General features: G+C 35.0%; 1 protein-coding gene across 9 annotated transcripts; it reads left to right on the top strand.

Moving 5' to 3' along the window:
* The first annotated feature begins 37,300 nt into the window (after nt 1–37,300).
* Nucleotides 37,301–104,255, top strand: IRAG1 (inositol 1,4,5-triphosphate receptor associated 1). Of its 9 annotated transcripts, none has more exons than XM_082761489.1 (24): nt 37,301–37,643; nt 63,112–63,203; nt 63,600–63,663; nt 67,029–67,081; nt 67,871–67,992; nt 73,771–73,871; nt 76,310–76,380; nt 77,264–77,437; nt 78,433–78,507; nt 78,884–78,933; nt 79,353–79,394; nt 81,208–81,792; nt 83,939–84,017; nt 86,132–86,252; nt 87,970–88,000; nt 89,250–89,390; nt 92,471–92,602; nt 93,354–93,495; nt 94,195–94,244; nt 96,019–96,126; nt 96,598–96,665; nt 98,416–98,535; nt 99,459–99,590; nt 100,650–104,255. In XM_082761489.1, exons 5-24 carry the CDS (start codon nt 67,924–67,926, stop codon nt 100,888–100,890), a joined length of 2,532 nt encoding a protein of 843 aa, XP_082617615.1. In that variant the 5' UTR covers nt 37,301–37,643; nt 63,112–63,203; nt 63,600–63,663; nt 67,029–67,081; nt 67,871–67,923; the 3' UTR covers nt 100,891–104,255. The 9 variants fall into 9 exon arrangements, with proteins under 9 accessions (XP_082617615.1, XP_082617616.1, XP_082617614.1 ...); XM_082761490.1 differs by having other exon boundaries at nt 78,430–78,507; nt 100,653–104,255; XM_082761488.1 differs by having other exon boundaries at nt 67,856–67,992; nt 78,430–78,507.
* Nucleotides 104,256–105,123: the final 868 nt, after the last annotated feature.

Below are 105,123 nucleotides of genomic sequence, written 5' to 3'. Positions count from 1 at the left end.
CCTGGTCCAGTAAAGTGTAACCACTGTGTCTCCTTGAGCTCCATATATATCATAAATACCTTTTGTAGAGAAATTTCAGCATGTGACAAGAAAGTGGAGTGACACCAAAATTAATAGAAAAAAATAAAGTGTGTGCTTAAAAAATGGTGGTTTTCATTAAAAAGATGCCAAAAACATTATACAGAGCAAGGTGATGATAGAGACATTAAGCCTTCTTTCTGATTTATAAGCCATTTTTTTCGCAAAAACTGTTACTTAGATCCGATAATGAATGTTGAAGCAATTTGGACTGAAAAAAGACTCAGACAGTATGTGCCCAGGGTGTTTTTTCATCAGTTTCCATGGTTTCCATAGTTTTCCTCATAGAAAAAAAGCAAGCTAGCTTACATGAAAGATTTTATAGAATAATGCCTTAAGAATGTTAAACCAAAGTTAGAAGAAAAAGATTATTCTTGCTTTTTGAGCATAAACCTGACAAAGACATTTTGTTTAAAACTTTATTACTGCTACAGTGTATATATAGCAAACTCTACTGACTTTCTCCTCTTTGCACTTGAAAGCAGGCACGCATTCTTTCCAGATACACAGAAAGAAATAAATCACTACCAGATATGTAGAACCTATCTAACGTATAAAAGATTGTATGAGCTGAAAGAGCATAACGTGTTCGTGTTTTTTTTCCACACTAAGTTCTTAAAAACATTTCAAGAAAAGTGACTATTTCTCTTGCTGTCCTGTGTTTTTATTTTATTAAAACCAATTATGAAAATTTAAATTAATGCTTTTAAACTTGGATTGTTATATCAAAAGTATTGATATAAATAATAAATCTATAGCAAATTGAAGTTGTACTTGTGATGTGTTATAACAATATAGACAGCGGAAAAGATATAAAAAAATCACTACCACATGTAATTTTAAACCTTTTTCAGGAATGTAAAATGAGCTTAACTAAGCTACTTTAACAACGGAATAAAAAGGCCTTCACCTACCTGATTATTAATCTTTAGAAACTGATTGCTATTTGTATTTGAGGTGCATGCACTTCAGCTTTCATTTAGAATAGGTGAGTGGTCAGGGCATGGTAGCTCTAACAGTACAATTTGTTTACTTTGTTAGATAAAACCTCCCACCCCCCTTCTATTTATTTATTTATTTATTTATTGCATTCTGGGGGAAAGGAGTAAAAATGGGAATGGTTTTAGAAATCTGCAGAGTATAAGTAGTATGAATTGCTGTCCCAATAGTCATTTGCAACCTTTCCATTCAGAGCTATAGAAAACAGAACTGATACTACACTGCATTTTGTAAAATTCAGGGAGCAGTGACGGCCAATTGCTCCCTCAAGGAGAGGAGCCAAAAACTGAGCATGACAAGGGCCAGCAGGGCCAAGGCTTTGGTAACTGATACCCACCCCAGTGTTCCTGAGCATAGCAGACATGAGATAAGTCTATAATGATGGGGCACATCTGAGGTCAACGTGGTCACCCATCAGTGAGGCAGAATCACATACAGCAACAGCAAACGAGATCTAAATACTCTGTTAGTTACTACGTAGATTCTTCTTGAAAAGGTAAACCCTCACCTGATGCTTTTATACAAAGGTCTAGATCAGTAATAGCTATAGCTAGGCAAATGAATAGCCATGACTGACCTACAAAGCAGTTCAGTCAGTTCAGAAAAAACTTCTGCCATATCACTCAAGTGAAAGTGTAGGTCCTGGGCTGAGTTTAAACAGGGCCCCTGGGGCCTGTAGGCGGGGGTATGGCAGGATGTACCAGCTAAGGCCAGTCAGGGTCATTAGAGCTTATTAATGCACTTTTGGGCCTTCTGGTGGGTCTGTCCGTCTGTCTGTGTCTATGTGTTGAAGAAAAGGTAAGTGGGTTTAGTAAAATTCTGTTTTTGTTCTTGATTATTTGATTTCTCTCTCTCTTTTTTTTTTTTTATATATATATATAGAAAATATTAATAACTGCGTTGATAAGCATTTCAGGTTTTTCTTTTTACGTAGTTTGATAAAATGTTAGCTGTGTTCTAGAAGTGACTGAATTAACTGTAATCCTAAACTTCCCTGTAGTGAGGAGTTAAAAGTTCTGTCATAGTAGTAGGAAAAGTATTTCTACAGTAACTAGAGCAAGCTGTGTTCAATGTACTTTGAACAATATTATAGGTATTGTTTTGTGACTAGTCTTCTTACCTTTTAACAAAATGTTAAGAAGTGTGGATGTTAGGCAGTGTAGAGCTGTAAGAACAGATGGAGTTTATTTATATTTGTGTATATTTATATTAACATTTTATTTAAGGTGTGATGTTTTTACAACCTTTGACAAGTCTTGCATGTTTCTCAACATTTGTTTTCTCATATGCTGTAAGAAGTAATAACATTTTTTTTTTTCTCAGATTTTTCTGCATAATTTCTTTTTTAGGTATTTAATAGAATTAGATCCAATTAAGTTAGTTATTCACTAGAGTGAAAAGAAGTAGCTTGTGCATAAAAGTCTTAAGGTGTGTCTGTGATAACTTGAGTTTTGCAAGCAAATTACATATTCAAAGATGAGAAGAGAATGATTTTGTATCTAAGGTATAAAATTCTGCAACACTTACATTTTATGCTGAACTGTACTACTAAATTATTCCTAATCTCTCTTTGTCAATTTTAGGTTTGCTAGGCTTTAGTAGCTGTCTTGTTTCCGTTAACAGCACATTTTTTTGAATTCCCAGTACCAGAAATATTAACAGCAGAGTAAATAACTTGTTTTAGCTTCCATCATCAGTCTCTAGCATGAAAACTTCTGTCTTCTGAAGACCTGAAAAGGAGGAATAGCTTCACAAAAACACGTTCAGCAGCAGACATGTTCTAAATATTCTAGTGTATCCTGTAAGGCTTAAAAGCTACTTCCTCACAGACTCTTAACCAGCATTAGTGTACTGAGTAGTATAGAGTTTTAGAGATTCCTTTATCTGCTTTATTATGAAAGCACATCTCTGAGTTGTTTACCTGAAGGTTGGCTGTATTTTGCTTGAGTTGCGTGAATTGTGATGCGTTTGTATTTGGGAATATTGTGGAACTGATGCTACAGCTGTATTTCTATCCACTAGCATTCTTCCTGTGGGGTTTAGGGAAGAATTTCTGTTTATTTTTCAATGGAACTTGTTCTGATCCTAGTTTGCTTCCATAGGGTGATTCTTAGCAACAAGTGCTTCTGTGAAGTAGTCCTTTAAAATTTTTATTGCAGTTAACAGTCTTTGCGCTGATAACTTATGTACTGATAGATTTATTGTATTCCATCCCTATTGCATTTAGATGTCGTTTAGCAAGTTTAAAAGTGTTTTTGTTTTGTTTTGAGAAAAGTACAGTCCTGGTTTTGCTTTGCTTCACAGAATTATTCTTAAAAGCTCTTCTTAAAAGCTGTAGAGAGGCAGCTGTAGGTTGCAGGAGGTAACGTTTTATGGGAAACAAATGATGCCATAAAAATTAGCAGTAAAAATATAATTCTATGAAGTTATTTTTCATCATTAAAATACCCTGTGTTGCTAAATACAATACTGTTCATGAAATGTTTTGTGAGTGCGGTATCATTACTGCCACCTTCAGGCAATAAAAAGAATGATTCATTTTCAGTCACTTCTGTCCATAGAGGGAGTTGTGCTTATACTGTACAGTGAAGTTTGGTATTTTTCCAAATCGTTGTCTTGCATTTTTATTTTGGCCTTCTTTTCTTCCCATTTATTCTTATTGTAGTATGTTGAAAATAAGCATATTTATTTTGGAAAGCTGTTATTGATAAACGTCTAATTGTTAAATGATAAATTGAAATTGAATGCTAAACATCTCCTATACAAAGACGTATCTAGCAAAGAGATCTTTTCCCCTTTGGTGAAGACTTGTTTTCAGGAGTTATGCAGCAGCATTACAGATTTAAAATGTATGTCAACAATTAGGAGGGCATGTGTGGGTTATTCTAAAGACTAGAGCTGTCAGGTGAAAATGCAGAGCTGAAATTTCAACTATTCCTTTAGTATAGGTTATTTGCTAGAAAGGATTATTGTCTTTTAAGATCTTTATCAGATTTATACCTAGAGATATATTTTTTTCCCCTAACTTACATACTTATGATGAACTCCAGGAGTTTTGGCATTGTGTATATAATATTTCTTTTATAACACCTCATTTTACAAAAACTTGCACTTGAACAGGATAAAGTTTTTTTTTTTAAAAAAAAAAAAAGGAAAGAAAGAAGTGGAGATAGAGACTTTATACTTGGCCAAAGCTTTCTTCTGGGAGAATTCCTGAGGTTTGATGTAATGTTCTTTCAAATGAAGTTGCTAAACACATAGATCAAACTTACCGAACATCTTAACAGAGCAATTAGTAGCGAACCCAGCATGAGGCATTGACATCCAGCATCTTCATCATCTTTTACTGTTTTAAAATACTTTTTTTTTTTTTTAAAAAAAAAAAAAAAAAAAAAAAAGAATGCTTTTTGAAGGGCTGGGGGCAGCTCATGGGGAGAGTGGAATTTCCATATCAATTCTAGTGGGATAATTTTTAAGCTTTTTTTTCCCACAAGCCAACCTCTCCTTATATGAGGGAATGCTATTTTTGTACTGGAAGTCAAAGGTAAAGCAAGACTACAGAATAGATACAGAAAGCCATGTATTCTGCTCCTATCATTGTACTTGAAAAATGCTGTAGTAGCAGTGGTGGTACTGCATCTCATTTAAAATATTTTTCCTTGCTTTTTGTCACTATTAAAGCAGTTCTTTTCTTTCTGAAATCTGTGTATGCTCTCTAAAAACCATTTTGTTAACAGAGAGTTTAAGGAAGGGAAAATGCATTATACAAGCAAGTACTTGAGTATAGAAGTCAGTTCCAAAAATAACAATGAACACTTGTGCTGAAATTCTCAGGAAGGATGAAGCCTGAGAATCAGCTTGAAGATGAAGAAAGCTTTTGGGAATATGTCAACAAACCTTACTGCTTCCTGTGGGTGGCTGGTTGTTTTTAATGTACTTTTCATTAACTTGTTTTATAATATAAACTACATACTGACTTCTATACATAGAAATTAAATACGAAAAGTAATTTATTTTCTTGTTTCTAACATCCATAGTCTCTTCTCTGGTTATTTACTTTTCTGGTTATTTACTTTTCTTCTGTGTCCCTTCTCTGTCTTCTACAGAACCACAGTAATTCTTGATTTACCTATTTTTTTTTAAGTGCTTAGTGGCAATCTTAAAACAGTGGGCTGACTTTTTTTTATGTAGACCTCTATCCTGCTAAATGAAATCAGAAAATCCGTTTAGTTTTCTGTGACTACCAATACCCCCAATCTAGTTTAAAAAAATAAAATTTAGAACTTGTTTTGTGTGCTGCAAGAAACTTTCAGAAAACCTGTTTCTAATGAGCTTGAAAACATCAAGAGTAAAATGCCAAGTCTTCATGAGGAATGTCACAATCTGTGACAGATGTCATTGTCTGTCACAAATGTTGCAGAAACTCAGTATTATTTATCTTTTATATAATTTCCTTAGAAGAAAAATAAAAATGACTGTGACCATTGTCAGTCTGTGCTATATTTCATAGGTGTTGATTTAAGGCACTACAAGGAGTGACAAGATTTTACTGTTTCCAAAACATTTTGAGTTTCTGCCTGTATAATGTTCTGAACATCTAAATTTTTTAGATATAAATAGGAGTCCCAAGCTTGGAAGTCTTGGTCCTTTATTGTTTTTTTTTGTTTTTTTGTTTGTTTTTTTGAAGTATATGTACATGCACAGAAATATTATCCTTCCGTTCCTAATGCACGCATCTTCTATTTAATATGTAGCATTTTATAATATAGCATATAATATATATTTAAAATATTGAACTGTGAGCAACCTAGCACTTCAGTCTATACAAATTCATAAACTTATATTCATGCATTTTCCTCTAACATAAATACTGTTAGAAGACATAGCTGTAAGTTGAACAGTAATTACTCCTAATCACAGCATTAGTTGTCCAAATTTTGGGACTTTATTGAAGTTTACTTTGTTCTCAGTGTACTTTCATAATTATACCCACATGGCACACATATGAATCTCTAATATTTCATTAACATCTTTCATGCTTTTTAAATACAAGTCAGTAATTCTTGCTGGGTACAACAACTTTATGCTGTAGGCAAAACAAACAAACAAACAAAAAAAACCTTTTTACAGGCAAAAGATAACAGGATTAATCTTTTTCTACTCGAAGGTAGAAACTATTATTCTGCTGTAACTAATTACTAACTGTGAAGCTCAGAAAAATTTTCTGTATTTTAATTTATCTCAAGATGCAAAAAAGACTTAAATCTTTAATGCCAATTACTATGCTAACCTAACATTCATCTTTATATTAATAATTAAAAAATTGTTATCCTCTAATTATGAAAAGGTATAAATCAGGCTACTTTAAAGCTCTGTTGTAACAGTGCAATGTGTGGCTAGCTATCAATTTACTTATGAAATGTCTGTTCTGTGTTTCTGTCTTGTGCTTCATGTGTTTATTTCCACATTTTTCTTGGAAGGCTTGGGACATTTTGTTCGGTTATTTGAGAAGTAATGTGGATGGATGCCACACTTGTAGAAGACTGTTTTCATACCTCATATCAACATGTAATTCAAGTTTACAATTAACTTGATGCATGCAAGTGGAGCCATATGTTTTTAACTTAACTAGGCATGTACTTAACTAGTTTCTTACATTAAGGCCTCAGATCAGAAGAGAACCAGTGACAGTTACCAGCCGGAAGCAAATCCTATTTTGAAATGCAATATATTTCAGTGCATTGCTCTGAGGGTACTTTCTTGCTCAAATTCTGAAGGTGTACAGTAAGTGGGTAATGGTGTGTAAGCAGCAATTATTGTCTCTGTAAAAAGTAATTTAATTGAACAAGTACTTGTGAACTGTAACTTTCCAGAAGTAGGTCAGAGCATCTAGAAAAGAAAAATAATATACTGATGTATGTTATTTCAGGTGTTCCTTTCCTCCTTTTCAATGTACCTTTTTAGGTAGCCATTTTCTGATGCATCAGGCTAGTTATACAGCGAGATACTGGACTTAATATTCTCAGCCTGAGTTAATGGAGTCTAGGCTATAGTTCACAGGAGTAACAAGCTAGAAGGCTAGAAATACTGTATTACAACGTGCCTGGAAACTGTTGGTTTTGCATGTTAATAGAACAGTAGGTATCATTCTCCAGGTAAGACTGACTAGTGTGGGGAGTCAAACTGGCCTCTCTGAGAAAGCTGGCTGTGGCTGTCTGCCTAGAGCTCAGATCTGATTTCACTTGCCAAAGAGCAGTAATAGTACTGTCACTTAGTCCTTTGCTGCTGAAGCTGCTGTCCATGATGCAGCGTATTTATAAATATAACTGTTTCCATCTGCAAGCTCAGCCTGGAGTGTAATGTTAAGTTGTGTTCTTTCCAGCTTGCACATCATTGCCACTAATAAAGCTGCTGGTGGAACTTAATCAAGAATTCTGTTGATTCAGGAGCCAGTAAAGAAATTCACAGAACTATGTTGCTTCTGCAAGGGTGAGTAAAAGTTTGTTTATATCAGTCAAGTGAGTATGCACATATACAGATCAGATTATTTAAAGGGAGGAAGGCTCTGCTTTCACAAGTTACTCCTCCTAATTATTATCTCATTGGAACATTATTTTGCAATTTGAAAGATTGCATGGTAACTCGTAACATGCTGAAAATGCACATTTCATAAGGTAAATGCTTTTAACCACTTGAATATTGTTCAGGCGTAAATCCTTCATGTTAACTGAATGTGACACTACTCAACAAGATACGTGAATGATGGAGGTGAAATTGGCATATACAGCACATGTGACAGCTGTGTGAATGAAGTCTGAAAAAACAGGTGTGTATGCCTCCAAGATTCTCACTTTTTTAGTCTTTTATATTTGTGATATAGAAAGAACCCCGTTTTTATCAATGGGAAGGGTTGTTGTTTACTAATTTTTTAAAAAATATATATGCTATTTAGCTGTGACGTGTTGCATGGAGGCTGTACACAAAAAATATTCTGATACTCATCTGGATTAAACTGTACTGATAGTAAATGTTCTCCTCTCATAATCACCAGTTTCGTTGTTGAACTTTTGCTGCTGAAACTTTTCAGAAAATTTAGCCTGAATTTCACTTCCTGGCATTTAATGCTGTTATGTCCTGTTCAACAGTACATAGGAAAGATGTTTTTACCTTTCTGTAAAGTAATGTGTATAAATTGTGTCTCAGGCACGTAGGTGGAGTCTATTTGGCTGTTAGTAAACAGTTGTGGTTTCACAAAAGGCTTTGTGAAACACCGTCACAAGAGATGTGAAAAACTTGAAAACTCTGAATTCACCTACAAGTAGATGTCTCCTCTGTAGATATTTCTCCTAATAGATCTTAACCCTAAGTTAAAAATACCTGTGTTACTTTTCCTCAGAAAAGGTCAATCAATTTTGTAATAAGATTTGTAATAAGCTGTTCTTACTCATTAACTAGGGAACACAATTAGATCAGTAGGATCTGTTAATGACCATTGAAACAGTATAGGAATAAAAAACAAACAAACAAAAACTCAAGCACAAATTTAGCAATGGTATGTCTAAAATAGAACGCTTCTGCAGAGGTCTTTAAAGATTAGACACTAATGTAAGCACTGGAGAAAAGAATCAATTTGCCTAGAAACTTAAGTAGACCAAAAATTTTAAAACGTAAACTTTGATTTCCTTCTGTAAAACTTTATATCAAATGAAGGAATTCAATTCTCATACAGCTAAGAAACTTTAGTAGCCATAAAGTAGATAAGTGTTCAGAGAAGTTGTCCTTTTTTTTTTTCCCAAATATGTCTTACCTTTTTTAAAAAAAAAAAAAAAAGTGTTTTTGGTTTTGCCTTCCTAAGTAGAACCTGCCAAGAGTTAGTGACAATTGCACAATAATAGTTTATTTATTGAAGACTGTAGGTTCACCAAGTTCTTCTCCCTTTCACTTGTACCATTCTGTATCTGTAAAACTATAGCTCATGCAGCTGGAAGTGAATGGCTACCAATTCTTCTGATCACTCCGATCTTCTATGTATGGGAGATTTCTCCATGATATCCTCTTTTAATCTTCTTCTCCAAGTGACCCATGCGGACTATTGTTAGATCTTTTTATATGCTCTGGATAGGGTTGTTTCAGAGCATTGACGAATGCTGTAAAGCATCCTAAACTGTTATGACGTGGAGGAGAGCAGACCTACTTTGTCCTTAAATATAAATACTTCTTCCAAACCTGCCTCGTAAAGGTATTGATCCCTTTTGTCCATTACTGTAAACACAGAGATTCAGCCTACTATACTTCGAATGTTAAAGAAAAAGAGCATTTTTCAATTAAATTTCCTTCCTTCCTGTGCAGGAAAAGTATTAATGCACACAATATAGCCTCACAATTTTTGCGTTTAGATAATCAAGCAGTGTGAATATCGACAGAGGGCAGTATTGAGGTATAAATAGAAGTGCTTTAGATATATATTTAAAAAAAGAGTATTGTCTTTGTTATTCCAGTTCTCCTTCATAGAATCACAGAATCTCTTACAATGAGAGGTATCTCTGAAGGTCATCTGTTTGATCCTTATCTCAGGAAGCCAAATTCGAAGTTAGACATAATTGATTGCATCTATGGTGATTTCTCTACATTGTTAGTTATTCTATAACAGCCTGCAGTCAGGTTAGTTTTCCCTCAGAACTACTATTACATCCAGGTGTGAGGCTGCATGCAAAACATGACCAGTGCTGGTGTAGTTATTTTTTCTGAATATAAAATGAAAAAAAAACCTTAGCCATTTTTGCTTACAAGGCCAGAAAATAGTTAGCTGAACTTCTATGTCCTTGTCAACTTTGTTAATAAAACTGTTTTGTAACTGTAGAAAATTTAGAGTTAGGATTGTCTATGTTAAGGCAGTTGTCCTGTCTGTGACTTTCCAGCTCTAGCAGAAGCCTTTAATAAATTGACCATACTGCAAATATTGTTTGCAGTATCCTTGAGAGGTGTGTTGCTTAATAACAAAAGATCTCCTATTCCTCTAATTTACATGGGGCTTACTAAAGTATCAAGTTATCTACTGTGCTAAAGTTAATTTTGGTGTTGGAAGTAGTTATTGTGAGGGTATGACAGGCTCAGCTTTAATTAAGCAATGCTGTTTGCAGTGTTTGCAGCCTTCTGTGTGTTTCAGAAGAGTAAAATTTAGATTACTTTATAAATAAAGAATGAAACGAAGTGTTTTTATACAGGTACTGAATGACTGCTGGTCTGTAATTGTGTTTTCAATTTATATGGAATCAAAGTTTCAAAACTAACTCTAATAACCTTAGTTCATACTAGGAAGTCATTTATATTGCAGTTAAGAGGCATATAAAGACATTTTGTAGGATTAAGAAACTTACCAATATGCCATCACACTTAGTTTTGTTACTTAATGCTGAATTTCATCTAGCTGTTTCGAATTTTCATTGTAAATTTGGTAAATTAGCATAGCCAAACATTATTTACAGGGTGTTGAGAAATAAACATGTGGTTCATGTTAGTCATAAATGCAACTTGCATGATGGAACTTCTGGAAAAACAGCTATTCTCTACGCCATTAACATAAGCAATGGGGTTCAGTTAAATCAGCAGTTTAGATTCCTGGCAACTATCCAAACAAATTAGTTGAAACTAGCTCAGACAAATGCGTCACATGAGCCACAAGCATTTTGAGTGTTGCTGTGTATGTATCCTTCAAGAGAAAATAGCAGTTGATGTGGAATTGAACAAAATCTAGGAAGTGCTGCAGGGGCCTTAAGTGAATACAGACAAGGCCAGCATTGCTCTGTTATCAGTACCCAGCAGAGCTTGGGTATGGTATGTCTTTGATTGTGATCAGAACTCTGGCTGGGATTATACGATTGTTTAGAAGCTATGCTGCTTCCAGGCCTGCGCAGCTTGGGTGGGCCCACTTCGTGTATCAGCACTGTTTCCATGAGCCTCTGGTTCCTGGAGCAGCATGAGACTGCTCTTTGTGCTACTGTTAGAATTATCCAATTAGTGTAAAAGTTGGAGATGGATCCAAAGAAGTAGTCAATATATCTGTCATGGACAAGGAGTGTTTTCCTTTGGTGCATGGGAAAGTTTGTCATGTAATAATTATGTGAAGTGAGAAAATGTACTCAAGCTAGTACATAATATAAAATTTAAAAAGTTTATAAAATTTAGAAATATCCTTGATTTAAAATATTTTAAGTCTTAGTTTTTCTCATCTTCAGATATATTTTTTTTTCCTGATTTCAATAATCAAAGTTTTATCTTAAAAGTACAGATGAGAAATACTAGCTGTAGAATACAAGTAGCCTTAAACATCTGTGAAGGTAGAATGACAGTTGAGTGTGGTTGGAAGATGATGACCTGGAGGCAAGAAATAACATGTATGGGTTTTTAAATGTTGTATGGTATAGGAGACTTGGAGCCATGCAAGGTATAGAGAAGGAAAAATCAGCTTGGGAAAGCTGTTAATGATGAAAGCTGGCTATTCTGTGTCCCAACTGTGAGTGTGTAATACCTGGGCCTCCGGCAATGCAAAATTCACAACTTGACAGTTTCAGCAATGTTGATGTGGGAAAGGCCCCTACAGTACACTTCTCTCTCCTGCAGTAAGTATAGCTCAAAAGGGAGATTAGGGGCAATGACGAAGAATTGACCAAATCCTAACAATGTGAATGGCCTTTAAATTCATACTCTGAAGTCCCAAGGTATGGCAGTGAACACCCCAGTAAGCAACAGCACATTCATTACTCCTGATGACAGTCCTTCTTGCAGTGAGTGTTGTTGGTAGAAAGGAATGCAAGGTCATTCATTGTATCACCCAGTAACAGGAAGGAGCTGAGATACATGAAATTATGTGGGAAAGCAGGCAAACTACACTTGTTACACTGCAAAAGGAGCATACCTCTAATGCTTTTAGAGTGGGTGTTTAAATCTACAAGGAAAACAAGTAATGATTTTAGCTATGACCTGAGATCAAAGTTATTTCTAATCAACTAGACTGAAGCATGTAACACTGTAGATCCTCTATATAACATCCTGTGTTTTGGGGTTCCCCCTCCTTAGCTCTAGTTTGTTGCTTTCAAATGGCTGCCAAGCAATTTTGTACTGGCATATAAAAATTTTGTCTTGTGCACTTTTTTTTTTTTTTTTTTTTTGGAAAAAATGTCTGGCTTTACATGACAAGCTTTACTTCAGTCTTCATAGTAAATTATTGTGGCTACTTTGTGATCTTTTCTGTTATCTTAATATTATAAAGCTTTATTGTGACTCTTTTGGTGTATTTATGTTCTGTGATGACCGATTGGACTCTTTTCAGTTTATATTATGTTACTGTTCTGATGGGATGAGTGAACAGAAAAGGGTATTGGTTTATTTCTAGCTTTCCTCCTTTGGACTGTGGCTTGTGACACTTTTCTATGAAATTACTCATATGTTGCCTTAGCAGTTTTTAAAGAAGAGTTAAGCTCTTCATTATACAGAGGAGGTTGACATCCAAGGTGCTGCTTTTGTTTTGACAACTTGACTTTTGTTCCAAAAAAAATGATTTAAAATAATCAGTGGGATTTACCAACAAGGATGTTCAAATATTTTTTTTTACTGTGGGATACAGTAGAATGGATTTCAAATCTTTCCTTTCCCCAAATTTATTTTAAAAGGATATGGGGGGGGTTCTTACAAGCATTTGTATAGGCACTTGTAAACATACGTTTCTTGGATTCCTGGAATTGGAAGCAACTGTGTATGTTATGTCTTCTTAAATCTCTGTAGTTAATTATCTAAAACTTTATAAAAGCAAACAGATCAGATCAGTATATCTCAAAATAAAGGTTTTATTTAGGTACTCTGCTGCAGGTCTTTCTGGGGATAAAATTGGGAGGAATTTTCCATTTACTTTGGAAAGACTTTCACTGCTGGTAATGGTGGATTATCTATGGGGGTTTTTTAGCTTGTGGAATGTAGACCATATAAAGGAATAAGGCAAGCCTTCTGCCTTTCTTTCATTCTCTTAGGCATTTGTCAATCTAATTATAATCTCATGTAACTTTTTCTAAAATACTTGAACAGCTATGGTTTCCGGAAGTGAGGTATGTCTGTTTGGTTCCGCAAAGTGCCAGCCTTAATGGGATTCTGAGGCTTTAAGGCTTTTAAACTCAACTAAATTCTAAACCAGTAACTATACTCACAGATATATCATAGAATATCTTCCTTTGCTTTTATGGACTAATGATAGCCAAATCACTTCAGATGTTTTTTCCGACATTTTCTCAAGTCTGTTTGGAGACTGAGAACACCAATTCAAGGATACTGTAATGCTTGTGCTTGTGTCTTGACTTGGCAGTTCAAAACCATAAACATTGAACAGCCAATGCTAACCCTGTTTACTTGTGAAGAAGATAGGACAGTGCACAACTGATGTGGGAATACACAAGCCTGCTAACTTAGTATGTATATGCTGCTAACACAGTGCTTTCTGTACCATTGGTGTTGTGCGTAATACCAGTACAACTCAAGCAATATGTGTGATGGGAAGGATCACTATTTTGGAGGCACCATTAGGAATACAAGGTGTTTTGTGGTCCGAGAGAGAAAATGGCTTACACAGAGTTAAATGCAATGTATCGTAGGGCTACTTATTGCGGATCTGAAGACCTAAGTACGTACATGTACTAAACTGTGTGCTGCATGAGCAGCATCCATGATGTCTAAGCTATGACTGCAAAAATAGTAAGGTTTTTATTAGTGTATTAACAAACCTTTGTAAACTTAGTAGAGTTGTTCCATACAATGTTTATATGCACGGCTACAAACATATGAGCAGTGTACTTGTTTGAAAAGTACAAGCCTCCTACTGAGCAAATGAAAGGTACATGGAAATGGATGAAATCCTATGCCGAATGTTTAAACATTACACCTTCTTGTTATACTTAGTAAATTCTGAGTAGTTTATTAAACCTGTTTGCTAAAAGCAAAACTTCTTTCATGAAGGTGGCTTAAGTCAGTACTTAAAGGGTGGGAAGTAACTGGCAGCTGCTTCTATGGGTGGGAAGCTGGAGCCAGTAACATTGAATATACAAAGTAGTGGCATTTGTATTGTTTGTCTCTACTGTGTTTATGTCCTCCAGCTCTGAGGAATGAGACAGACTGTGGTTTAAGAACTAGTGCTTTGCTTTCCGGATGCAGAAGGGAGCAGTGAAGCAGTAGCACATAATTGCTTTTCTGAGGATGGATGGGAGGGTCGGTCTGGTTTCTTGTGGGAAGGCAGAAGAAATCCTGTATCATATGAGTGCTGGGATGAGTCTCCTGGTGGGCATGTGTAGGGGTTTCGTGGAGGCATGGTATTCCTGAATTTGTTCTTGTTTTGGGAGACTCGTTCTCTTTGGTGTTATTATTCTATGGTGGTCAAATGTGTTTGGGAAGCTGAGGGCCTAAAGTCAAGATTTTTGGGTCTAGAAATTTAGGTCTGGCCTAAGGTGGAATCTTCCACACCCACTTTGTTTTAAAGGGTTCACATGGAGGAAGTAACAAGAAAATAGTTGAATATAAATGTTATGTATGTCTTTGTGCTGGATTATACCTTGCCTCACATTACATCTTAAAAATCATCGTAAGTATTGGGGGGGAATAGGACTGTGGGTTGTGGGGTTTTTGTTCTCCTGCAATGAACCTTAGGAACTTAATTTCAGTTCAGGTATGAAGCACTTGTGGAAGGTTGGGTGGAATGGCATAGCCTCAGCATGTTCTGATTGTGCCATTCATATTCATAAGAATGTTAAGTGCTATTGAGGAAATGGCTGCTAATGCATGTGCTGCCTTGTATTTGACAAAATACCATGGGACTTGCCTGCTGACATCTGTGTCCATATTTTTTTATTTGCCTAAAGTTTCTGGGTAATGATCTAGGAAAAAGTACACATAAGAGGGATATTGTATGGCCAGTAAATTTTAAGGACTGAGTATTGTGAACACTTTATTATTTGGTGAAAATTAAGTGAAAATTTATATCTCCTCCTTTGGGGTGTGTGTGCAATTTTATTTGGCTATGGAAGTAGATTGCTTCCCCACTTTTATTTTTACATGTTAGCTTATCTGTCTCTGAGTTATATAGTTAAGCAGGTATGAAGTGCTCAGTACAAGCACAGAATTTTGTTAAACTTTAGACTGGCCAGATATTTTCTTCATAGTAAAACCCCATCTTTGTTTGCCAAGCGTAATAATAACCTGTATTTAGGAAGGGAAACTTGCATTTGGCTTTGAAGGGTATCACTATCTGTTCATCAATCAGCTCTTTTTAAAATTTTTCTCCTTATGTCATCCTGAATATAAAGAAGGAGCTGGTATGTTGAATAGATTTACTCTAGAGCTGTTAGCCTTCAGAGAATTATTAGCAATTGCAGATCTCAGAGTGCTCGAAGAGTAGAATAGTGGAGTGGTTATGGATTCAGCTCTGGTGGAGAGGCTTCTATTGCTCTAGAATGATCAATTGGTGGTCGCTGGAGGCTGCACAGGACACTGAAGGCAACTCTGGGGATCTGTGAATACCAGTTGAAATGTAAAGCATCATCTTTAGGACTTCTGCCTCCTTGTTCCTATCATAACTTACCTCTGAAGGAACTGTGACAAGTCACTGCTGCCTCATGAAATGTCTATAGAAACGTGTGGAGCTTTTTTTCTTTCTTGTCTTTCTCATCTGTGTATATCCTTTGTATGTTCCTCATTTTGTCATTTTCAGTCATAAGCATGGAAGTCTCCAGTTCTGAAAGTGAGAGCTGATCTTTTGAATTTCTACATGCCTGTGAAGAAAGTGAAAATATTAATATTTTCTAAAAAGACAAATATTGAGAACTAGATTGTTCTCACTTCTGTATGTTGTGTAGGAAATTGAGTAATAACAGAAGCAGATAGAAGTTCAAAATACCAGCATGGCTACTGAAGTTGGCTATATTCTCTGCAGGGAAAAAGTCTGGAATTTTCATTGGGGGATCATAATTGGCAGACAATGATGTTAATGAGACTGAACACTCAGATACCTTGCAGTATAGAAGTTATGATAGCTGCAGGCAGTGGGTATGGATGAAGAAGAGATGCTCGGATGGGAGGCTATTTATGACAATAGCAATTTGATATACTTAAATGAAATACATAGAAAAGTGAATCATGTAACTACAGTAAAATTATCAAGATTATAGCTGTTCAAGTACCAAATGATACACAGACCATCAGTTTACTCAATTATAATCATCTGTGATTTCTTTATCCGATATGGCTTAGCTGCTGTGATAATCAAATAAGAAGTAAGAATTTACAGAATAGCAATTAAGTTGTAAGTTTAGTCATCTAGCTGTGTTACATTGGTTGGCTTCTTCCTTTTGCTGAGTATTCAGAAGTGGTGTAATTCTTAATGCTTTTAAAATCTCTTTGAGAACATTGCATAAAAATCAAAATCCAAGGTTTTGACTTTTGTTATGACAATTTTTAGATTTTTCATGTGAAATTCAGTGTCTTAGAATTATCACTAAGTTTCAGGCAAGTAAGCATTTGTAAATGGAGCCTGCCATGATGGGATAAAATGAATATATTTTAGTCTCCTAATGTTTAGCTATCTTTCCTGCTGCTACTGCCTTTCTCCTTTTACTCCCCCTTGCGTAGTGTTCCTGTCGTTACCACTTGCCAGGATACTAGTAAACAAGCCATAAAAGCATTTCCTAAGCATGCCGCAATTGGTTTCATTTGGGTTTTGATGTTGAAACTCAGAGAAGAAAAAGAACCACAAGAAGTCAACATTCTTCTAATAGCACAGTGCTCCAGAGCATTAGATGTTTAAGTAATCCTACTGTAGTTAAGTTTCTCTTCGTGAGATGGTTCTTTTCTTGGAAACTTTTTTTGGTTTGTTTTTTTAGCCTGCATGTGAACTACAAAATTTGTAGCACATTCAAGCCTAACTTATTATAAGTGAAAGTAAAAGAGCAGTGTATTTGCGCAGAACCAGAAGAGCAAGGCGGAAATTATAGTTGAATAGGATTTTAGAAATTGGGTACTGTTAGTTTACAGCCAAGATTATTTATTTTTTTTTAAATTTGGATGTTTTTTGTTGTATTGCAGAGTAATATAGTTATGAACAGGAAATATCAAATGATGCATTTTTTTATAGCAATACAGTTTTATAATGTGTAAAACATTATAAATTTAAAACATAAATTATGCAAAAATGGGAGTGATGGCAATGCTAATCACTGTTACAGGCAGTTTATTTATAGCTGTAAAACTACTTTTACACTTGTATTCTAATTGTCTTGTCGTACATATACAAGCAGATATGTCATGTTATGATTTTTCTGCAGGAAGTAAGCTGTTTGATAGATAGTAACCATCTTGAGTATCTAAGAGGGAAAATTTAATCTGCTGTTTAGCTAGTCTTTGAGAGGAGAAAATGAGTCATCATAACTAAGGCAGGGGAAGAAAGGATAAATAAAAGCTGCCTTCAATAGCTAATAATATTACAAAAAGTAACTTGCTGGTCTTATGATCTGGCTGTTCAGAGTAATATTTCTCATAGCAACATTTCTTGGTAAACTCATGGCAATGAGTGTCAAAATATTTAAAGGAATGTCTGCATTCCCTTTTAAATAACAAGTATTTTGTCAGGCCCTGGTTTTTGGTGAACTGTGAGTACAGCTTTGAACAGGACAGGAATTTGGATGTAGCCACTTGAGGCTTTATCCAGCTCCTACTAAAAACAGTGTCAGAATTTGTGCTGATATCACCATGTGCATATGACCTCAGAAGTATGCATTTTCTCACAGTGATAATGCTTGCTTTCCTTTTCCCTGTAAAGATGGAGTAGTTTTACTTCCATGTGAAAAGGTACAGCATGCAATGAATTGTAAGCACTGCTATTTTTGTCTTCAGTTTCAGCTGCAGTAGGCCTATACCTAGTAGACATACCCGTATGTCTCTATATATTCCTGGCATGAATTGGCATCAGTTTCATTCAAATGTAGGATTAGTAAATATGCAAGCACTAGGTAAAATTTTAACTCCCCCCCCCCCCCCATATTTTTTTTATTCCCTTAGTTTTGTAGGCTATGTAAGGCAGTGTTTCATACTGAAAGCTGGTTACTTTCAAAGGGCAGTGTCAGAAACAAAAAATTTTATGAAGACATACTTGCCCTTCTCTGTACTTACTATTTTGGCATATAAGATAATCATAAAGATGCTTTTGATTAAAGACAGTTGTTAGGACAGCTATATATGAGACAAATACTGTTGTCTGAACTTTAAGAGAAATGGCTTTTCATTCTCATCAGTTTTGCTCCTTTTTAAGAAGAAGGGAAAAGCTATGCAGGCTTGTTCTTCACTTACGTTCAGGAGAAAAAATATGTGCATCTATTTAAAATGTTGTTACTTTTTTAAACTTTTTATAATAAGAGCATATTTTAAGTATGGATGAGCTGAGAGAGACTGCAATCCCAGTTCTGAAGAGTGCTGCAAAAATGCATTGGAACTAGTCTTTGCACAAATGGTGCAAGTGCTTCAAGCAGCTTAGCTGTGGCTTCCTGAGGATAGAAAGAATTACTTTTCCACAATATCTGATAAAGGTCAAAGTCCTTTACAAAACAACATGAGGAATGAACAGTTGTTCAACAGGTAGAACGTTAACTAAATGTTTTTTTAAAGATCATTTTAACTACTGCATATGTGAGTTTTGATATTCAAAATTATAGGAACTGATTTTAACATTTTTTATTATTATTTTTTTTAACAAGTATTGTCATGCATTAACTCCCTACTCATTTGTGTCAATGTCTGATACCAAACTTTTGTTTAACAAGCAGCACCTTAGTCTGCAATACAGTTTTAACTGTTGAGCATATTCTGGAAGAAATTGATTGCAATAGACCATTATTTATTGTTGGTCAAAATCTAGCTTACCCTTTCACAGGCTCAACAGGAATGTAACAGAAATACTGCTGTCAGCATTATTACCTAGCACATCCTTAAGACCTCAGCTGTTCATAAATAAACCTTCCACAAGTGGATTACCAGGTAAATTAGATATACTTAGGGCTATAGCTGTAATAAATTCAAATGGTACCTGCAATAGAAGGGGCAGTAGTTGTTTAATTGATCTCATTGAAGTCCTAATAGCTTGAGAAAGAAAACAACTTCATAAATAAATCGAGAAGTGACTAATGTGCTGGGATGTTGTAAAGTATTCATCAAGCTTAAGTAATTTGAAATCTATTTAAAGCCTTTTTTTATATACAACTGTACGAATAAAAGAAAAATTTCTTTCAATAGGAGTACTTTTTCCTGTCTTAGTATAAACACATTGGTGATTCTTAACTATATAATGTAATCACATGCAAAGCCTAAATTAGTGTGAAACCTGCTTTTTTTTTTTTTTTTTTTTTTTTTTTTAAGGTGACAAATGCTATAACAATTTCCCCTTTGAGATGTTTTTTTCAAGCATAAGCATGTAAAATAGTTGTCATACATAATGCATACTACTGATAACAGTTGTATGTCCCCAGAACCTTCAAACAAAAGCCGTGAAAGAATTCAAAGCTTGTAAAATTAGGCCCTCAGTTAGGAAGTGATTTTTGTGTGTGTTTAAAGCCTTGTAAACAGAAGTTAACTAGTACAGTTACAAACTTGTGTTTGTGTGTGTTGTATGGTATATATCGGTGACCTGACTTTAATAAAAAATTACTATTAAAGGATGTTCTTCTGGAGTCATGCTCTCACCTGTTGTCAAACGTACACTTAGTTTTTTTGATTAGTTACTATTATGTCTAGTTAAAAGAAAGCAGTGTTTAATTATTTGTGAGTTTTCAAAATTCTGTCACTGTCTTTTACGGCACTTTCTGGGCCTCTACGCATGCTGCTGCCAATCTTTCCCAGCCCTGTCTGGCCTTGGGAACTTTTCCAAGCAATTGTATCTTAAGGTTTGTAAGAAATAAATGGGATATGTGACTTAATGCTCTTTTTTTTTTTCTTTATTCCAAAACAGAAGCTCCAGTAATCATGTCTTAGTCTTCCAAAATATTTTAGCCTTTTATAAATCTCTCAGCTTTCAGCTGAAGAGGATTTATTCAGCTGATGTTCACAACTTCTAAAAGAAAGTCTTTATTTAGGCATCTTGCACAAGGAATAAATACTTAATAATTGCTTGTATTACTTTTAGATCTTTGTCCTCTGAAACATGAATAAACTTGGAAAGTAAAATCAATAGAATGCAGTAGCACTTAACAGAGAAAAGACTGATAGGTCTCTTATGTTTTTTTGATACGATTTGTTGAGTTGTTGAATAGAACTTTTTATATCAGTTCTTTCAGCTTCACTTAAGTAAAAGACAGTTTGCAATACAAAACTATAGCTGACCAGCTATTTGTTTCACACTGAGAGCATTTTTATTAGCACCTGTATATTTCAGGTGGAATTTTCAAAGCACTTACTGCTATAGTACTGTGCCTACTTTGAAAAAAGACCTCTAGCATCAATTGATGCCAGAATTTCTCATAGTGGTGTTTTTGTTTTTTGTTTTTTTTTTTTTTAGTTAAACATGAGTCATATACTCTTGAGGAGAAAGTTATGCCTTGGAAGAGGACATGTGAAGTATGGTTAATTAGTGCAGTAACATTGTAGCTGGCCCATCCCTTAGGGTATTTTAATGTGGTGCCTATCTGTGGATACATCTTCACTTCACATTATGTATGATGTGACATACAGAATGTAAAGTGAAAGGCCAGGTCAGTGAGTCAGTATTGCGGACTTGATGATCTTTGTATCTGGCTCCTGATCCCTCAGGATACACATATCTATAAAACCATCTGGTATGGTCAGAAAGATTTAAACACTGGATAGGAAGGCTAAGGAGCATGTTGTGGCAAATTAGAACTCAGACTCGGAGCATTTGCCATGTGTTATCTGCTGAAGTAATGAAGCATGTGTTTGCCTGCAGCTAAACCAATTAAAACAAATTTTATACCATGTGAAGTAAAAATGCATTGCTTAAACCTCAGTTAAATATAGCTTATACTTGGTCATTTGTTAAACTGTAATTAGACTAGTATATAATCATTTCCTCTGTCAGCTGTGGCTTTAGGAGTAGCTTCAAATATGAGAAGCGATGAACTGTTTTTACTAAACATATCCCAATATTCTCATAACTTGGAAGATTAAATTTTTGAACCAATTCTGAGACACAGAATTGTCATTCACCTAATATAATTGTTGATTGCTTTCCTTTTTTTGTTGCTTGCTACTTTCAAGTATCTTATTTCGGGTTTAAAATTAGGTTAATTTATCTGTTGCTGCCTTTATAGCCTGAAAAGGGTGTCAGACTTGCTGAGAAATGCAAGTACTACAAGGAGGTAATGAATCAGTGACTTCTCAAAGACAGCTGTACCTTTGATCTGCTTGGTTTTGGCAGTGCTCACTGCTGAACAACACATGGAAACAGGCAAATATGTCAGTTTCAATGGGCATTTAGAAGCAATGGTTGTTGGTAGTTGCGGCTTTGTAGCTCTCACCAAGGTGAGACTTTAGATGAATGTTGCAGCATTAGAAGACTCTTTTATCCCCTGTGAACTAGTGCTAGTAGTTCATGAATGTTTATGTTCCTCCTCCTGAGAACCTGTTTCTTCCCCCTTCCCCTTGAAATAGAAAACATTTGCATCTTGACTTTACTGTTCAGATCAAATTTATTGAAACCACACTCACCTCTGACAACACAGAACTGGCTTTCTCCTTAATCATATGGACGCTACCTGCAATCATTGCATCGCTCTTGTGGTCCTTCCTTTTTATCCATTACTTTTCTTCTGAATTACAATATCATCAATATACTTCTGTATTTTATCATGGGTTTGAGAGAACCTCAATAAAAGTTAGCTTTAAGCAGGTTTAAAATGTGACTTTGGTCAGTGATTTAAACAACTGACAGTTTTCACTGACCTTTTCCTGGTCTTTGAAATGCAGAAGAAAATTGATGTTTCCTAAACTGGGAAAGGAAGTGTATACCCATGTCTTGTTAATAGTTCAACAGTGGGTTAAAAGTTATTTGTCAATCACATTCTTTGTGTATGCTGCAAGGGCTACAGTGTAGATTCAATTAAATGTAGTTACAGAATCACAATACTTTGTGCATAAGCAATGTGGTCTCATCTAATAAACTCATGTTTAATATGAGAAGTTCTATATTAACTGCAGTGTACGCTGTATTATACATATTAATAGTCTCTAAGAAGATATATTGAAGACCCACATTCGCCATTGGACTTCACAAATATGTTGCCACTTTTTAGTTTCATTTGGTTGATCTGTATGTGTTAACTGCAACCCCTTCATTGTCAGACTTGTGCTGTTGATTTTCCATGTTAAGAGCTGCCTGCAGAACAACTGGCAGTAACTTTCAGAACATCAGAGATTTTGTGAAGAAATACAAGCAATGGGATCAAATAAATTATATTGAAAAGAAAAAAGTCTTAAGGTATTCTCAAAGCTAAATGAAAAGTAGCCTTGTAAAAGTGTGATAGGAATCCTTCAACTTTCATCTGTTTTTCTTTGCTGGGCATTGTCTGTTCAGATATCCCCCAGCCATTTCAAGCAGTCTTTGTACTTAGATTGAATGGGAGGAGTATGAGTTATTTGTTCTAAATCTATAGAAAAAGCTGCTCTGCTTAATGATTGCTAATGAAAATCTTTACATCCTTGCCTCCTTCAGAGGCTAGAAGGGCATCTCTCAGCAAAAGCTGCTAGCAACTTATGTTGTTTCTCTTGGCACCCTGTAGTTTGTCCATTTTGGGGACAGGGGATGTTGTGTGTGCATGTATATCTGTTTTCTTTTGCTATGAACTTGAAGACACTACAAGAAGTTTTTGATTTTTTTTTTTTCCCCAATCCTGTATCTCAAGTTTCAGCACAGTGACTATTTTGTAGGAGTTGAGACAGTAGTGATAGAGCATGTAATCAAATGTGAAAAGTACTTTTGCTTTATTGGCAAGGTAAATTTTGAGAAGAAAAATAAAGTAACTGTGTAAGTAATTGTGGATAGACTGTTACAGAGCTGAGTTTTATCTGTGACTATGTAAGAAATATTGCTACTGTTTCTGTATGTGGTTGCAGGGCTTTGTATGTTTTGTACATCATTCAAACTGAACCTTAGTCATCCTTTAGACCTGTTGTGTTAGGCTAATCTCTTAACCAGGCAAAATATAATTAAGGAAATCCATTCTACTTCACATTATGCCCTTTAAACCTATTTTAATGTGATGGTTAAGACAGAAGGTGACCTTGACACATCATCCCTTTTTCAGACTTTTGAAAGAGGGATTAGGAAACTCCCCACCACACACACACCACAGCCCCTCCCAGTTATTCTACCCATGAAGTTCTCCAGGGTATGTGACTTGGTATAAATCAGTGTGGAACTACTAGCTGCCCTACATATTACAAGTAAGAGCAGAATTTTACATTGTTAACCAAAGCTGCCACTTATTAGGAACACAGGCAATTGCAACAGGTCAAATTATAAGGAACAAATGCCAGGTGATATGGTGCAAGGAAATTTAAAGCATTTGTGTAGATTACCACCTCTGTGCCCATTTGAGGGTGCTGTTCCTGTAAGGCTGTAACATGGCATCTATGGTTGAGAATGGAATGTTACAAGTAATGAATTTGAACGTAGATATTTAGATAAAATCCTATAAATAAACTTGTGTATTCTGAAACAAAAATGCAGGATCACTTTTTATTCTGTATGACACTCAGCTTGAGGCCTGTGGCAGAAATTAGGTCTACAGTCATTCGTTTGCATTTTGCTGCTGAGTTGCTTCTAACCTCACTTTTCATTTCAGCAGAAGTCTCCAGATGTCACCATGAAGGCCTTTTCAGTTCCTTAATGTTCACTGAAAGGCCACAAATCCAGAGATCTGTGATGCTGAACTCATATTCCATAGTTTGATTTAGTAGAAGTTTGTCTTCCAAAATGGGATTAAGCTGTACAGTTGCAGTGTTGTGGAAGCCAAGGTTTTGACCAGTGGTATTGGGAATCTAGTAAAATGTTTGAGTGAGTGGACATGTAGGATGTTAGTGCATCAAGTGGTTTATTGGCACAAATAATTTAATCCTTTTAGCCTTTATACATCAAAATACACAGGTTGAAATAATTATTAAGTATTAATATAATCCAGCAAACTGTGCATATGTTTAAAAAGTATGACACACCAAACGGTAACACTCAATTTTTAACTTCATGGAAAGATAGTACTGTGAAAGAGAATTAAATGGACAACTAGAAACAAAATTAAACACCATTATGTCTCAGAGACATAACATCTTAACTGTGTGTAGCAGATTTTTGAACATTGCTTCCCAAATGAGTAAGTCTGGCCTATCAAGTGGGATGATAAAGAGGTGGATGCTAGATCTAGTCATTTTAATTATCTGGATTTGTTCCATTGAAATGTGGTTGCCAGGATATTGTTGCCTGAGTTATATAGAAGACAAATGCAGATGCTATACTCTTGCTGGTACAGAGTATAGAGATGACAACATTTTATTTGAAGTTTTCCTATTTGAGTGTTTTTCATGTGGTTTTGGATCAGAGATATTGTTTAATAGTCATACCTTCTACACACGTAGTGTTGCATTATGTTCGTTAGCATGAAGAGAGAAGTTACTTTGTATGTGAAGAATCCATCTTAAAAATGAGAGAGACCACAGCAAGGTAAGAGATTAAAATTTAAGATGGGTATTTTCCTTCTACGTCTAGTTTTATTCTTGCATAAATCAACATGTTCAGATTATTAATTGAGCATGCTGCTCAACCAAATCTTACGTTTTATAGACTAATACAGGATAACACAAAGGTTAAATGAAAGTAGGATAATTCAGGCTGCTTCATACCACTTATCTTGAAAGAATTTATAAAAGCTGTAGCCCCTGTGCACTTCAGACTAGTCTGTGACATGGATACCAAGGCAGCAAAAATGAGCTAGCTCAAATACTAGCTGAGCAATGGCAGCACAGAGCTTGCTAGGTTATTGCAATGATCAGACTGAATCTCTTTGTTTAAATTGAATTAGCTATACTTGACCTGGGAGGCTTAGAATTGTACAGGCTCAGAAGAGGACTAGTACTCTTTAAGTCAATAACACTGAGTTTGAAGGGGAGGTGGGGGGTGAAGAATAAAGTTACTGCTCCAGAGCAAACATGCAGTTATCCTCTTGTAGATAAGACAGCACATACCTTCAAAAGCCTAATTGATATTAAAAAGGTCTTCAATTATTTTCTTCTTTCCCTTTCTTGACTTTAGTTATATATTTTATTTCAGTGTAGAGTGTGTGAGTTTCTTTAGTTGCCTCTGAATGTTTAGAAAAAGGTAAGTTTGCAACATTTTCCAACCTGAAGACAGCCTTTCTGTCGTTTGGTTTAGGGACTACACATAAGGGTCTGACTTCAGTGATTTTCGGTTTTTCCTCTGCTGGTTAATACTGAAAGTTTTCTAGGTGTTGGATTTTTCTTCAACTGTTAAATCAGAAAGCATGTCATAAACTTGTTTTTTTAAATATTCTGAAAAGTGATGCATCTAGTAACTTTAGGTCCTTTTGTTGGAGTGATGTCTACTTAATATAGTGATGTTGTATTCTCACTCTCCTGTGTATATGCAAACAGCCCTCCTTCCCTACTCCTTGCTTCTGTTCCTTGCAGGAGTTACATTTTTAACACTCAGAAGTATTGTCCTGAAGTTACTGTGACCTGCCTAAGAGATGACATATTATTAGCATGAGGCTTTTCTCATGATCATGTTAAGGCTTAAGAATGCTTTATGCATCCACTTTAAGAGGCTCTCTCACTTCATTTTAAAATAGCTTTTAAAAATAGTTATCTGTTTTACCACATCTTTTGATTTATTTGAACAGTGTTGACAACATAATTGGAATACTTGCTCTTAAGAATATAGAAATCCTGTGGGCTATAGGTTGATCTAGTTATCTAAGGAGAGGGACAGAACAGGAAAGCTCTAAGTAAATTCTTAAAACTGTGTTGTTTTTTTCTTTTTTTCAGGTAGTTTGTCACCCATTATTTAAAAAAAAAAAAAAACAAAAATCTGTGGAGTCATAACACATGCTACCAAAAACGTAAGAGTAAATTAAGGTGTCTGCAAAAGGCAAAGCAATGTTACTCTACTAAAAAAAAGGGACATGAGGTGGCATCAGGTAGTAAGACCTGACATAGAAGACATCTTTCAAAGATTCAAAGACATCTCTATACTTCTGATCTAAGTGTTTAAAGGCAGGCCAATAAAATGGTAAATAACTGTTACTTCTGAGAGTGACTTAATCCTAAGCTTTATTTGAGAAAAAACAGGAACTTTTCAAATAGCACTCCTGTTTTATGAAATTTCCATCTGCAAGCATAGTTTTATTTTATTCATGATGAAACTTATGTCCTTTTCACTCTTTTTTTTTCTGCATGTTTTAGCAAACAATATGTATTCGTATGAGATGCCTTATGAGTTACTGCTTATATGACTTCTAAAACACCATCTACTCTCAAATTGTGCCACAAATGTTGGTTAGAGCGCTGAGCCCCAAGGGCTTTCATGTGGTAAGTTTCCAGTGGTTTTGATATGCAGTATCATGCTTTCCTCCTTTGGCTCTGGTGCTTTTACTTCTCCTGCTGCTTCACAGAGGTAGGAGTCTGATTCCCAACTGTTCTGGAAACATCCTGAATGTTTGGTTTTCTGTCTTGTTTGCCTGTGGGGGCAACTAAGTGTCTAAAAGTTTGCTTACATTAAAATGTACATATGGAGGGAGTACAGTTTAGCGCTTCAAAAAATGATGGAAACAACATAGGAAACAATAGTTGCGAGGGAGTTCTAAAACATGACACTTTATTTAATGGCATGAGAAGTACCCACTACCTCACTTTGTCTTCTCTTGCCTGCCTGAATCAGTTGGGGCATGAAAGATAGCATCATTATTGCTTTCTAAACTGTAACATTCAACCAACTCAGTTCATTTTAACCTTACTAGGTTTTTTGCTGCTTACTTTGCCTCTTTCTTAATGGTGTCTTCCCAGCTAGAAGACTATGCTAGTCTCTTATTTGTTTCAGTGGACTTAGAACATGACTTCTCAAGAGATTGCTTTTCCTTTTTTTTTCTTTTTTTTTTTTTTTTTTTTTCCCCTCTCCCCTTCATTTAAGGAAAGGCAGCTCCTGAATCCCACTCCTAAAATGGATGAAACTGGTAGTTTTTTTCTAACTCTGGCCAGTGTCTTTCACATTAGACTTTTTCCATGAGATGAGTGAAGAAATTTCAGCCTGTTAAATCATTACATATGTTCTGTTGAATTCCACTTAATTTGCACGTGTACACATGGTCTGTGGTAATATAGTAGGAGAGCTTAAGACTTCATAAGCAGTATTTTTTGCATGTCATTAATTGATTATCTTTCTTCCAATTCAACATGCGAATACAATTGGAAGGAGACATCATTATACATGAAAGGAATCTTTATAGATTATTTGTATATGAAATTTGAATCACTAAGGGTATGTGCGTATTGTTTCTACACACGTCTCATTGACCCCTCAGGTGGTTTAGGTAACTTTACCAAGCCACTTGTGTAAACACCTTGTGTTTGTTACCTCTTCTATTTCATGGTGAGCTCTTTTTTTCCCTGGAAGTACTGGCAGGCTTTGTGTTTATAGCTTATATAAAAAAATAAAACAAGTGAGGGAGGGATAGTTCCAGCATATAGTGATAGCATGAATTTTAATTGGGATAGTTTGTTATTATAGTCACTTTACTTGGTTTCAGTGGAATGTCGAATATGAATCTTAGAGGAATTTTCTCCAGAGTGTATGGATAAAAACTTGTTGTCCAGTTACACTTAGTTTCTTGCTTTGTCAGGGGAAAAGGCTGCTGGTTTTATTTATTTATTTATTCTTGATGGTGGTGGCTTTTGGTGCTTTGGTTAGTACTTGTGTTTTAACTGTATATTTCCTTTTTTTATTACAGAGCACAAAAGAATCTTTTTTGTTCTATACTTGTTTGAATTCCAATGAAATTCAAACTAGTAAAATTCTACTGAGGCTTCTACAGAAGTCCAGGGTAGTTTTAGGCTCTATTTATATAGCTCTATTTATATCCATATCTAGCTAATATATCCTTCCTTATCCAAGGAAGAAAATGGAGTTGCATAGAACATTATGCAGAGCTATAGTGTTTTCTGATTTCTAGAGCTGGTCAAAATGCATGACATTTGTACAAGCTCATTTAAGATTTCAGTTGTTTTAAACTCACAATCAGATCATATGAAACTTGACACTTTACATCTTAATATGTGTATAACTGCCTGACATAAAATATTTGAACATAATCTATGCTACAGCTTCTATGCACATCCCTGTGCAATGGACTTAATTGCTGCCAATACATACTGTTTTCTTGCTTGTCTGCTTTTTACTGAAGCTTTTAGGGCTTTATTTCAGTTGAATATAAACTATCAACTATTCGGTCAAGTGTAAAACTAATTTTGAAAAAATAAATCTGAGTTAAAGGATTTTTAGCGATAAAATTGCTGAAGTAGAAATACATACACTTAAAGTACTTTAGAAAAATGTGTTTTCCAGACACAGCATTCCACTTTTCTTCTACAAACAATGCAGAACAGTGATTGCTATGTAAACAAAAATACCAACACCCATTTTGACTTGATCAGACTTTGAGAAGTTGATAAGAAAATACTTGAATATTGGGACTAGTAAACATTCAAGACAATAAAACCTGCAAGGAATTGAGTGAGGCAAAGAAATTTAAATGTAAAAAACATCTACCGTAGAATAAATCTGAAAAATCATTGCGGGTTGTTTTTGCTTCTGTTTTCTAAGGGACCGAAACCACAGAAGAGCAAGGTAAAAATGAAACTAGTTGGCATTAACGCCAAGTGAGCAGGGACATAGAAGCTCACAGAATAAAAGATAAGTTCTCATACCCCTACTTTGCAGTAGAATATGTGAAGCTAGGCCTGATCGCAAGCTTCTTCATCTTTGTTCCATTTTTATCATTGAGGTGGGATAGAAAACAAGTTTTCGTAAGTTGAGGTAGAATTCCCCCAGCATGGGAGAGTGAGTTTTCCTTGAGTGTCTTGATTATTAAATAGGTAGTCAAAATACTACTTGCATTATTGCAAGACTATGTATTTTTGGTCAAAAATAAAACCCTTTAAAGAGAAGGTACAAATGTCAGCAAATAATTTAAAGGGAAGATTTCTCAGCTGCAAAATGTAACTTTTCCTTGGGGAAAGAGAGGAGAGACATATGCCGCAGGGTAGGGGGTAAGTGGTCTTGTACATGGTTTCAGATCACAGCAACATAAGCACCGGGCTAACCCTGTGCTGATCTTTCAGTGGGGCTTTCCCCAGCATCCTTCTGTGAGAAACAAGGGATTTTTTTGTATTCCCTATTTTTATAGGGAAACAAATGGTTACCAGAAAGTGTTAGTCTACCGTGTGTTTTTCCAAAGGGGATTTAAATGCTAGCATGAACAAATAATACTTTGAACCTTTGCACTTCGATACACCTGTTCAGAATGCTTTTGGTTGCTGTTCTCTGAACCAGACTTTGCCTTGAAGAAGCTGGTAGTTCACGGCTATAAAAAGCAGCAGGCCCTATAGTCTAAACAGCAGACAGGCAAAACATGTTGAACATGCTTTTCTTCACCAAAGCCCTGTTCTGTTGGGGAAAAAACTTTTGTGCCTAATAATACCTTTATTATAGTTGTCTTGTTCTTAAAAATAACTTAGTTTTGTCAAAACTGTAACTGCTTGGTTTTCAAAAAGTACTAAGATTTAAAATGAATGGGTTGTTAACTTTCAAGGGACATTTAAAGGAAAAAAATCTGTGGGTTATGTTTACCTTCGTAGTTTAGTGCTATTTCTCCTGTTTGTGTTTTTTTTTTTTTTTTTTTTTTTTATTTTCTCAAAAAGAAATTAGGGTTTACATCTGAGTCCAGTAAACAAAGGGTTTGTGGTCTGAATTTATCCTTTTTCTAATTTGTGGTGTCCTATCTGTCCTCGCCTTCTTTGAAAATATTAAATATCTTTTCCTTTCAGGCTACTACAATTCATTGTTTCAAGTTAATTTTACAGATATTTTAAAATAAGTGCCTTTTGTCTGGGGTATTTTACACTTATATAAAAAGACTTTTTATGCTCAGTTACAGTTTTAAAAACTTAGTCGTCCATATAATTAATACACAAATTGAGGTCTGTAACTGCATAAAGATAAGCTGCATTGCTTGCATATTTTAATGAAGTGAATAAAAAAAATACCAAAACATTGGCATTATGTCTTGGTATTTATTATATTATTATTATGACCTCCCTGAGAAGGAAGGTCAGTTGTGGGTGGAGACTGTTATAAATAAAGCAAATGCTATCTCAAAATATAAAACAATTAAAACTTTTTGGTGCTTAAAATGCAACACTGAAAGTTTCATTGCCTTATTGCAGCATGGCACAATGTAACTGGTTATGCAATTTTAACTAAAAGAATGTCAGTATCTTGTTTTGTGAAAGTTCAGCATGTATTGTAAGATAATGATTTTAAAGTATAGCTTTGGGTATTTGCTTATCAGATTTGTGTTGATTTTCTGCACGCAGAACTGGTGTTAAAGGCTTATGTTACACAGGATTGTCAAAAATGTTTGTATGTTTCAGAAAAATAGAAAATATGGCTAATAACTAAAAAGAAATTGATCTTGCTGGTGTTTCTGAAAAAAAATGTGCATTTCTTTTCACATTCACTTTGAAGAGATGCCTAGGAAGGGAACGTACAGAAAAAGGGGTCATCTGGTTGTCTAATAAGAAACACCAATCAGGAAATTCCTCTTAGACTTGTCTACAGAAAGAAACGTAGAGAGGGATTAGACTTTAGGAGATTGGAGGTGATAAAGTTGTGGTCTAGATCACACGGAGGAAGGAAGAAAAGGGGTGTGGAAAGGAGCAGGCAGACAAAAGAAATTTTAGTCTTGTATTGGTACTACTATTGATCTTTGCAACTAATTGTGAAACAGTGATGTGGGCTGTTTTGGAGGCATGACAGAATGCAAGGTGCTCTAAGGGTGATCTGGCAAAACTTCTCACTGGAAGTGCAACCTTTTGAATGTTGGCAAGGAATGAAGCACCACTCCTATGCTCTACAGCTACTATTGTGCAAAGCTAGGAAGAAGTAAAATAAATTACTCCGTTAATCCCAGCCTTCTCCTTGCTATGCTGTTCTCTGGGAGGCAGGCAGATGTTTAGCTATATACAATGTAAATAAGAGGCCAGTGAACCAGGAATGATTGGCTTTGTTTCAGATGCTTTAGATCTTCTCAAGTGACAGAAAGAATCATAGGATAAAATAATGGCTCTAAAAGAAGCTGTACAGTTCGCTCAGTCAAAAAAGTTTGTGCACAGTTGCTAGTTGCTGAATGAGACAAGTCCCATTGAAGTGAATGGTGTATGTTGATACTAAATCTGCAAATTAAAGTTTTATTCTGAAAAACTTAAATGCTGAATTATTAGCATGTGCTTAGTATAAATCTGTTATTTGAGAGTAAAATAAATGAAAATTGGATAACGCTAAGGGAACAAACAAAAGTCATGGTTGCATCCATAGGTTGAATCCTTTCCCTGTCAGACATCGAGTAACTGCTGTATTTTTTTCCAAAAAATGTTCTATATATATTTTCAGTACATAAAATGTTACCTTTATTTTTGGATACAAGAACCATGCTGACCTAAAAACAGTGTTTTCAGGCAGATCATTTAAACTCAAGTGATCAAAATTTCCTCAAAATTTAAGTAACTCAAACTGCAAAACCAGTCAGTCAATGGAAAGTGACAAACATTACTACTGATGCTTTTTTTATTTTTTATTTTTTTTTGTTCTTACTCTCATGTGTTGAATTGCACTACATTAGATTTCTCTCATAAGGAACAGTACAAAAACATGAAACATCCAGTGAGCCCTGCAACAGCCTGGTAGCATCAGTCCATACAGTCAACAACAACAAAAAAAAAGTGAGTTAACAAGACTTTTCTCCAGAATTCTACTTGTAGAGCTGGAATAAGTTTTCTATCCTTATTTTTCTTTATGGGCCGCTTGAAAATTCTAGAATAAATGATGAACAGTAAAATTCCTCTGTTGGTAACAAATATTAACCAAAATTGGCCTCTGGTAAGAGAAACCCTCCTCTGGCAGGGTTTTAGTTGTTGTTTTGCTTTCTGCTATAGGAATGTACTGTGTTCCTGATAAAAGCTTCCAATATTACTTCCTAATTATGTTTATTTTTTCACTATGTGGTAAATGTACTTTTCAAGTAGTCTTAAATCCTGGAGCCATTAATTGCATTAGTAAACATGCTGGATCTATATGAGTAGGATATATGCTGATATTAAGTTTCACGTGTGATTAAGAATTATTATTTAGGATTAATTTAGCTAAGGAATGTCAGTTCAAAGTCTAAGTATGTCTGTCTTGCATTCTTTTCCTAAGCAAAAGCAAAGTCATGCTTTTCTTTCTATGGATTAAAGGATCTTCTTGCAAAATTTTAATTTCCTTTTACTTGGATTAAAATATGATATGAAGTCCAAACCTCTTCCTGAATTCAGTATTCATACTGTAGTATAACTCTGCTATTTTGGCCTAGATTAGCATCTAGTATTAGTCTCGTTCATGTGTACTTTAGAGGTCAGCAGCATGCTATTGTGTGTACACACATCTGTGTGGAAAGAGAAGCCTGTCTTCCTGTGGAATTTTCTCCCTTCTAATATTTTCCTTCTGCCAAACTTCTTGCAGGCAAGGTAAAGTGAAGCTTAATATTCAGTTTGGAGTGAAGATTAACCTCTTCAGCGTTTCTGTAACAATCTCCAGAAAAGTCATTGTAAAACTTTATCCTGATTTATCTTTATTTCTCCTCTCTTGGACTCCTGCTATTATAGGAACTTCACTTTTACAACTTTTAAAAAGAAGAAAAAATGGGGAAAAATACTTGAATATGGTAAAAATAAATAAATAAATAAATAAATAAATAAATAAATAATATCCAGTGGTTTCTGTAAATACTTTGTGTAACATTTGTCCAGAAAGACTTGGCTAATTAAACTGTTTGACAGTTTGGATTATTTTATTGATTACCTAGCAAGGGGTACTAGTAAACAGATTGACATTTTGTTTCTTGGACTTTGTCTCATGTAGAGATGATTAGCTGACTATTTTGAGACTAAGAAAAAAATGCTAGTTTTATAAATAAAGACTCCTTATGGCTTAATTGGTAGGATTTTTGAAGTGCTTGAGCACTTATTTCTGAGACATCTTTCCACATAACATGGACTAGTTCATAGAACTATCTGTATGACCTCAAAGCAACCTTTATTTACATTGGTGTCAGTATAAATGTTTTCTGTAAAATGACAGGGCTACAGCATGTATCTCCTTACTGTGTTCCTTTTTGTTGTTTTCTTCTGACATCGCATGTTCTTTTAACCCTATATTTCTAATTCATGTGAAGCATTTCTGATATGGAAAATGAGAAGCAAAAAAAAAAAAAGAAGAAGACATCTAGAGAAGTTGCTGCACAAACATTGTTAAAAGGATCATAAAGTTTTGTTATATTTTGCATAAATAATCTAGTATATTTACTCAGTTGACTGACAGTATTGACTAATACAATCCTGGGGATCCAGCATACGTTTTAGTTCAAGTATCCTAGATACCAATTGGGATTTAGTATTCAGAAAGAGTTGAGTTCCAGATGTGGAAAGTTTATTGCTTGTTTTGCCTTGTATATTTTTTTCTAATAGATTTATTTACCAGACCTGGTCAGACCTTACCAGACCTTAACTTCTTCATTTTTATATTTTGTATGGATCAATCTGCCAGATAAGATAGCAACTCAGTGTTAGCTGCATACATATATAATGGATGCCAGCATGTGTGATGATTTCACTTTTCTATGCATTATAGCGGTAGCAGCATATAAGCCAGAAAACCCAGAGAAAACATGAATTTGAAGCAAGATGAATATTTAAATAAACAAACAAAAAAAAAAGTGTGAGAAAAAGGAAGGCACATAAGAAATCTGGGCATAAACTTGAGGCTCAGTTAACTAGTTTTTCCAGTTGAGGAGAAATAACATGATGACAAGAGCTTATGTGATTGGTTCAATAATGAAAACTCAGTGCTTACTGGCATTTGTGACACTGACTTGAAATTGACACAAATGCATTCTATATGTGATAGTCTTAAAAACTGATTTTAAAAAAGTCTGGATTGTTTTTTACAATGAAATATATATTAAAAAAAAAAGTCATAGAACTCTATTTGTAAGTGCAAATATCACTTCTACTGCAAATTTTTAGCTTGTCTGATTAACAATTTTTATATTTTAATCAAAAACCAAACAGTGTACTGCCATATCTTGCCACTTGCATTGTCAGATATAACATGGATCCTTTTTTTTGTCCCATGAAGCTTATGTATGGGCAGAAAAGATAATGAGCAGTATTTTAATATAATCTCTTTTAGAGTCCTGAAGTGTCAGTTCTTCAAGATAGTATGGGAACTTTCATATAGCTATCTTCTAGGCATTTCTCTATACAAATGATAGAGAAGAATTTCCAGTTTTATTCTGAAGCCATCAAAACCTCAAATGAAAACACAAGCTTTGGAGTTAATTTTCATGTCCTGACTGCCTAAATAAATCCAAAACTAAAGAAAAATAGTTTTGCAAGATTACTTATTTGCTGTTGCCCAAACAAAATAGGTTGCACTTAAAAAATGGCTGTGCCCCAGAAAGAAAGATCCCCTCTGAATTATTTCAACATGACTGTGGTGTTCGTGCTTGTGGTCATCTCTTCAAAGGCACAAGTAAAAAGCCTTAAATCTAGGAAGCCCAGCTCATGAACCTTTGTACTGAAGCATACCCCATTGCTTCTTGATGTGGAAATCAAGGAAATGGGAAGTTAACTGGCACGTGTATTCTATTGCCAAGCCTTATTTATTCTCCAGATAGTTACATCGTGAGACTCTCAAGTAGTTCAGAATACTTATAAAAGAAAATTTGATGCTGTTCCTGGGGGATAAGTTACCGTAATAATAGCAACGTAAATATGTGAGTTCTGTGAGAAAGGTACATGTGAAGGAGAAACAGTTTGCCACTATTGTATGTGGCCAGCCATTTATATCAGTGTTTTTACAAGAAGGTGATATTACCAGGTTTTATATAAAAATAATTTAAAAATATATAAAATTATTTGGGATGTATTGTTGTATGTCCTTTATACATCTTTATCTAGTTAAGGTAATAGAGTTTTTCGCTGCTAAGTTTCCCTCATTCAAAAACTTGGATGTTAGCTAGAAAGTTTCACTTTCTTTTGGTCAAAGACCCTTCAGATGTGCTTTGCCCATGGATTTGTTAAACACTTGCAAATTGAGCATGCTGTTAAATACAAGAATATACAAGCTGTTTCAGGAGCATCATTGGAAGCATCATTTTCCTTTTGCCTATCCTTCTGGGGTCCTTCTGTGTCTGAACAGCAGAGGTCATGTTTGTGTGGTGCGGTAGATGGGCCAAACAAAAGAATTGAGACTCATTTGCTCTAAGTTTCTCCCATAACAAGGGCATTAGCTTAAACTTACTTTATAAGCTGCTTACTTAACGATGATTCTAGGAACCTGAAAATATTGACACCTCTGTTTATCAAAAAAAAAAAAAAAAAAACTTGCTTAAATTTGGCCAATGGTGTTATAGGATGCTAGACAAATGAACAAGCAATGTAATCAGTTTCCTTTCCTAGGGGAGAATAGTGTGAATAGGCAGTAAGCAACATGTTCTTGCCCAAGCTGGGTTCAAAGCAATTCTTGCAGTGAAAAGGATGCATGCAGATTAAAGAAGTATGCAACTTCTGTGCACTTGTTGCATGCAACCTAGAAACAGAAAATTAAACTGAAAAATGATGAATGACAGGTGCTAGCAAGAGACTTCTGTAGTTGCAAATGACTAGATGAGAGACGTGTGTTGTTTCAAAGAGTTAGGTAGAAGGCTAACTGTACTGGGCAAGAGAATATTTGGAAACTCAACTTTGTGGTTATTAAAATAGTGATCCAAGAAAATGAGAGATGTGTTAAAATGTCTATTGGTGGGCCAGTAAGTAGTACAAAGGACATCAAAACCTCATTTTTGAAACATGTATGTATTCTCATCTTCATTCAAGTTTAAATGACACTGTTATAAGTTTCTCAGAACTCTTTTCCAGTGTTGATTTTTAGGAACAGAGAACGTCTTAAGTGTAGAATATTAGACCTACCAATGCAAGCTCAATCCTGATATAACACAAATGAGATTCCCAGCCTTTTATTTTCTCCTTAAAGGGACTACAATATACTGCAGTCAGTTCATTTTCACCCCTTTCTTATACAAGTATTCTCATGTTTCCATCCATCATTCTTATATGGAGCATGCTTTAAGTCATATCATAAAATCCTTACTTTATTTTGTCTGATCTGTTTCTGCCTTAATGGTTTTGATAACTTCTTTTTGATAACGGCTAATAACTTACTATCATTTGCTCTAAAGCAGCCTCTCTTTAACTTGCTATCTAGTCACTTCATATGTATTCATGTGCAATTTTTTTTTTTTTTTTTTACATTTCCCACTAACAGCTCTCGTGTCCCTACTTGAGCTGCAGAAGTTCTTTTGGACAGGATTCGGCTTGCTTAGATTTAAGAACTTAAAAACAAATAATTTGGGGGAAAAAAAAAAAGCCCCAGGGCTGCAGTAAGATCTGTGTCAACTTGCATGTCACTTTCCTGTAGGTATGTGAATATACTGTAGTAAACACTTCGTTCCCCTCTTTGTGCCCCATTTGCAGCTAGATTCTCTAGGTTCTCTCATGGGATACAAACAACTTCTGTGAACTTCAGTGGGAATTATTCATTTTCTGTGAGTGGAGAGCAGAGCCCATGACTGGACTGAAGCCAACGTTCTTTAAAAGTTCACATGCCTTGTATTTGCTCTCTAATTTAGACTCTTTCTGACTAGAGAGGGGAAAAAAACTGAAAGATAGTAGTAAGAGTTTCAGGGAAAAAAAATCCCCTCAAAAATCTGAGGATTAAGATACAGTGATGTAAATTGTATTTAATCTGTTCTTCCTACTTGCCCACTTTCTTCAGAAAGGAGTGAGTAGAGCCTTATATGCAGCGAACTTGAAGAATGCTAATGGGATGTCTACATCACATTGTACTTGGAGTACTTATGCCAGAATAGGAAAGCCTTTTATTCTGTAAGTCCCCGAGGCAAGAAAGAGGCTTTCTGAAGAGTTACTTTAAATTTAAACTCTCATTCTAATGTTAGACAGCCTGTTGGATCTCTGAGTTAAAAATTGCTTCAGCTTTACTTACTTGAGCCAGATGTAACATTGACCTTAAATGGTAAAAGCTCCCAAGAGTGAAAGAGAGGCTGGCCTGAGGGGAAAAAGAGGAATAACTGAAGTTTTAGGTAAGTAATCTCTATAACCGAGAATAAGCTCTCTTTCAGCCGTGGAACAGAACAGAATCGTATTTCTTCCTTAAAGGTACAGTACCTTCTTGTTATGATATCAAGTAGTTCGTTTTACCTATCTTCTTCCCCCAACCCCCACCCCAGTCTCCATCCCCATGTCAAATTCTACCCCTTTTTCAAGTTTTAGCTGCTTAAAAAGTGGGTGAGATTAACAAAATGTAGCTCTTCTTACATACTGTTTGGGAATATACAAGAATGAAAAAGAAAAAGCTGTGTTAATTATACCTAGGTTTGATTAATCAAGGTAGGTAGGCAGTAATTCAAGGCAATTTGGTAGACAGATGCTGTTATCTGTATGGGGCTAATCATTGGAGAGTATTAGCTAGCAGGAGTACGTGTTACAGGGAAACAGACACTGAACAGATTTCTTTTTTCTTTAATTGTATGGCTTTTCTTCCCACATGCTTGCTTTTAACAGTGCCGAAGTTGTTCATTTTGATGGATTACCTACTTGTGTCTGGAACCTGTCTTTTAAAAAGACGTTTCCGGAGCCATTCCTTTATACAGTCTATGCTTGGTTTTAATCCTATTAGAGGTAAATTAATACCTTGAAGTTGTCTAATTAGAATGCTGTATGAGGGGAAGAGGGCGGGAGAACAAAAAACAACCTTTTAATATTAAAGTATGCTTGCTTTAATATGAAAAATCATAATGTTTACAATTTCCAGTATTTCAGTCTTCAGCTTTGTCTGTGCTGTTTGGTAGCTATTCTGCAGAGAAGCATTTTGTGTTTTCTCGGCAAATTCAAACTTTTGTTTTTCATCTAATATGTATGTTAGGATGTGGCTTTCTTCAGACAGCAGCATGTAAATAACATGTAAGAATGAGGACGTTACAAGGAAATGCTAGCTGAAATTGAAGACAGGTTTCTGTTACCAACCTATTAGCAACAAATTTTCAGATCACATATAGCACGGTCCCATCTGGTGAAAAATCCTCCGCAATCATCAGAAAATTTTCCTCCTTGTGGAGTGATTAAGCAGTAAAATTAGTTTATGCAATGCAAAGACTGGGATAATTAGGAGTTCTGAGCATAGACAATGTTTTCTGAAAGTACTAACTGCTACTGCGTTTATACTTGATATGGCAAAGGGCTGTGTCTAAGGGAAGTTCACTTAATCCACCTTCAAGAGAATGTGATGAATGCGTCTTGTTTATAATGTTGCAAAGCTCATAATTAGTTTTTCTCTAGACTCTCATTAGTGGTAAACAATGTACTACTTTTGATCTCCTGGCTAATCTTCATGTTTTATATCACAATTATACCCTAAATCAACAATTATACGAAGCCTGGAGCTCTATAATCTAATGACAAATCCCGTAGAAATCTGTTAGGCAATTAGAATTAACAGTGGAAATTAAGAAAGTCTGATATATTAAATGCTGAATACTGGGAGTCCTAAGGTTTTTTTTAATATTCCTGTAGTTTTCAAGCCTACTAATGCCTTTATCCTGACTTGCTGGTCTTGCGTGCATTACTTAACTGGTGATATTTTATACACCTCTTTAACTTGTGTGAGTATACTCAGTTTCGATGGTGTTTAGAAGGCATTTAAGTCTTAATAAATAGTCATTTTCAACTTTGTTGAAAACAAAGTTTTAGTTTTATTCTAGTTGGACTAGAATAACTAATGTATTTAAGTCATCCAAGCATGATCTGTGTATTTCTAAAACATGGTATTTCAGCAACTGTTGTTCTTCTCAGAGTGTGCAATCCTTCTTTGATAATTTAAAATGTATTATGTAGCGCCCATGAGCAAGTCTGTCTTCTGTAGAGATGACATGATGATATGTAATTTGATACGAAAAGTACAGGTTGCTTATTTGTGCATAGTGAAACCTGCATTCACACCAGTGTGCTGCTAAGGGACCTAGGGTTATCAGTGTATTTAATTTAAAGCCATTTGCTTTGCAGCCCTCTGGATTAAGCTGCAAGCTTAAGGCGGTTGTTGACAAAGACTTGCATACTTCCTTGCCTTCTAGTTTTTATATGTTTAAGTTGTTTTTAACGGTGGTATAAACCCTAACTATAGTCCTATAGTATCTAGGACTAAAGTAGGAAAAACAAATTAATCAAAAGGAGGATGGAAGAAGCTGATGGTAAACACGGTTCCAATCTGCTCCATGACAGCTTCTAGTGTTAGTTTGGTGAGAAATCCTTTTTCCAAATGCTGAATAAGGTAGAGTATTGCAGGTGAGATATAAGGAATTGGTACTGAAAAGAGACAGCTGTGAAAGCTTTTCATGTCACGAATCATGCTTGTACGTTCCTTATACATCATGGAGTTCTGTCTCATGTAGTCACTATTCCTACGGAATTGTACAAGTCCAGGCAAAGAAAGCATCAAGTGGCTTGTGAGTGGAAGGGTTAAGAAAATACTTGCCCTTTTTTTTGTGGGCCATTTTAAAAATCTGGGACACGTGGGCAGAGAAAGATCTTTCTCCCAGCCTGATTTTGTCTTCCTGTAAACTAACCAGAAGAAATTGGTTGATGTGTTCTGCTCTTGTACTTCCTTTGAAAAGTGTGTCAAATAGGTGTTTTGGATCTCGCTTGTGCTGTCAGAAAGGAAATGTAAGAGTTGGTGATGGATCTTTATAAGCTTTTACACGAGTGACTCAAGACATGAATTATTGCTTATGGGCATGTATAGTGGTTTGTGAAGGAGAACTAAAACTGTAACTGTTGTGAAATGACTTTAAAATAACAACTGAGTCTCTCCCTGGAAAGTGGAGCCCAAGAATTCTGAAAATAAGGGAAGGATTTTTATATTTAGAGCAAGTGGGCTAGTAGCCTCAGCTTTTGTTGGAGATCTTAGGCTGTAACATCATTTAGGTTTAGTCCTTCTCAGTAGGTGGACGTGACAGGCTTTTTAATTTTTCTTTTTTTTTTTTTATATTGATTTTATGATCTGGAAAATCATTTCAGAAATTCATTTTAAATAGGTAATACCAAATATGATAAGTATGTGAAAGAAATAAAAAACAAAACAAAACAAAATAATAGCTGAAGTCAAGAATGCCTTACTATTTGCTACAACTTTTACAAGCCTTTAAATATTAAAAAAAAAAAAAAAAAAAAAGTCATTAGCTATCACAAGTCAACAGGGACCTGCAATAGTGTATGTATGATCACTTATGGGCTTGGACAAGTAAGGCTTGTAGAAAAAAAAAGTGTTTATTTATATATATAATATATATTCTAACACTTTGTTTGAAGCAGTGAAAATGAAAAAGAAGAGGGAATGGAAACATGCAAACTTGACAGGTAACATATGTCAAGTGCGTATGTAAACATGAAATTTTCTTAGCTACTGTTGAAGCATATTTGGTTGTGTCCTGTCTTTGCACAAATTAATACTTTAGAATCACTGTGTTCTCCCCTGATTTGTATGCAAATATATTTGTCATGATGATCGTCCAGAGCCGCTATATACTGGGGTCTGTGTTAGTTCTTGCAATTTCTGCAGACAGCAAAGCAACTGGAAAGTTAATATAACAAATAGTGGGGGTAAAAGTGAGTTATGAAAGAGTTGCACGGATTCCTGTACCACTTGTAAGGCTCTGCATCCTGGAAATGGATTTATGGTGCAAACTCTGTGGTGGTGGGTCATATGGCAATTGCTTTGGGCTAGGGCCTTCCCTTCAGAGTAAAATTGTTAATGTTTGTTTAATTATGCAAAGTGTTTGATAATGCTGAAGCTGTACATAGGGAATATGGCTCTGAACTTTTGCTTTTAAAATCAGTGAAGGTGTGTGTGTGCACATGTGCACATATAGTAAAATATTAAGTAAGATACGTAGAATAAAAATTCCTGTTAAAACTTCCAAAGTTGTGCTGAACTGTGGCCTAGCTGCTGAACACAAATCAAACAAGAAGTGTAACTGTAAGGCAAAGGACAGCTTGTGGAGAGGAAGGGAAATATTTTAACAATGTATAAAAATACACACATGCTTCCCAATTACAATCACTGAATTTCCTGTATTTTTCTTTCTCCATAGTGAATGAATGTGGCTGACCTCGGGGCTCATGAAAATGGCTCAATATAATTAGTGGCCTAGTTGCAGTGGAGGGTGGAGCTTGTCCCAGGAGGAGGTGCAAAGTCAAGTACAGCATCTCAGACTGGCAAATCTTGTGAGCAAATCTAAATATTGTTAGTGCCCTATGCAAGTATAGTTGTGCCTATCATCTTAACTTCCCCAAGGGTTGTTGCAGTTAAATTTATCATTCCTGTTCTTTGACAGGTATAATTATCAGGATTGCTCTAAAAGCTGTTTTTAGTAAGTACAGTAGTTTGTGGAGCAGACTGTAGAAAAACAAGTAGATATATCTAAATTCCCAAGAATTTTGGTATTTTAAAGCAAACTTAGAAGACTTGAAAACTGCTCTGCTTACTCACTGAATTAATTGAAAAAATATTTGAAGGTCAGAGGAAGAATTTGTGGGATGCATTCTCAAGTCTCAGCATGTAAAACTCAATTTTTTCTACGTGCTGAGCTTCTGGGGTCTGTTAGAAGTCTCTCTTGCATAAAGCACAGTATTAAACTGTCTGTTCCAAAATGCATATATTGTGTCCTAAAGGAATAGACTTACTGGAGTATTAACAATTTTGTACCCTTCTAAGAAGTTTTTCACATTTCCTGTTGATTTTTGTTCTTTGACATTTCCTGTTTAACAGATTTAAAATGTTTTTGTTGGTAAAATGGCAAACATCAACCATCCCACTCTATACAAAGTTGACATATAACCATAACAGAAAGGTGAATAATAACTAAAGATTCTTCGGGATATCTGTACAGTTGCAGCTTGGTATTTCCATGTCTAGGAAGGTGTTTGGAAATTACATTAAATTAATACAAGTGTCCTTTTTCACTAATCACTTGTAAAAATTCTAAAGTGCTGAAGCCCTCTCCCCTCCCCAGCACTATACCAGGGAAAAGTAGGCTTTATTATGGAAATGATGGATAGTACTACTTAAACCACATGGCAGATCAGACTCACTTTTTGTAAATCACTCCTTCTGCGTTTGGAATGTTCAGAGCTTTGCCTGTGTACATGAACTAAAAGTCTGTCTCAATATGTTTTGATCCCTACTCAGAATCTGCTGCCACCTAATATGAAGATTTTTTTTTCCTTCCCTCCCCCATTACTTAGCAGGTAAAGATCAGACTTTATTAAATGTTCTTCCCTTCAGAGTAGCATCTGAGAAGTTTCTTTTTCATCTTTATATATAAAAAAAAAAAAGGCACAAATTGACATAACATTTTCATCTAACCTTGATTTTAGATGATAGTTACAGTGATACACTTTCTCAGGACAAAATCTATTGAACTCACAATGTGCCTTATGCTTATCTCTGATTTAAAGGTTAAAGTAATGCGTGAAGTTAGGTTTTTTCCCCTTTCTTGAAGTGGATACTGTACAATCATCTTGTATACTTATCTTCTGAGCATCTGCTTAGAAAATAAAACAACATGCCACTTTGACATCTAAGAAAGTGCTATAAAAAGTCTGTTGCTATGTTTAAATGCCTACACTCAGTTGCTATAGCAATAAAATTATCAAAAATGTTGTACGAATTGCCACAGTTTATTTCCAACCCTTTCTGGGACAGGGAGATTGTTGGACTGAGAGGATGACAAAGACCCTCATATTAGAGGAGAAAGTTGCCATGTTGTTCCAGGTCCCCTGTGCTGTCATCTATGTGCAAAATGTGGCCTAAGTGTACAAACCCCAGTGTGGCTGTGTCAAAAGGGACAGTTGTACTCGATTCAATTGCCTCTTGATTGCTTGTGTGACAGAGCTCAATATTTTGAGCAATTTCCCATTTCAGTGAAACACAAGTTGCTGAAAATGTTTTTGTCTGAATTCTTCCTGTCCCTTCGTAACGACTGTGAAAATCAGCATACGGTGTGCAGCAGGCAGTATACATTTTGTCTCTGATAGTACAGTTGACAGTCTAAAGTGCCCTTGATCCTGAAGCAGCTATGGGAATCCTGCTCTCTCTCTCTCTCAAAAAAAAAAAAAAAAAAAGCTGATAGAATCTTTATCTCTTTGGGGCTTGATGCCTTGAACATTCACTTGCTTTTTGAAGAAAGCAGGAAACTCAATTTCCTTTATAAAAACAGAAAATTGGTACCTCTAATCTCAGGATGGGATTGTGGGATTGCATTGTTATTTCAGTCATCTACATTTTGTTCTATTCTACTGAGGAAGACTTCAAAAAAACTGGGACAGTGTTTGAAAGCAACACAACTATTCTGTTCTGTTTTTCATTGCTTGAAGAAACTTCAAGGTCCAGTTGAGGTTGACTCAAACTCTGTAATAATGTTTGTGCACTTCAGTTTGAATGTGATGCTGCTAATTCACAACAGTCACGTAACTATTTCAGGTGTTTTCCTTAATGTAAGCTTTGAAGTCCATTTGAGAGGACTCTAATAAATATTTCCACCACTGATACATTTGTGGTATTTCTATGCTTCATTTACACTAATGTAAATTTTACAGTTGACAATATGTGGTTATATGAACAACCTGACTTGAAAGGGAGGGGGCAGGGGGAGCAGAAGAGGAGGAGATGTGTGAAACTGTAGCTTTTAAATTTAATGAACTGTCAAGTACCTGAAATAAGACACTGTCCTGTACCTATAGCATTCTCACCCCAATTGTAATAACATAAATTTATTTTGTATTCCAAAGCTCTTCTGTATAGTCTGTTCTGGATGCTCTATTCCTGAATTTGCATCTGCCATGGAGAAACAAGCATCATGATACCTGCCATTCCCTGGGTCAGCTTTGGTTGGAAAACTGCTCACCAGCTTCAAGTTACTGCAGGAACAGATGGGCTTGAACAGACACCAATCTGGCTACATAAACTTATTTGCAAGAGAAAAAAAAAAAAAAGTAAAAAAACAAAACAAAACAAAACAAACAAACAAACAAAAACCACCTTGTGCCTGTGGGCTAGAGATGAATTTCTTGTTAGGTATCGGCCACTAGCCTTCTTTAATTGTTAGCTATGCATGTATTCTTTCCCAAATCTATTTTTGGCTTTGTTTTCTGTGGAATAAAGATCATGCTGTTTTTCTGGTTGTCAGCCAGCTATCCTTCCCCCTTCCTCCCTGTCCTCCCTCTTTTCCCTCCCACTAGCCTTTGAACTCATCTAATATGTTGAGTTTGGCCAGAGAGGATCTCAAAAGTATTAAGTTCCAATAGATTTAGTGAAAAGATCTGGTGTGGCAAGAGGAGAGACCCAGCTTTGTGCTGCTGAAGGGAAAAAGCTGCACTGTGAGCTGAAATGATCACTGATTCTGTTTGACCAGCTGTTTGCAAACCTGGCATGCGTGAAGCTCAAAACAAGGCACAGCAAGGGTCTTTTGCCCCTTCAGACTGGCAGGAGACTAGGAGACAAGTGGAATTAATTTTGGTGGGTGAGAGAAGATACAGGTTTTGTTATTTTAATGATTTTGTTCTTTGAGTATTTCAGTTCAGCTACTTGAGAAAAAGCTCTTTTCCTATTTTCCTAATGTGGAGAGACATAGGTTACAAGCGATCTGTTTGTGTACTGATATCTGAACTTCAGTTTGGAAGGCTTTCATGAATTTTTGTGAAGCACAGATCATGAAAACTACATGCTGATAACTCTTCTGTGATTTCACACTGAGTTCTAATAGTTGGTGGCAGTCTTTATGTCTATCTTCTTTCCAAAGCAGTGCAGAGCACTGTTAGACTGTGGAGCAGACCCTTATCCTTTTTGCAGATTTTTCCAGCAATGCCGCAGTACCTAAAGGGGAAAGGGCTTAGGTTTCTGTAGTCATTGGGAACAGGCTGTAGACTCTACTTGGTCTGTTCTTCAGTCAGACTCATGGGAATGTTGTTAGTGGACAGGTTCTTCCCATGGCAAATAAATGTCAGTTGCCCAGGAAGAGGCCCCTGTTTTAATCAGTCTTTCCTTATGTAACAGATGTTTTGAACCTCAGCCAGGGACAATAAAGTATTATCCAGAGAGAGCAGCCCTGATCCTCTTTCTGGCTATTTGAAGAGGGCAGCTGATGGTCAAGAATCTGTTCCCTGAAAAATTTCCATGCATCTGAAGTGGTTTTCCACTAATGATGCCCCTAAATGTTCATGCATATTGAAGGTCAGTGCGCAAGCTCCAAGGCTGCAGAGACTCTGAGTTCCATGTCACAGACACTGCTCACTCGCACCTGCTCCCTTAGGTATCTTTTTATGAGCTAACTTCCATTCCTGAACCTCCAGTGATAAATTCCCCCTGAGTTCAGTTCTATGTTTGATGGTTACGGACATAAACATAACTTTTGATTGCTATCCCCTGTCATACCTTTAGCTTTTCCTTTATAATATGCAGCCTCTTTTCCTTTATAGTCTGAGGATTGCTCAGTATGCAAATTTGTTTAATAGGTCAGGTCACATGTACTTCATTCTCTTTGCTTCTGCTTTCATGGGTTCAAAATAACATTGGGAAAGTCTTGGCATCAAACAGATGCTTACAAATTGAAGGGAGATGTTGATCCTGCTCAAAAATAAATAAATAAAATATCACCTCCCCCCCCAGCTTTCTTCATCTCACTTTAGGAATTCCAAGGCCCCTTCTGTTGAAATAAACTCATTTAAAAATGTCAGAACAAGTTCTCATTTGTTCTTAAGTAAACAGATGAGATACTTTCTGTTAGTAATTGATAAGTTATTCCATGTTTTTTTCAAAGAAATTAACCTACGTTAGCATCCTGTTTTCTTCCTTTGCTTTATCTGTTTGGGAGGAGTTATTTGTTTTGCTTAGAAACGAACAAAACCTTTTTGTCTAGATAATGTTAAATTTGTTTCTTTTTCTGCTTAAAACAGGAAGCTCTGGCCTACAGCATTCCAACAGGTACTCTGTTGAATTTTCACTGTCCTTTCTTCATCTGTGCACCTTCTCTAGGGCACTGTGTTGACCATGACAGTTCCTGACCTTGAAATCCACTTATAGGTCATACCTGGCTTTCTGGTTGTATTATTTGTAACTTGAAACATTCTCATTTGGGGTCTCATTCAGTGAGATTGATTGGAGTCTTGTGCATATAAGAGATACGTAGGTCAGCTACTTGTTATTCTGCTAACTTTTAAAAATATTTCACAGCCATTTTGATTGATTAACATGTATGTGCGCATTCACTAGTTTTTTAAAGTGAGTGCTGCTCAATAAATCAATTTAATTAAATTGCTCATCAAAATAAATAGTATACACTAGAAGATATGGAACACTAAGGAAATATCTGTATAACAACAGTTCCTGTGTATAAACACTTTTATTGAGACAGATGGTAGCTTACTGTCTGTGACAATGTGAATACTTTTTAGTCCAGATCAGACACTGAAGTTAATGAACTAGAAAACAAACAAACAGAAAATCATTGTTGAATTGCTTAACTAGCAATCAAAAGCTATGTTTTTGTCTGTAACCACCAAATGTAGGAGCGCTGAACTCAGTGGGAATTCATTGTTGGATGTTCAGGAATGGAAGTTAGCTCATAAAACTCTCTATGGGACTGTACATTCTTGATAACTGAAAAGTATAAGTTTTGGTGAGATTTACTTCAGAAAATCACAAGACCAGAAAGGTTATTAGACAATTAGATAATGTTTTGACTTTAATTGTAGTATACTTTAATGATTAGGACCTATCCTAAAGCTGCATTGCATAATACCAATGTCTAATAATCAGTACAGTTGAACAAGTAAGATATGGCCAATATCACCCAACTGATTTGTAAAGTGATCATTTCTCCTTCACAATGGTAAATCTTAATTCTTCAGCTTTTCCAAATAAGTGTTTATCAATATGGTTATGTTGCTAGTACTTTGCATGTTCTGAGGTTCTTAATTAGGTGGTCTTATAAAATAAAATTAAAAATTAAAAATAAAAAAGGCGTTACCAAAACATTTGCAAGATATAGTGAATGATGTACAGGGACATACACAGTGAAGAATCACATCTCTTGATCAGTTCCAAACTGAACTATTGCATCCCTAGCTGCCTTAAACACACAATTCTAGTATTTTCTATTGCATTTGTGCTATGAAATAATGATTGGTGAAGTTTCTATGTTTCATGCAATTACAAAGATTAAGTAATGTACTACACCAATGTAAAACATGCTCAACATATTTTCAATATGCAGACCTCCTTAAGGAATATTAACCCATCAGAGTAAAGGTTACAGCTGTGTAGCTTCTCAGAAGTCAATTAAATCATTTCTTCATACCTTTGTATAGTAAATCAACTAGAAAACGTGGAACTTACTGATGCCTGAGGAACTTACTGATGCTTGGTTTTGTTTTGGCATAGTTGTAGGAATGCAAGTGAAGGCCAAGCATGAACCTGATGAACGAACGAACTGAAATTGCCATTATTCCACCTTGCTGCAAAAATTAGGGAGACGACATAGTTTTAATATTAAAAGCACTACCACTATGTAAGTGGTTACTCTGTAATTGAACATTCACAGGGTTCTGCAGTACGTTGTTCACTTAGGGTTGTAAATAAAACAAGCCATGTGATTGAAATTTGTTTTTTGCTTCAACTTAGTTCAAAAGCAAGCTTACGTGCATTTAGAATTTAAGTGTTTTTCTTTCATATGAATGATAAAAAATAATTTTAAAAATGTGGTACCATTCACAAAGGTTAGCAAATTGATTTTTATGGGATTTTTTTTTTTTTTTGGGGGGGGGGGTGGAAATGTAGTACTCCTGTTCATTTTTTTTTTTTCTAGATGTTGTTGTTGTTTCTTCCAGAAATCATTTAATCATTTCTTTGAGTTAACTGGCTAAAAAAAAAGAGAAAAAAGAGGAAAAAAGAATAGCTGGCTATGGCTTTGAATGTAAATATTTCCTTTAATAAAACACAGAAATGTCATGTTCAGTTAATAACTTTAACTTTATCCTCTTTGTTCTGGAGAGGAAAAAAAAAAGAAAGAAAAAAAAACTTTTATCTGCAAGAGGGTTAAAAACAGAAAACACTTCGAGGGAACACTTAGAAAATGAATTTGTTGGGTTGCCATTAAGCACCATGGAAATTAAAATAAACATTGCACTGACTAAGAAACATTAACAACAACAACAAAAAGTTTGTATTGAAAAAAATCTTTACATGGTTTAGAAACACATTCAGCGCAATTTGACATCATCTTATTTACACAGATCAAATAGTGTCATTGGTCTTCTTTTAAATTTAGATATATTAAAGATAATTTTTAAGTGTATAAAAGCATTGTATCTTGTTTCTTAAGCTAGTGTTGCAAGCATTGCTTGCTCATAGTTACATATTATAAAGAAGAAATAAAGGAAAGATATGAAAAAAAATAGTGAAGCATGTTGTCCTGAAGCATCTATACAAATGCTAGTGATTCTATTTGTTCAAGCTTTCTCATTTCTTTCAATTTGTGAGGCAAAGCTGTTGGGAAGATGGTTTCCCAATGACTGAAGCCTGGATGACTGGAGATTTGGATAAAAGAGAAGACTGATGAAGGGAATTAAGAAGTTACAAATGCCTTTTTCCTTGAAGTAGCCATTGTAGTGATAGAACGATCAAGTTATGTTTTTTTTCCTAATTTGTAGCAAATGTATGTGGATATTTGTTTAATAAGGTTCTCAATTCCAATAATTTTAACTGGAAGAAAATATAGCCTTCTAAATGCTTGATGCTAACACATTGTGTTTGAATCACAGAGGCTTTGAACTTGAAATACATACATGATAAAGATGATAAACATCTCATAAGAATTGCTTTCCGGGTCAAAGATAAGAACTGAAATTAAGTAGTTTAAATAAGAAGCATGCCTGTAAAAGTGACTATGGAAACAATTGTACAAGGTAGATTGAATTTACATATATTTCCTTTACAAAAAAATCTGTTGCTTGAATTTATTATAAAAAATAAAATGTAATGTACTTAAAAAAAAAATAAAAATATTAATGCAATTACTCTTGACAGCCAGTAAAAGGAAACACAGCAAAATTTTATAATGGAGGCAAATAATTTAAAATTATTTAGTGACATAAGGCCATTTTCTTTCCTTAGTCATTTGTTTGCAGTTTCCATTTTGAGAATATGTGTGCAAAAAAACCCATCAATATCCCTAATCTTAGATCACTTATCTGCATTATGTTAGGATTGCTATAGATTGGTGGAACAGGTTCTCAGTACTGAGAACTTTATAGTTAGTGAGCTATTCAGGTATGATTTAATCTGTGTCTAACATGCCTCAACTGAAGAGGTAGTGAACTAGAAGAGCGTATTCCTGTCCAAATCAATTTGGCATGGCATTCTAAATGATGCTTGTCAATTATTATACTTACTCTCCTCTTCCATGATAAACTTAAAAACTTTTATCATCAGGATTTCAAACTTTTGCTTGGTTACTTTCTCAAAACAAAATTTTACTACTTGGTTTTGTGAGCTGTTTCATATAAAGCTACCATCATGCATTTTGACATGTAGCTTGAGAAAATGCAGGATAATGAAGGCTATACTAGACAACAGAGCTGAAGTTTACAGTAAAAGTCTGGAAAATTATATGAATTTCTAGGAAAACATGGTGTTTCTCTTAAAATTATTAGGCTGAAAAGGAGATGGTATTGCAACTCCTCACTAGTCTAGTATCAAGAGTTGACATTTGTCTTTTCTTTTTTTTTCTTTTTTTTCCCCAAGAATTTCTTATTGGCAAAATTCTGGGTAGCCAAGAAAATCTCTTGCGATGTCAGTGGGTTAGGTTTTTGACTTTCTTTTAGGAATGACAAATAACTTTAAGTCCCTTAATGTACACATTTATGTTGAGAGACAATTCCAAAAGACAGATGCTTGCTGCTCTCTGAGTAGCTGTCATTGGAGTGAAGGTAATCGTCAAGTAGATATTCAGAGACTGTGAATGAAGTGTAGTAGGTATTTATAAAGTAGAAGAGTTCCCTGCCTATTATCATGTTCCTTTGATTGTCTGTACTACCAAGATTTGATGTTAGTGAGCTTTGATTGCTTAGTCTGCCCTGCAGCCTTTACAACAGGAGGCCAAGATATAACCCCTAAGGTGAAGGGCACAATACTTATCTTTGTGTTGCAGCAATCTGGTGCAAAGAAAACTTTGAAGCTTCAAGATAAACAAAACATAAGGGTTGTCTCTTTGGAGCATTTCTGTACTGAGTGGAAGCTTTGATTGTGCGTTTCATTAGTGGAAAAGAAAGTAGAGTGCTTACAGAGTTTTACAGACAAGAATTAAATACAGTTTGGCTTTGATCTTGTGCAAGGATTGTTAGCAGTCTATGTACAGTTAGCATATGCAGTAGAATATAGCAATAGCGCATGAAGAGTTATAATGATATATATTATCTTTCCATTGTTAAAGCAATCACATTGTGTAATTTCTCATGTAAGTCCAGCTTACTAAGTATGCCAGAAAAAGATTACTTAGTGTGAAATAGCTTTTGAAGTTGTGAAATCATGTGACTGATACCATGTAGTCAGCCTAAATATTTTTTGCAAAATTTGAATGCCTCAGGAGGGAATGTCATCCATCATATCTGAGAGCAATTTGGTTTTTTAACATTTCACTGACTACCAAGACCTGACTTTTACTGGCTGAACTAGAAACAAATATTAAATAAAGAGAAGAGCTATTTTCAGCCTGTCTCAAAATGGTTGATTTGTTCCTTTCAGTTTGTACAGATGATTTGATAAAAACAAACTCATGTTTTTTCTGACTCAGCCACATGTGAGGCATTTGGAGCAGAAGTGTAGGCAGTACTGTGCAATATATCTGATAGGTAAGGCAATGACAAAGTTTAAATATATATGTATAAATGGTAGGGTGAGATAATAAGGAAGAAAGAAAACTGCATAATAATCCTCTGTAAGAGTGTGTGTGTGTGTGTGTGTGTGTGTGTGTGTGTGTGTAAAAACCTTTCTACAAGTCTATTTCTTGATCTGCTGGGGAGAGACAGATGGGAAGATGATTTTTACTGGTTCTCACCTATGTTTTCTATTAAATAGTACCACAGTAAAATGGAATTTGTTTTATACAGCTATACAATTGAGAATGTCATCTATCATGTGTATGCATATGCTTATGTATATGTAAGATGGTGTGAAGTTTGAAAAATGCTGGATCTCTCTTTTCTCCTGCAAAGTTCAGTACTACTTGTATGATGATCCTTAATTGTTTTAATAAAACTGAAAATATGTTCCGTGACCTGCCACCCAAATACTCTCTTTAAAACATTTAAAGTTTGTTCATATTGAATAACCTAAAATGTTAAAAAGCAGAGAGATACCAAACATTCTTCTGAGATGTGTATATTTCTTCAAGAAGGCAACCTAGGAATTCAGCTCAATACTATCCTATGGCAACAGTATTTTAGTCCTGGCTGTGGTCTTAGCATGTATGTGCAATGGGAGAATGAAAAACACTTTTTCCATATTTTATTCTCTCTGCTGTAATATCCCTTCCTTCAGCAATGCTAAATACTCACAATGGGTATAAAGATAATTATCCTCTGACTTTCTAAATATCAGTTTATTTCAAAAATGGAACCTGCTTCTACCGTTCTCTGGAACGTACCATTTAGAACTGGATATCAAGGTCACACAAACCATTCACCTAATCCATTGTGGTTGAAAACATCTTTAATACCCATCTACAAGAGTTGGGCCCTCAGCCTCTTTGGGTCCAGAGGCTGTAAACCACTGCTATTACCTCTCCTCTGAATGCACCTAATCCTTTTTTGAACTCACCCACATGCTCTTCTTTTTACAACTTCCTGTGGTAACAAATTCAATTATATAATTACTCACTGTATGAAAGTGCTTCTTTTGTCTTTAAACGACTGCCTGGTATCTGCTTTGGGCACCCTCTTTTTGTACTGTGAGGAATTGTGAGCAAATAATTAATTGGTTATCTTTTAAAAAGTTCATGACTTTTTTTTTTTTAAAATTTCTAACCTGTTTCTACTCAAGAGTATCGCTTTTTCAGGTTTAAGAGCTCAGGACTATTTTTGCATAGAAACCATTTGCAATTTCTGTTGTTCTTTTCGCTATGTACCCTTTGTATTTTTCTTGCATTCTTTTTGAGATGTGACTAGAACTGCTGAAGATTTGGACTTAGTACAATCATATTCCATTTTGTTCTCAATTCTTTCCTACTAATTCTTAATATTTTTGTGTTTTTGGCTGATGCTGAATGCTGTTTTCAGAGAAGTATCCAAAATGACTCAGATTTTTTTCCTGACTGGTAAAATGTAACAATGGGCTCTGATTTAGCTAGGTATATTTTAAGTTTATTTTTTCCATATGTGTTGATTTACAGTTTTTCAGCAGTGTCCATTTTATAATTTTCAGTTACTCGATATCTTATTACTCACCTTGGCTGGCTTTAGACCTGATTATCCCATCTCACCTTTCATCAGCTGTTGTTGTACATACCTTCTTTTCCAGATCCTTCATGATGATGTTGAACACCACAATCCCTACGGGATTGTCCTCTCTGCACCAGAAAGACAGACCTGTAACTCCTACCCCTTAACTTCTTCCTTAATCTGAGAGGTCTTTTTTCTTGTCCTGTGAGTTTTCTTTCCTTCAGATATCTGGTAAAGCGTCTTTTCAAAAACTTCTCTTGGAAAATATGTATGGCCTGTGTTAAAATGCTTGTTGTCTTCTGTAAAGAAATTTAATGAAACAGCAAAGTCCTGTACAGGCCTGTCTATGTCATTCTTATAGCTACATCTATTCAATAATAACACGTGAAGATCATAACTGTCCTACAGAAGAAATTAAAATAAGCAACTAGAACCAAAGTCTTAGATGATAATAAAATTAAAAGCAATCAGTCCTCAACTGAGATATGTTTCATTTTGGCAGAATACTAAAGCACTTCAAGGTCAATCTCAAGGAGGTGTTTGGACAGAATGAGCATCCTTTCTTGTTTATTCTATTTGCTTTCATCTCAGTCTCTTTAAGATTTTTATTTGCCTTCAATACCTCAGGTAGTTAATGTGCAGTGTCTTGTTTCCATCTGTGCTGGAATGCTGTTCGGAGGCATTCTAATACCCTAAAACTTTGTTTAATAACATAACTTCTGAAGCAATGGTATTTCAGCATTTCTTCTGTTTTAAATTTCTTAGCGATATAGTTCTATGGTACTGTTAAACTTCAGTGACTTGCTATATCCTTAAAGCACATTTTCTAAATAGCCATTTTCCCCTGTTCTATATCTTTTGTTTCATAATATATTAGGTGATTGAATCTTTTTGTAACATTCTACAACTGTTTTAAGGTTAAGATATAAAGTAGCCCTCATTCCATTACCTCAGCATAACTTTAAACATTTAGCTTATTTAATAGGAAAAGAGTAAAAAAAATAAAAAAATAAAATGGGAAGACAGTAAATGTTAATGTATACAGACTATAGACTTATGAGTTATCTATAAGCAGGTAAATAATATATTTAGTTTCTTCTGATTTTATATAAAATTATAATTGGACATCTATCACAGTTTCTTAAGACAGTAGTGACAATAGAAATACTAAATTTGAGTATAGCTGATAAAGCACTAAGAGTGACTGGTTCTGTTAAGTTCAGATAAATATCAAGATGTGATTATTGCTTTTCCCCCTTATTGCCACTCTGAGCCTCTACCAGACGTTATCAAACGTCTAACAGCTACAATGAATCAGGAAATGTCATGCAACCCCAGCTTGAGATAAACTGCAGGTTGTGAACTGAGAAGAATGAGAGGCAAATACATACCTTATCTACTTACTCTTACTGTAGAGGTAGTACACTTTGGAGGAGACACAGAGGATGATGACTAGAGTGGAATCTTACATTTCAATGGCAAATCTTGACACAAGATATGTTCTGCTTTCCTTTTCAAGTCTCTTCCATAAGTAACTCTGCTCCCTTTATCCCTTCCTCACTTCCCCCGTTTTTCATTTTAGGTTTTGAGGCCAAAGTTTTATTTATATATATATATATATATATGTTTCATAAAGATATAAGCCCAGAAGTCTGTCACTCTCCCTGTAGAAGTAATTCTCTGTTTTAAGCTCGTCTCTTCACTAGGGGCTTCTTGTGCCCAACACTTTTATATATATATATATATATATAAATTAAAAATTTAAATAATAAAAATTTAATTTAATTTAAATAAAAAATATATTATATATAAATTATTTTTAATAAATAATATTAATAAATAAGTGTGTTTTTTTTTAGATGTTGATGAGATGAGATTACGCATAAAACTGGTACATTATTTTTGGATCTACTCCTGGATGTAATCAGTAAAGGAATGCTGTTGGCTGAATAATATTATCAGGGAAAGATTTTGACAAATTGGAAATAAACATTTTGCTGCATTCAGTTTATGCTGTTTCAGAAGAGCAGAGCTATTGTTTGGCTCAAAGCTTTGCTCTGAACTGTATAATTACCCAAAAAATGTGGCTTTTTGTTACAGTGCATGACAGTCAATCCATGAAAATTCCTTTCTTGTTCTGATAGCTTTGACCTTTTCTAGCTTTCCTAGTTCTGTTTTTTGGAGGATAATCTTTGAAAACTGCAAGAATAAGGTTAGCAAACAATCTGTCTTTACAGCCTTAGAGTTTTGTATTTGGTAGCTTTCTAAGGACAAGAAAAAGTTGTGTCTTTCCTACTAGGCTTTCCAGTATATACAAGCCAATCAAGATTTTTTCCAAATTACCACAAATTACTATGCTCCTGAATATAAAACTTCAGCCAATAACCAAAATGGGCCTCGCTTTCTTCCATGTGAGTACCTGTAAATCCTGCTGAGATGGATTTAAAAGCAGGAGGAATTACGTACTTTGCTTGTTTAAATCTCGTTTTAGGAGCTTAGCTTTGAGGCTGCACATCTGAAAATGCTGATTTCAGCATAGTCCATGTCTGGTGTACTTCTGTGTTTCCTTAAAGTGAGGTAAGCAGCAGTAGATGGTTAAATTCTTAGAGTCCTGCAAGTTAGTATCTTGAGAGAAAAGCAATGTAGGAAGATTAAGTTGCTATTGGAGTGGATAGTCGATAGGAGTCCTCTATTTTTGAGGACACTCGTGAAATAAAGCCTTGTTATCATGGCTTTTTTTGCATTACAGTGTTTTCCTGATCCTGGAATTCTGTAGACAAGGACTTTATATGATCAATATAGGGGAAAGTCAAGTCAAGAATCTCTTACTTTTGTATTAGTAACGATCTGTCTTCCCTTGTTTTGGATTCTGATAAAGCCTAAGAGCAGAGCTTTGAAAACAGGAAATATGAGCTTGCTTTTCCTTTCTCTTGGACAGCTGTCATTTTTCTGACCATCCTTACAGCAAGTCAGCAAATGTCATCTTTGTTCTTTCAGAACTGATACATGCTTTCTCCCCTTTTCCCCACATTAAAATAAAGAGCTTAGTGTGTTTTGTTTATTTGTTTGTTTTTCCCTCCTGAAGCTACCTCATTTGAAAATAATGATAAAGCAAGGGCAAGTTGTTTCTTCTGCAGTTTTGGCTGTGGCTGCCACTGGGAAGTGTCCTTCTGGTAGACTCTGTTTCTTGACTGTACTATGTATAGTTCAGACCAAGGAAATGAATTTGACATCTAAGAGCAGGAGAGAATCAGAGCACTTTGCTCCTCGAGCTAGAGATGACCTGAGAGAGCCTTGCAAGTACTTCCTGAGATTAGGTCTCCCTCCTGGAACATCGATAATTTCAGACTGGGGACAAGTAGGCAGAATCCTACTTCTTTTAAGTTATCAGTTGAAGTACCTTTGTAGTTGTGATGCCAGTATAATGCATCTCTCTATCAAAAGTTCAAATTAAAAGATGCAGGGCAGTTGAATCCTTATTTCAAGGACATGTTTGCGTTGGGAGTTTGTTCAGATTTCTGATCTGAATCAGAACATGCTCCAAAGTACAGAAAGCCATAATGGAGGTTGCTTGCAGGAGAAGAATGCAAAGGAATATTTTATTTTATAAGACATAAGAACAACTGTGTCATGAGCATCCCTAATGTAACAGTTTCTATGCTAACAGTACTTACGCATGATGTGTGGAGTTTGGATAATGTATTTTATCTCAGTCTCAATTACCACATCATCCTGTCTGATGGAATACCTGTGCAGCCTTTAAATTATTAAATCAAATACTCTTCACTGGTTTCACCCATAAGTTCATAACTGACAATTTAGCATAATTAGCTGAAGAGGGAATACTTGATGGAACAGATACAAATAAGTTCCTCATCTGAGATTCATTCAGACCACAGCTAATTTAGTTAGTAGAATGCACATTGAATTTCTTTGCTAAATTTAGCAGTATCAGGGGGGCCTTTCTCACTTTAGATATGGTGAGTCTTTATTTTTAAATCTCAGCATTGTGTTCTTTTAAAAAAAAAACTTTGTCTGAACTACTGAAAGTCTGACTTCATGTGGTACATAAGTTGAATGGTCCTCTTCACAGCACACCTTTTAAAAACCAAAGTTAAATTAAAAAAAAAAGGATTTGTAAGAACTTCGTAGTGTGAAAACGATGCTGTATGAATACATCTGAAAGGTACTTTTCAGCATATTTTTATTATGGTCCCAGAATAATATTTTCAGTAACAATAACACAACCCACAGAAAGCAGTGGATGATTCAGCACTATAACAGAAACGTCTTCTGCAAAAGATGCTTGCAAAACCTTGTATTGCTTCAATGTATCCTTTGAGCAAGAATATGACTTTTGGCATGGGTTTTGCATTGATTTTTTTCCCTCTTTGGATAATCCTGAAATGAATTATCATGCTTTGTCCACCTACTTTTTTTTACTATGTCCTATTTCTGAAGCTTGATACTTATATAAGAAATTAGCATAGCTGTTAGCTTTCAAACTGTTTATATTCCCAGCAAGAGCAACTGACAGTCTGCATTACAAAACTGGTGTGTTATGGCTTATTCAGCCATCTAGATCTTATGTTAGCAGGAGTGAAGGGGTAAGGGTTTTTGTTTTGTTTTTCTGACCTAATACATCATGGATACATCATCCCTGTATCTAGTTTGAGACGTTAAAGTATAGACGACTGTGCTGTTGAATGAGTGGAAAAAGTGACTGGATCATTAGGTTCAAATAATACAGTTCATACTCTGCCTGGCACTACAGGTGAAGGTGCTTGAGGGTCTGTCCTTTTTGTTAGGCATGGATGTCAAAGAGAAACACACTCCCAAGAGATTTATTTTACCACAACTTATTTTGACCCCCCCAGGATGTTGTTAAACTTGAGCATAATTAGGGAGAGCCACTAAAATAGTCAGTAGGTACACATCCTGTGAGGAGAGTCTTATGGAACAAACTGAGATTGCTTAGCCTGAAAAAGAAACTACTTAAGCAGGGTCTAACAGCAGTCTTGCAGTATGTAAGATGTTAATGAAAACATGGACTCGCAAACTTTACTGAAGTGCATGGCAGGAGAATAAGAAGCAATGGTAATCAAGTATGACAAAGGAAGTTCCAGTTTTACATAAGGAGAGAGGGAGGAATCACTGGGGAGATAATTATACACTGGATCAGGTCTCAGAAATTCTGCAGCTTGCCTTTGGAAGTTTGCAACTTCCCATTGGACCAAGTCCAAAGCAATAAAACAAGTGTCAAGCCTGCTTCAAGGAGAGTTCTTTGCTTCTGGAAATTGATCCTCCAGTCTGACCACAGTGATATATAAGCGTGGTCAAGTAAACAGCATTTAGTCTGCAAAATAACAGCTTATTTGAATAAGATGATCCTATAGTTACTTATTTCCTGGTGTAAAGCAATGTTTTAAAAACTCTCTGAAATTGGTTTCTTTTTTTTTTTTTTTCTCATAAGCAAGAAAGAAACATATCCATGCTCTTTTGGATATGTTGATTTTTTGTAATTGCAAACAATAGTATTTGTGTATCACTACAGTAAGCAACCAGGAATCTGTTTTTGTGCTGGAAGCATAAATAATATGCTTAAAATAAAACACTTTTTTTTTCTTTGCTTCTTTGCCACTTATCTATGCAAGATGGAGAACTTTAGTATAATCTCCTTGCTTGAAAGACTGCAATTGCCTTTTAAAAGCACTGTTTATTGTTAGTTTGTTCAACAAAGTATGGCCCCGGGGATTGCCATTTCTAATTGGGAAAGAAAGAATTTTGTTAAATTTCTTCATTTGGAAAATGTTTTGCTTGACTAGCAACAAGACTCGTGGGTCACTAAGTAATGGTGTTCCGCCCTAATTATTTTTTAACTTACTTATGTATCTGAGTTAGGTCTTTGATAGTAACTTTCTTCAAATTATAAAAAGTAGATATCCAGTTATGCTGGAAAACAGAATATTTTGCAGAATGCTTATATTTTCAAATACATTTTTTATATATTACTTGATGTGTCAACCTTTAGATTTAGAAGAAGAAGAAAACAAACACACACAGCAGCAAATTTGTTTTCCTTTTACATTAACTAAGAATATAGTCAAATGCCAATTAGGGAGAATTTCAGCTCAGGTTCCCAACTCAGCCTACATCACAGACAAAAATAAATGTGTAACTAGAATGTGATGTATAATACATGCAGTCTAAACAGTAGCAATTATCTAGGTTTCTCCACATCTTTGAGAGGCGATAGAAGAAAAAGAAATCCAAATGACTGTTACTGACTTCATGATGCTTATTTATGCAAAACTATGTTTGTCTATAATATTATCTGCTGGTATTATTTAAATACTGTCACTAGCAATTTCCATTGGGCTCTTTATCAATGTACAGTTCCTGCATTAGATAATTATTTCAGGACCACAGGACCAAGATTGATGCTACCTCCTAAACAAACTATCATGTTTCTTAAAAATAGTAGGTTATTTAGGAGGAGGAAGAGACCAAAATCTTTTGTCACATGTCATTTTCAGTTCTTCTGGATTTTATCTTATTTTAAGGTCACTACCTTCTATGTTGTAACATGATAGGAAATATCTGGAGGAAAAACTTAGCTCTGGATTCCTTTTGAACCCTCCTGAATGACACTTAATGTACTATTCTCCCAGTCTTCTTCACACTTTCTTGTATGCTGTTTTTTATGCTTAGAAATCCTTATTCCCCATGCCAAATATCCACCCACTCCATATTCACAATCTTCCTGTAAACTGCATTTCCTTCAAGGCTATCAAAAAAAATCTGCAGTTAAGAAACATATCAACTCTGCCTTGTAATCTGACAGTCTTCTGATCACCAGATTTGCTACTGCAGGCTGAATTCTTTAACTGTGAATAAATCAGGGCCTAGTTTTTTTCCTAGTATCACATGTGCTATCTTATTCATCAAATGTATACATTAAAGTACCCCAACGTTCAGCCCAGCTGGTTTTTTAGAAGCCATCTGCCTGAACTCTGTTGTTTGTTGTCTTGTCAGTCTAGCTGAAAGCCCACTGATGATTGAAGAGAAGAAAAGAGGTCACTAAGTAGGATGAGGTAAAAAAAAAAAGAAAATGTTTGTAAGTTAACAGAATGTGTGGAAACGTGTATTTCTAAATTACAGTGTGTGTGTGTGTGTGTATGTGTGTGTCAGGGGGGTGGGGTGGTTGTGGTTTTTTATATATATTTTTTTTTTCCATTTTCATAAAACAAGGGAAAGAATTGTTGCAATGATAAAAAAACAAATACTGATGGGCTTGATCAGTTGACATTTAAAATGCAGGAGGCCTATCTGAAAGTTTCAGGATGATATCATCTGTTCGGCAGTTCTGACTATTTCAAGACCTAAGCTGGCACTGGACATACATGTGCACTGTTATTCATATGTAGCAAAGGGCTGTTAAATGATTTTGAAAGACAGATTTCTGTGAGGTAAATGATCTACCATGATGAAAATCATAAATTGCTATCTGGTTCATTGTTGGATATCTTTTTCCTGGATAAGGATTTGAGTTTAAACCTTTAGTAAGGTCAGTGAAATAAAGGTAGTTTTCACCCGTATTTGAAAGACTGAACCATGTGCCTTGATATTCATTTTCATATCTTCCATTTTCTGAAGAAAAGTACTTGCAAGAGAAATAAACCTAAGCATTGACTGCTAACAAAAGAACAATAATGTAATTGTTGCTAAAACAAAGCCGACAGATAATATTTCACAGCCAAAAAAAATGCAGTTTTCAGATACAGTTGCAATCTTTTAATAAGTCTTAACTTTGTGTTTAATTATGTTAAAAATAATTATCTGTGTGTGAAATCCTAATGTCTACTTGATTTTTTCTTTTAAAGTATCATGGAAAAGCCTAAAACTGAGACCAAAATGGATCCTACTGGAATTAAGTACATAACTCCCAGAAAACATAGTACGTTAATCTGTTGGAGTTAGTTACTGAGTTTCTTGTTATGCTGATGTAAAATCTTGCATGCACAACCAAATACGTGCTTGCTGTATTTTTCTTACACTTCTATTAGTTTCTTTCTTGGTTATATTATCACAGAATCATAGAATGGCTTGAGCTGGAAGGGACCTAGAAGATCACCTAGTTCCAACCACATGCCATGGGCACCTTGGAACTCCCACCAGACCAGGGCCCCAGGGCCCCATTCAACCTGGCCTTGAACACTTCCATGGATGGGGCATCCACAGCTTCTCTCTAGGCAACCTGTTCCACTGCTTCACCATCCCCTGAGTGAAGAATTTCTTCCTTATATCTGATATAAATCTACCATCTTTTAGTTTAAAGTCATTGTTCCTTGTCCTGTCAGTACACTACCTGATGAAGAGTCCCTCTCTATCTTTCTTGCATGTCCCCGTTAGGTACTGAAAGACTTCTGTAAGGTCTCCCTGGATCCTTCTCTTCTCTAGGGTGAACAACTCTAGCTCACTCTTAGCTTGTCTGTATTAGAGAGGTGCTCCAGCTCTCTCTTTGTTTTTGTAGCCTTCCTCTGGATTTACTATAACAGCTCCATGTTCTTAAGCTGGGGGCCCCAGAGCTGAATGCAGCACTCCAGGTGGGGTCTCACAAGAGCAGAGTAGAGGGGAAGAATCACCTGCCTTGACCTGCAGATAATTCTTTTTATGCGTGCCAGGGAATGGATGGCTTTCTGGGCTGCAAGTGCACATTGCTGGTTCATCCTGAGATTGTCATCAACCAACACCCTTAAGCCCTCCTCCTCAGGGCCACTCTCACTCCATTCTCTGCCCAGCCTGTATGTGTGCTTGGGATTGCCCCAGCCCATGTGCAGGACCTTGCACTCGGCCTTGTTGAATTTTGTAAGGTTTATTGTTGTGACAAAATTATTCATGTTTATCCCCTTCCTCTTAGGTTGCAATCTGGAAGCATTATAATTGTCTAGAATAATTAAGTTGCATTAAGTTGTTGGAAGATTCTTCTCGGTACTTCTCAAAATGAAAGTAGATGCCTTGAATTCATGTAGTAGTTGCATACACGTTGCTTGCAAAAGTATCATTCTGTACAGCTGTAAACCCTATTTTATTTATCTTCCAGGTTGCACCTTGTATAACTGTATGGATATTATTGTAGGAGGAACTCAAATCACTACCATCATTACAGAGATACCTTATATTAGTCCTGGGGCTATGACCATGTGTTTTAGTAAACAATAACTAAAATGCCATCTTAATATATTGCAAAATAGGTATTAAATTTATGAGATACCAACTTCTTAACATAATAAATAGATGCAGTAGAAAGCCATTTTTTATATGTTGTGGATAATAAGGAAAGTATCTTCTAATTTCCATGTAGTATGTGTTGTCACATAAAAATGTAAATGAGTCAACTTTAGCTGTTTTTTCTTTTCCAGTGGATGTTCATATTATACAAAAACTTTGAAGTGCCAGTGCAAAATCTTAGAGGTTTTCTCTTACGATGTTCTGAAACGGTTGTTACGTTGTTTTTTCTTGGGTTTCAAATACGGAAACTGCTTATGTATGCCAACAAACTGTGTATCTTAAATGCTGTAACAATGCTTTGTGCTTGAGAAGGTTCCCCTGTAATACAAACATAAGAAAAATACTCTGGTTTCATCACACTTTGTTTGAGTATAGGGGCAAAACATGATTCAAAATGCTCTATTAATTCTGTATGCTTTTACAGCTGTATAAAAGGAATGCAAAAATATACCTTTCTAATATGGTAACATTTTACAACCACTTTGCAATACAACAAAGAGAAAAGTTACAAAAAGCAGCTCACAGTTGTCCGGTTCATCTGTGTTCATGAGTATGTAACTCCCATTGTTGGCAAATAACAGTTGCTTCACTTGACTGGAGGCAGCATAAGCTCAATAAATATTAATAAAAGTGTTTTCTTAACTGTTAATTTCTGCTTTTTTTTTTTTTTTTTTTTTTTTTTTTTTCCTCTTCTATATCCTTGTGATGTGACAGAGCATTTGAGGTCATCTGCCAAGCTATCAGTGGAGATGGAGTAAAGCACCTTTAAGCCTTTGCTAACACGGTGCTCAGCTGTGACTCAGAGGGTAAGTTAGCTGATCATACTTAGCTTTCTCTGCTGTGGTAAAATGAGCTGTAGAGAGAACACACTGAAAGCCAAGGGCCTCTAAATACTTTTCCCTTTTATGGAATAGAGCTCCCAGATCACCATTTCCTGGAGATTGTACTCTAAGCCTACACAATGGTAAAAGTAAGTTCTCTGCATTCACTGATCTATATCTGACTACAAATTTGAGCTCAGGATCATTTTTTTCCTAACTATTTTAAGCAGTAAGTTTACAGTAACAGACAAATGTTAAGAAGCACCCCATCCTCTCTCTTTTTTTTCCCCTTCTTCCTTTAAATGTTTTATCTTAATGTGGGAATAAGTAGAATCTGGTGAACAGCATCGGTATTTTGTTCTTTTTTAACTCATTTTGTAGGTGCAGGAGGCTTGTGCAGACTAATGTTCTAGAACTTCACCCATGTCTCTTCTTCTTGTGACATGTGAGTTAATAATCTCTACAAGTATTCAATTTTGGAAAGGTAATTTTGAAGGTCTTGCAATTTCAAGAGTTGTTCTTGGAATCATTTACTCTGGTAAAAATACTGCAATAATCTCATGACAGTCTTGGATAAGACAGAGCTAGTTCAGACAGAGCTTGTTCAATGCCTAGCAAAAGATGAATCTTGCAGTAGTGTTAGTGACTTGGATACTAACATGTTCTTGTGCACCTTGACCATTTTTAAGGTGCAGTTATATTTTGGTATCTATCCTTTCAATATCATAAGGAATAATTATTCTGTGTGTTTTAGTTAGCATTTCACCGTATTGCATGTATTGTTAACAGATCACTTTCTTCTTTGGCTGAAATATATTTATGCTTGTAGGAGATAAAGCTGGTGAAGTTAATGGCAGCATGACTCCAAAAGCTGTTCAGCTGGCCAGATGAACCAGGCTTAGTACCAGGATCGTTACACTCTCTGTGCTTTGGGTTAGGCTTCAATGGCTTCAATAAGTTGTTAAGATGTTTTTGTAGGTAGAGATGCTGAATTTCTACAGCTTCCAAGGCTGTACTCCTTTCTAATGTTCTAATGAAAAAGGGAAAAATGTATCTCTAATAAATTCTTCACAGACATTTCTTTCTTCTTTTTTTTTTTCTACATCTGTGAGATGCAGATAGGCTCCTCTAGTTCTTGGCAGTGTTCTGATTAAGCCCTCTTTTTCTATATGTTTTGATTCTCCCTGACACATACTGGGGCTAATTTTCATTACCTGATCAAATAGGCATAAGGTCACTTCAACAAAAAGATGGAAGAAGACCATTGCTTCACTAGTATTTTATGGTCCCATCATATCTAAACCTTCCCATTTCCTACTAGTATCAGAAATCAGTAGTTAAGACATAAAATGGGAGAACTCCTTGCACAGCGTGAAGAAAGAAGTTTGCTCCACTGGTTCTATGCATTTGCATTTATAAGATGTGATGTTTTCTGTTTAGCAAGCACAAAGTCTTTAAGGGATTTGGTCTTCTGGTTTTAAGAACACTGCACAGCTTAAAAATCATGATTCAGAAATTCTGATTGATATAGTCTATGAATTAAACTATATGTTTACATATTTTGTTGAAACAGCAAAAGTAGTAGCCCTTATTTCCGCACCCAAGCAGATCATCAAGGTGTGCAGATGCTCTTTTTGTTTGAAGAAATTTCAGAATATGAATAAACATATGCAACCTTTTTGTTTTTACAGTTCTCAGAACCAGAGCTTTCTGGAGAGGTAATAGAGAAAAAAAAAAAAAGTTCAGAAGAACAAATATTCCCACTTATCAGCCCCACAAAGACTTGGAACTTCTTCCTTTCTTTATGATAGCTTTTTAAGGAAGTCCGAGTAAGGTTCTAATTGTGTCAGAAAGTGGCTGAACTCAGTTGACTCCAAATCTGGGAGTTGTTAATGTGGTGTGAATTCATCTTTCTACCCTTCATTCTCACTTGGCTGTACTTTCTATGCTGCATCTCTAAAACAACACAGCTTGAGATTTTTCTCTTTCTATTTTTAGGTAAGCCTGTTGACTTCTTTATCTTTTAAATTTTTCTCTGCCTTTTAAATCTGAAAAATGAACTGAAACTTCATGTGCTTAATAGCTCTTTCTTGTATCAGTATGACTTGCGTTACTTTTATTTTTGTTGAAGTGTACTAGGAACTCATCTAAGACAAAAAATCAGTTTGATGCCTAAACTTTTATAGCTCTGCACAGGACTCTGGAACTTTTGGCCATGGCTTAAAACATTCCTGATTACTCAGGCCCAGCATTCTGTTGAATTGAGCCTATCAGAACCATTATAAATTCATAATGAAAATGCTAACAGAGCTTGGATAAATAGCCAAATTAATCTCCTTTTTTTTTTTTTTTTTTTTTCTTTTCTTAGAATGAGTTCTTGCAAATACAAAAAGTTGGTTAGGATGACAGCATCAGAGATGAACAGCAAGTCCATGTCGTTTTTTCATTTCTGTGCCTCTGTCTGATCTTTACTGTGCTTTTGAAAAAAAATACCATTATTCCATTGAAGTCCTTTTTAATGTGTTTAGTGTGTTTTTAATAGTTGGTGACTATTGTTTGGTACAAAAATACTTAACTGCTGAAATAGAGGTTTAACACAACTGCTATCTGCTTGATCTCTGTGGGTTTATTAAAATATCATCTCAAATGTCTGTTTTCCGTGATATTACGGACTTTAAAGATTTTAACATGTTTATTAAGGAAAAATATTTTTTATTCATGGAAAACTTTTATTTGGTTGCTTTTATTTGGAGTTAGAGGTGGGTAAAATTGTGATACAAATTGAGCTTTCACTTATTGCAGTAGAACTAAAAATTAACCTGTAACAGGTTCTACAAAAGCTTGAAATTTGCTCTTACAGTGATTAGCATATCTCACTCCAGGAAATAAATATACTGTTTGGAGACAGTGGGGAAAAAAAAAAGAAAATAGTCATCTCTGCATTGGTCTTCATAATGACATAATTTGTGTTGCATCTTTTCCAGTCTTTACCAAAGGACTTTGATGGAATAATGGTATTTTTTTCAAAAGCACAGTAATGCTTGTGTACAGATGTTTTTTTCAGTGTATTAGTTCTACCTGAAATTTCAGATGAAGTGGACTTGTATCTGATTCTTCTAGCAAAAGAGAAAATGGACTTTCCAATAGAATGTGAAATAAATCTCGTAAATCCATAGGTCTTAGCTACTTCTGTAGTCTAAAGTTTTCACACATTATGTAGGTTTAACAAGTTCTGTGAAGGCTGAGATGAGGAACTTGTCGCTAGTGAGGCTGCTTCGGTATTTCCTGTGACTATCTTCTGCTGATTTAAAATAAAAATATATATGCACTGTCTGTTTATATGTATAAATATATAGTATTTTGACAATTATATATATATTTTTAAATTTTAATTTAATATTAAAGAACTTATTGTTTTATTCTAAAAATGTTCCCTGCCCTTCCCTGAAATGGATAGGAAAACTGTAGAAAATTAATTTTAGGTTGTCAAATTCCTTGAACTTTAAATCATCTTACCATCACCACTCTTTTGCTCCATCCATCTTAATCTCTAAAAGAATAAAAGGGTAATGATGAAATTAGTCATTCATCAATTTTGGGAGATGATGAGGTTTTAGACATTGAACCTCTGTTGGATGTGTATATTCAGCTCCTTGACCTACTACTGAAGTTGTTACTACATTAAAGTTTCAATGTAGAGCTCCATTCTATACACAGCTGCAAATTAACTGTTAAAGGAGTATAGTTGACAGTGCAGTCGGTTACTATATACCCAACTGTCTCTGATAACCGCCTCTCTCTCACTTGTAGGCGCCACCAAGGAATCGAATGATTTATTTATGAGGACTGTTCCTTAACTGACGGTAGGTGTCAGAGTAAGTCTTGTAATACACTGCAGCTAAAAGGATTTAACACCGCTGATTTCTCTACTTCAGACTATTTTGCATGCTTTAATGCTTACAATATCCTTGTGAAGGCAGTAGCTAAAGTTGATACTAACAACAATAATTTTCTCAGCTAGTAGACAGTGATTTTTTTTCCCTGTTCAGGCATTACTGGTATTTTGCTTCAAAAGTGTACTGCACAGTGCTTACGCAGATGTACACCAAGAATCTCTTTTTAAAGTGTTGAAAAGTTAACGGTTTTAAAGTGTTGAAAAGTTAACATGCTCAGATAAAGAGTGCCACCATCTGGGTTGCCAGTTTTACTCCTAGAGCTTTTCCTTTCTTTGAGATCTGAGATTATACTCTGTAGCACTAGAACTTTGTTGGTTACTAAAAGGCATATTAGAGATATCCGGGATGCTGCGTCCTTGGAGGATCTTTAGAGAGGGTAGTTTAATCATAGCCAACACAGTCACAGTAGAAAAATACTAATAATCTGTGAAATGGAGGGGAGGGGTAGGAATAGCAATAAGCATGCATTTACTAAATTATACTTGACCTTGAAAGCTTTAGTTAATAAAACTCAAGACAATGCTTTTACTTTTAAACCTTGATACTGTTTGTTATCGTAAAGCGATCTTTGTATTAGAGCATATATTTTTAAATTGATTTGACTTGTATTTTTGGCATCTAACATAGCCAGTGGATCACAAGGCCTCTCAGTGCTTATGCCTTCAGGCTAACTTGAAACAGTCTTACTCTCTGCAGCGTGTGGTTGTGTTAGTCCACGTTGTGGTTCAACGTACTTCGCACCATCCACCATGCCAACCCTACCTGAGGACAAGGATCAACCAAAGGTGGCACAACACAACAGTTCTCCACCTGCCAAGGTAAGAACTCTTACAAATATATTTTTCTGATACTTGTTTTGGAAACCGGAGGCTGAAACTGTTAGTTTGTATACATTTAGGATTTTGTAAAATAACATCTAGTGCCTTGCTGTGTATTGGTGGGTTTTGATTAACTGATGAAGCTATGAATGATCTTTCAGTTGCTCTCTCAAAATTTTGTAAGTATTTTATAGATTAAGGAATGGAAATTGTATTGATGTTATTCCAGAAAACTTTAATCTTTGAGAAAAGAACTTAGATTCCTACTTCGCAGCAGACTTGAAACATGTAGTGTTGCTTTTACAGATGTCTGAGATGATATCCAGTTTGCGTGTGTGTAAAAGAAGGAAGTCTGATTTTTGGTCTGTACTCAGTGCTATATTTGCCAGAGTAGTAGCTGAACATATACTGAAACTATACCAAGTGCACATGGGTCCTCCCTAGAGACCTTCATCACTTCGCTAACCCAATTTATTGTAAATATAAGTTTTAACATGTTTTTGCAGATAAATTTAAAAATTATTAAGTGATGATGGTTTTGCCTTTTAAATAGTTTATATCACTGATAAAAAGTAGTTTTATGTTCTAACATTTTATCTGTTGTTGTTTCTAATAAATTGTTAGCTTAGCTGAAGTAAAGAACTACCAACTCACAGGTTACCCAAATCATCCTGTTTGATGCAAAAAAGGAGGAGAGGATTTACAGTCTGGCACATCCTCAATTAAAAATGTATCACTTACTGGATTTGAGGACACAGTATTCTACACTTTAGGTGAAAACATCCGCTACTTCAGCATCATTGGAAAATATTGTCAGCAGTGAACTCTACATTAATTTGTCATGCATTCCATCCAAATGGCCATCGTGTTGAGTGTTAGTTTCCTGGCTTGAGATAAACACCATAGATGCATGCAACTTTATCAGACTTTTAGCTGAGAAGAAACTAAAAAGTCAAAAAGTTGGTTTGTTTATTTGATTTTCATTTTATTTTTTTTTAATTTTTATTTTTGCTTTGTTTTTAACTCTCCCACGTTAAGAGTATTTGAGAGTACCAAAGACTTGCTAGATAAAATGCACCCACTAGTGGAGGGCTGGGGGGCTTGGGGGCTTGGGGGGGGAGGGGAAGCTAGCAGACATCAATGACTCTTCCTCATTTTGTTGCAGCAAAGAACACTTCTGAAAAAAATGAAAACAAACCATTCATTGTGCATAGTTTCTTGTCTATTTCGAGTATCTTTTTATTTGGTGGAAGAGCAGGGCTGTATTTCTGAAATTCATTTTGAGAAAGCAGATCTTGTTTTCCATTTCAGTTTTTCTTACAGCAGCCTCTGTTGCTGAGGGAAATAGTTGTGAAGTTCCCTTTAACACCAGTATGAGACCAGTTAGCCTAATTCAAAGCACTTAAACCCCTTGTTTGGAATGTCATTTGAATTAAGAGCGTTTAGTTGAACTCTGTGTGCTGTCCAGTTAAACATACTGGAAGTACTGAACATTTTAAAAGTGTTCTATAAAAAATAGTTTATCCCAGCATAAATAAATAATAATAATAAAAAAACCTCAGGTGTCGTTTTTAGCCACTTCTGCATTTTAACTTAATTAGATTTGTTTCACATTAAATTAATATGTTTTTGCTGATATCCTTAATAACTGATTTTAGGCTTTTAGCAAAGAAAATTAGATTCTTAAAAGTTAGGTTAAAAGATTTATAGTATCCTACTGTTTGTCCTACACTTCTAGGATTGGTTGTGAGATGCCTTCTTTATCTCTTTTCAAGTGAGAAGTTTTGCCTTTTTCCAGCTTTCTCTTTTTGTTGTATCCTGACTGGTATTTTTCTGTCTATTCCAACTGCTGAGGAAAAACATGTCTAATGCTCATAATATTTTTGGTACACTCATTATTCCATCAGTCAAGAGTCTGCATTTATTCTTTTCTTCTTTCTGTTTAAATGTATGTTCCACTTTCATCAAATCACTGCATGTTACTTGTTCTGAAGATGTCCCATGCTAATTTTGTCATCTTTTTTTTTTTTTTTTTATCTCTTTTAACTAAATATAGTTACTACAGAATTTTATTACCTTCCTTACAAAGCTCTCAATGCAGCACTTCACTTAAACATATAAAATCAAGGTTATTTAAAACCTCATCTTACTCAAAAAAAACTGCTCTGAGACGTGTTATTTGTCAGAGGCATTTCATGTGAGTTATCTGTTCTGGACCAAATTCATTCTGCCATTCAGTCAAGTCCTTTCATTATTTTCTGAGGATGAGGCCATGTGGCAGAGGATTTGTTTTTCAATGCTTTAAAGAACTCAGGTGGTATACAGGAAAGCTTTATCATCTGACTGTTCTGGCATGGTAGCCCTTGTAGCAGAAGTACATTTTTTCCATTACTGTTCAAATCCATCCAAATTTGGCTGGATTATAAAACTGTTTAAGCATGTTTTCTGTATGCTTAGCAAGGGCTTGGTAGAGCTTAACAGTCAGAATCTCTGCAGATCCTATCTGCCCTGAGCATCCTTGAGCCTCTTCTACACCATCTTCTAATACGGAAAAAATTGCATGTGTTATCTTCCCAGCCCTGCACAAAACCCCTCCAACAGGATTAGATAGCACAAGATCATCCTTGTAGAGTGTGTGAATGGATTCTTATGTGAAACAGAGGTGGAGTCAATTTTACCCTCCGTTTGTATGGGAGGAAGGCTTGGGACAAAAAGGGAACAGAGACTGATAGCAAGCAGTCACTGGTACTAGGAGGTGAGGCAGCTATTGCAGATGGCTGAAGAACAGTTTTGTCTGGAAGCTAACATGGAGAGGGCATTTATGGACAGGCAATAGGAAGGTAAATGGGAAACTTCTGTCTCATCCTTATGCAGATGTACAATGTGCAAAAGTATAAGTTTCCAGTTAGAGCTCCTGTTCCAAGATCTGCATATATCAGTCTGAATGCGCCTTAGGGTATGGTTTTTCTTCATTTCTTTGAAGTCAGCTGGCCTTGAGAAGAGCTTCATGTTCTAGCTCTTATTGCCACTCCATATAAAAAAAGATTTGGACAATAGGAAGTGTGAGTTTCCATCTGTGTAAAAGTTGAACTGCTATAGTTGCTGACTATGATTAGTGTTTTCTATCTGACCTTAACTAGCCTTGCCTATGGTCTTTTCCTTTTTTTTTTTTTTTAAAAAAAAAAAAAAAAAAAAAGACCTGTTTTTAGAGTCTTAAAATGGAATTGAGTGATTTTAAGGCTGATGTTCTTATGTCATGAAAAACTTGTACTCTTCGGCAGTGAGGAGATTAATATAAACAATGTGCTTGTGTACTCAGCGTGGCAATCACCTGCATTTTTGTCATTGACAAAATACAAAATAAATAACAAATTGTCATAGACAAAATACATTGATACTTAGTAGCATTTTCAAGAATTCTACTAAAATTGGTTTTAAGTTGTTATAATACAATATTACTTGTGTTTGTATCGCATAATAGATGGTGCTTTTACATTTTTACATTCACAATGTTACAGTAATATTTTTCTTAAATTTAAATGTTCCTATTTTCTTGGCATGTTTCCTCTTCTGCTCTCCTATGATTAAAAATGCGAACTTGTCCAGAAAAGTCACGTGAGACTTATGACTATAGAACCGTGTAGCTGTGTGGAATGTATTTATTTATTTACTTTAGTTTTAAAAAATAAATAAGATTGAATTTGCAACCAAACCAAGAACTCTAAATTAGATGTACAATTCAAAACTTTTATTATTTGCATTTGAGAAGAAAAGTTGTGCTATATGCTGCATTATTATACTATTTTCAAAATTCTTCTAGAGTTCTTTGAATTAATCAGAATATATTAATTCAAGGAGAGTAAAAAGTTTCACTTGTTGAAAGGTGTTCTATTGTATCTGATACCCAACAGCTACATGACTACAAATATTTTCTGTATGCATATAATTTCGCTTCAATTTATTACTCTTGGCCACTTGTTTATTGTAATAAACATTATGACTACACTAATTTCTTCACCTGACATTAGATGACTGTAACAAAACTATAAATTGATGGCCTTCATTTTGAAGAATTGAAATTTCTCTGCTCTAAACCTTAGACAATAAAAAGCTGTTATAAAAGCACTAATTTATGCATTTAAAGAATGCATCATGTAATAGTTCAGCTTATCAAGTCAATCTTAATGAATATTATTAAAGTAACTAAACTTGTTCTGAATTTTATTACATTTGTGTCAGCCTGTAGTAGGTAAGCATTCTTAAAAGGAATAAACACAATTGAGAGTATTTCAGTAAAAGCAAAATGAGGTTTATAACAGCAGAATGTAAGTGGCTTTGTGCCATGGGTAGTAAACATGCTCTTTTAGCAAATTCAGAAATGTCGTAGACTCACAAAATGGTTTGGTTTGGAAGGAACCTTGAAGATAATCTAGTTCCCCCTCCGGCCACCCCCTCCTATGCCCAACATCATGGACAGGGACACAAACTTCATCTAATCTAATGCCAACGGAAGTAAAACTAAATAAATAAATAAATAAACTTAGGGAGCTTTGGGTTGTAGTTTCAAGAAAAATTTAGACTCAAATGACTAAATAAGGAAGCCAGTTACATTTTGAGAATGTAGATTTTTATTTATTTATTTATTTTCCTGGATCTTACAATCTGATTGATGGCAGTTCCCTGCCACTTTGGGGAATCTTTCATTCCAACTATAATTACTTGCACTGCTATGGTATGTTCTATACAGGATTTTACTTGAAATTAAAAATTGCTACCTTCTAAAAGGTGTCTACACTCCCTCCCTGCCTATGCCCCACACCATTCCTCCCCAGAATAATTTTGCATTAATCCCTTTTTTTGATTTGTTGACCGACTGAAGAAACAGGATTGGTTTTGTACAAGAAAACCTTCTAACAACACAGGGGTTGATTTCATTTGATTTGTGTGTGTTTGTGAAAGAATCTGAATGTAGTACATGGTGAAAGAAATCCACAGTTCTTTATTCCAACCTGATCCATCTCCACATCTCCATTTGGGGTATCTCACAGAAAACAGATTCCTTCTCTTCAGCTCACTGGCATCATTGTGGTGGAAAGTGTGGAGTTAAGTACAAGGGCAAGTTATCATATTTTTTAAGAAGACAAGTGTACATTGATATTTGTTGCCAGTTTCTTTTGTCACTTAAATTGCATTGTTCTTATTTAAATATTGCAATTATGTATTCTTAAAATATTTTTTCCAATTAATGGAAGGGATAAACAAGTAGAAAACTGACAAGATGACCATATAATTATTTTTTTTTCTGGATAACATGTGCAAACTTAATATGATACTTATTCAAGTTTTCATGGTACACAACTAGTATTTCAAAGCTTGTGTACCTACATTAGCACTGTTATACATAGCTGTTTTTCACTCTTGCATTCAGCTCTTAAGTTCTTTAGGTATTAGACCCATTCAGTAAAAGAATGGATTGTTGTGTGAAAAAATCAGTTTGTCTATTGTAAGGTTTTCACAGAATTTGCATTCGTATTAAGTTAAGGTTGTGTGCATTAAACCTTCGTAAAGATAACAGTCCAGGTCTCCACCACTTCTTTTCAGCAGTTTAACTAAAGACCTCTAATTCACATATGTTTTATCAAATAAAATCCAATTCTCACTTAGTTCAGTCATTTTCTCTTTAAGCTAAATTGACAAATGCATTTTTATTTTTCACATCAATGTTCAGTGTTTTGACTTTCTGTTTAACTACACTTTTATTTCTCACAAAACATTCAGGACGCTACTGTTGAAGGAACAATGCGCACTACACCTTCAATTGTTCTTCCAGAGAATGCAGTTATGCCTGATGTAGAAATTGATAAAAATCTGGTGAACAGGTACTACATAATACATTTCCGATCTATGTATAAATTGTACAGTAATTCCAGGATCTGTGTAATATTAAAATATATTGATGTGTCTTTGTAATTAGATTATATTGTATTTCTATTTTGATTACTTTGAGGTGTGGGTAAGCAGGGTGATGGGAGTACAATTGATACTGCAAGAGTAGAGTTTCATGTGTCACTAATCCTGCCAACCTAAACTGGTGTCCTTTAAAATTTACATGAACTTTCTAATCTTTCAGAATAGCATAATTTGAAACTTAAACAGAAATGTGAATTTAAATTTTGTATGTTTTTGACTAACAGTTGCAACTTTTGAAATGTGTCTTTCTGTTAGTAAATAAAATATGGCCTGGTGAGGAAAAAATTATTTGGTCCTTCTGTAGGCATAGAATGGTGTTTGTGCCCTACAAGGATGACTGGCAGTGACATTTCTCATGTTCCATGCATGGAACACAGAAGCCAATGTGCGATATTTTTCTGATGTCCAGATTTTAAACATTTACTTGGACACCATCTGTAGGCAATTGCCATGGTGGTGGGCAAGTACCCCACCCTCCCCCCATTGGAAGATTTTCAATTTAGTAGTTAAATCCCTGATTCTGGTCTATTAATTACATAATACCAGTAGTGCTGCCTTGAATTATGTACATATTTCTGTTGAAGCAAGAAGAGCTTTATAGACTGATACAAAGTTATGAAAGTTATCCTTTTTTTTTTTTAATTATTATTTTTTTTAAATCTTACTGTTTTTTCAAATAGTGAAAATTTTCATAGTATGTTCAGCCCTCAGTGTTGACTCTTGCAATTGGGCATATCAAAGCTAGCTATATGACTGTCTTTTGGCAGTATTCATAGCGTCATGCTGAAAAATACACATTGTAGCAATATTTGCAATCTGTTGGAATTGTTTTCTCTACTGAAAGGAAAATGTAGGAACAAACTGTTGTTTGATTGTTCTTACAAACAATCTGCACCATCTTTAAATTACTCGATGTTTTTAATGATGGAATGTGTGGCTTTGGCCAAAAAAAATGCACTTCCAATGTATGACAGTTTGTAAGGCTTAATTGTAAGTTCAGAATTTCCAAGGAGGTTTGTGATAATAAAAATAATTTGCAGGTTTCAACAATAATTTTGGCAGGTATTTAATTTAAATTCTATGTTTAGCATCTTATAGTCTTATCAACTGTTGAAAATACTTCATAATTCTACTATATTAAATATGTCTTTGAGGGTATACCTTCCAGTCTTGTGCATGTTATCTTTATATTGAATTAAAGCAGATATTAATAACAATTTAAGCTGATGCTGGTGAAGCTACTGTTATTGCGTATGGTATACCTTACAAAAATTGTAGGTAGCTTGTTGTTGCTGGATAACTTAGGATTTGTTTTGTTTGTTTTGTTTTCCACACGGTACAACATATTAGAACATATTCTAACACTAGTCAGCATCTTTAAAGTTCTCTTCTCACTTTTTTTCTTTCTCTGAAAAAAACCCAGATGCAACAGGTTTAGGTTCCTTTTTCATCTCTCTTCTTTTCATTCCTGTCTTATATCTGTTCAGTCCTCCTTGCTGTTTCAGTGAAAGATCATGGAAACAGATGGGACTGCTTTCCTGATCTAGTGGGATAAAATATCAGTAGAAAATTAAAGTAGATATTTTTTCTATGATAAACAGTTGGAAGAAAAAAGTGTAACACCTAAACACAGTGAGTTTTGAAGCAGATGTTTGGGGCCATTCACAAAGGCCAGGCAAGAATAGCACTTTGAGGTTAAGCATATATGAAAGTTGCTGAATTGAAATAATAATCCTGTTTGAAGCTGAAAACTTCAATTTTCAGATGAATTAGGGTTATTTTTAATCTTCTGATAAAACACACTTCTTGACCTGGAAATTGAATTTACTGATCTGATATTAGACTTGAATTATGGGAAAAAATAATCATAAAGTATCAATCAAAATTGGTACTATAATTTGCTTGTATCCTTAAAATGTACCTCTCTGAACATCAAGATTGTTTAAGAGGTAGAATTATAATGCGGTAGAATTATAAAAGCAGCATTACCTGCTGGATCAGCAATTAATTTTCTGATGTCATTTAAGATATTTACCTGCTATGTCAGTGTGGCAGCCTAAGAAATTATCTTAATCATAAAGCTTAGTTTAGGGAAACACTATCAACTTACAAAGACTAAAAATTACTTTTTGTAACATACCTATTTAGATGAGTTTCATGTCATGATAGGAATAACTACTTGCTTTAGTTTGAGAAATTGAAAATTCACAGTATCTTAGGTCATCAGTAAATGTCAGGATATTTCTGTAATATTCTTTTGTTCTGTAGTCTTCCTTTCTTTCTTTTTTTTTTTTTCTTCCTATGGCATCCTCCCATATTATTTTTTTTCATTTATTTTACTCTCTAGACCTCGTAGTCCTCATAGAAGACATTCTAACCGTGCCACTAGGAATTCAACAAGTTCATTGACTTCTGTTGGTAAGAAGTGATTATTCATTCAAGTTAGGATGTTTTCTCTGAAAATTTGACATGCAATGAAGATGTAAACAGAATCACAGAACCATCTAGGTTGGAAGAGACCTCCAAGATCACCCAGTCCAACCTCTGACCTAACACTAACAAGTCCTCCACTAAACCATATCACTAAGCTCTACATCTAAACGTCTTTTAAAGACCTCCAGGGATGATGACTCAACTACTTCCTTGGGCAGCCTGTTCCAATGCCTCACAACCCTTTCTGTAAAGAAGTTCTTCCTAATATCCAACCTAAACCTCCCCAGGCACAATTTTAGCCCATTCCCCCTCATACTGTCACCAGGCACGTGGGAGAACAGACCAACCCCCACCTTGCTACAGCCTCCTTTAAGGTATCTGTAGAGAGCGATAAGGTTGCCCCTGAGCCTCCTCTTCTCCAGGCTGAACAAGCCCAGCTCCCTCAGCCGCTCCTTGTAAGACTTGTTCTCCAGACCCCTCATCAGCTTTGTTGCCCTTCTCTGGACTCACTCAAGCACCTCAATGTCCTACATATGGTCTGATTGTCTTGACTAAAGCTTTCTTTCATGTACTTGCACATCTGTAATGCATACATAGGGAGTGCATGCACAGGGAATACTGGTAACATTTTAGATAGTGATCGTGAGTTTATGAGCATCTTTTACTTAATCTCAGTGGGTAATCTGTGATTTTGATGACTTGCTCTAAAATTGTGAATATAACAGCATTATAAAATGAGCAGTCAGAAATTTTTAATTAATGCAAGCTCAAAGTTCAACTTACAGTTGTTTTGTGCTGGTTGCTCTGAAGTGCAGCAACCTATCTGGATACATGAAATACAGCTCTAATTCTGGTGTTTTAAACCCAGACAACAGTGGTCACGTGATTGATTTGGTAAATGATCAGCTGCCAGATGTCAAAATATCAGAGGAAGACAAAAAGAAGAACCTTGAATTACTAGAAGAAGCAAAGAAAGTGAGCGAGAGGTTTCTAATGCGCAGAGGCAGAAAATCAAGAAGTAGTCTTCCTGAATCACCCACAGGTACATGCAGATTCTGAAGATAAGATTTCACATTGTACTTCGATCTGCAAAGGCATAAATAAATATCTACTGTAATGTATACATTGCTTCTGTAGGCATACACTTTGTTAATTTGAAGGTTAGAGTCCCTCTGTCTCTCTTCACAATTCAGTATGAAGCAGAAATGACCAATCTATATTCAGATGTAACAGTAGGCAATGTTTGTAGGTGTCTGAATGATACACTGCAGACACTAATAGGAAAGCAGGAGCTATTTCAATTGGAATCTTAAAAAAAGTCACAAATTTTCTTGTCAAGATTTACTGCCTAGAGATACTATTGTACATAAAATGAAACCTTAATGACAAGATACTCATATTGTGGAAAAACATACCACCCAGACATAATTACACAGACTTTTATTTATTCTAAATATAGTTGTAAACTAGGCTAACTGGACCAGACCTTCCTTTAAAAATTATAGAATAAAATGTTTTGTTCTAGAATGTCACTTGAAATTATTTTTCCCTCATAGGAAGTGTTTGAAAGCTAGGACAAAAATGTCATTTTTATTGTGAAATAGGACTTTCATTTACCTTTGAAATACCATTTCAAAACAGAATTCTGTCTTAAAATCAGCTTGACACTTTCTGTAGGAAAAAGAAAACTTAAATATTTTTAAATTAAATTTTTCTAAATTCCTTGAGTTCTTCTCTTGTGCCCACTCCTCTGCAATGCTTACAATCTCATAAAACTGAGGGGAATGATAATTCTGGGTATCAACAAAATTTATTAGTTTGTGCTAGGTATATGAGATAAAACCTACTCTAAGTTCATAATTGGCAAAAACAATTTGGCAATTAAAGTTACTTGTCATACTTGGGACAGATACGACTGTTTGATAACTATGAGATGAATGTTTTAATTTTTGCATGAATTTAAAAAAAAAATCAGAAACCACAAGGCTAGAGAATAAAATTACTTTTTTATTTGTGTATCTTGTTTTAATGAAGCAGTTTCCCCTACACTTAGTCCGAAAGTTTCACCAGTAGCATCTCGGAGCAACTCTCTCACTCTTCCTGTGCCATCAGGTAAAATGATCTATGCAGGTCCAAATCTTAAGTTATTAAAAATAAAAAATAAAATAAAACTAATTTTCTTAGTATCTCTGGAGAAGAAGTCAGAATATATGCATTCAAGCATCTCCTGAATTTGAAAAAGCTCTTTAATACCTATAATATACAAGTAAATCTTGATATATGATGATGTATAAGTAAATATTTACTTTGTGTTTTTGTTATATTTTGCTCCTGTGGTGCTGCTTAGCACCCTTTTAAATAATATTTTATGCATTTAAGTTTTCATCTTAGATGTAAGTGTGTGTGTGTGTGTTTGCTAATGGTATGTGGTATTAAAACTTTTGAGCAAAACCATCAGGATACACCTTAATCACACATGTCTTCCTAGGATCTGATGCATGCAAAACCACTAGCGTCGAGTCAGTATCACCAGGGCTGGTAAGAAAGAGCTGAATATTCTGCACAGTAACCTGATTATTGAAGTACTATATTATATTACACTGTTCTGTTCATCCCTGAGGAAAATAGGAAATTTTCACTACTATTTTCAATACTAAAATACAATTACTAGCATTTTTTCCTGCAAATTGAGAAACCAATAAATGTTAATTTAGAAGACCAAAACCCATGACGTAATGACTGCTGAAGGATCACAGAGAACTGTGAATTATAGAAAATGAAAACATATATATAATCTTAATCTATGGGAAAAACCAATCCCTAAAAATACTTCATAAATAAATATAACAATGTAAAAAAATATTTAAAGTTCATCTATTAATATTTGTATATAACGCAGCATAGATGTCAAAGAAAATCTTGTAAGACATACACTTCTTTCTTCCCTTTTTTGATAGAATAACAGAACTGTGAAAGAAGATGAGAGGCAAACTGCAGAGGTAAGTGTTTGATATGGTGTTGTACAAAATCTGTTGTTTTTTCTAAGCACACATGACTTACTTGTGCGGCTAAAAAGGCTAAAAACTTTACTAAGTGAACAGAAAAACAATACTGAACTAAGAAAAAAACAATACTGAGTTGGGAAATTTCAAAGCACCTGCCAATATAGTGGTGAAAAATGGGCTACAGCTATCCTGTGTCCTGCTATGAATACATTCTCATTCCTGCTTTATCTTCATCAAAATCAATATACTAAGTACCTTCAGAATTAAGTAAAAAAACCTACTGTGGCCATTTCAATGTACACTGGTGTTTTAGGCAGATGTCTTCTTCCAGACCCATTTAATTTAGCAGAAGAGGTTACTGTACTTAATGTTCCGCACCACTGATAGGATGGTACAAATCTACACATCTATTGGGGAAGCATCTTAGGTGAATGCTTCCTAACTTGGTTTAGGTAACATCAGATGGTCTGATGTCCCTTTAAAGAGATTTTCTCTTAAGTGGATTAGGCAATGCTTTGTGTGTGTGTGTACATATATGTATATATATGTATATACATACATATATATATTATATATGTATGTATATATGTATGTATATACATATATATTATATATGTATATATATAATTATATATGTATATATATATGTATATACACACACACATACACACAAAGCATTGCCTAATCAATTTATATATACTAATATATAATATATTATACTATATATAATATATATAGTATAATATATATATAATATACTAATATATATATAATATATACTAATCCACTTATACACACACACACACATATATATACACATTTCAGCACAACTTTGGAGCAGTAACTACAAAGGGGAGGAGTAGCAATATAACTAGAGCAGAGCCCTCAAGTTACATTTGTTTGCTGCCTTAACATACTGATACAAGTGTCCTTAGACAAAAGTTTAGATTCTGTACCAGAGTAACCAAGAAACAGGCACACATTGTTTTGCCAGTTCTCTTCTGGAGATTGCAAACAATTATAACTTATGGTAAAGCACACAGAGAAAGATTTTGAATAGCTTGCATGCATTTATTCTATACATCTGCCTCAGTTGTCTCTGCATCTTGCTGTATCACAGTGAGGGCAGAATGAGTAACATGTCTCTACCTCCCTTCCCCACCCCTGAAAGCTGTAACTTAGAGCCTGTTAAAGATGCGTGATAATGAGGTCCTGTGCACTCAATAGAACAGTGCAAATTATTAATCCCAGGGAACAATATAATAGAAGAAAGTATGGATTGGTGGTCAGAGTAATGAAGTACATATTAATGGGACTTTTTAGTAGTACTAAATTATATTAAACTAAAAACCCCAGCACGGAGGGAACTAGAAATGAACGTGGAAACATGACAAACACGGAGAGAAATTAGTATGTTTTAACTTTGTGTACAAAACCATATTTTTTTCCTTGGGAGGTGAGGAACTAACAAGAAAAAAAAAAGTCAAATCAAAAAAATTGGAAATTAACAGTGCTGTAGGGTATAGGGCTCAAGGTGTATACTTGGGCAAACCTTACATTATGATGATGAGAATCCTAGCACTATGAGTACTTCTGGAATGGGAGAATGTTATCTCAAATGTTCAGAGAATTCCAATTTAGTGTTCTTTCAAGTGCCTTTCAAAAAATATTTCCATTGTCAAAAGCACGTGTTTAAAGGCAAACATCAATGAAAATGACTCTATACGGGGAAAATCCATCATCAGAGCAGGGGAAGAGAGAAATCCACTCTTGTTTCTCTGTTTTATATGTGTCTCTCTACTTTCAGAATGCTGCTAAAGGATTAATGGATCGAAGGCCAAATGATCAAAGGAAGATTTCTCAGGGAAGGTTGGTTCCACGCTCTGCTGGTTTTGAAAACTCCAAAGAAAACCTGTCAGAACAAAAAGAAAACTTTGATCCGTGTAAGCATATGGATACTTTATCCAAATGCTCCCCTTCAGGCAGTGATGGTGGCAGAATGTCTCTTAACACTTGCATGAATGTTTGTGAAAAAGAACTTGCAAAATCATTCCTCAAGAAAGCAAAAGAAAATGATGCTCCTTTAAGAACCTATTTACCAGGAATGGGAAATACAGACCCCAAACTAAAAATTCCTGTTCCAGAAATGAGGGACCATAAAGTTTCTTGTAAACCAGAATTTAAACTATGTGGGCTGCGTCCTCCTCTACTACGAGCTGTATCATGGGATAGCTTGGAGCCTGGACAAAAAGATAAAACACCTTTAAAACTACCATCTGAGGAAGAGAAAAGCTTTGGTGGTAATAAATCCAGCAATCAATTTAAAGCATTCAAAGACCTCCAAATCCAAGTTCAGCCTGTTCGAATGCAGAAATTGACAAAGCTCAGAGAGGTGAGTCCTAGTTATCAGTTGTATCCTGTTTTAAAGTTACTTTTGCATCTTACTAAACTTTCAACTTGCTAGCATTATTTTTACTATTTCAAAAAATGTATGCTAATATAATGGCAAACAATTTCAGCAAAATAAATACAATATTGTATCAGTTTTCCTTTCCAACTTTAGTAAATCGAAACCTGTAACTAAATACCATGGAATTACTATTTCCTAGTTCTTGTCAAATAGGCTTCAACTGCACTGTTGTCTTCTTGTGCATGTGCTCTTGCACATAGGGGGTTTTGTCTTCAGGAAAGACAAATTTTAATACTGGTGTCAAGGAAACACTAATTGCTTTCATTGTGAGAGAAAGGTGAGTATAAAACACGATAATTCATTTTTGCACAGTTTATGTGAACTATAAACAGGAAGCAGTTGATTAACAGCCACGTCATTTGTAAAACATACTTTGCAGTAAAATGATCTATTTTGGTTTCTAAAGAGTTTTTTAAATCTGAAGAATCTTTCCTTCCTGAGGATGTAACAATATTCTCTTTAAAGGGGTCACTTATGCTCTTTCACTTCCTTTACTTCCCTGTACAATGCTTTTCTGTTCCTTCGGAATTTTCCTCAGAGAGACAAAATACTAACTGGCTGATTTCTGTGTGAAAGGGTTGAGACCTATGTATAAACAGAAAGCTTTAATTTGAAGTTGAGATGGTTGTTATACTTCTTGAAAGGGCTTACAAGACCTTGTGTCTTTGTACTATTTGTAAGTTTTCTTTGGATTTAAAAATCATTTTTGTTTTGTTCAGCTGAGTTGTTTTGTGTTTTGTGGACAATACCTCTCGTTATTGTCCCTTCTAAGGGTAGTTGTCCTGTCATTCAAGACTACAGGCCTTTGCAATATTGTTACATTTACAAGATCTCAAAGGACAGGAAGTGTTTTTAGCATGCATTTTTGCTTATTGAACATCCTCAGAAAATGTGCCCAGAGTTTTTGAACTAAGTGCCCCTGAGAGCAGATAAGCAGACTTAGAGTTCCAAGTTCTAACACAGTGCAAATCTGTCAGCCTCCTGAAGGACCGTATTGGACTCTGAAATCTGTAAATTAATCTTTTGCTAAATAATTGTCTTAAATGATTGTCAAAAAGAACTTTGTCTGAAATAATTAAACCCTAAGAATTAACTACTGTATTAAAAAAGTAGAAATAGCATGGAATGATGCAGCAACTGATGTGTATAGGACCTTTAAAAGGGAGAGAACTAGTAGTTCCTTCCCTTAACATCATAATATTTTTTTCAACCTCTGCTAGTTAATACTTCAAGACAAATACAGGGCTGACAAATCTGAGGACCTCAAATTCTGCACTTTGGTTACGTCCTTTCCACTGTAGTGCTTGGGAATGACACCTTAGTTATTCATCTTTTCCTGTTTATATAACACACATTCTTACTATATATGTACTGGAAATGTTCATATAGAGGCACCTGAGCCATATGACTGAGTGTTTTCGTAGCTGTAAACAGAATCAGAAAATTAATACAACATGGTGTGTAATTCTAGTTATGCAGGATTTGAGCTCTGACTAGTTGGAGTTGTTTACTTATAAACAAAAGTAGGTGTTTCATATTCTCAAATATATTTTAAATTTGTGAAGTAGGAAATGATAGAAGAAGAAAAGATAATGATGTGTAATCCTGAAGACTGTGTTCTTCCCTACCTGTAGGGAATAGTGGTACATTAACAGTGAAATATTAACTTGTATCTACTAGCATACCCAGCTTTGGTGTGAGTAAATCCTAATAAGTCCATAAGGTGGCAAAATCTTTGATACCTGATCTTCTGTACTTTCTCCTTTCTGGAACACTAGCTTGCTACTATGTTTTTTTCACATTCATTTACTAAAACTCCCTTTTTGTACTCGAGTAAGGGGCCCATGTTGCAAATCTCTATTCAAATGACCGGGATTTTTGCTAAGTAATGCATGTATGAAATTTGAAATACGTGATACTGATATTGTAATAACTATAACTTCATGTAAATATCTCCAGTATGTTTATTAACTAAAGTGAATGTTTTATTTAGTGTTCATTTGTCAGGTATATTTATATTGAGATTTCTAGTTAAGTTACTTGTAAATGTTACTGTTTTTCTTAACAGGAGCATATTTTGCTGAGAAATCAAAATTTAGTTGGACTTAAACTTCCTGAACTTAGTGAAGCAGCTGAACAGGAAAAAGGTGCAGTACCACAAAAGGAGTGTGTCTTTGTTACACACTTATTTTTTTTAACATAATTAACTGATACAGAAAATAAAACATTTCTTTTTTTTTTTTTTTTTCAATTACAATACTAAATGTACTGAAGCAGTCATGGAGGAGGGTAGTAAATGGTGATTGAGAGACCAGTAAAACTAGTAATGTTTTTGGATTTGGCTGTTGATTAGGCTTGGGAAAAAGAGGAATGCATCTTCTGATCCAACAGCCAGTAGCATGCCCTTTGCCCTGTACGGTTCATGCATGGGGAGCAGGAATGGAAGGATGCAATGTGAGAGTTGATGGTTCGCGTGCTCTGGGACTGTTTCACAAGACCTCAAAGCTTCTGTTACACAGGGAGGTGGCTGAGATATTACACTTCATGTTACCTCTGAAAACAGTCTTATCTTCTGTTTGAGTGAGACAAGATGAAAACATGCTTCTTGTCCTCTACCTGTTATTACAGTTTGTATCTTTGGATTTTCATACGTGGTAGTATTATTCCTGTCGCTCTGCTAGTACATCTCCCAGAAATTATTTAGCGGGCCTTGTTTGAAATTGTAAAATAGTTGCCATTTTACCGGTCTATTAAATAACTTGGGCAAATCTGAACCTTCTGAGAGGAAAACATTATGAAAAACTAAGCATTATTTTATCCAGCTTTTCAACCAAGAACTCTTGAGTATCATGAACGTTTTGAAGTCTACTACTCATATAAATGATAGTCAGCATGTTAAAGGTCAAACCCTTGTTAAGGCAAGTGAGGGGTCAAATCCTTAGCTTGTTTGTTAGGGAGACTTACTTCCTTACATTGTCATAAAAGCCACCTTTTCTTTTTAAGTGGAGTTGTAAATTTGCTTGAACAATAGCAAGTAGCCAGCTACTTCATTATTACTATTATGAATCAAGTATACTGGCTCCACCATGTTTTGTTATTAATGCCAAGTTATTGTGAATATCTTAGTAAACACAGCCGTGCCTCTACAGAAGTCTAGATAAGTGAGCTGTGTTAGGCTAGGGACCTTGTGGTGTTAGGCTGTGTTTCTATGAGGACATACACAATGGTTCAAAAATAATTAGACTTTTAAATGTAGAAGAAATGCACAGAACTTAAACGTAGCTGGAAATAGGAAGAACCTACTGTTCTTTTCTGCTTTTCATGATAATGTTCTCCACCTTGAAAAAATCTGAGATTTTTCACACAGTTATGAACATCTAAGAATCTGTCTGTTATGCTAAATGAACAGGAAGCCTGGGCAAAGGTATCTTCCCAGGTCTCTGATCTAACTGGGGAACCTGACTTTCCTACAGGAGAGTCCTTCATTAAATTATGGCAAGAGGAGAGGATAAGGTAAATATTATATGTGAAATTAAATAAAATTAAAGTAAAAGTTAAGTAAAATGAATTTAAAAAAACAGATAATTTAGACATATCTTGGTCCTTATGAAAATAACACAAGTAGAGAACACAATTGCTACCTTTTAGTTCTGTTTCAAAGAAAATACAGTGTGAACAAGTACAGGCTGTAGATTCATCATAAGTGGTGCATAAAATCTTTAGTATAGTGTATTATAATAGAAATATTATTGGCAGGTTACATTGAAAGCCTTATAAAATGACTACTCTATGAAATTTAAGCTAAAATTTTCAGAAATGATTTAACTGTACTGCTAAAATACACATGCAAAAATGCTAGATGCTCCCCTAATGAATTTGGATGTAGTCTGAATTGTAGACAGAATGCAATTGTTAATTTTCAGTGCACTAGAGACTGTCAGAGCACAAATTACTTCAGTCTATCTAGATAAAGAATGACAGTTGTAATGGTTACTTCTGTTGCCTCTGTTCAAAGGGAAGACAGGAGGAGTGAGTGATGCATCCTCACTCAGTAAAGGAGGTAACATTATACATTAAGGGGTGAAGAACCTATTCTTGTTGCCCCACTTCTGTTCCCGGCAGAGGTGGGATGAAATCCTCACTGACTTTTTAAAGACTATGCTTAGGTTAGGTCCTACTAGATTGTGAGATGATGACTTCATTTTTAGTACATACCTTCTCAAATAACATTAAAAAGATTTTTATCTGCATATGTCTTTAGGCCCTTCACCTCTCCCCTCTCCCACTGAAGAGGAAGAGACAAAGAATAGCTCTGATGTTATGCCCAGCATTCCTGATGTATTGCTGCGAAAACTACGCGTGCACAAATCTCTTCCAGGAAGGTAAAAGCTCTTTAGAAGTAGCAAGACATGATTTGGGAAAGGCATACTAATGGTTTTCAGTGAACTCCCTTTATTAAGTTCTATTCAGGGGGGGTCCACATATGTAGAGAAAGTGTTGCATCTTAAAATTTGTGACAGATTTGCTAAATAGTTTGGGGAGTGCACCAACTTTGAGTAGCTGACAAACTTAAAAATGAGTTTGTAAGTTCTACTTCAAAAGTCTGAAACTTAACTTGGATACTATAAATAAATTTTTATACAAATTTGTCACTAGTCTGTCCAATCCTGGTTTCCAGGTTTGCTGTTGCAGATATAAAATCATGGTGAAAGGGTTAGTATCTCTTGAGGGCTGATAACGTTTTCATATGGTAAAATTTAGACATGAGAGAATTCAGCAGTTTATCTGCAAGTGATGATTTTTCAGTGAGATTAAGTTTGTCATTTTGCCTGCTTAGTTGAACTTGCCTGCAAGTTCAGATTCTTCCAAATTTCTGCATAAGCCTTTTCTTTGAGAGAAATAGAACTGTAACAAAAAATAAATAAATAAATAAAAGGCATATTAGAGATCAAAACAATACTCCTGAACTTCTAGAAAGAAGGACCATTTCTTCTAGTAGATTTCCTTTTAGAATAACAGTAAGTGATATGAATACCACTGCTTTAGAAACAAAATGGTTTTCCAATACACAGGGCGTATTGACCTCCCATCTTCTAGTCACTACTTTAAGTATCAATATATTTTATCCACCAAGAAAAATTGACTGCTTATGGATGCCATGTGTATTGACTTTTACGTTAGGGTTTAATGTTGCAGCCAATATGACAACTAATATCTGAAACTGTACAGTACATGATAGATATGTCAATCTCAACTTCTGTCACTGGCATCCACTAGGATTTGTGTATACAACTCCTTTCATTCCTTGCAGATGTTTTTTCATCACTTGCATAAAATTGAATAGCTCTCTGCAGTATGGGAAGAACTGCAGGGATTAAGAACCTGTAAATTCAAACACATGGGATGACTGCCTTAAAGTGAGATCTTGCAATATACTGTTCTCTATCTCATTTCTTTTATGGTCTGCTATGAAACCACTTTTTGGTAACTTTCTCTAATTTTTGTACAGTTAGTAATCATACTTTGGGTAGAAAAATGATAAAACTCAAGCACCTGTTTTCTCAATGTCATTCACTGTCAGCTTACAACAATTAGCTAAGTTTGCAAACTTCTAACAAAACAGCTAAAGCAAGTTGGTACTGTACACAGGGAGCTGGGTTTTGAATTCTACCCATCTGTGATTTTGTATGATCATCATCATGAGGTTTCAGCTGTTAAAAGAAGGAAAATAGGTGAAGTTAATAATCCCAAGTCTAGTAGATCACCTGCAACTACAAAAGGGTAATTTCTGTCTTGCTCCTGTGCTTGGAATTTGCCACAACATAGCGCAGATATACATAAATGTTTGCACTTGCCAGAAACTTTGGTATATTTCTATCAATACTTAAGTGATACTGTGTTATTGCTTTAAAAAAAAAAAAATTAAGAAAAAAAAATTTTCTTAGAAGAAAATTTTAATTAATTAAATTGAGATTTGACAAAAAGAAACCATAAAATATTTAAGGCAAGTGCTTCTGTTATTTTCAATTCAATATTTCAATAGATTTGTTTTAAGAGACAAACCTAATAAAATCTTAATTTCTTTGTTCTCATTTCTAGCTCCCCTCCGCTTACTGAAAAAGAAGTTGAGGTAAGTGTGTTCTTAAAATGGTAGGTTTAGGCACCAAATGTACCATTGCTATATGTTCTTGTGTAAGCTTCTGAATAACACAAACTGTAACTCTTGATTATAGATTAATTTAACAGCTTTCAGTGATGCAGAGTGAATTTTATCCCTTAATATGTTTATTCTGTAGTTAAATTAGTTATAATCCTGGTTATGCTCCTGATTTAAATTTGTCTTTAATTTCACGTGCCTCAATTTTAAGTGGCTACTACTCAATTCAAACAACATTTTTATGTGGTATGGGCAATTGCCCCAGACAACATAAACAATTGAAAGACTTAAATTAAGTAAAAAATGTTTGTGCATTCTTTCTAATAGCATATACATTTGTTTTGTAAATTATTGTAATAAATTTATATGTAATAAAGATCTTATAATAATGTTGTTTCTACTTTTTAAAATATTATAGATATGATAAAACCAAGAAAAAATTGAAACAGAGCCCAGAAACCACATTAGTTTATTGCCTTTTTTTTTCCATTGGCCAATAGGAGCTTAGGTATGATTTTCAATTGTATTTTGAAGTTAGTTGATGTATTTTTTACTTTGTCAGTTTAGCCAAGAAATTGTTGCTCATTATCTGGGTGGCTTTGGTTTTTTGTATTTTGCTGCTTTCTTTCTTTTTTGTAATGTACCAGTGAAGAATATTTATTTACATAGGTGCAATCAAATGGAGCTATTGGTGACTCATTCCTCACAAAGTATTAATCCTAAGCAATAAATGCATCTGGTAAAGAAAGAAACGATCTGTAAAAGCGTGGTTTGAGAGAATAGAAATGTTAGCACTTAATCTTTTGCCTTTGGTGGTAGATGTTTATCCCTTAGGTAGAACAATGATAATGGTGAGCTCATCTCTGGATTTCCTCTGCACAGACTATCTGTTTAAAAACCTTGGGGACCCTTGGAGGAAGTCCAGCTAGAAAACAGATTCATAGTGATTCTGATACTTCTGGTAGGCTGCTTCCGTCGTTGTGTTTCTGCTATACTGAACTTCCAGAGAAGCCTTCATGAAAACATTAGTATTTTAGTGGAAGCAAAGAGTGATTTTTTTTTTTTTTAAATCTGCTTTTTAAATATTTTCAGTTTTCTATTTCAATATTTATTTAAGTACTGAAGCTTGTTAAATGTCTTATTTAAAAGTTGTTACTGGAAATTACAGTACAGCAGGACTTATTTAAAAATGCTTTCATTTTTTTTCTTTAAATCCAAATAGAATGTCTTTGTGCAGCTTTCCTTGGCCTTTAGAAATGATAGTTATACCTTGGAATCTAGAATTAATCAAGCAGAGAGAGAGAGAAATCTTACTGAAGAGAATGCTGAGAAGGAACTGGAAAACTTTAAGGCAGCCATTACGGTAAGAAAACAATAAATACTTCTCTGAACTCTAGCACACATTCAAGTGCGCACACATTTGAAATGTGTGACTGTGCTTGCTTATACTCACTGTAAATTCAGCCACAAAACTTCATTCTGTGCTGCTTGAGCTCATTATGTAACCCTCTACAGTTGACAGAGCATTTTCTGCCAGGGTGGGCCACTGTTCCTGAAAGTGCATACAGGATGTTGCCCTGCCCCGCTTCAAATTCTATAAATTTGAGATTCAATTCTTGGAAGAAGCCTGTGACAAAACTACTAACATGCAGAACTGCAATTTGAGCTCAGATTCCTGCTCTCCTGAGCAAGACCATCTTCTTCAGCAGTAACCTTCAGGTGTCTCCCTAGGTGAGATACTGAAATGATCTGAAGCCTGAGTCCAGAGGTTTATGACTTGGAAGATCTTAACTGCAGATAATGGAAGGTGATATAGGAAAGAAAAGAGTGAGAATTGCATAAAGAATACATGCAATCTTAGGAATGGGTTATATTTATTCTTTTTTTCTTTTTTTATTTTTTTTTGTAACTGAAATGACAAATATATCTCTGAGATGTTAACTTATGTGCTGTGCACAGTTCTGTGCAAAAAAGGAGGAGGTGTATAGATAGCATGCTTCTAACTGAAATAGCACCTTACAAGGAAGTATTGCTATAGCTTTGAAAAATAGTTAGGAGAGTATACATGTATATATATTTTTTTCCATTTACTTTATCAAGAACATCAGGTGAGAAAGGATGCAGTTAACCAAAGTTTGTGTCACCTTTGTTTCACCTTGAATTCCAAATCTGCATGCACGGATCAATTGTTACTGGAAGAAAAAAAAAAAAGAAAAAAAAAAGCACTTGGGAATATTTCGTGGATGTTCCTTTTTTTTCCTGTTTAAAGAGCAAACAGAAACAACTTGTAAAATCTTAGGGGTTTATTAATTACAATATTTTGTACACTGACAATTTTTTTCAAGTAATGTAGTGCTCATTCACTGCAAACAACTAGTTATATTTATATAACAACTATTTGTTATATTCAACATGGTAAAGAATCCATAATTAGGCAACAAGGACCATGTTACCAGCACAGGGTAGATGTAATTAGCTTCCACAGAATTACAGAATGGTTGAGGTTGCAAGGGACCTTTGGAGGTCATCTTGTCCAAGACCTGTGCCTGAGCAGGGACACCAACAGCAGGTTGCTCTTGTCCCCTGACCTTGTCCAGGCAACTTTTGAAGATCTCTAAGGACGGAGACTCTACACCCTGTCTGGGCAAACTGTTCCAGTGCTCCATCAACTGCACAGTAAAAGAGTGCTTCCTGATGTTTAGACAGAACCTCCTGTGTTCCAGTTTGTGCCCATTGCCTCTTGTCCAGGCACTGGGCACCATTGAGAACAGCCTGGCTCTGTTGTTTTTGCACCCTCCCTTTAGGTATTTATACACATTGAGAAGGTACCCCTAAGCCGCCTCTTCTTCAGGCTGAGCAGTCCCAACTTGCTGTCTCTCCTCATAGGAGAGGTGCTCCAGTCCCTTGATCATCTTGGTGGCCATCTGAAATGATCAAAGGAATAGAGCACCTCTCCTGTGAGGCTGGTTTCTCTTCTTTATTCAGTTCACAAGCTGCAGTCTGGCTTTTACTAGCTTTTAAAGGTACTTTATAACAAAGTGGCAACTACCATTTTCATATCAAAGCTTTTTTTCTTTACAATGGAATAATCTAACCGACAATTAAATGATGTGGCAGCTCCTGTGTAAGGTGTACCATACTAGATTTGCTTCTATCCAAGTGTGAAGTTAGCTTCATTTCTGTAGGACAGGCACATGTTAAATGTTTTAATGAGCTTGACCAGTATTTAGTGTTTTGTTTTTTGTTTTTTAATCAAACTTGTAATAACTGATGTTTTATTCAAAAACCCAGCTTCAAGAGAAGGTGGATTGATTCGCATGAATTTCAGATTTGCTCAAGGAAATAAGCAATTTACACTTGCCAAGAAACAGTTGAAAATATGAAATCTCTGCATGTTTTCCTCATGCATATATTTTCATATGCCTTCCTGGGTCTTACAGTCAAATTTAGGCTGCAATTTGTTAACACGCTGGCTTCAGTGATAAGGAAATCTAAGAAATTTTTGTCATTGTCCTTGTTGTTGCACCAAATTTATCATTCTCTGAGCTGTGTTCCTACACCAAAGGTTTGCACTACAAATGAGATTTCTTAACTGACTCCGGTTAAAAAAAAAAAGCAAACAAACAAACAAACAAAAAGCACAAAAACAGCACTAAGTCTGTCTGTAAGTCTGAACTGAATTTTATCAGTATTTCTTGTATTAGTCTTTTCTGCAAGTAGAAAATTGATTCAATTCAATTCAAATTCATTCAAGAGATGTTCACTAACGCTTTGGTTAATAAAACATCTAAATTCACTCTTTCTTCACTCATCCCATATGCTTCAGTGCTTTTCAGTATTAAATTTGAGCTATCAGAGTGATAATATTAATCAAGTGCATAAATGTGTGTACTGACAGATGAAAAATTGTTAAGAAATTGCAATTGCCGTTTGAATTACAGGCCATATTGGTTTCTATTACTTTCTTACTTCTTGAATTCTTGACACTCTAATGTCTGATTTATTTTCAATATAGTTAAAGTGTCTTTGATCTGAAAGAATGTAAATTGCCGCCTTAACACCTTGTGCCCAGCAAATAAAATGTTGCAAGTTCAGGAATCACTTTTAAGTAGTACTTAAAATAAGTTTGGTATTTGTAAAGTTCATGAGTAGGTAGTCATGATTCGTAACTGATTTCGAAACAAGAAGTTTTGCAAGTGTGCTTAGCCATTTTTAACCTTGTGCCTGCAATATACAGCAAAGCCCCCTTCTGAGACTGCAGTAGCAGCAGCAGCACTCGCTAGTTTGTCTCTGGTGGCAGAGGTGGTGTTCCTCTTTGTCTAAGAACTCATCCGTGCGTAGTTTTGCCTGGACATGTCTTACTCTGGTTCTGTGACTCAGGCCAGCTCATCTGACCTAAGAGTGGCAAGACATCAGAGCAAGGCTTATGTATTTTCATTTCAGTCTTCAGCTCATTTGTGGCATCACTATGAACACAGAGAAGCTTACCAGAAGCTATTGGAGGATATTGCTGTTCTGCGGCGTTTAGCTGCTAGGCTATCTAGTCGTGCTGAAATGGTTGGAGCTGTTCGCCAGGTAAGAGCATCCTGGCATTTAACAAATGTATCCTCGCTGTATGTGTTTACTCTCTTTTTTCCCCAGACATAGAGAAGGTTTTATGAGCCCTTTGAATTTTATATGTAATTTTGGGAGATTAAAGACATTTATTATAGTGTCAGAAAAGATACCTTTTCAGTCTGGAAATAGAATTCAAACAAAAGATTACCCATGAAGCTATATAATGTGCACAATAGGAGCATATATATTATTTAGAATTATAGCTGCAGTACAAGAAACATTTTACATCAGTGCAGCAAAAAAAGAAAACTTCTGTGGGTCAAAAAGCTCAGCTAGTTCAATAACCTGTCCTCGGCAATAGCTGCGGTCAGACAACTATGAAAAGCTGTGTTAGTTGTATAGCAAGTATAAGTGACAACGCAGCAATACCCTCCTAGGCTCAAAACTGTTACCTCTGCCAAATGAAGTAACGAAGCTGATGCCAGTGAGACCTTCAAAGGTTTGAAAGCAAGAGCATGTATACCACATAACTGATCATATAGGCACACAGGTAATATATAAATATTTGACAAAATAATTGATGATTTTCTGTGGATATATAATGCGTTTGTGTTCTAATAAACTTAGGAATTTGTAGTGTTTGAGATATCGGTATTCTTCTGAACAATTATTCCAGGTCTAGTCTGGACAGCGGTCATGCACATAAAGGCAAATGGTAAGTTTGAGAAGTGTAGAGGTAACTTGTGTAATCCTCTCCTTTATTCCTTAGGAGAAGCGTATGTCAAAGGCAACAGAGGTAATGATGCAGTATGTGGAAAATCTAAAAAGAACATATGAAAAGGATCATGCTGAGCTAATGGAGTTTAAGAAACTTGCCAATCAGAATTCTAGCAGAAGCTATGGTGCATCTGGTAAAAACAACAACAACAAAGTTTGTCTTGCCTGTGTACAGAGATATATAGTGCTATTAATGATAAGAAGTGATGTATCATGAAACCTCTTTACAGAAGTAGACTTAGAAAACTACAGATATATCAGCTAAAATATGTCATATAAGCAATATTTAATGCTACAGTATGGTAATTTAAAAATCACCGTCACTTATCAAATTCTGATGAGATCCAATAACATTTTTATTGGCCTCTAATATATGTGAAAATGTGCAATGTGCAAAACTTACACGGTTTTAATACAGCTACCTCTGAAATGACAGTTAATAGCAAAATTTTATTACTGCAAAATACTTTTTTTTTCTTTTTTCTTTTTTTTTTTTTTGCTACTTTATCTTTCCTAGCTTGCCAGAACATCAAATATTTTCTTTCAGAAAAACTTACATAAGGAGGCAAATAGTAGGCTTTTCTCTAAAAGTAAGGATAGTAATGGTTATTTTATGTGTGTTGTGAAGTTGATTTTGTTTGTTTGTTTCTGTTTATTTTAAGTTATTATATCTTCTACAGGTGAAATTGAGGCCAGAACTGTATGACAGATAAATATGCAGTCACTACAGATATTGAGTAAATATAGTATGTCTGAGTTTGAAATGCAAGCAAGGGCTCTATTAATATTATTACTCATATATTCTAAGACGATTCTTTCCTGTTTTTATGCAGAAGATGGAGTACCTCGTTCATCTAGATCCATGTCTCTTACTGTTGGAAAGGTATTTCTGCAATACAAAGAAAATTAAGTGAACATTTATGTAGTGAAGTTTCTTTGTCTACATACATTCAATCTTATAGTCTGTGTTCAAAATATAGTAATGGTTAGTTCTCAATATTATTCATGTAGTCTAGTGTAAATGCTTTGTAATTTTACATGTCTGATTAAGGATGACTCTATGGAATACCAGTAATGCCTGCTTTGAATCATAAAGGGACATATTTAGTTAGGAAGAGTCATATTCCAGGCCACATACTGGTGCTGCAGAAAGTGGCTTAGGTCCTTTGCATTGCTCTAGTTATTCAGTGAAGAAGCAGTACACTGGATCAAACCTTTCTATTTGAGGGATTCCAGGAACATACCATTTTCATTATCTTAATTATGATATCATAGATGTCAATAATATTTTTTTACGTGTGGCTTGTTTTTCAGTTGCCATCAGAATATCTTGTTTGTCTTGGCAAAGCATTGAGAGAGGGGAGATTATTTCAGATTGTTTTAATTTGACCGATTAATAACATTAACAAGACCACCATTTTATTTCTCTGAAACTTCCTGTTGCTGGAGTCCAAGTTTATTTAAAAGCTTCTAAAATAACCAGTTGAGAGACCTAAGTCCTGTTTTGACCATCATGAAACTTAGTCAGAGGCATTACTGAGTCTAGTATTTCTTTTCATATTTTTCTTTTGGTTGCACTTCTTTATATTTAATTTATTCCTAGCACTTCTGAGTGCTGAGCAGGAAGAATTTTCCCTTTTGTTAGGAGTACATTAGGTGTACCTCTGTCATTAATGAATAGGTAAAATTGGTCCTGTCTAGATCCAGGATCGTAGAGTAGGCAATCCCACGTATGTATTTGGTAAACCTGTTGAACTTATTTTTTGTCAAGTTATCTAGAGCAGAATCTTAGAAATGTTTAGAAATATGCAGTAAGATGATGCTGTTAGATGTCATATGTGCTCGTGGTTTTTTTTTGGTTGATTGTTTTTTTACTCAGTGGGATGCATAGATTTCATTACTAGTATAACATAGATAAATTTTTTGGCTTCTTACCGAATGACAGACTTACATGATCTACACTTGAGCTGTACTATATTGTGTAAAGCTAGCATATGTTTATCATATGAAGGATTTCCATGGTCTTTGGGAAATGTAAGCAATGTCATATGATGCTAGATAAATATCTAACAACTCAAGATGAGCGGGGGAAAGCTTTCTTCTTTTGTGGAGGGAATGGATGTTATTGTTTCTGTAATAATGTGTAGTTTTATTAAAAATAAAAACTAAAAAAAAAGAATTATATCCCAGTGAGGACAGCATATCATAACAGGTACATAGCAAGAGAAGAGTATCATATGTAACTACATTATTTTCCGGTCTTATGGTATTTTTCCCAGTATCAGTATGTGTCTGGCTTAACCAAAGATAATAGCCTTTCATGAGAACTGACAGTTTAGAATATGCCTCCTGTGTCACTTATGTTATTGGGCTTTCAGAGTGGAGTAAAAAAATGTGAAGCTTCCCTGTACAGAAGTTTGATTCTCACTAAGCACTTGCCGTGCCAGATAGTACTAGGAAGATAGAAGCACTCATAGATAGGAAGTCTGGGGGATGTTCACAGACCTAACAGCAGTTTACCATAATTTTGCTGTTAACTCTCTTAAATGTCTTCTTGCTGACTTTAACATATTTGACATACCTCTTAACTTTCAAAATCTTTCTTTGGCCTATTTTGTTTCATAATAGAAAAAAAAAAAAAATGTTCTTTGTCCTAGAATATGCCTCGGAGGCGAGTCAGTGTTGCAGTTGTTCCTAAATTTAACTCCTTGAACATTCCTGGTCAGTCACCAACAGCTTCACCTATACCTTCAACACCATCCCTCGTAAGTAAAACCCACAGTTGAAAGGTACAAGGCTTTGTTTAAAATTCCTTTGCACAGGGCCAAGCCATAGTTACTAAAAAATGTAAACCCTTTAATTGGTTAAATTTGACTACGTCCTAACAAATGGGATGGACAAAGATAATTTCTGTTGTGTAAGGGACTATTTTACTGTTTAGTGTTTAGTGATCAAAATATAAGGAAGAAAGAGACTGGATACTTTCTTGGAGGGTAAAAAAAACAACACTGTAGAAGGGAACGCCAGAGAAAAATTGTTATAGTGCTCAAGTCCTGTGTTTATTGTGGGTAGAGGGAGTAATGTGAGATTCTAATTTTGTGATTTCTGTTTAAAGATACCTTGCTGGTAGGTATGGGAGGAAAACCTAAGTAGCACGTTGACTTTGTCATTTTACTGAAGACTCATTTGAAATTGATTCATGGATGTAGCATTTATTGCTCATTTTCAACTTTCAGTCTGAATCACCAAGCAATGGAAGGAGCAATCTAGCATCTACTCCTGTTCTGCCAGCACTTCTAGAGAAGTGAGTTTTCTCTAGGTCGTTTCATTACCTATTGGATCTTAGTATGAAATTAAACTGTTACTGGTATAATTTCAATCTTTCCTGACAGAAATTATACAAAGGCATAAGGTATGGAAATCAGTGGCACACTATTTACTCAAGTAGATTCCAAGGTGTGGTAACCATTTTATCATCGTATGTTTTTTTGTTTGTTTGTTTGTTTTTTTAATGTACAAAGAATTTAGAAGCAGTGTCTCAGAACTAAATCTAGTCTGCTATGATCCAACAGTCATTGCAACTCATCAAGTAAAAGGTGCAGCAGGAAATTATACATTTGAATAGGGCCTACCTTTAGAACTTGGCAAAACTAAGAGTATAACATATAATAAAAAAAAATCCACTTGTGTATATGTATTTCCTGGAATTAATTAATGCTGTACCTAAAGTTGGCCACGAACAACCCTGGGTATGCATGTTCTTAAATTTTACTGTCAGCGTAATTTAAGTTCTTCTGCTCTTGCCTTCTCAACATGTGGCCAGCTGGTAAGAATTTTATTTTGAAATACTATGATATCCAGTGTCATACAGGTTTTGAAATTTACATGAATAAAAAAAAATATAATTAAATTAAGAAGTATAACATCATAATGCTAGATCATCAAAATTTTATAGAAGTTAAAACAATGACTAAATTGAGGAGTAATTATTTTTAGTATACATGTAAATGCAAACATTCAGCTAAATTAAAGAACTAGGATTGAAATTTTAGTACAGCATAGAGATACAAAACATTTCTTTTTTTCCAGGCTGTTAGACAAGCCAGTACCTCAATGTCTATATTTTTCTAGGACCTATAAATTGCAACAAGATCCACAAAGGTGGATGATATGAAAACATGATACTGAGATGAGAACAGAAAGCATATCCAATCTGTTGTAAAAGATCTTTGAAAACTATTACCATTATGGATACAAGTCTTTTTGCATTTGCACACCCTTGTGTGTGTACACTTCATTCTTATCTCTAATCTGTGCAGAAAGCATAAATAAAATTGTCAGGCACCTTTCCAAATACTTAGCTCTTTCAAGAAATGTTGCACATTCTAAGGAAGCTGTTTGCTGATGTTTCAGAAGTAAAACTTAGTAATAAATCAGTGATGTTTTTAAATTATTAATACTATTACTTTGGTGGTTTAGTCTGTTCACAGTGTCACAATACAATATCTGAAATGCTAATTTGAATTAAAGTTTGATAGGATGCTTTAAATATTGTGCAAATTAAAAGTTAAAAGAATTCAGATCACAAGTCAGTATCAGTGCAGGATATTGACTTTCACATACTTTAGATTAGTGCTGACAAAGTAAAAAAAAAAAAAAAAATCTTATGTCTTTGTTTTATCTCTGTACTTTACAAAAGACGAAAATATGCAACAAGTAGGTAAACAAAAGTTATGAACTATGGCAAAATCATTGCCAGTGGTTGTTACAGTTCAACAGAACTCTGCCAGATTTGGATCATCTTTTGAAGCTGTACAGAAATTCTGAAGGAAAAGAAAAAGTATTAATATTTCTTACTGGTTGAATTAAAAAAAAAAAAAAAAGTTATAAAACGTCAGATTTTCCTTCATTTTTTCTTCAGAGATCCTTATGGATTGATCGTTACAGAATCAGAAATCACATGAACTGAATTGTTTCTATTCAGTAGTATACGCCAAATACAATACATTTCATCAGTGGTGTTTTTGCTTTTTCTGTTTCTTTTGTCTTGGCAGTGGAAAGACTAATGGAGAGCCTGATTGTGAAACCTCAACTGCTACACTAACTCAGAGTGGGTTGGATGAGATCAATCCTGAAACTAAAGCCAAGATAGAAGAGGAAGCATATAACAAAGGGTAGGAATATTTTATGTGAACTAAATCTTAAATATGTGTTACCAGATGTATTTTTTTATAGTGTGATTCTAAATGCTAAATAAGCAACATAATTGATATAAGCTCCAAGAAGATGGTCACAACTAAAGCAGTTTGGGAAGCAACATGAGTGAGCATCACTTGTATCTGCATTGTGGCTGTTCACTTTCATCCATTATTTATGTTAGCCAGTCTGGGGGAGAGCAGTTAGAGATTCTGAGTTAAATGGGTGTTCATATGTTGGTAGTACTCAGATTCATAATAGGACAATCCAAAACAACTTTCTAAAATGCTTATTCTGAAAGGTGTACATGGAAATGAACAAAGAGTAGACATCAACTTTTGCAGTAAAGTCATATTGTTTGTGTGGCAAATTGCTTTTCATGGCATGTTTTGGGGCAGTTAACAACTTTGGCATCTATCGTTTCCAAATGTCAAGCAAAGAACTTAGTACTATGTGTAGGGAGACAGAAGTTTGGATCCCAGTCTGCAGATCCAAAGTCATCTATCTTTTGCATTGATTTCTATCTATTCTCAAAAAAACAAACAAACAAACAAACAAACAAACAAAAAACCACGAGTAGGTGGTCAGAACGATTAAAATAACGATAAGCAGAAATGTTTAACTTACAGCTTTCCTATTGACTGTACCATAGTGCTCTGCTAAGGACTATAACATTTTTTCTTTTGCAAAATAAGGTTTGCTAATAGAACTAAGATAATCCTCTATTAAGGAAGTGTGGCTCTGTGGCATATTCATAGTCTTTAGCTCATCTTTTCTCTTGTTTGAGTGCTGTAGCAACACCGTTCTATTGTACATGACAAAATGTAAAGCTAATTTTTCTTTACATAGGAACATGTTTATATTGCAGGCTAGACTAAGAAAAATTGTTTTTGTATTAAAGCTATCAGGAAGGCTTGAAGAAAACCAAAGAACTTCAGGAATTGAAGGAAGAAGATGAAGAGACACCAAAAGAAAGTCATGATGACCATGAAGAAAGTGAAAATGATGATGAGATAAAAAAACTGAAAAGCAGGTGAGACACTGGTGTGATGTGTCCATACAGTAAGAGCCACTTCGTGGTACCCAACCATGTATGTTTTATGCTATTATTTTAGCATGTTTTCTTCCAGTCTAGGGAAGGATTTTGCAAATAACTAATTTCACAGAATGGCTTATTCCATGTTAGTGAAGTTGGGGAAAAAAAAAATCCACAAGTTTTTTAGATGCTAAAATGCATCTCTCAGTAGATATTCGTTGTCTTATGAAAGTTGTAATTCAGGAATGTGATGCGCCTGTTTGTGTCATATGTCATTCCCAAAAGGTCCTAGCCAGTCTGTTCACCTAAGAATCTTTCAGTACATCTACAAACTGAATGCAGATTAACATGAACTTCTCAGCTATGCTGGACTCAAGGCAGATGCTTGCTCCCTCTAGAATCTCTATAAATGCTGCAGAACATTATGCTGGAGTTAGAATAGCCTGTCTTTCAGCAGAGGGACACATTTATTATATTCATCTGTACACTGCAATTTCCTGCATTTTTAAAAGCAAAGAGACTTCTGCATTACAGAGGAATTGACTACTGGCCAAAGCAAGTAATATGACTAAATCCAAGATACGGTAGGGATCTCTACCTGATCCCAAGGGACTCAGGCCCAGATTATTGTGATTATAAACATCTGTTAATTTGAAATTTCAGCCATGTTCAGAAGGGCAGCCATCTCACTAGTCATGAAACTCTTAGGAGGAGATGTTTAGAATATGTTATAATGTTTAGCTTAATTGAGCAAGCTATGAGCAAGGCAGAATTTAAAATTGTATCAAGCTCTGAGATTTGCCAGTTGACAGGTGGGAGAAATAGAAGCCAAGGTTATGGCTTGATAGCTGTCTACAGTCATCTTGCAAATATCACCCATATTTGAGTATACAGTTACTCTTGAAAGAACTTAAGTTCTTTCTCTTTTCTGGCAAGATACTTGTCTTTGGAAGAGAAGCAATGCACAGTACATCTATGAAACATCTCAAATTTAAAAGCTTAAGGTAATTGATTTGCCTAATATTACTATATAACTGTTTCCTTTTTGTTTTACAGCAGACTTGAAGTCGTCATTAATTATTTATATATTCTGTACCCCAAACTGTGTAAACACTGGAATGTGGTATGGCTGGTAGTGGCTGCGATAATCATTTTTGCTGTGGTGTTGGGAATCTACTATTCATACAACTCTTGTGAGGAAATATCAGAGAGACCTGAAGGCAAAGCCAGCTGTTCTGCTGTTCATCAATATTCATGGTGGAACTCAGGATTCCGACATGAGCAACGCACTGAATAATAAATGAACAACATATATTTATGATACCGGAGAAAGCACTGTATTAGAACACAGTTGTTAAAGGTAGTGCTTAGTCATCTTTATGGTTGGTATATGTCATCTGTTGCACAAGCGAGTTATTCCACCCCAAAGTTTGGGGATACGTTATGAACGTAGCTTGCCAAAATGATAATTTGGTAAAGAATTATGTTTGTTGTCTCAATGTAAATGACTGATGTGATTAAAGTAATATTGAATCATGATAAGGTTGTGGCAGTAATCAGCAACCAGCAAGAAAAACTTGCACAAGATGTTGACATCTCTCCTATGGTTTTGAAGAAAAATCATTAAAACTATATTTGCAGTCAGTGCTTTACTTTGCAATTCCTGAATTTGTGTTTTGGTCAGGTTTTGTTGTCATTGTTGTTCAAGTATTAATGGCATTTAATTCCTTTGGGTTTTAAAAGTCTAATGTTTTTATTCATTATAATTGGGTAGAAATCGAAGGTCTTCTATGTCATGTTAAAATTATCAGACCACATGCCTTGCTGACACAGTAATTTCATAAGAGGAATTATCTGTATGGCTATTTAAATGGAATACTAAGTACCTCTTATGACATACTTTAAGAATGGGACCACCTCTTTTTTTTGAGTAGGATATACAACAAAGCTTAAAATGAGGTCTAGGTAGTACAGTTGATATTGTCCAATGAATCTTGGAACTTCTGAGGTATCACTGACATGCTTTGTAACAAATTTTGCTACTTATTTGAATAACTGTGTGGTTTATGCCACTCAGTCACTAAACATTACAGCAAAAAAGTAATTATTCAGACAATTAGATGTGTTGCTGAAGTCCAATATACATCAGTCTTGGATATGGAAAATATGTGCAATCCCTCAAAAAAGAAAAAAAAATCTTCAAATCTGTCTGTTATCACAGATTAGGATAATCACAGTAAATGGACCTATTGCTAATATTAAAAATGGATGTCATTTGAGATCTGCGGTAGGAACATAGTTCTGTACACTGCCAAACCATACAGGTGCCTATACGAGTGAGGACATGAAAGTAGTGATGACCATAGAGGTCACTGCATGTTTTAGTTGTAGTAGTTACTTTTCAGATTCTTATGCCAAGTATATAACAGTTTTGATAAACTTTCAAAGCTAAACTACCAAGTCATGACAGATTAATTTTTGCCCCGATATTTCAACAGATTTTTCAACAGTTTTGCCTGTTTGGGAATTGTGAGTTGCTACTGAGGAATATGAAAACCTGCCATTTTTAGACATAAGCAATTTCAAAAGAGTGAAGCCATTATCCTAAAAAAGAAATTCATGCCTAGGACTGAGACCAAAATGTATGTCACTCAAGGTATACCATATGTACCTGCCAAACACCACTTCTGATTGAAGATGAACTATGTTTGTCTTCCAGAGCTGTATGCTTGAATCTAACCACAATATCAAAATCAGTGTGGCACTTAATTGCACTCTTGTGTCTTGAATTCTTTTGGCACGTTCTGACTAACAGGTCTGTTTTATGGACAAATAAGAACTTTATGAAGTACTGTAATTTCAGCTCAGATGCAGATAATGTAGGCTTATTTTCTTTTGGTGTAAACACTGAAACTCAAGCTAACCGTCACAGAAAACAGGTTTCTAACACAATCAGAATTTTAATTCATGTGTCTGGCACTAGTAACAAATGTCCTGCTGGTGAATTTTGTTTTTTGCATCTCTAGCTACATTTTGTTAAAATAAAAATACATGGAGAAAGGGGGGAGGGGAAAGGTAGACCATTACCAACTGTGGGGGGAAAAGGAAGTAAATCCATAAGCAGTTGGTAGGTTTTCTTTTTTATTTTATTTTATTTTGTGTGTCTGTGTATATTAGATATACACACACACACACACATTTTTGTTTTGTTTTGAGGAGTAAAGTAGAGTGTTTAAGAAAGTTCAAAATGGATAATGGGAAAGTGTCATTTGGTCTGATATTGTAATTGCTAAAGAATAAGACCAAAGAGAGTTTCGTGCAAATTACTTGGTATATGTTTAGAGTATCTAACTATTAAGAACTACTGTGACATTTCATGTACTTCTATTATTTAAAGAAACTTGTCAGTGGCTCTTTCAATACTTGTTTATTAGAACCAGCTTTCTTAACTTAAAAATCTTTAGAAATTGTGTTGGTAACATAATAAAGCAATAAAAATTCTGGGTAAATAGTCTTGAAGATTCAGAATCTACTATGCCAAAAATTATGGCACATATTTGATTGTGACAGTGGATATGTTAGTGTACTGAGGAAAAATTGTTAACAATGCCTCTAATTTTATTAACTTGCTCTTATTCACTTCTGCACTGATACTGATCCAAAACCCTATTTTAAGTACATGTAGATAGTTATTGATATCAATAAGACTCTACAACTGCTTAATGTTAGGCATGTGCAAAGTTTCTGTTGGTCAGTGTGTGAACAGAGTCTTCATCCTCTTTTTGGCATTCTGCACATGGGCTTTCATGGACTTGATGCACAAGGGCAAATTTCCGTAAGTAGTTGTACTGATTAGAACTGAATTACTTGCATGTCTAAAGTAAGTGTAACTTAGCCACAAAGTTATTAATTGTTATGGGGAGTGGACAGAAAGAGGCAAGGGATTTCAATGGCGATTAAAAGATGACGATTAAGTTGATGAAAAAAAAATTATATATATATATATATATATTATTTTTTTATACCTACTTGGAGAAAACTGTCCACTAAAAATAACAGACCACAGTGACTAACACCACATTAAATATTTTTGCTTACATTTCTCAGTTAATTAATGAAGACACCTTTTTTGATAGAAAACTAGGTTCTCTCAACCTTTCTCAATCAAAACCTATTCTAGATGTAGTTTTATCTGTTGAATATTAATTTTATTTATCTGTTTAAAAAAAACAGCAACACGTTTAAAAAAAAACAACAAAACTTCTGTGTTCAAAGATCACATCAAGATAACAAGAAATAGATTTATTATTTATGCTATTAATATTGAAATAGTTTTCTTGAGGTGCAATATTTATTTTTTTGTTTTAATAAGACACATTGTATTGTTTCTCCTGCACAGCACAGATGTTTCTAGTAAGCAGAATTTTAAAAGAACACTATTTTTGTGTATCATATTTATATTTGTAGCATTGTAAGATTTTGCACCAGTGTGCTGGTATTGTACTGTATAGTATCACATACTTGAGGTTTTTAAATAAAAGTATGGTTTCAAAGTCCTCAGTGTTGCTACCTTAAAGATTTATTTTTCGTATGTGCTCTGTCTGCATATTAATGGCTATCTTTTTCTGAAATGCCAACTGCATAATTCACTGTCATGTTACACATACCAAAGTTCTTGTTCTTAGTCTTTCAGTTCTTCAGAAAAATGATGTAGAAGAATCAAGCAAACTCCATTTTGAGTGTTTGTAAGCAGGGTCATCCTTGTCATATCCTAAAAATAAATGAGAGGAAACTGAAATATCCTGGAGAGAGTTTAACTCCTGCTTCAGAGAGAGGCTGCAGGTTGCTGAGAAGATGGAAGACTGAAAGGTAAAGGAGACTGGGAGGTTAGGATTCTCTGAGTGGTGTTCTTCTTGGCTTGGGAGGTCTGGGAACCCTGGGATTTGTGGAGAGCTGAACTGCCAGATCAGCAGGAAAGAGTCTGCTCTATTTCTGTGAAGAACATACTTGTGACAGCTGAATCTCTGATGGTCTTTTTCAGGGAGACAAACTTTGGGACAATGACAATCTGGAAAGGAATGTCTGTTACCAGGAAAAAAGACCCTCTTATTTGTATTTTTCACATAAACATATTTTTCTTCTTAACTTCTTTCTATTTCAATTGTTGATGCTTCAGGGTTCCTTTAGAAAGGATTATAGAGAACAGTCTGTTCTCCTCAGCATAAAAGTCTTCTGTTTAGCAATCCTCATCAACTTTTTGAAGCACATAGGTATGAGATGATGGGATTTTCTTTATAGCTTACCATAAATATTTTGGCCAAATGCTTATTAAACACATTGAACAGAAAGCTGTTGTTGTTTTTTACCACAGAAGTTAAGATGAAGACCCATAAACAATTTAGAAACCTTTTGTTAGCTATGCAGTCCAGATGAGTGATCTTCCTCATAGTTTTGCAACAGCTGACAAGTAAAAAGGAAGAAACTGACCAAAAAAAAAAAAAAGTTATTAAGGCTCATTTCATCATTCTAA

The sequence above is a fragment of the Aythya marila genome (genome assembly GCF_965140915.1).
Source record: "Aythya marila genome assembly, chromosome: 5".
Taxonomy (NCBI): domain Eukaryota; kingdom Metazoa; phylum Chordata; class Aves; order Anseriformes; family Anatidae; genus Aythya; species Aythya marila.
The sequence above is the reverse complement of the archived record's forward strand: the minus strand, read 5'-3'. Positions and strand labels throughout refer to the sequence as shown.

Coding starts and splice junctions, on each gene's coding strand:
- IRAG1 (XM_082761488.1), top strand. CDS start 67,924: ATGCCAACCCTACCTGAGGACAAGGATCAACCAAAGGTGGCACAACAC. Junction 67,993..73,770: donor ACAGTTCTCCACCTGCCAAG/GTAAGAACTCTT, acceptor CAAAACATTCAG/GACGCTACTGTTGAAGGAAC. Junction 99,591..100,649: donor ATAAAAAAACTGAAAAGCAG/GTGAGACACTGG, acceptor TTTGTTTTACAG/CAGACTTGAAGTCGTCATTA.